This window comes from Glandiceps talaboti, chromosome 3 (assembly GCF_964340395.1).
Source record: "Glandiceps talaboti chromosome 3, keGlaTala1.1, whole genome shotgun sequence".
Taxonomy (NCBI): domain Eukaryota; kingdom Metazoa; phylum Hemichordata; class Enteropneusta; family Spengelidae; genus Glandiceps; species Glandiceps talaboti.
In genome coordinates, this window is record NC_135551.1 from 538,286 (window position 1) to 682,464 (window position 144,179).

The window sequence follows — 144,179 nt, forward strand, 5'->3', positions numbered from 1 at the left end:
ATATACACACTCAATAAATGAATTTTAACTAAATATATCTTCTTGTATCTGTGTCGTTGTATTCTTTGCATCTTTGTTCTTTTATCTTTAAAACTTATGGTACTAATAACACTTGACAATGGCATGCATATCTGACTGATGTTTTACTACAAAAGGACATGTACCAATTTCAATGACATTTAAAGCATGTAACAAAAATACCACTACAAATTAAAAGGGAAAAAAGTTATATATTTAGCACAAAATTTACCAACAACAAAAATATTGCACTCACATGTACTATGAATACAATACTTGTCTGTATCAAGGAGATGCTAACTTGGGTAGTCAGTCTGTATAAAGAGTAGCCATTCAGAAAGATGTCGATGGCTTTGTCATTCAGAAAGATAGTGTCAATGGCTTTGGGTACAACTGAAATTCATGAAGAAAGTATTCCATTTAGTAGATCTGCAAATGCGAAGTATTGTCAAAGGTTGAATTTTTGACCAAAAATAATTGTTCCATCAAAAGGTCTTCATCTATACCCCCACAAAAAGAATTTAAACCCCTCATACATTACTTTTGGTGCTCATGTAACATTTTACTCAATGGCAGCCATATTTGATTTACATGGAGATTACATTACAGTGTCTATTTGAGGGGGTTATGTCTTCTGTGAAGAGTTATGCAGTAAATCATGATTTTTAACTACAAATATGGCTGCCATTTGCATATATCAACAAAAAGAATTGAGGTGCATATGTCCTACGTGTCACCTTTGTGTCACATTTGAAAGAAATTGGATATTGTATATCTGAGAAATGACGTATTACAGATGGACACACGCATGCAGGCAGTGACCACATACTTGATTTAGTCACATTACATACCATTGTGCCAGGTTTGGTTTAATCGGTTGGGGTTGATGCATGCCAGAGCTATGAGGGTGAGTGCACTGACGGAACCCAATGTTGGCGGTGCCCACAGGGGTATATAAACAAAGGATCCGATTTCATCCTTTTGTGGCTATACTGATAAAACACACTAATACAAGAACCTGGCATTAGTTAAAGTAATTCACTCGTCAGGAATTCATACCTCAAACAAAACAAAACATAACGATTTGGTACTTCAGGTGCTTTGAAGGAATCTAATGATTCACTCTCAATAAATACACACATTACAAATTCACTTAAACTTATCACTCTTTTATTGTGTTTTCAAACTGAACAAGAAATTTGATTTAAGGATATTACAAATTGAAGCACAAATAGGAATTGTAGAGAAAGTAAAGTCCATCTGTCCATGACAATCAGGCTAGAATACCTCCATATCATTACAGCAATTCACACCACACTGTATAAGAACAAACAGCTGATAAAACTAGACTGTCTCCTTTAGAAGACTGGTGTATCTCCTCACTTTAGATGCAGTGGACATATCTACATATTTGTCACCGATGTTTACAACTATACCGCCTATGATCTTAGGATCAACCTGTAGACAGAGACAAGATGATAATGATATATTCATGGACACAATATTCATGTTTGTTGCCATATTTTGAAATGTGTATTTGCTATGTATGTTCATCTCAATGTTACAATATGCTTTGAAGGAATCTAATGATGTGCAGACTACAGGTAAGTTTTGAACTGTAACCTGTTCAATGTTACATGTAGTTTACATCTTTGGTAGGCGCATTGGCTACTCGTAACATCAACATGCCAGTTATACATACGCTGTATCTTTTGTGTACATTTCAGCCACATTGTGTGTTTGCACGCATGTTTTTGTATGCATGTGGGTGTATTTACATGTATATGTAAGTGTACATCTATCTACATGTACCTTGATTGCGTATGTGTACATCTATTTAGTGTGATTATGTATACCTAGTGTGATTATGTATGTGTACGTCTATCTAGTGTGATTATGTATGTGTACGTCTGTCTAGTGTGATTATGTATGTGTACATCTATTTAGTGTGATTATGTATGTGTACGTCTGTCTAGTGTGATTGTGTATGTGTACATCTATCTAGTGTGATTATGTATGTGTACGTCTATCTAGTGTGATACTATGTGTATGTCTGTCTAGTGTGATTATGTATGTGTACATCTATCTAGTGTGATTATGTATGTGTACATCTATCTAGTGTGATTATGTATGTGTACATCTATCTAGTGTGATTGTGTATGTGTACATCTATCTAGTGTGATTGTGTATGTGTACGTCTGTCTAGTGTGATTATGTATGTGTACGTCTGTCTAGTGTGATTATGTATGTGTACATCTACCTAGTATGATTATGTATGTGTACATCTACCGAGTGTGATTATGCATGTGTATGTCTATCAAGTGTGATTATGTATGTGTACATCATGATCTACCTAGTATGATTATGTATTTGTACGTCTATCTAGTGTGATTATGTATGTGTACATCTACCTAGTGTGATTATGCATGTGTATGTCTATCAAGTGTGATTATGTATGTGTACATCATGATCTACCTAGTATGATTATGTATGTGTACGTCTGTCTAGTGTGATTATGTATGTGTACGTCTGTCTAGTGTGATTATGTATGTGTACATCTACCTAGTATGATTATGTATGTGTACGGCTGTCTAGTGTGATTATGTATGTGTACATCATGATCTACCTAGTATGATTATGTATGTGTACGTCTATCTAGTGTGATTATGTATGTGTACGTCTATCTAGTGTGATTGTGTATGTGTACATCTATCTAGTGTGATTATGTATGTGTACATCTATCTAGTGTGATTGTGTATGTGTACGTCTGTCTAGTGTGATTATGTATGTGTACATCTACCTAGTGTGATTATGCATGTGTATGTCTATCAAGTGTGATTATGTATGTGTACATCTACCTAGTGTGATTATGTATGTGTATGTCTATCAAGTGTGATTATGTATGTGTACATCATGATCTACCTAGTATGATTATGTATGTGTACGTCTATCTAGTGTGATTATGTATGTGTACATCTACCTAGTATGATTATGCATGTGTACGGCTGTCTAGTGTGATTATGTATGTGTACATCATGATCTACCTAGTATGATTATGTATGTGTACGTCTGTCTAGTGTGATTATGTATGTGTACGTCTGTCTAGTGTGATTATGTATGTGTACATCTACCTAGTATGATTATGTATGTGTACGGCTGTCTAGTGTGATTATGTATGTGTACATCATGATCTACCTAGTATGATTATGTATGTGTACGTCTATCTAGTGTGATTGTGTATGTGTACATCTATCTAGTGTGATTATGTATGTGTACATCTATCTAGTGTGATTGTGTATGTGTACGTCTGTCTAGTGTGATTATGTATGTGTACGTCTGTCTAGTGTGATTATGTATGTGTACATCTACCTAGTGTGATTATGCATGTGTATGTCTATCAAGTGTGATTATGTATGTGTACATCATGATCTACCTAGTATGATTATGTATGTGTACGTCTATCTAGTGTGATTATGTATGTGTACATCTACCTAGTATGATTATGTATGTGTACGGCTGTCTAGTGTGATTATGTATGTGTACATCATGATCTACCTAGTATGATTATGTATGTGTACGTCTATCTAGTGTGATTATGTATGTGTACGTCTGTCTAGTGTGATTATGTATGTGTACGTCTGTCTAGTGTGATTATGTATGTGTACATCTACCTAGTGTGATTATGCATGTGTATGTCTATCTAGTGTGATTATGTATGTGTACATCATGATCTACCTAGTATGATTATGTATGTGTACATCTATCTAGTGTGATTATGTATGTGTACATCTACCTAGTGTGATTATGTATGTGTACATCTACCTAGTGTGAATATGTATGTGTATGTCTATCTAGTGTGATTATCTATGTGTACATCTACCTAGTGTGATTATGTATGTGTACATCTACCTAGTGTGATTATGTATGTGTATGTCTATCTAGTGTGATTATGTATGTGTACATCTATCTAGTATGATTATGTATGTGTATGTCTATCTAGTGTGATTATCTATGTGTACATCTATCTAGTATGATTATGTATGTGTATGTCTATCTAGTGTGATTATGTATGTGTACATCTATCTAGTATGATTATGTATGTGTACATCTATCTAGTATGATTATGTATGTGTACATCTATCTAGTGTGATTATGTATGTGTACATCTATCTAGTATGATTATGTATGTGTACATCTATCTAGTGTGATTATCTATGTGTACATCTACCTAGTGTGATTATGTATGTGTATGTCTATCTAGTGTGATTATGTATGTGTACATCTATCTAGTGTGATTATGTATGTGTATGTCTATCTAGTGTGATTATGTATGTGTACGTCTATCTAGTATGATTGTGTATGTGTACATCTATCTAGTATGATTATGTATGTGTATGTCTATCTAGTGTGATTGTGTATGTGTACATCTACCTAGTGTGATTATGTATGTGTATGTCTATCTAGTGTGATTATGTATGTGTACATCTACCTAGTGTGATTATGTATGTGTATGTCTATCTAGTGTGATTATGTATGTGTACGTCTGTCTAGTGTCATTATGTATGTGTACGTCTATCTAGTATGATTATGTATGTGTATGTCTATCTAGTGTGATTATGTATGTGTACATCTATCTAGTATGATTATGTATGTGTATGTCTATCTAGTGTGATTATGTATGTGTATGTCTATCGAGTGTGATTGTGTATGTGTACGTTTAGCATGATTACGTTTATCTAAAACGATAACATACTCTTGAAATCATAGATAATTACAAAATGATAACATACCCTTGATATCATAGATAATTAAAAAAACACCAATGGCGTAGCACAACTGTACAATTTTTTAAAATGTTTATCCATATGCTAGTCCATGCTAACAATAGGTGTTCATTTGCTGAATGACTATCCAGTTGCCTATCCAACCATGTTGCTATCTTTGCAATATACGCAATCATTTGGCTGTTGCTATGGGCATGGTCATGTTGATAGATATATTTGCATACATTTTTTATTGTTTTCGTTCACTTGTGTATGAATTTCTGATATTATCTTTTCAATACACGTGACTGTTGCTATGGGCGTGGTCTTGTTGCTAGGCACATTTGCATACATTTATTGAATATTTATTCATGTCTTTAAATTCCTGTTATCTTTGCAATATACGACACGTGATTATTTAACCATTGCTAGGGCGTGATCTTGTTGCTAGGCAAATTTACATACATTTTTTGAATGTTTATTCAATCGTCTTTTAATTCCTGTTGTTATCTTCGCAATATATGTGATCATTTGGCTGTTGCTATGGGCGTGGTCTTGTTGCAAGGCAAATTTACATACATTTTTTGAATGTTTGTTCAATTGTCTATTAATCCCGGTTGTTATCTTTGTGAAATACACGGCCGTTTGGCTGTTGCTATGGGCATGGTCATGGTTGCTAGGGATATTTGAATACTTTTTTGAGTGTTTAATCACTTGTTGTTATTTGAGGAAAATATACTGCCTTTGGGTTGTTGCTAAGGGCGTGGTCATGTTTGCTAGGGCCAATTGTGTCAAAATATTTTGAAGAAAATCTGCAGAATAACACTAGAAACATCTCACTGACCAGGTACTTTTTGAGAGAGAAATTTTCGACGAAAATTCACATTTTTACACCTAATTTGCATAGATGAGATCATAATATGCTTAATATTTCTTTATCTATACATGCATCCCTGTTAAATATCAGCCCAATCTGCTGAGTAGTTTTGGAATTATAGGTTTTTGACCAAAAAGACACATTTTTAGCCCTAATTTGCATATTACCTGGGGAATGATCATATCATGAACAAATCTTAATTTACCGACATCTAAGAATGTCCCCATCAAATTTCATGCCAATCTGGCCAGTAGTTTTGGAGTTTAAGTTTCTTGACCCAAAACCTACATCTCTGATGCAATCATTTTCATTTGAACAATTTCCCAACTAGACACCAGAAGTAACATGACCACCAAATATCAAAGCAATCGGTCCAGCAGTTTTTCACTTTAAGTTGTGTACACACACACACACACACACACAGACAGAAAGACAGGCAGACAGACAGACAGAGACACGTTGCCATACCTATAGCACTACTGAACCTTTAGTTGAGTTATGCTAACAAAATGATAACATACCCTTAATATCAGATAATTACAAAATGATAACATACCCTTTATATCATAGATAATTACAAAACAAGTTATTGAGAATGACATAGTCCCCACTATGATTGGGTTTTAAGGAACTGGCAGTTTATGTTGTCATTTTCTTGATATCACTACTCTGATCACGCAACAACACTTGTGAACCTAAATCAAACAGACTTAAATATGTTGTGTCTGCTAGTTGGACATGGAGCATGCCTACTCATGTTGTACATTTGTATCTCCTCGTTGGACATTGGACATCCCTACTCTTCAAGATGATGTGATGGAATAATACATTTAACAATAAAGGATGGGTCGGGTATGGGGGGGGGGGGGGGGGCTGTTCAAGCATGTCTGAGTTATGGCGTTGGACATGAAAAATTCGCAAACAAAATGGCTGCCAGGCAGCCATATTGGATCGTATCACGACAACAATGAATATGCACATGTATGTCACAGAACACTGTCCTAATACCAACTTTGAATGAGATCTGTTCAAGCATGTCTGAGTTATGGCTTTGGACATGGAAAATTCGCAAACAAAATGACTGCAGGCAACCATATTGGATCATATCATGACGAAAATGGATATGCACATGTATGTCATAGAACACTGTGCTGATTACCAACTTTGAATGAGATCTGTTCAAGCATATCTGAGTTATGGCTTTGGACAGGGAAAATTCGCAAACAAAATGGCTGCCAGGCAGCCATATTGGATCGTATCACGAAAATGGATATGCACATGTATGTCATATAACACTGTCCTAATGCCAACTTTCAATGAGATCTATTCAAGCATGTCTGAGTTATGGCTTTGGACATGGAAAATTCGCAAAGAAAATGGCTGCTAGGCGGCCATTTTGGATTGTATCACGACAATATACAATGAATATGCACATGTATGTCATAGAACACTGTCCTCATACCAACTTTGAATGAAATCTGTTCAAGCATGTCTGAGTTATGGCTTTAGACAGGGAAAATTTGCAAACAAAATGGCTGCTAGGCGGCCATATTGGATCGTATCATGAAACAAATTGATGTGCATATGTATGCCATTGTATGTTGTCCCTGTACCAAGTTTGAAAATCGGTCCAGGCATCTCCAAGAAATGACTCTGGACGGACGGACGGACACACAGATGCACGGACAGATGGAACCCAATCCATAAGTCCCCGTTCTGTACTTCGTCCGGTGGGGACTAATAACTTTCCCTTGATATCATAAATAATTATAAAATGATAACATACCCTTGTTTCTAGTTTCAAAGATTCCCCTTGTTTAAGGAAACCTTTGATAGCATCTTCTAGATTCTTCAGTTCTTTGACATCAAGGGGCTGAAAATAATATAACAACACTTAGTTTAAATTGTTTCTTCTGGGGTTAAAAACAGCAATTTGGCTAATTTGGCTCAAAATCAATTGGCAAAATAAGTCTTTGCATGGGCATCATGCCAATAAAGCTCAATAACAAAAATATTTTGAAGAAAATCTGCAGAATAACACTTCTACAAACATCTCACCAAGTATCAGGCTCATTGACCAGGTACATTTTGAGATATAAATTTTTGACCAAAATTCACATTTTTACACCTAATTTGCATGAGATTATATGTTTAATATTTCTTCATCTATACACCAACAGATTAAATTTCAGCCCAATCTGCTGAGTAGTTTTGGAATTTGACCAAAAAGACACATTTTTTAGCCCTAATTTGCATATTACTAAGGGAATCATCATCAAAAATCACATTTTTTGACCCAAAACCCACATCTCTGATGCAATCATTTTCATTTGAATATTTTCCCAACTAGACACCCGAAGTAATATGACCACCAAATATCAAAGCAATCGGTAGTTTACACACACACACACACACCCACATACAGACAGACAGACACTTTGCCATGCCTATAAAACACTACTGAACCTTCAGTTCAGTTGTGCTAAAAACCCAGTCTTTTCTTAGTGTAGTGATAGATTTATGTGTAATGCATATGGTGTGTGAGTTCAAGAAATATATCATGATTTATATATAAACGCTGGTGGCTCACTTCTGTAGCTCGAGAGTGTCGGATGATACATTGTTGCAATTAGTTGCTAAGGGTGTAGATGTGCTCACTTATGTCACCTTCTTTGACTCACTATATTTAGCGAGGGCATGCAATCCAAATTTATACATTTCACCGTTTGCACATTCACAAGCAAACAATCCGTACAAATACCAGATTTAAACTGAATGTCTCCCAAACTAAAAAACTGGTAACAGGCTTTGTTTTTGGACAAGCGTGCCTTCTTAGGTTAATGTATGTGCCAAATTATACGGAATTTGAAGAGTGCATGATACTGCTTAATTACTGTTGAATATCGTTCATTATTCAAAATACTCATTAAAGGTAAAAGTTGTAGCAACAAACTTCATAGGACAGGTGCGTATTGTTATGGTTAACGTGTGTACTGAATTATATTGAAATTCAAGTATGAATTCTTATGATATATCCTAATTACCGAAAATCATTAATCATGCAAATTAGTTATTAATACTGTAATGGTACATCAACAAACTTTATAGGGCGTATAAACTTTGTTTAATGTATGAAGTAAATTATATTGAAATTGAAGTATGCAGTCTTAAGATATAACCTAATTACCGAAAAAAATTAATTATGCAGTTATTCACTTTTATAGGAGATATGCACTCTGTTTAACGTATGTACTAAATTGTATACATATTGAAGTATGCAGTCTTAAGATATAGCCTAATTACCAAAAATCGTTAATTATGCAAATTATTCAATAACACTGAAAGGTACATCAACAATCTTTACAGGACATGTGCGATTGTTATGGTTAATGTGTGTACTGAATTATATTGAAATTGAAGTATGTATTCTTAAGATATAGCCTAATTACCAAAAATCATTAATTATGCAAATAATTCATTAACACTGTAAGGCACATCAACAAACTTGATAGGACATATGTGTTTTCTTATGGTTAATGTATGTACTAAATTATATTGAAATTGAAGAATGCAGTCTTAAGATATTGCTTAATTAGCTGATTTCATTGATATGCAAATTTCCCTAATTAACATGAACAGATCTCGCTCAAAAACTACTCAGCACTAGCCATTACCCCATACATTATATGTACTAAATTTCATTATAATTGAGCCAGCCGTTTTTAAGAAAATGGTGACACAGACAGACAGACAGACAGACAGACAGACACACACACACAGGCAGACACATGACAGACATAGAGACAGACATCCCCCTTTTAATACCTCCTGTACCCTTACTAAAAATTACACAAATCATCGGCACTGGTACTGTCGTACAAGTAAATGTCCTGTAACCAGAATGTTCATATCTTGGTGATAACCCACGATAAAATAACTGAAAAAATAGCGCAAATGACATTGTAGCACAGTTTTTAAAATTGTTTATCCAACTGCTGATCCATACCAAGTATAGGTGTTCATTTGCTGAATGATTATCCAGTTGCCTATCCAGCCCTGTTGTTATCCAAATGCAATATATACACGATCATTTGGCTGTTGCTATATACAGCCACTCCGCAGAACCCTCATTAACATATTAAAATGAGAAAAGTAATTTGAACAACGGGTCCATTACGCTGGGCCCCGTACACAGTGCTTGAATTGGGTCACATTTTCCCCAATTTTCTGACGTTGATTGGCTTCGTTGTAGACCGTTCAAAGTAATCTGGTTGCTTGTATTAAAAGGTACGTATATCGAACTATATATATTGATGTTTTTTTTTGTGTCGTTTTGATTTTTACATTTCGAGAAACCAAAAGAATTTGAGAGCCATGAATATTCACTCCGGCGAGACATGCCTCGCGAAATTCTTGAACTGAGTGTTACACAAGGATGTCACCGTAAACGAGCTGTATAGACCTGTATCATGCTTACCATGCAGTGTGTAAACTTTCCGGTGCGTATTAGCAATTTTACGAAGGCTTGAATTGTGTTTATTTTTTGCATTGCTGACGCCATTTTCAGTGGAAAATATGGTGGGAGCACACATCGTGTACTATGAGGCGATGTAACGCCTGAGTGAGGCGATCGGCGAACAAGCTTTCCCGTACTGAGATTAGCAAAAATGACTTTGAACAACCCTTTTGGTCTACTAACCTTTACCTAGTACTTCAAAAATCACAAATGTAGGGCCAAAGTATATGTACAATTCGTGACAATTCGTGAAATTTTAGTTGTGTTTAAAAATTTGACCCGATCGCATCGCGTCCGATGTCACATGCTTGCTAGTTATGCAATCCACTCGTGTATAGATACTCACACTCATGTTGTGCGGTGATCATCGACAGTGACATTTCTGTTTAGTACACTTGTCGTTTTCAACGGTGAAAACATGGTTTTTCTGTTTATTTTCAGATTCAACGCAAGACTACAATACATTATACTCAACTGCGATTTTTGCAGCTTCATTATCAGATTCTTTTTTCCAACTGGAAGTCGGGAATTTCTTAAAGTTGAATAAAAACTGTCCTGTGTGGATTTTTACGTTTATTTGTCTTTTCATGTTATGACAGTGATGTGGGTGTCGATTTAGCTATATTTCCCCATCTTTATGTGTTTATCTTCTCACTTTCATCGGTCAGGAATTGCACAATTATATTCTTATATTACGGTAAAAACTTACAAGGTATATACAATTCTAACCATTCCAGCTTGAATGTATCTCCAACTAGTTTACTAGTGGATGACACTGGCCCTACTTGTAATTTGTTTTCATCATTCCATTGTATTTAAACCTTGTACAGTCGAAATTCGGTTTATCCGAACAAGAGTTCTTGGTCCCATGAATTAGTAATGAAATTTCAACAATGGAAGTTTTGACCGACAGGGACACTCGACAAAAACTTGCACTTACGTACTATGTCTTTACAATCGACGTCAAGTGTTTTAAACACCGACAATAACATGAATAAATATTGTTTCAATGCCGACAAAGACGTAGTGTGAACGATGTACTTTATGAACGACAATGCTCAGTGTACCCCACGTTGTCAATGTCAATGACGCCTTGGTCGGCAAAAAGTATGTGTGAATGACAGCTTTGTTTTAAACTTCGCTAATTGTCAAAACTGTTAAGAGGCGGTATCAGAACTTGAAGTGTGAAACACACCTTATGAAATAAATTTCTCTTGTCGGTAAGGAAGACTGACGAACCGACCATTTTCACTTGCAAATTTTTTCTATGGAGAAAACTAAATAAATTCATGCAGATCAACGACAATGTCATTCCATATCGAAATTTTGAGTAGATAACATCGAAAGAACTAGTAGATAAACAACGAAAATGCCTCCTATGAAGAGAAAATGTAATGTCCTTACTATCGAGCAGAAGCAAGATATAATTCGACGTCTAGACAACGGTGAGAAAGCGGTGAAGTTAGCGGTAATTTTCAATGTTGGCAGATCCACTATCACTGATAAAAGCCATGCAGCATCGAAAAACTATGAGAACAGCCAAAGATGAGAGACTCGTTGAAGCCGTGAATCTATGATTCATACAACAACGTGGGAAAGGTGCCCCTATTTCTGGCCCCATGTTGATGGAGAAGGCGGCGTTGTTGAATGGAAGACTACACGAGGGTCAAGGGTCATCGACAGACGAGTGGAGGCCATCAACGGGTTGGCTGAAAAGATTCAAGGAACGGCATGTAATACGTCAACTAGCAATCCAGAAGAAAAACAACTTACTCCTGAGCAAATCTACAATGCTGACGAGACTGGTTTATTTTGGCGATCTTTACCCGATAAAACTTTAGCAAATGACAGTGAGCTAGCTGCGTCCGGTTACAAGAAAAGAAAAGACCGCGTCACACTGTGTGTATGTTTATGTGTTTTGAATATCCGTTGTTGAGTTGAGACAATTTCAAGGCCCGACTGTTTATACGAACGATCGTTTATCCGAACAAATTTACGACCGTCCACCATGTTTGGATAAACGGCGTCCGACTGTACTTGACATTTCGCAATATTTATAATTCTCAACAAAATACCTCAACATGCCTACCTCGCTCATACTCAAAGCAGTCCTGGTATGATTACTGACATGACCAGAGAGAACCTTTTCGGATTTACATGTAAAACAGGGAAAGATACGCAAAACATAATGCAAAGTCTAAAGCCAAATTAAAGTTGTAATTATTTTTACTTGCCAAATATTTGCATTTTGGAAATGGCAAGACATGTTCATTCGTTCACATGTAAACTGTGGGCCAATAAACAAAGTTTGGTCGATTGACAGTACGCACAGAGTCTCGGAGACTGGTCTGTGGTCATGCATAACTTCAACCGCATGCCTTGCTTACGCGAGTTGTATTCATTCTGGTTCACTGTCACTCCAAATTGCACGACAATATCGAATTAATCACAAGTTACATGTTATCTGAAAACATCAAACTTTTATAGTGGGTCTGGTGTGATTTTAGTGAGTAGCAAGAACCCCCACGTTGCTGCTTGCTGTGGAAAATCGCCTGGTCAAACGAGGTCAGCTTTAACTTCCGGGTCAAATTAGTCACTTTCTACGGAAAATTCTTGAATGGACCGTTACACAACGATCCTACTAAATTTTCTTGCCATGGTTATTTAAAACACATAAAAATCCACCTTTTTGTGAAATTTGTAAACTTTCCGATCAGTATTAAGGAAACTATGAGCGAAAAACCGGGTCGAAATTTCAGGGCCTTAAGTATGCGTCCCGAATTCGTCGGAAAATCGGTATTCCTAAATGTAATTCCAAAATTTATTTTGCTGACACGAAAGAAGAGATGTCAGTTGAGGTTTAGGCGTTTACAGTATCTAAAATGGTGGACTCTAGTGAAAGTTACTGTGAGTTGAAAATACCCAAAAATTAGGCCTGTGAGCAGCCATTCAAAGTGTAACGGTCGCGATCTGAAGGATAGATTGTATGCAAATGAGGGTGTTGCGGACTGGCTGTATATGCATGGTCATGTTGCTAGACATATTTGCTGATTGTTTTTTTTTTTAACCCTTTAGAGACTGACTTCCTGGGGGGTCTATGCATTTTTGTCTATGACTAAGCACCATGGTCATCATTCCAACATATTTTGGAAAATTTGGTTATTTAACCCTCATATATCTATATATATTTGGAAAGGTCATTAAATAGGGAATACAAAACAAGTGCAACATTGTATATGAAATGTTGCAATTACCTAATTATATATTCAAAATGGCTGCCAGTAAGTGCTTTTAGCCCCATTTTTTAACTATTCTTGATTGAAATGTTAGGTTTGACAGCTTGGACATTGAAATTTCACCTTTCATTACACTAATGCACTGTTTTACAATATTACAGGGACTTCACTACAAAACCAGCAAGAAATTCCTTGTAAAAGAAAGTTTTTTAGAGGTCACTCAAAGTTAGCTCAACATCCATACATTTGATGTCCCCTCACCCTCTCAGATGTAACATTGTCTATGAAACAAGCTATTCTTATGAAGTGTATAATTTTGAATGGAGACTTCAAGGTGATGACGGAATTTACAATATCTTCGAAAATTATGACCGTAGATTATGACCTATGACCCAAATGACCTAATTAAATATTCAAAATGGCTGGCAAGAAATTCATAAATATCTGTTTCAGAAGATATTCACCTAGTGTTTGGATACTTTGCTGCTATCCTAATGACCAAAGTCATCCAATGTATCATGTCAAACATTCTATCACACAATAAAATGACAGATTAGTTAATGGAGAACATTTATTTACATGGCAGCATATCTCCATACAAATGCCATGGACGGACACTGGTAAACATTTCATGACTTGACCTTTTTCCGTTTCATATTATAAAATTCACTGTATCTGCTGGTACATCAAAGCTACCAACAATCTAAATTACAATCTGTAGTCAATAAAAAAACGTGTTCTTGATCTATATGTATGTGTAGTAATTGTTCCTACTATAGTTTATTACTGATCCACAAATAACTGTTATTGTTCTAAATGTACATATACGCAGGGCTCGAAATTCGCGGTAGTCCCGCGTCCACAGACTACCAATGTTTGTCTCTGGGCTACCAAATTATGTGAGTGGTAGCCCAGTTGGGCTACTAAGTTTTGAATGAAACTGTGACAGTCTGACTCCGACGCCTTCCCGGGCCGGGGGCCTCCGAGGTCGCAGTCCTGTGGGGCCTGTTCTCCCAAAATTAGCGTCAAAATCAGTGCGTCATTTCCAAATTTGCATCCACACTACATGTATATCAAATGTACACGAAATACATGTACACTGTACACGTCATTCTTCCGTACATCGTACACACAGCTTGTACTTCCAAAATGTCACAACAAAACATTTATATGCAACAATATTCTGTATAGCAATTTAATGTTATCTTTCTATACTTTCAATTTTCCATGGTAATCACTCTCTGGAAATATGATCTCCGGCCCAGGCCCTTTTGGCTCTTCTCAGAGTCACAGTACACTCTCGGTACAGCACTGCAGTAACTAAATTCCATCACATGAATGACAGCTTTAACTTTCAACTTGACAGAGACAGTTGTAATGGTGTTTGATAAAATATTATGCTGCTGATGAGAACTGTTAACTTGGTATACACCTGTCCTACAGATTCGTTTATTCTTGAACGATGCCTAAAACATTCCGTGTGTAAACCACGCTTACACAACCACAGAGAGCATGCAGTGAATGGTAAAATTCACGTAATGCATTTGATCTAGTAGTAGTAGCAAAGCTCAAAAGAAAGTTGAAGTTTTAGTGAGAATGAAATGGTGACGTGATGGTTTGAATTTATCTGAGTGAAGTTTTCAGCATGGACCATCTGCCGATGTGGTCTTAGACTCTGTTTGATTATCTCTTCGCCCATGAATGGAAGGGCCTTTGCCGTAATGGTCGTCATGTATTGATACAAAACCTGTCTAACCCGTCTGTTAATAAATAACCAATCACGTGGATAGATAATGATAACAGCACATAGTTTCTAAACTACCCAAGACGTAGTCTCCACATCAGGAAATGGCCATGGGGCTTATGAAACTGTTTATACATTTTCCATACGTTGAATCATATTCAAATTTTACAGGTCTCACTGCACCAAGAGATTTAGCTAATAGTTACAAGTAAGAACTGCGACTAGATGTCTTATTCTTCATTGCAATAATAACCGTACGTTGTTTGCTAACAGTAAGCCTCACATGTCCCCTCTTTATGACACGTCCCCAGAGACACATACATGCAAAACATTGCATCCCCAGTTCAATTATGGCGTGAAATAGTACACACACATAACGCATTAACGTGACCTCTCAAGATATTCAATTAATCATCGAATTCAATACATCATATAGTTACATATATACACAAACATCATTAATTTAGGAATGCATGCATATGGGCTACCAGTCACTGCTCTCGGGCTACCAAATTTAAATGATGGTAGCCCACCCAGGCTACCAAGAAAAAAAACGAATTTCGAGCCCTGTATACGTGTTGCTGTTCATGGTAGTAAATTGTTCTTGTTCTCTGTAAAAATGTTATTGTTCCTACTATAGTTTGTCTGTTGTACTGTTCAACGTATAATCATTCCATGTCTCTTGTGTCTATGTAATTCAGCTTTGATTTCTTGTTGTAAACATGAACTTGTTGCTCACTCAGATGATTTCATTGCTACAAATCAAAATCACTGATGACTAAGAAATTCTTGAAACCACTGAACACCTTCACAGTTTACCATAAACAAAAATCTCAAGAAATTCACTGATTATAGATCAACATTACTGTAATACACATAACTATTCTCAATTAGCAACATTGTGTCCATCCACCTTTTATCACTGTGTTGACTGCAAGGTGTTGTCATTATTGTAACCTGTTTTGATACTGTAACTTCAGATTCTGTTCTAACATGTACATGCAGTTATTCACCACGGCACTGCAGTTACTCATTACTCATGCCAATATTCAACTAGTGTGTGATATGTTTTATAACAGTCTCCCTTGATACATAGATGTACCTTGTATTCAGCATAGTAGTAGTTAGATCTTTCGATGTATGGTTTCCTTGGTCGTTCTGATGGAGGTAAGTGTCCATAGTCACTTTTGTACTGCCGATGTACTTTCTCAGCACAGACACGACAACCAGTGTTGGTAGGATGATATACAGGTAAGTGTTGACCTACATTTACAAGGGTTTGCTCGTGGTCTACCAATGTGGCTGCTGGTACGCCAGTTACCAATCAACTGTATCACAAGCTCTTTCCGGAAATGCAATGGCTTGTGCTCACCAAAAACCCTTCAAGAACAAAACAGTTGGCCACAACAGTCTCTGTTTCATGCCAAAGTAGTCGCCGGTAAATTAATTTCTTCAACAATTGTAGAGCTGAGCAACCTGATCAAATAAATCAACACCACCCATGAATCTGTTGTAGTCCTTCAGTAATGGAGGACAGGAAACTGATAGTGTACCATTTGATGACCGGCGGGATACTGATGTTGACTCTAAAGGTGCAGTTGAAGGATGTTCAGGTTTGTGAATGGTTGACAGGAAATAAACCGCCTTGTTGTCGAACCAGGATTGAAATAAAATTGGTCCACTCATCTTCCATCATGACATGCCTTTGGTGACATTTCGTAACTCACGGGGGTTCAAATACATTTTGTAAGTTCTGTTTCTTTGACATGTTTTCTGTTAGTACGAACTGTACCACATGTATACACTTTGTTCTGGTATAGTTTTTTGCAAAGTGGTACTGAGGTGTAATAGTTATCTGTAAAAAGCCAGTGTCCTTTACCTTCGTACCCATCAATAAGCTTCAATACCACAGTTTCACTGGCTGACTGTGCCACTGGTACATCATTGTTGTCATCACATTTACCAAGATAAATGATAGATTGGAGTACGTATCCAGATGTGGATTCTGCCATGATCCATTTTTTGATGCCATATCTGACAGGTTTATTTTTAATGAACTGTTTATATGACAGTCTGCCTTTACATGGCACCATTGACTCATCAATGCTTAGTTCTTTACTAGGTTTATAAAGTGTAAAGTTTATCTGTATTTTCTGCTGGTCGTGCTGCATCATTGGACACATGTAGAAATCTGTATATTTGTCTGAAACGATCACGTTTCACTACATCTGAGAAATTTGTATCAAATATAAAACAATTCTTAGACCAGTACATCTTTATATCTGGTAGTTTCATTACACCAGTGGCAAGAACCAGACCAAAGAAGGCTTTCATTTCAGATTTATTTACCTCATGCCAGTCAACTTTTGTTCCTTCACTGATTTTCTTCTCAGCATTTTGGTCTGTTTCATTCAAAAGTAAATCCCAGGGGTGAACAAATCATTTTGTGAACGGGTGGTCCCCGGACCAGTGCCTTACAAAATCCAGTGGTACTGCTGAAAGAATTAGTGGTCCTTGGTTCCGCTATGTGAATCATTAAATCTTGCCTATGAATCTATATTAGACGTACACCACTTTTAGTTGAACAATACACAATTTATAATGATAAATATAAAGTTGACATGCTTGGTTTCAGTCAATTGACAATTCTATTATATTTGTAACGGTTATTTTTGAGGCATCGACGAAACAAAAAACATTGAACGGCGACTTCACTTGGATTTCACGAAGGATTAGAAATTTCACATAAATATGTGACAAGAACATTGAAAAACAGTTTTAGATATGATTGCAGTATGACGACAAAAGTTGTACTACGTTTTGTCAAACTTGTCTGGAAAACCCAGATATTGCAAGCAAATCATCACAACTGTACAAAGAAACTGACCCCTTCAAAGTTGATCCGATAAAATCTCACGAAAAAAAAACTACCAACACATACAAATGTACATTGCCTGACTAGGAGTCCGTGTGTCCATGGTGTGACTGTGTCAAGATAAAATCAAATTCACCAGTTGTCGAGGCTTTGGAAAAAGACCTAGGAACACATACATTGCCTGACTAGAGGGAGTCCGTGTGACGGTGTGGAGATAAAATCAAATTCGCCAGTTATCGAGGCTTTGGCATATCATATCACAGTGCTAAAATAGATACTTCGTTGACTATCTGTAAGTGTAACACTAGAATCAGAATGTTCATTTTGTGTCATGCTGGTCAGTTGTTTTCCTAGTATAAATCCATAGCTCAAAAAATTGACCATTGTCCGTATTGTCCATTTAAAACTTTACAGCCATTCACGTTTCAGATGGGTCTAAATTATTTACGAGATGGATAGCCACACATTACACAGCAAATTTACTTGGGAAATGGTCGTTTATTTGAGAGGTACTACCGCAGTGTGGACACTGACGTCCTATGTTTACAGATAGTAACAGATAAGATATCGTGGGAAATGCCTTGGCGCATACCATTTCTATATAGGGTTGGTCTTAGCACATTATTTTTAGTTACACCTAAATTACATGCAAGGAGAAAATGAAACAGGTGGTGTATATTTTTGATCGTGTAATGTTTTATCTATTACAAAGTAAATGATAACAAGTCATTGAGAATGACATAGTCCCCGCTATAATTGGGTTTTAAGGAATTATCACTACTCTTGTGAACCTAAAACAAACAGACTTAGATATGTTGTGTGTGCTTGTTGGACATGGAATATGCCTCCAACAATAAGGATTGGTTGGGTATGGGGGATCATATCACGATGAAAATGGAGTCTGAGTTATGGATTTGGACATGGAAAATTCACAAACAAAATGGCTGCCAGGCAGCCATATTGGATCGTATCACGACGAAAATGGATATACACATGAATGTCATAGAACACTGTCCTAATACCAACTTTAAATGAGATCTGTTCTAGCATGTCTGAGTTATGGCTTTGGACATGAAAAATCACAAACAAAATGGCTGCCAGGCAGCCATATTGGATCGTATCACAACAAAAATGGATATGCACATGTATGTCATAGAACACTGTCCTAATACCAACTTTGAATGAGATCTGTTCAAGCATGTCTGAGTTATGGCTTTGGACATGGAAAATTCCCAAACAAAATGGCTACCAGGCAGCCATATTGGATCGTATCACGACGAAAACGGATATACGTATGTATGTCATAGAACACTGTCCTAATACCAACTTTGAATGAGATCTGTTCTAGCATGTCTGAGTTATGGCTTTGGACATGAAAATTCACAAACAAAATGGCTACCAGGCAGCCATATTGGATTGTATCACAATGAAAATGGATATGCACATGTATGTCATAGAACACTGTCCTAATACCAACTTTGAATGAGATCTGTTCAAGCATGTCTGAGTTATGGCTTTGGACATGAAAATTCACAAACAAAATGGCTGCTAGGCGGCCATATTGGATCGTATCATGACAACAATGAATATGCACATGTATGTCATAGAACACTGTCCTAATATCAACTTTGAATGAGATCTGTTTAAAGCATGTCTGAGTTATGGCTCTAGACAGGGAAAATTCGCAAACAAAATGGTTGCTAGGCGGCCATATTGGATCGTATCATAAAACAAATTGACGTGCATATGTATGCTATAGTATGTTGCCCCTGTACCAAGTTTGAAAAAAATCGGTCCAGGCATCTCCAAGAAACAGCTGCGGACGGACGCACGGACGGACGGACGCACGGACAGACGGAACCCAATCCATAAGTCCCCGTTCCGGACTTCGTCGGCGGGGACTAATAAGCAGCATAAATGCTCAGATTTGGAGTGCATTTGTGTTATGTGTCTAACAAGCAACCCACACACCCGAAATGGAATGAGCAACACGTGTGCACACATCTGAGGTTCGAAGTCAACTTTACATGTCAAGACCAGCATATTGCAGAAAGCAGTGCAGGAGGACTGGTATGGTATCGTCAACCCTTGTAAGTCATTGGAAAAACCAATATGACAGTCAGTGATTGCTATCATGGAAGTAACTGAGGTTGGCAAAAATGATGAAACCTTTGTTATTCACTTGCCTAGTGGACAAACTTGGTAACTTTTGTCCCGGACTTTTGTGGGATAACATGAATTTGGATGACTTCATTTCATGAAAGGGGTTCTACTATAAATCATTTGAAGCTCCTTTATGAATAAAAACAATACAATCAATGCTGACAGAATGATAGCAAATAAAATGTTTCATTTGATACATTTTATTTATTATACAATGAAATTATTATTCTTGTCTTCCTAGTTGTTGTGTCCCTAAACCGGTATGTCCCTACTAGTAATGATATGAACCACATGTGCGTTGAGTGTTATCTCCTGTCTATCATTTCACATTGTTGTTGATTCAGTGAAATAAACTACAATGTAAGGCCGCTACTATAACGTATTGACGCACCACTACCCATTCAAAGTTCACGCCCCCCTCTCTATAGCATATTGCTGGTTTGAAGTCGGAAGTCACCTGATAATACTTCATGACCCATCGAAAGGTTCATGCAAGGCTTGTAGTTTTAGCTCCATCATGATCGTATTTCTTGTTTCTTCACATTCAGTTGTTGCTGTTCCTACTTTTTAAAATGATTATTTACAGTTTAAGGTACTGGTCCGACGGACCAGACAAGGTCAAATTTGTGTGGTCCGCCCCAAAAAATCACTGGTCCCGGACCTCGGACCAGTGGATTTGTTCACCCCTGAAATCCCATACTTCATCGGTAAAAAAAAGTTCAAAATAATCAATAGCTTCACTGTCTTCATTCATTTGAAAGGTAGGTCCACATTCACTCTCAAAATCTATCACATCACTTCTCTCTTGCTCCTCTTCTGTCCATGTCATGACATCACTGTGTTGTTGTTGTTGTTGTCCTATATGTTGTCCACATTCACATCCACGTCCAGGTCCAGTGTCACGTCCTCTCTGTTGTTGTTGCTGTTGTTGTTGTTGTTGTTGTTGTTCGGGTAATCAATGTGTACGGGTCTGAGAACGACCACATCCGGCATTGTTATTGTTTACACTTGGTTCACCCCCGTTATATTCGGAACGTGTGGCACTGATTTCTCATTCAGTGAAGCCGAGAAAATCATCACCACTGGACTCCTCTACAACACATTTTAGTTGTTCGTCATCTCCGATGTCAACTTCTTTCACATCTAAATAGTTGAAATCACGTAAAATTTGTTGTGAATGACGTGATTTACCTGAAGTCGATCGGCGGGGTAACCAAAGAGTTGATCCTTCACCTTTGTCATCATTGCTGCTATCACTTGATACGCAACAGTCTCTGTAGTCAACTTTACTTCGCTCCCTTAGCGACCTGGCCGCAATTTTTAAAATTTAAAATTTCTGTCAAGAAAATTAGTTTCGATCGGCTGTTAAAGTTCACTACCTCAAGTCAAGGCCGCCATGTTGCATATCAATGGAAAGCTCGAGAAAGACACTATGTCATAAGAATAAGCATATCGCCCTTAACGATTAAGTATGATGATGACAAGGCCCTGAACAGAAATGATGCTGAGGTCAAAGGTTAGGTACCGTTAGACCCGATATATCGGGTATCCGCCCCGAAAGGGTTAATGTTTTTTCATTTGTCTAGGAATACCTGATGTTATCTTTGTGATACACATCATCAGATGGGTGTTGCTATGGGCGTGGTCTTGTTGCTATGTCTATTTGCATACACTTTAGGAATGTTTATTCAGTTGTCTATTAATCCGTTATCTTTGCAATATATGCGATCATTTGGCTGTTGGTATGGGTGTGGGCTTGTTGGTATGCACATTTACATACATTTTTGGAATGTTTATTTAGTTGTTTATTAATCCCTGTTGTATATGCACATTTATGTGATTGTTTGGCTGTTGCTATGGGCGTGGTCTTGTTACTAGGCACATTTGCATACACTTTTTGAACGTTTGGAATTTATCTAAGAATCCCTGTTATCTTTGTGACATACACAATTCTTTGGCTGTTGTTATGGGCCATAGTTGCTATGGATATTTGCATACATATCTAAATGTTTACTCACTACCAGATGATGTTGTTATTTTAGCAAAATATACTGGCACATGGTTGTTGCTAAGGGCATGGTCATGGTTGCTAGGGCCAACTGTCAAAATGTCACCCCAGATGCATTGCCATTAGATTTCGACCCAATATACTCATCAGTTTTGGAATTAAAAATGTTTGACCAAAAACACACATTTTTAACCCTAATTTGCATATTACTGATGAAATTGGCATATCCTTCAGGGCTCAAAGTTAAGATTTTGCATTAGTAGCATTTTGCCCCTATGTTAAAATTTTAGGAGCAAAACTAAAAACTTCAGGGGCATTTTTAGAAGCCCTTGAAAACCAAACTAAAATTATTTTTGAAAACACAGTCAAATTTACCTTGTAACCACTTGTTTGATTTTTTCCTTCCGTAAGGAAGGTTATGTATTATTAAGGATGAAAAGTCTCCGTGTGTGTATCACCATTTTCTAAAAAAACGACTACCTCAATTCAAAGTAATTTTGTAGTCGTGTTCTGTAGGGTAATAGCAAGAACTGATTATGTTTTGGTAAACATGCCATGAATATCAATGAGCAATTTACGTAATTAATAGTTTTCAGTAATTAGGCTATATCTCAAGAATTCCGCCATATCTTCAAATTCATTGTAACTTGGTACATAAATTTGCAATACCAAAGTGCAACTGTCCTGAAAATTTTGATAAAGCTTTTAGTTTTAACCCTTGTGAGGCCGCGTCGTTGATATCCGCAACGTAGCACTTCCACATTCTAGGCCACGTCGTTGATATCAACGACAAGAGTAATTTGCATATGCTGTCAATAAAGTGACATTATAATGGATTATCACTGTCCCGTCCTTATGCCCATAATAAGTAATGATGTACACGATATTATCTTATTAAATATTAAATTATTCAGGCAGCAGTCACGTGTTCGATATCTTTTATTTTTTGCTGCCAAATGCAAATAGCGCCTACTTAGCAATGCCTAATATGGCAGCCACTATGAATATCGATGTTAACCTTCAACATTTTGCTACTATATTGAACAAAGTAAACCCGGAAGACAGAGAGATTTTCACTCGACACTTTCTAGACAGCGATAGTGATGATGATGAAGAATTTTATGGGTTTGAGGAAGTAAATTTTGTCCTACAAGAATATATCGAAAACCCTCCGAATGACTTCAACTTTTTGACGTCGCCAATGGCGGGTCTCGCGATCCTGCCGATGACAAACCACAGATGCCAATGCCGTACGATTACTGCAAGGTTGGTTTACATGAAGACATTACAGCAGAATCTACACCATTGTCTTTCATAAGATTTTTGTTAACAGACGAAGTGTTGGATATAATCGTCCATGGGACATATCGTTATGCTGCTATCTGTAGACTTATATGTATGCAGTATTTGTATATATGAAATATACAAATTTGTTTGTATTTACTGTAAACATCGATGGACAGTACTGGTTGATTTTATGATAAATATTTTACTCAACACCCATACTATCTGTTTATTAATTTTTACAGCTACTTTCCAATTGTAACCCTTGTATTTATCAAGAAACTAAATTTCACATGCTTTTTTGCCCAAAAATGTGTTTTATACCAATTTTTATTTTTTGTTGTTCTGTCAATTTGTTGTTTTCCTGCTAATTCCTTGGTCAAGTTACTGACCATACATTCATGTAAATTAAAATTCAATATTTCATAATTATTGATATACAGTCGCTGCCACTTTATCGGGATCCTGATCAAGGGGATTTCCGGTTAAATGGGACGTTTTACTGTGTAACGGATTTTTTACATAGGAATTTGAATGGATAAACGGGACGCCCTATCGGTTAATTGGGACATTTTTTGAACGATATGAACAATAAAGTATTTATTCAGCAGTACAAAACAAAAGATTTTGTCAATGATGTGTCAATTTTTTACTGACCAACAATTAGCGACACTGTGACCAATGCAAAGATTGACTTTTGTGTCGTGTTTTGTCCTTGTCTACGTTGAATAAACGTGTGAACGACCCAGCTTTGGCAGCCGCTAACAGGGCGGCAATAAATCAAAGGTCGTGTCAACAGAAAGGGTAGGATTAGTTTAACTATCAGTGAAAAAATCGAAGCCTAAAAACAATCAGAGGCAAAAACCACTCACATTTTGCCATGTTGATAGCACACATACTCAACTGTAAACTCTCGCTGATAGTGATAAAGTCCAACTGTTGAAACATTTAGAGCTGCCTGGTGTTAGCCAAGTATCTGCTGCAAAGAAGTTTGGTACATCGCAAGTCTCAAGACTGGTGAAAGCAAAGCATCGGATCATCAAACAGTTCAACAGTGCTAGCGGCAATCAAAACCGTAAACGACAGAGAACTGGAAAAGAAGAAGATGTTGGTAGTGCACTGTTTCTGTGGTTTTAACAGAAACTAAGTCAGGGTGCACGGCTGTCGGGGCCTATGCTGAAACAGAAGGCGACGGAGCTTGCATTAGCACAAGGGAGTGACTTCACCCCGTCTGATGGTTGGTTGTTATGCTGGAAAAATCGCCACAACATTGCCTACAAATGGGAACAGGGTGAAAAGCAGAATGCAGACTTCCCAGCAGCCCAACGCTGGAAGACAGAAAGCATATCGAACATTTTGAACTCATACGCAGATGAAACCGGGCTTTATTTTCGGGGCCTTCCTGACAAGGGGCACTGTGTAATAGGCGATGACCTGCAAGGTGGAAAAAAGGCAAAGGACAGAACCACCACACTTGTATGTGCAATACATTTCAGGGACAGAAAAACGTAAACTTTTAATCATTGGTAAAAGTAGGCAACCCTGCTGCTTCCCTAGAGATTTGTCCCGACTTCCAGTTGACTACAGCAATTCAAAGAATGCGTGGATGACAGGCGATTTGTTTACCAAGTGGTTACAAAAGTGGGACAGTGAACTCCGTTCAAAACGTCGTCGGATCTGCCTACTTATCGATAACTGTGCCGCTCACCCGTCAACTGTTACATTGCCAAACACCGATATGAAATTCCTACCACCGAACACAACAAGTTTAATTCAACCAATGGACATGGGAGTTATCAAGAATTGGAAGGGCCACGACAGAAGTCGACTGAATGCTCGTACCATTGCTGCACTCGATGCCGATCCAGATCGACGAGCCGTTGATGTTGCGAAGCAGTTCACTGTCTTGGATGCCATTTACCTGGCGAAAGAGTCATGGGATGCTGTAAAGCCAAAAACACTCGTTGGGTGTCTTCGTAAAGCCGGTTTGTCAGACCCAGACACCGTAGTCAATGATGTCGCTGTCGTTAAAGAAGATGATAACGACGATGCCCTGGCCGATGTCCCCATTCCAGACAACATGACGTCAGAAGAATTCAACGAGTACGTCGAGATGGACATTGTCATCGAGGTCACCGGGGAGCTGTCTGATGCAGAGAAGCTTGAGTCCATTTGCGAAGCCAAACGTCCAAAGAATGAAGATCATGACTCGCACTCAGACATACAAAATGAACCACCAAAACTCACCGTGAAAGAACAGAGGGAGATGGTCGACTACCTACGCCGATTTACTGAGAAATGGTATGGTTTCTGTGTTGCCTATGCTCCGTCAAATCGAAAACGCTGTCTACACTGATGTTGCAGAAGCGAAAAAACAACGCACTATCGACTTGTTTTTCAAGTAGGTGTTAACCCGAGACGAGATTGTACTCCTTCCAGAAATTTATTTATGAACATTTCAGAAAAGACTTTCGCTCTTTTTATCAGAGATAAACAGACACTCTTTTACACTTTTATCATCGTAGTTTTCTACCTGAAATTTACATTGTATATTTGTCAAAACATGTAGTATTTTTTTTGAAAGGGTTAAAATGTAACAATAAATTAAAGTCAACTTAAATGTATCAATGTATGTGCGATGTTACATGAATGTCTGAGTAATCTAGTAGTGTATGTGAATGATTGGAGTGTATGTGTCTGATTGTGTGGGTGTGATCGACCAGTTTTTCAACCGGCCGTGTAATTAGGACGGCCGATTAATCGGGATAAATCATCTACTCCCAAGGTGTCCCAATTAAACGACGGCGACTGTACTTGTAGATGAGACCATATCCCACCTGTTTTGGTGTAAAATGATTACTATCAAAACATTGTGTACAACTGTGTGCAGCCTAAAAAGTCCTTGGCCTAGGGGGTCAATTGCATGGAATGTCTATGGCACCTTAACCCTTTCACCACCGATTCTCTCAATTGAGGGAACGCCAAAGTTCATTCACGTACCTCGCCGTTATGCCATTTAACGGTAGCTATTGCTGCAAAAATTGCTGCCATAACTAGTTCCACACATGCATATTAGCCTTGTTTATCTACACTGCCATTTTGAAAGCATGACAGTGAAGGATATCTGGAGTACGATCCAAATGACGGCTCTCATAACATGGTCTACGATATAAATTATGTCACTATCTTTGGATATTTCGACAGAATTGACTCAAAATACATCGTTGAATACAAGTATTTAGCTATGGGAACACACAGTACTTGTGTGTAAGCATCAAATTAAAAAACTGTTATGAGTTTCTTATTGGTGCTAATATTTTGTAGTAATAAATTGTCCTTCAACTTTCCTTTTGCTCATACACATGTACTACTTGTTAGATATTGTGATGTACTTTGATTTTATCATTAAGTTAAATGAGTCAATATCCTATCAACAAATCCAGGGGAGAACACTGGTATAGACATTTAAAATTAAATGGAGCCATTGCGTATTCAAATTTCTGTTATTTCACCTTGAAAATGTTTGTCAGGGTCAATGTCTGTATTTATGCTGCCAAGGGATACTGCATCTTCTATCACATTCATATACATCCAAAACATTAAGTGTAAGTTCCTACCTGTGCAGTTGTGGCAACACAAACAACTTCCCCACGATGTGAACTCATAATACGAGAGAATGCACTGAGGACGTCTGGAATTTGTTTTAACCGTCCATTATCAGCCAGTAAAGTAAACATATTGACAGTGACATCATTACAATTCTTTTTCTTCAGCACTCCGAGTAAGGCCTCTATAAACATAAACATAGAAACACACTTATACTATATTGTCTTAAAAGACATTGTGAGCCTTAAAGTGAAAAGGTTTGAAAAACAATTCTGTGCACATCACATAAACTATTATTTGACCAATAATGTTCATTGTCTTGGTAGATCAACTGATTTATAAAGGTTAAAACACATAAGGCCTAAAAAACAAGTCATTGAGAATGACATAGTCCCCACTATGATTGGGTTTTAAGGATTTAATCCAATTATCACTACTCTGATCACGCAACAACACTTGTGAACCTAAATCAAACAGACTTAGATATGTTGTGTCTGCTTGTTGGACATGGAACATGCCTACAACAATAAAGGATGGGTCGGGTATGGGGGATCGTATCACGAAGAAAATGGATATGCACATGTATATCATAGAACACTGTCCTAATACCAACTTTGAATGAGATCTGTTCAAGCATGTCTGAGTTATGGCTTTGGACATGGAAAGTTTGCAAACAAAATGGCTGCCAGACAGGCATATTGGATCGTATCACGATGAAAATGGATATGCACATGTATGTCATAGAACACTGTCCTAATACCAACTTTGAATGAGATCTGTTCAAGCATGTCTGAGTTATGGCTTTGGACATGGAAAATTCACAAACAAAATGGCTGCTAGGTGGCCATTTTGGATCGTATCATGACAACAATAAATATACACATGTATGTCATAGAACACTGTCCTAATACCAACTTTGAATGAGATCTGTTCAAGCATGTCTGAGTTATGGCTTTAGACAGGGAAAACTTGCAAACAAAATGGCTTCCAGGCGGCCATATTGGATCGTATCATGAAACAAATTGACGTGCATATGTATTCCATTGTATGTTGCCCCTGTAGGAAGTTTGAAAAAAATTGGTCCAGGCATCTCCAAGAAACGGCTGCGGACGGACGGACGCACGGACGGACAGACGGAACCCAATCCATAAGTCCCCATCCTGGACTTCGTCCGGCGGGGACTAAAAAAATTGTTTAGTTCCCCTTACCCAACCCCATCTAGCTTTTCTCTGCCGACCCTCAACTTTTTTTAAGTATTTGAGAAAAAAATAATAAAATTGCAAAAACTGTGAAGTCTCACAAGGAATAGTGGATGTGGAAACTGACATCAACTTAAAAAGACAATATAAAACTGTTCCTCCAAACTGTAATGGCTGTACATCTGATAGGAAGATATAAACACTAGATTTAAACTGAATACCTCCCGTAAGGGACTCACTAATTATGCAAATAAGCCCAAGGTGCAACCAGGCTATGTGCCCATGCTACAGAAGTAGGTTTGCGCACGTGCAAACAGAATACGTTAGTTTATCTGGGAGGAGCATTTGGTAAATCCGACCCAGGTAGTTTGTCAACATATTAGTGGCTGTTCACACATATTGGTTACATGTAGTTCTTGCCTAATCCGAAGAGTCCCTTGTATATTTTTTTCAAGTAGCAGTGTTTTTGCTGCGTTTTTTTCCGGTGCGTACATACATGTATGACCAGTCTGGGTGAAACACGTATTTCTATAAACTTATACTTAACATTAACAAGCCATTGAGAATGACATAGTCCCCGCTATGATTGGGTTTTAAGGAATTATCACTACTTTGATCACGCAACAACACTTGTGAACCTAAATCAAACAGACTTAGATATGTTGTGTCTGCTTGTCGGACATGGAACATGCCTACAACAATAAAGGATTGGTCGGGTATGGGGGATCATATCAATATGAAAATGGATATGCAAATGTATGTCAGAGTACACTGTCCTAATACCAACTCTGAATGAGATCTGTTCAAGCATGTCTGAGTTATGGCTTTGGACATGGAAAATTTGCAAACAAAATGGCTGCCAGGCAGCCATATTGGATCGTATCACAATGAAAATGGATATGCACATGTATGTCATAGAACACTGTCCTAATACCAACTTTGAATGAGATCTGTTCAAGCATGTCTAAGTTATGGCTTTGGACATGAAAATTCACACACAAAATGGCTGCTAGGCGGCCATATTGGATCATATCATGACAACAATGAATATGCACATATATGCCATAGAACACTGTGCTAATACCAACTTTGAATGAGATCTGTTTGAGCATGTCTGAGTTATGGCTTTAGACAGGGAAATTCGCAAACAAAATGGCTGCTAGGCGGCCATATTTGATCGTATCATAAAACAAATTGACGTGCATATGTATGCCATAGCATGTTGCCCCTGTACCAAGTTTGAAAAAAATCGGTACAGGCATCTCCAAGAAACGGCTGCGGACGGACGGACGGACGGACGAACGAACGGACGCACGGAACCCAATCCATAAGTCCCCGTTCCGGACTTCGTCCGCGGGGACTAAAAACTATAACCCGAAAAATTATATTTTGAGGGACCTGTTCTAACACGATCCAAACACTATTACACAGTGACAATTTGTATAATTGAAATTGTAAACTGATATTCTTGGGTACGAACTAACTTACTTGCTTGTATCATTTGTACAAGGTACTAGATTACAGTTGCACACGTACACACTAGCATCGGCATTTGGTCGATCATTACCACACCAAAATCGTTAGATAGATGAGAATTTTTTTTTCAGATTACAGATTACATCTACAGTAGGTCGTAGCTACAATGTAGCTACGTGCGGTTTCTTGGTAGAAATGTCATTGATGTTATTTTCCTTCCGTGTTCTAATTCTTTGAAAGTACATTTTGTATCTGTTATGGCTGTTTTATGAAATTATGATTGATTAAACTTGTATTTCTAAACCCAATGTCCCATCTCAGAAAAGTCAATAAAATCACAAACATGTGCTTCTCCGAGTTATCCCGATGTGTACGAGTACCACCCCAGCTATTTCAAAACAAACGCAAAAATGCATACGTCGTGATGGGGTGAGTACAGACTCTTATTTGGTCTCTGCTCTGTCTCCGTGTGTATGTTTGACTACGATGTCAGTCGATGTCATTTACATGACGAGGATTATTGCTGGATAGTGCCAAAACATATGGAAACGATTTTTGAGAAATCTGGAAAGAATTTAATACGATTTCTCAACTTTCAAATTTGAATGAAACAAATATTTATGATGCCTCCATGATTGTACTTGTAGTCTTGTTAGTTCGCGTTACGTTCATCTCCACAACATGCACAGAGCTACAGATCGTAGAGAACATTCGACAGGTACATTGTATACGAACTAGACTAGGCAGCGATGTATGATCTGTGTGTACAACATAGACAGTTGTCCTTGAAATTTGAGGATCATTACAGAAATAAAAGAGTTGCCAACGTTAGATTTGTTTTATTTATGAATTATATCACTCGTTCATCAGTATCAAATGTCGCACTAAATGTTTCAAAAATGTCTTGCTTCTGGGTCATTAGAAAATTTAACTGAAAGTATGGGAATTCTTGATCGAAACATATTCAATCATAAAATCCTCAGGTTTCTGACAATTTCCAATACTTGTTACAAGAAAGGCTGCATTCCAAGAATATTTGGTTAGCTACATGTATTACATCTGATGCCTTACACGTGACACGCATGATCATTGTCCAGTTTGCACCACATGGTACGCCTCGCCTCCTATCCTGTACATGTACATGTTCCGTACGTTACTAATACTAGCTTGTCTGTCAGTGCCACATTTTGCTTCCTCTCTTCATTTTTCTCAGATGTTTTAAGAATTTGAAAATAGTCAGTGTCCGATCGACAAAATTTCTTTCCACCGAAGTTTAGAAAACATTTAGTTCTACTCTACGTTACATCGTGTTGTTGCATCATACATCATGAGACGTCACATTGACCTCACACTTCGCTTCATGCTTCCTTCAACGTCCCTATGAAACTAGTTCGAAGGCTATCGCTAGCAATAGCGTGGCCAGTCTTGTTTTACCGCGTAATCGTCAAATGTTTTCCAAATAAATATGAATTTATTTATTTCTTTTTTTTTTACACTTTGGGTATTTTACTTGCTATTAATACTTCTGGGCAACTCATATTTAATTTTCCGACCTTAGAATTTTTTTTCAATGATCGTCAGGTTTTAGTACTTTCCTAAGCCGGTCCCACAACTAAACTGTTGTGGTTATACTTATAAGTTATAGCTGGGCGTTGTGGCCGGTAGGTAACCGGCTATTATCTACATCACTGCTTATACTAGGCATAGGTATGTCAACGACACTACTACTCGACAGAAAACACTTATCACGCAAAAAAAGTTGTATGAAATTGTGATTTTACTAAGGAATGTAGCAACCCAGAACGTACATCGATCAAACTGAGGAACATTTTGGTTTCATTTTATGTCATTCTATTTCAGTAACAATATCATTTTCATGTACCGTTCGCATATGTGAGCTTGATTTTAGGCAAAATATCGGGCTAATAGAGTGCACACAGACTCTTTTGTTCGCTTGTATTGTTTGCACGTTGTTTATTTGCACCATTCACAGTGTTTTATCAATGTTTGTGTAACTTGTAAGCCTAATTGAAAACCGGGCCAATGGTTTTTACTAGGCAAATTTGAAACAAATTTTGCGTCAGTTTGAGGGTAAACCTGCTATATTGGCTACCAAACTTATTTAAAGTCAGTTATTTCTACTCATGTTGCATCACTTTGTATTTACAAGCAGTATATATGAAATATGAGAGCCATGTGATACTTTTTCAATGCAAAATGGGATGAAGATATGAGGGCAAAGTCAGTGCTCCTTACAGCAGTTTGAATTTCACGCATATGCATACATTACCCATAATCCTCTTTATATAGTGGACATCTGCCTTTAACACATGTACTAAATGATATTGAAATTCAAGTATGCATTCGTATGACATATCCTAATTACCGAAAATCATTAATCATGCAAATTAGTTATTAACACTGTAATGGTACATCAACCAACTTTATAGGGCGTATAAACTTTGTTATGTTTAATGTATGAAATAAATTATATTGAAATTGAAGTATGCAGTTTAAGATATAGCCTAATTACCGAAAAAAAATTATTATACAAATTATTCACTAAATCTTCAAGTGAAATCAACAACTTTTATAGGAATATGCACTACACTACTGGAAGAAAAATAGTTCCGGTATATCGCGATTAACTCGCGAGTAAATCCCGAGGAAATCGGGGGGAGTCTTTCAGTGAAATCGCGAGCGAAAATGTTGACTCGCGTGTTGACTCGCGTGTTGACATTACGTGTACACACACACGAGTTTCGAGTAAACGCGAGTATGGATATCGTTCTATAGGATTTGAATAAGGAGCAAATGCATTTGAAGGTAAGCAACATTCATGAGATTTCAACTAACTGACTTATTGATTGATTGATTGATTGATTGACTGACTGACTGACAGACTGATTGATTGTTAGCTACGAATTTATTTGTGACGATTGTAAACATTTACGGGTTGATCGTGAAAAAAAGGAAGTAGTTATCACGTTGAAACGGCAATCTACGTACGTTGTGTTTTCACAGCGTACAGTAAACCTTACAGACGAATTTATGTTGTACTTTTATTAGAACTTTTTGCTTTGTAACCTAACTGTTCACCATCGAATTCTTCACTTTCATACAATGTACTCGCCAGGTAGGATGGGAAGCAACAGTGTCGAAACCACATGTGAAAGGACGTCCACACGAATGCCCGTACCGTTTGTGTCAAGTTCTCACTGCATACCACATGGTACACACAGCATCGGGAGGATGATTACTGACTGGAAGAGCCTGGCGATTTCATCATCCTTGAACTTGAAGTTTGAGTTCGCCGCATACCATTGACATATAGACGTTTAGAAACTGGGAGATATAGAAATGAACCAGTGGTTGATAGACTTTGTGTATTTTGTAACCAAAATGCTATAGAAAATGAGATTCACTATATTCTATATTGTAGTCTTTATGATGACATACGTACCATTTATATTAACACAGAAAATAACACTGAGTACATCTGACAATGTGAAACTGAAGTACTTGATGACAAAACAGGTTACGAATACGGCAAAATTCATCAAAGCTAATTTTTTATGTCGGAGTGAAACTTTGTATCGGAGTTAATTCAATTTTTCCAACACTGTATGTACAATTCCTTTTTTGAACTATAACCAGGATATATTGTAAATATATCCTTTTTTGTTCAAGGTGACTTATTGCGTTGACCCGTTTGAAGGAACTAGGTACATTGTGATTACTGTGGTCTTCACAACATTATTTTACGTAAATTTCACCAGTGGGATCTGTAAGTAGGGTTTCTAAGATATCGGCACTGCGGGAAATCAAAACACTTCTCTGTACCATAACAAAGCGTCATTGCATACTGTTTCAACTTCCATGTATTTCCTCCGCCAACTTTGACAGATGAAGAGTCTGTGTTACAAACAAGCGACCTATCGGTCAGAATAGCTCCGCTGTTTTTTTTTTTAATTTAATTTTTTATTTTGGTGACATGTAGAAGTGGTTCAGGTCTTCAGCTCTTCACTATGCAGTTTTGTTTTAGCGATGCAATAAAGTGGTTAGTGGTTTCATATGTCTCACTATAAAACACATTTTACACAGAAGTTGGTAATGTATTGTACTTTTATACCATAGTCACCATTTTATAACAAAAATCTACTGTTATGAAAAATTGCACAAAATCTCAGAAAAAAATGACTGGGAAATGCACACAAGAAAAAGAAAAAAAGAGGATTTTGAGGTTGGCTATAAATAATTCCAGTGTCTTACAGCTGTAACCCTGGAAAATTTTAATGATGAATGAAATAAACTAGGGATCTAAAATAATTTTGAGGCAATTTGAATTTCAATTTTCTAACAAATTTACAAAGTCAACAACATTCAACTTGTACTAGTTGTGGTAGATATATATAGGGAAGAAATGTATTAATCGCCATCTTAGTTTCCGTACGGCGACAATCTCAAGTACCCGGAAGAGAGTCATTCTCAGCCATACGTTACAGTGGTAACACTCATTCATGTTCGGTTACCTTTCACAAAGAAAACACAACGAAATGGTTGAAATGATCTTTTTTTTATTTCTTTTCATCACAACAACAAAATCTGCGTGATCAAAAGTGTTGTAAACTAAACCAGAAAGAATTATCGGACTGGCTAAACTTCCCGATGAACTGGAGTAAGGTCCTACTACTTCCAAGTAAGCCTCGATAGTACTATAGTACGTGAGAAAATCGTCTCAAACTAGCGATACAACTTTCAAAATATAACTTGACATGTCTTCATTTGTTGGAGTTGTACAATTCAAGACGGGTTTTCACTAGAAAACAACAATTCTGTGAATAATGACACTCTGAACGCAGCGATTTCTCGGACGATGTTACCACTGTAACGTATGGCTGACAACGACTTGCTTCCGGGTTAGTCCCTCGTGCATACGGGTGGATTGTCGGCGATTAATACACACATCGTCTGATATTTTAATTCACAGTGTTTCTTGTGACCGGCGCCTGTCAGCAGACTCTGCCATTTTTTTCATCATTCCATTGTATTTAAACCTTGTACTTGACATTTCGCAATATTTATAATTCTCAACAAAATACCTCAACATGCCTCACTTCGCTCGTACTCAAAGCAGCCCCGCGCGTAGTCCTGCTTGCATACGGAGGAATTCGGGACTCGATTCTGACAATTGTCCCTCCCCTCCGGTGTTTAGAGTCAAGTCAGTAATACAGACTCGTGCACCCGGACAGGACAAATGTATGTTGTTATGTTTAACGAATATACTGAATTACATTGAAATTGAAGAGTGCAGTTTTAAGATATTGCTTACTTAGTTGATTTCATTGATATGCAAATTTCCCTAATTAACATGAACAGATCTTGCTCAAAAACTACTCAGCAGCTTGAACGGAGGGTACCTAATTAGCATATATTTATGAGGATTATATTTGAATTCAGACAGCGCCCTCTAGTTGGACAGTGACCGTTAGTAGGTTTTCACGGAAATTTTCGTCGCTTCATATTATCGTCTTCGTTAACCAACCATACCTAATTTATGGTGATATTTGTATTGAATAGCCTTGTTGGTAAGTATTCGCATGTAATTTTTCAAGAATTTCTATGTAGTGAAACTGTCATTTTGACCATGCTACGGGTTTTTAGCAATCGAATATTGTTACAAGTTTAACGATGCCGCAAATACATGCAATGATATTTACATTCAAAATAAGTCGTGCTATCGATTTATCATGATATGAGAAACGTTGAAACGTAATTTCTGTTTGGCTCAAGGTCTTGATACAAACTTACAGACATTTAAAGTTGACCATGAATCGATGTTTCCATCATGGCGACCTTCCTATTGAATCACTGACTACGCGTGTTGCCAAGCCAAGAGCACACGCTGAGCTATACGCGTACACGTATATTCCGTTTCGGCCTTTGAAACTAGATTGACTCAGCTCAAATAGTAGTATTGGATATAATCATTTCGTAATTAATTTCAGACCAACTTCACACACAAAACTGTTTCGTCTTGCAGGTATATAGTAGCTGATGGTTGGTTGGTTGAAGGAGGGATTTGTGACAAGACATTCAGCTTTCCGAGTCATTCGCCGTGTGGATGTGGAGAACTTTGCTTTCTGTCTGAACTTTATCTTAGGTGTAAATTTGTGTTGAACTGTTTGTCTAGAGTGTCACCTTGGGTCATTTATTTCATTTGTCCATATATTGTACATTGCTCCTTTTTCATTTACTTTATTGCTATTGTAATTTTTGACTTGTACTCTTTAAATATGATCCTATTAAAACACTCAACTGTTCTATCACACAAAAGCAAGGTTGTCCTAAATAAAATACGTGTCATTTATTAACAATGCACAGCTTGCACATCTAGTGACATACCAAGGAAATTGAGTATCATATCTAATCAGTCAAAAAATAGACTATTTGAACTGTCTAAACGTAAGGTTATGAAAGTTAATTTGAAGCTTTAAAAAAAGGCGTTTATTCAGTCTGTGAAAACATTTCATTCAAATTTTATTCAATACATAGACTGATTAAAATCCGATGTAGATGTCGGCTAATCGTTCATTGCTATTTTACCTTCGTTATTTTGCCTGAATTGACCTTCTTGGTACATGTTTACATTTTTTAGCCTGATCGCCTCCGATCAGGCTAAAAAAATATAAACATGTACCAAGAAATAACGAAGGTAAAATAGCAGTGAACGATTAGCCGACATCTACATCGGATTTTAATCAGATTGATAGATAACATGACAGTTATGCGAAAACAATACATGAACAATTGTTGTGAAATCCATGATGTGATAAATTAGATCGAGAGGTGGAAAATGGGTCAACACAAAAAGCTATCGTTCAACATGAGCTGCAACAGTTGATTCGTTTTATGAGCAATAATAAAACATACAGAAGTGTTTCCAAAAAAGATGTATGTGTATATGAGGTATGGTTGAAAAAGATAATGAAGCGTGAAAAATACAAAAAAATAAGTTGTGACTTGAAATAATAAGGTATCGGATACAAGTAAGAACACGGTTTGAGGAGGAAAATATGCCAAACCCTACCGCATTAAGTATCATTGGTTGAGGTGATCAGTCGCACCAAAGTAGGATAGTATTACCAGATTATAATAGTCACGGTTTCATTGCTAAGGGTGAGGTTTTTTTTTTTTTGTTTCTCATCTCCAATGGAATAGTCAGGCGGGTCGGGCGGGCGAAATAAAAAAAAAAGGGGGCAAGAAAAAAAATGTATTTTTTCAGTTCTATTCTCTGTCCTTTCTGTCCTGTTAGTCTCTATACAACTTCATTTATCTTCTCTTTATTGATTTCCTTGTTACAAGTCTCTTTCCTTCATTTTAGCAAGGTTGACAAGTCTGTAGAACAACTTTGTAAGAAGATGATTAAATACTTATCATCCTGATGGGTGTATATCTGTAGCCATGAACTATTGTGTGATTTTATCAGGAGTACTAATACATTCGTCCTATTAATCAAAGTGGCATTGCCATCGCTAACAATGTTTTCAAGTTATCCAATTTGAACTTTAGTGTGTAACTTTTTGAAACACGTACGTGATTGTCACTGATCAGTGTGCTAGATGAATTTTCATTTATATAAACCATAACTTCTATGAAACATTTTTCTTCAGTGTGAACTTGTCAAAATAATCCACCAGATAACATGTCAAGCATTTCTAGAACTCAGAACCCCTTTGGGATTTACTGTTTAAAAGTAATTAAAAGTAATAATGTAAACATTGGAATGTCTTCAAAGGTCATGCATGTCATGGGTCATGAAACGGCTATGGAGTCGGTCATTTCCCTGATAATACAACTGATTTAAAGCTAAAAACTGGTCAAGAAATTTGGAATGCAGTATGACTTTTACCAATTTTAAGCATAATTTTGAAAATGATGGAAATATTCTGAGCTATTATTGCATTGCAGCAAAATGTACCGCGTGACAGTATTAATTTTGAGCCCTGTCCCTCATCAAACCTCAATGGCTTCTGCCATGATGAAAGACACATGCTGCTCTGACGTAACAAAGGGGTTGGGTAGACGGCGGTGTTCTGCCAAGGTTTCCAACAAGTGGGGACACAGGCCCCTTGGTTCCAAAAAGTGGTGTCATTTGACAGGGAGTGGGGTCAATTATTATTGTTTATGAAATATTCATATAAATTATCTCAGACCACTATAGAGATACTGTGGTCTGAGATATTCCATTACGTATAGACCATTACCTAACTACATAAAAAAATTCCATTCATAATAACAGTTCCCAGTAAGCTATTTTTTGAAAATAGTGTACTACACATTACACCTTAGAAAAAGAAGGCAATTAAGATTATGTAACTTTAAGTTATATATATATAAATATATATATGTATGTATGTATGTATGTATGTATGTATGTATGTATGTATGTATGTATGTATGTATGTATGTATATATGTATATATATATATATATATATATATATATATATATATATAATTATATATATATATATATATATATATATATATATATAGGAAGTCAGTGGTAAGATTTGTCCGTAGTACAGTGCTCGATACGTCTGCACGCAGAGCGGAGTATATGTTGGGTAATCTGAATATCAATGAATAGCAGTGCTAAAATTTATAATTCCTTTTTTCGGACAAGGACAATGACCAACTTCAAAATAAGTCACAGTGAACATATGATTGAATAAAAACTTTGAGAAATCCTAAACTTGTAACCACTTGTTTCATTTTTAAAATTGTTAGTACACTGCTGTGTTTATCATTCCCTCTTCACATTCATGACATTTTGAAGAAAAAAAATCCCTGACTTTATGTGAACGAAAAACTTACAAATAATAGTCAAACAAACTTTAAAATAATTTTTTATTAATTAACCGTTACTGGCTGTGTATCATGATTTGGTCCTGCTATATCAAATGACAGCATAGTTACCTACCGTAAACTTGCAATGATACGGAAAGCTGACATTAGGTGTCCTTGAAACTCAGAACTTGAATCTTTAACTAAAACTATCAACAAAGTCAAAGTTGGGATGCTCTGTAAATATTACATTAATTTTTTTCTGATTTGCACAACAAGTTCGTTCTTCATGTCTGACCGGGCGCACATGCATCGGCCGTCTATAAGTGGCCATGCCAGTGATTACGCATTGATTCAGTGCCCAACACATGTGTCACTAGCACTGTCAACATCATGCAACACGATCCCCTAACACAGCTTTTTCGGAATCAAAATACACATGTACTCATTTAATTTAACCCATCAACAAATGAAAATCACAACCTGTCCCATAAATTTGGTTCACGAAGGCTTCTGAGCTGTGGCATGGCAGATGGATGTTCCGGTAGCAAGTTCAGTGTTTCGCACACGTCAGTGATTAGGTCAGAGGTCACGACAGTGACAGTAGACAAAACATGTGACGAGAGACGTCCATTTCGACGTCTCATCTAATCCCTCTAATGTTTTAATTTGTAGATTAAGTTTATCAAAGTTGATCTTTTTGTGGCATTTTTTATGTTAACAATAGAACTGCGCGTTGTCACTGTATCTTATATGATGTCAACAAAACTTTCCCTTACGCAGTCAGTATACTTCTTGTGGGATTCACGTCGAGTCAGAGCCTGGCCTGGTCCGGCCGTGGACTTAGATAATTTTGATGTCTGCCGTAAAATGAATGCGCCAAAGCGACGCAAGGTGGGAAAATTATTGCTTCATTTGTAATTTTAGGGGGCCAATGTCGCAAGGTCGTGGCCTCGGCAGAACTGGCCTAAGACGCCATGGGGAACCTTACAATTTTGCTGTGCTCAGGGGTCGGTCGGAAATAAAAAAACTTTTTTTTTTCTGATGTCGGAGCTGCAAATTAGGGTCGGTCGGGAGATGAGAAACAGAAAAATAAAAAGGGCCGCCCTAATAGTAATCATTTAAGTATCTTGTGGGATTCAGAAGAAAATAAAATACTGCTGACAAATACACAAAGGGTTGTAAATGTAAAGGGGTGGAAAAACAAACAATGTGATTGTGTTTAAAAAAGGTCTTAAATGTGGGCCAGGATGTTATTGTAAAAACTGCGAAAATTGTGAAAGCAACGAATATACACATAGGGGAGAGAATAATGATATGGAAGTGGATGACATCGTGTTAACAGAGGGTGAAGAAATACTTGACATTACTGATGAACTAGAAACTCTTGTACAGTTTGAAGAAGAATATAATTTACCAGAAGAATGTGTGTTTGAGAGGGAAGATGATGTGGATGAGGGCGAGGACGGAGATTGGGATGATAACGATTTTCAGTTTCAAGAAAAATCAAACATAACACCTAATAAAAAAAATATGTGGTTCCGATTATTAAAATTTAGCAAAGGTGGGGTACATGTGTAGATAGAATTTTTAGTCTATTTTATTATATATATTTTTTTTCATGTGTGAGTGTCTAGTTTAGGGTTTCCATTGTTTTCCAAAAGGTCTCTGTGTTTGTTTATTTCTTCCCATCAGATATACAGCCGTTTCAAATTGGAAGAACAGTTCTATGTATTGTCTTCCTAGGTTGGTGTCAGTGTCCACATCCATTATTTCTCGTGAGAATTCACAACTTATTTTTTCTCGAATACGTAAAAAAAAAGTTTAAGGTCGACTAAGCAGTGAAAAAACTAGGTAGGGTTTGATAATCGGAACCAAACAATTATTTTTTAGGCCTGAGTAAAGAGTTATCAACGTAATAGCTTCTGTTTTGAAAATGGTGTTTGTATTGTTACTTTCTGATGTTTTCAAGTTTTTTAGCTTGGTCTTGCTGTTCATTTTTGGTATTTAAGTTACGTGTTACCTGTACATGAAAGAACACATCAATATAATAGTAATAATAATAATACTTCAAAAACACTAAACATAATAGTAAAAGAAATATAAATGTAAAAAACCTAAAAAATTAACCTGAAAGACTTTGAATTGGATTTACAAAAACTAATAAACGATGTAAGCTTATAATGCAATGTTCTCGCTATGTATGAAAGCGAGACAGTCAGGTACAACAGCACTGGATTTAGCTCTGGATGCATGCGCTACGATGTTCGACACGTCTTTCCAGATGGAAAGACGTGTCGAACATCGTAGCGCATACATCCAGAGCTACCCTGGATTATGATGGCAGTATCGTATATTTGGGGAAAAAAACAAACTCTTAGGGTGTCTTTATTTCTGTGGTCATGGAAAAACTCGTAAGTAATCAGCGTAAAAACAGTCATTTGTTCCATATACACTTGCGTTATCCATTCCCTGCATAGCGCAGAATTCAATAGACGTATTGGTCTCTGCACGGCGTCACTTAATCATGCCGCAAATACATGCAATGTACCGTACGGCCTTGAAATTTGGACCAGCTACTATCGATGGTATAGACAACAGTTTGTGAAAGTTTCCCCTTGGCTCAAGCCCTATAAGGCCCTTTAACCCTTTCACCACCGATTCCCTCAATTGAGGGAACGCGCTAGGGCGCCCACCGATTCCCTCAATTGAGGGAACGCCAGAGTTCATTCACCTACCTCGCCGTTATGCCGTTAAACGGCAGCAATTGCTGCAAAAATTGCTGCCATAACTAGTTCCACACATGCGTATTAGCCTTGTTTATCTACACTGCCATTTTGAAAGCATGACAGTGAACGATATCAGGAGTACGATCCAAATGACGAGCGATCGTAATTTTATGTGCGTTTTTCGCTCACAAAATCGAATTTCAACATGGCGGAAGTAATTAACGGCTCTCATAACATGGTGTACGATATAAATTATGTCACTATCTTTGGATATTTCGACAGAATTTGACTCGAAATACATCGTTGAATACAAGTATTTAGCTATGGGAACACATTGTACTTGTATGTAAGCATCAAATTCCCGCTAAGGCCGTGTGAGCTGCCCACGGCAGTTTATGGTTGAATTTTTGAATGTCGTTCAAATTTACGCAATCTTGTGACCGTGCCGACGCCCATGCTAACGTTCTAGGGGTAATTTTTGGCTATATCATGGATTATTTTGGTTTTATTTCTTTTTGTTACGGCTCAATAATGACTTGTATTTGTATTAGCTCACTGTGTAGAGGTCAGTGGAGGGAAACTTACGCTTGATGTTGGCGATTTTCCGATCGGATTTTTTACGTGCGTTTTTCAATGTAAAATTCAAATTTCAACATCGGCGAAGCAAAATCTGCCTCCCCTAACATCGTTTGCAATGTAAATAAAGGTGCTGTTCGTAGAAATTTCCACTCAATTTTACTATGAATACGATGTTTTATACAAGGAGATGGCTGAGTGAACTCGATGCAGTATATGGAAGGATCAGATTATCGCAACGTAACTTCAAAGTCCTGACTGCATATTTGCTTTTGTGGGTAAGCATGTCGGCAAAAAGCGTCACGTTGGCGTCCCGATTCGGACTCGTATACTACCAACTTGTGGGTGGATTTTTTACTGATTTTGAGGATAAATTTGGTGATAATTTTTTGTTGTTCTGTCAAAAAATGATATATAATTACACAAACTGATTTTTCTGAAGGTATTGGGGCGACGACTTCAGATATTTTTTACCCTTCATTGCCGGTGCGGGGGCCGACTATTGCGTCGTAATCGGATTAGTAGGCCGTTAATTATTTTCGTTCAAATTTAATACGACTGAAAATAACATTTTCTGACAAATTTTCGCCGATTTTGACCATTTAGTCAGTATACAGAAGTTTTGTAAGAACATGAATGTTGGTATTTTGAATTTTGTCTGTAATATAAATATTTTGTTTATTTGTGATATGTCAATAAATAAACAACCAGTGTTTGTTTTATTAATATTTTGTTACTTTAATCCATATTTCGGTTGTGTGTGTGATATTTGAATGCATGTATTTGCAACTATGATGTAGAAAATTTATTTTCCATTCAAATGATACCTTATTTTTCAAAAATAAGCAACTCTAAGTATTTTTTATATCAGTTTGATTACACCACACTCACTCTCACATTATGTCAGTGAGGGGGCTGGTGGACAACACACAATCCCATGAGGCAAGTGGTGGTGAAAGGGTTAAGTAAGTGTTTTCGGCGAGAGCTAGGTTTGCATGCGTGGTTCGTGGCATGCGCTTCGGCACGGAAATTCTGCCATCGTAAATGAATTGCTTGCTCTCTAGTCAAATACTTTAAAGAATCTTAGTAAATGGTTCATTGTCAATCGAAATGGCTATATTTCAAAGAAAAATTTCATTCTGTTTGAATACACGGCGTAGTTTCTGAGAGTGTACGCCGATTCCCGTAACTGACACACTTCCGCATTCAGCGACGTAGCAAAAACGAGGCGCTTAGACAATGTAAAATATGCTAATTCGGTACCCTCCGTTCAAGCTGTCAGGTCTAGCCATTACCCCATACATTATAGGTACTAAATATCATTATACATGTAACTGAGACAGCCGTTTGTAAGAAAATGGTGAAACAGACAGACAGAAAGACAGACACACACACACACACACACACACACACACAGACAGACAGACGCATGACAGACACAGAGACAGACATCCCATTTTAATACCTCCCGTACCCTTACGGAAGGTAAAAACAGAGGCCGTTTGGAAAACAATGGAAAACCTGAACTAGACACTGGCACAGAAAAATAATATATTATAAAATAAAAATACCGCCAATGGCATAGTAGCACAACTGTACAGTTTTTAAAAATGTTTATCCATATGCTAGTCCATACTAACAATAGGTGTTCATTTGCTGAATAACTATCCAGTTGCCTACATTTTTTTGTATCCAACCATGTTGCTATCTTTACGATAAATGCTATCATTTGGCTGTTGCTATGGGCGTGGTCATATTGTTAGATATATTTGCATACATTTATGTATGTTTTTGTTCACTTGTGTATGAATTCCTGATATTGTCTTTGCAATACACATGATCATTTGGCTGTTGCTATGGGCGTGGTCTTGTTGCTAGGCAAATTTACATACATTTTTTGAATGTTTATTAAATTGTCTATTAAACCCCATTGTTATCTTTGTGAAATACACCACCATTTGGCTGTTGCTATGGGCGTGGTCATGGTTACTAGGGTATTTGCATACATTTTTTGAATGTTTACTCACTTGCCTACCAGATGATATTGTTATTTGACCAAAATATACTGCCATTTGGTTGTTGCTAAAGGGCGTGGTCATGGTCGCTAAGGCCAATTTTGTCAAAATATTTTGAAGAAAATCTGCAGAATAATAGTTTCAGAAACATCTCACCAAGTTTCAGACTCATTGACCGAGTACTTTATGAGATATAAGTTTTTGACCAAAAATGAACATTCTTACACCTAATTTGCATATCACTCATGGAATCATTGTATGCTATAATATATTGTTGTCCATACATCCCAAGATGCATTCCCATTAAATTTCAGCCCAATCTGCTCAGTAGTTTTGGAATTATAGATTTTTAACCAAAAAGACACATTTTTAGCCCTAATTTGCATATCACTGATGGAATCATCATGTCATGTACAAATCTTACTTTACACCCCCTAAAGAATGTTCCCACCAAATTTCGCACCAATCTGCCCAGTAGTTTCTGAGTTTAAGTTTTTTGACCAAAAATCACATTTTTTTACCCAAATCACACACCTGTGATGCGATCATTTTGATTTGAACAATTTCCCAACTAGACACCCAAGGTAATGGACCCACCAAATATCATGGCAATCGGTTCAGCAGTTTTTGACTTTAAGTTGTTTACACACACACACACACACATCCACACACACACACACACACACACACACACACACACAGACAGACAGACGCTGGGCGATCCCTATAGCACAACTGAACCTCAGTTCAGTTGTGCTAAAAATAAACAAGTCATTGACAATGACATAGTCCCCGCTATGATTGGGTTTTGAGGAACTGGCAGTTTATGTTGTCATTTTCAAACCTGGTTAATGTTGTTTGGCCTCATATAGTTGTTTTTAGGGTGAGGATTGGTACATGTATGGAGTCCCTGTGCTTCTTATCTCAAGTAAAGACATTGCACCCAACGATGATACAATTAGTTTGATACACAAAAAATTACAATTCAATTTCTTGATATCACTACTCTGATCACGCAACAACACTTGTCAACCTAAATCAAACAGACTTAGATATGTTGTGTCTGCTCATTGGACATGGAGCATGCCTACTCATGTTGTGTCTCCTCGTTGGGCATCGGACATGCCTTCAAGACGACGACATGGAATAAACCATTCAACAATAAAGGATGGGTCGGGGGGGGGGGGGGACCTGTTCAAGCATGTCTGAGTTATGGCTTTGGACATGAAAACTGCGCCAACAAAATGGCTACCAGGCAGCCATATCGGATTGTATCACAACGAAAATGGATATGAACATGTATGTCATAGAACACTGTGCTAATACCAACTTTGAATGAGATCTGTTCAAGCATGTCTGAGATGGCTTTGGACAGGGAAAATTCGCAAACAAAATGGCTGCTAGGCAGCCATATTGGACCGTATCGTATGCCATAGTATGTTGCCCCTGTACCAAGTTTGAAAAAAATCGGTCCAGGCATCTCAAAGAAATGGCTCTGGATGGACGGATGGCTCTGGATGGACGGAACACACTCCATAAGTCCGACAGGGACTAAAAAGTATGTGTGAAAGTAGTCTAGTTCCTATACAGTATCGTTACGATTAGGCCACAGTTGGCATCCAGACTAGCATGAAAGTGATTTACACAGGAAAGAAAGTCTTTGGGTTTCATGAAGTATTTTGCATAATGGAATAAGGAAGACTGCATGTAAAATGGTCGTAGTTTGGGCTCATCAATAACAGACAATAGGTGTTTACTTTTTATTGTCTACAAGCTAAAGGTTCATGAATATTCATCTAGACTTATGAATATTCACCGTACTACATAGTAACTACTGGTAGCTACTCGTCTTTACTCGTTAGGACGCATAATTACGATGTTTTTGTTTTTGATTTCACCCCTAAATCAAATATATAATTTGGTATGCAGTGAAAATGGAATTTATTTGTAATATTAATTATGCCAAATTATATGATAAACAGGATCCCGAGATACCTTACAGAAATACAAAGTACTTCCAAAATGCATGCATTTTTATTAAATGTAATAATCATATATCAATAAGACTACCATTTACCTTTCTTGTCACTTCTTTTCAATGTTGGGTTTGTCACATATTCTGCAAACTTAACGTCTGTGTCAAAGAGTCCCTGTCAACAAACATGATAGAAATATGATATCAACAAATGAGAGTATCACCATCAACACCTTGCTTGTCTTCCTAGGGTAAACCCATCCATCGATGGCCCATTTACCCCCAGCCTTTGCAATACATTTTTTGAATGTTTACTCCCTTGCCTACCAGATGATGTTGCTATTTGACCAAAATATACTGCCAATTGGTTGTTGCTAAGGGTGTGGTCATGGTTGCTAGGGCCAATTGTGTCACAATATAAGAAAATCTGCAGAATAACACTTCTAGAAACATCTCACCAAGTTTGTCTCATTGTCCAAGTACTTTTTGAGATATAAATTTTTGACTAAAATTTACATTTTATACCTAATTTGCGTATTTCTGATGAGATCATTATATGCTTAATATTTCTTCATCTATACACCCACAGACGCATCTCTATTAAATTTCAGCCCAATCTGGTGAGTAGTTTTAGAATTATAGGTTTTTGACCAAAAAGACACATTTTAACCCTAAGGGAATCATCATGTCATGAACAAATCTTAATTTACACCCCCGAAAAAAATTCCCACCAAATTTCAGGCAATCTGCCCAATAGTTTTGGAGTTTAAGTATTTTTTACCAAAAATTATATTTTTTGATCGAAACGCACATCTCTGATGTGATCGCTTTCGTTTGAACAATTTTCCATCTAGACGCCCTAAGTAATGTCCCCACTAAATATCAAACTAATTGGCCTGGCCGCTTTTGATTGTAAGTCGTTCACACACACACACACACACACACACACACACACACACACACACAGACAGACAGACACTTGGCCATGCTTATAGCACTACTGAACCTTATCATTTCAGTTGTAATAAAAATCTTAACAAAATGCCCGTTTTGCAGCCATATGGGATCGTATCACAAAATAAATTGACATGCATATGTATGCCATAGTGTGTTGTCCTTGTACCAAGTTTGAGAGAAATCGGTCCAATCATTTCTGAGATTGACTCTGGACACACACACGGACGCATAGAGCCCAATCTATAATCCCCAGACTTTGTCCGGTGGAGACTAATAAAAATACTTTCGATTCAGGTGAAGGGGGTGAAGGCTATGGTCAAAATGACTAGGAAGCAAAATGACCTGGGAGCAAAAGGCCAGGGAGCAACAGGTGGGGTGGGGGTAAGGGGTAAAAAGATGAGGCAATGGGCCTGCTTTGCCATCAATATGACCCATGTTCTCTCTATCATGATCCCATCCCACCCATGACCTCAACCCCTTCCTAACATAATTCATAGCCCCTCTCAGTCATTTGCCATTTCCTAAATCATGACATTTCACCAGTCAAAGACCATACCTCTTTCTCCATCATCATCTTCTCCATAATCCCTCCCTGTGATAATTCCATTCCTTTATAACCTAATCCCTCCCTGTGACCCCAACCCTTCCAAAGATAATTCCATCCCATTTTAACTTATTCCCAGATATTTCCTGAAGTGCACAATGAAATCTGGAAAGAGCATGTTACATAATACATGTACATCATTGGCTGTGTAGGTAAACATACATGTACATTTGTAGACCATGATGCTAGATGAAGATTGAGTCTACATACATGTACATATACAATGAACATGTATCTACCTTTATTGTTGTTAGATCTTTTTCAACAACGTCAATTTTTTTGTCCTTGGTGGCTGCAGAGTACAATGCATGAGCATATCGTCCACCAATACCATAGATTTGAATTGGAGGCTGTAAAAAAGACAAAAATAATATGTTACACGATGAATTTACATACATACAATGTAGTTACTAAATAATTTTGCTATACAAATGTACACAAACTGACTAATCATGAGGGGAACATCGCCTTTACCAGCAAAGTGCAATTCTTGCACTTTCTTATCAATCCTTATCAGCTCATTACCATAACTAAGTGTTTGCTTTTTGTAATTACATCTGATAAGCCTGAGTCGTTGCTGGTATAGGTACTAAGTCAAGACTGAAATGCTGTCGACCGAATGTGTGCAAGTACTAGTGAATGTGTTACTCCGCCGCAAGGCACAACTGGCTTGGGTGACAGGTCACGATTTGGCTTGGGTGAAAGGTCACGATCCGATCGCGATCATAACATTAGGATACATCGTGCACCGTCCATTGACAATGTTACATGTGGTATATGGACATCAGATATGTGAATTTGCTATTTAAGTATCTATGTGCTTAATTTTTCCAAAAATTATTTAACTACATGTAACTATGGAACGAGAAAAACTGTAGTTCCGAGTGCAAGGTTACTTTCAAGGAGTGAATCGTTTGAGTCAAGGGACATTATCAGCTGTTACAACTTTTATAATCCTATAGTATTACAGTTGACATTGCAAACAGATTAAGAGATTGTCAACAACCCGACTTGCCTATTGATGAACTCGGGTTATCCGTAGTTTGGTTTTATCGAGGCATTTCCGACATGTCACGGTAATAGCCAGGTATATACATGTACATGTAACCACCCTGATTTACAGTAAAACATAGTAGCAACAGTAAACTAGTATGCATTTGCAAGCAAAAGGCGTAGTTCCAGGGCACAGTTGGGGACATTCTATATCAAAATGGTTTGCTCAGTAAGTAAGATAGAGAAGGTAAGAACAAGCATGAAGGCTCTGTCTGGGTTAGCATCTAAGAAAAATAAGGAAAAGTCATCGAGGACTCTGATACCTCCGTTGGAGAGAAAACATGCTACATGCAACACCATGTACCAACAACAAGCTCTGGAACTTGAAGCGAAAGAGAAACACCCAGTACATGCATGTGTTACATCAAACTCAGTTCAATACACATAGTAAAAGCATGCTTTTGATTCGACAGTTTTGTACAAATAAACATGTCTTCTGTCAAATTAGTTAGTTTTTGGTAGTCGTGTCTTTGCTGACATGACGTACACATGTGCCACTGTCCACATATACGTATCTCGGCCTCTCTGTAAATTGCTGTTGACATTCATTTCACTCAGAATAACACGATAACAAGTCATTGAGAATGACATAGTCCCCGCTATGATTGGTTTTAAGGAATTATCACTACTCTGATCACGCAACAACACTTGTGAACCTAAATCAAACAGACTAGATATGTTGTGTCTGCTTGTTGGACATGGAACATGCCTACAACAATAAAGGATTGGTCGGGTATGGGGATCATATCGCGATGAAAATGGATATGCACATGAATGTCATAGAACACTGTCCTAATACCAACTTTGAATGTGATCTGTTCAAGCATGTCTGAGTTATGGCTTTGGACATAGAAAAATGCAAACAAAATGGCTGCCAGGTGGCCATATTGGATCGTATTACAACAACAATGAATATGCACATGTATGTCATAGAACACTGTCCTAATACCAACTTTGAATGAGATCTGTTCAAGCATGTCTGAGTTATGGCTTTGGACATGGAAAATTCACAAACAAAATGGCAGCCAGGCAGCCATATTGGATTGTATCACGACGAAAATGGATATGCACATGTATGTCATAGAACACTGTCCTATAATACCAACTTTGAATGAGATTTGTTCAAGCACAATTTAATCAATGCATATGATTAGTTTTGTCAGGAAAGCTACAATTATTTCAAACTAAATGCCCAGAGAAGAGTAGACTTTAAAAAAACATTAAAAAGTTTGCGCAGGGACGTCACGTGACGTATACCGTACCTACATGGTGTCGCAGCTGGCCGAAATCTCGTGATATGTGAGACTAATATGTACTTTACTTTACTATGGACGACTTCAAAAACTCGCGAGATTTTGTGACGTCATTACATGTACCCGCCATGTTGGAATTGTGTATGCAGTCTCCCTGGTTGAACTTCGCGATGGCCAACTATTAACCTAAAAGTGTTTTAAGAGTAAATTTGAACAAAAAACTAATGATCGGACACAGCATCCCCACTTTATCAAAAGGTATATGAGTCTGCTATACTTTTTTGGCGCTGTTGAAGAATACAAGTCGAAAGTCTATAGCATCATGTTTGTTACGTGTATTTCAAGTGATCGTGGACAGTGGAGGGCAGAGGGGAAACACGTTACCGCACATGGTGTCACAATATTTGAAGCTGGGCACAAAACATTAAAGCAGTGCGCTGGCCATCGATACCAGTGCCTTGCTGAAAACTCCTCATGATGGCGACTGCCAGAATTATCGTGAAGTATACAAATGTATGTTGTGAACGATTTTACCATCAAGATCGTGCGAGAATTTCTGTTCGCCACTGTGGCGAACAAAGCATAAAATATTTTCGTCAAATTGAATACGAGTTCGCGTTTGCGAATTTGGCGAATGTTAGCGCGAACACAGCCTCAACTCCACAACTATTAGTATAGTACCACCTCCAACACGATATTGTCAGCTATCAAAAGTTTTTAGCTTACACAAATAGCGACTGAGATAGGGGTCCCCAATGGCTAGCGTTTGCCACAATGCATGGAACGCCAAAGTTTATTCACCTACTCTGCCGTAATACCATTCAACAGCAACTATTGCTGCAAAACATGCTGCCATAACTAGTTCCACACATGCATATTAGCCTTGTTTTAACTAGCTTGCCATTTTGAACACATGGAAGTGAACGGTTTTCAAGTACGATCCAAATGACGATCGTAATTTTTTAGTGCGTTTTTCGCTAGAAAAACCGAATTTCAACACGGCGGAAGTAATTAATTTTCCATTGAAATGAAACCTTGTTTTTCAAAAATGAGCAACTGTAAGTATTTTTGCTAAAGGTGTGTTACTGTTAGCATCGGCAGAATTGTAATGCTTTCATTGCCTGAAAATAACACTTTCTGCCAAATTTTCATCAATTTTGACCATATAATCAGTATACAGAAGTTTTGTAGGAACATAAATGTTGATATTTTGAATTTTATTTGTAATATAATTAGTTTGTTTATTTGTGATGTCAATAAATAAACAATGCATGTTTGTTTTATTAATATTTTATTATTTTAATCCACATTTTGGTTGTGTGTAACATTTGAATGTATGTATTTGCAAGTATGGTGTAGAAAATTAATTTTCCATTCAAATGGTTCATGTACTTTATTTTTCAAAAATATGCAACTCTTAAAATTTTTACATCAATTTGATTACATACACATGTACCACTCACTCTCACCTTATGTTAGTGAGGGGGCTGGTGGAGCAGAACAAACAATCCCATGAGGCCAATGGTGGTGAAGGAGTTAAAGTACTTGTACTATGAAGTTCTGTGCAAATGAACTCTATGAAGCCATGTCTTTACCGGCAATCTATGCCAACAAAACAATTTTCTCTTTTAATTTGCTGGTATATTCAAGTGTACTTTTGGGTAATATGGAGGTAGATGGGAAAACAAATTTATGCCGTATGACTGGAAACTTATCACTGATCGGGGCCGCTGACACATAAGCTTGACCCTTTTTCCTCGAGTTCCTGGAAACTGCGTGTCGGTGTATCAAAATATATCTCATGGAAATACAATGTATACTTGTCACAGTATTTAATAAGGAAACAAACTGCGGTTCCTGCGGACCTGACCATGATCAATGGTGATCTGATTACTTCTACTTCTACTTCTACTTCTATACTGTGTAAACATCCTAAAGGATTATCATCACACAGGCGTAACGCTGGCGGCGTCCTTTAGATCTCACCCGTGTTCAGGTGAGCACGATCTATGAGATCGGTGATATCAAGAGGGCTGGAGAGGGCAGATTTGAAACTGTCTATTGTCTTTGCTTGTTGAATGGATAATGGTAAGAGATTCCATTCTGGAATTGTCCGAGGAAAAAGTGAATATTTGTAACAGTTTTTCTTAGCGATGATCGATATGAAAGAAGAACCAGGTACACTTCCCCTAGTAGAACGTGATGATGATTCTGGTAGTTTATCATCTTGAAAAGCAACTAGATTATTTGTAGCTTTGTATAGGAAAGTTAGTCTGCTAACTGCTCTGCGATTTTCAAGGCATTGCCATTGGAGCTTCCGTAGCATATCGGATACACTGGCCTCCCTCTTGTAGTTTCCGGTGACAAATCGAGCTGCTTTGCGTTGAATTTTTTCAACAGCATTTTTGCCAACTTTGGTGTAAGGGTCCCAAATACTTGCACAATACTCCAAACGCGGTCGTACAAGGGACATATATGCATGTATGGCTCATGCATGCATATATATACTTTAATATATTCAATCTCAATTACATGTATGTTCTGGGGTCCATTCACACTAAAGAACATTAGGCCGTGCCCTGTGCCTGTCTGTGGTAATGAGCATCTCATGAATATGCACGGTAACAAAGTAACAAAACCACAAGCAGTTGGGGAGGGTTTGGAATACCACAGAAACTGGACACAGAACCGCTGACTTGAAATGGACTTTTTCCCTAAGTAACTATGATACTTACCTTGACCAGCTGTGTTCTGGTGACTGAGGTGCTGAAGCATCTTGCCTAAAATAAAAAAGTAAAGCATGACAGTTAGTATAATAAATAGCAAATGTCATTTTCAGACAGGGCATTCCATTGAGATTACGTTAAGCGGTGGGTTGGCTCATGCATGCATACTTTAATATATTCAATCTCTGCATGCAGGTGTTTACAAACACATTTACGTCATTACTATGTCTTATCGGTTTATGGTAATTATGAGTTTGATGAGTGTGTAGACGTTGTCATTCACACATTTCAGTTAACGCACTGGTGGTTATTTTTACAAGCCCCTTCCTTAAGATGAATATGCATGAAAAATTAGCCATTGTCCTATGTTTGTGCTTGTCGCTAATGTGGTTCTCTGATTGGCAATTATTTATATCCTGAACTGCAGAGATGACATTTGCTAGACCTTGGATATTCCATCCTCGATAGCGATGTTCGGTCGTGTGTCGTACTGTATTGGAAGAACAGCCGAGGTCTAGCAGATAGACTACGACTGGCCTAGAATGTGGAAGTGCTAATGTACATGTACGTCGCGGATATCAACAACGCGGCATCACAAGGGTTAAAGTGTACATGCAAAGGTTGATCATTTTTTTCATTATTATGTTTATTTTGCCATAAAAATAAATGAAATTGCATTCATACCTCTAAATATTATGTGCAATGGCAAGAAAGTAACAAAAGTACTTGCCCCCTTAATCCCCTGTGCTTCGACTAACTTTGGCAATTCAGCTAGCTCATGAAGGTGTCGAGGTCCCATGTGTTACAAAAGCCTTATAAGCCTTTGTGTAATGTTTACTTATGAATTACTTATTATTATTACGCTTGCCATATAGTATTATCTTTAACTGCACATATTGTTGTGTACCAGTGTTTTGTTGGCAGCACCCGCAGTGAAATGATCACCCTACACACATTTCCATGTGATATAACTGAGTAGGTAACGCGTGAAGGCAGTTGAAACCACGCATAAAAACTGGACAATGACGCCATACAGTGAGAGCCAGTAAATGTTACCGGGGCAGGGGTTCTCCACGCCACCAGTGTAGCCATGATCGAAGCGAAAACAAATCATTGAAAATGACATAGTCCCCGCTAAGATTGGGTTTTAAGGAACTGGCAGTTTATGTTGTCATTTTCAAACCTGGTTAATGTTGTTTGGCCTCATAATGGTCATATGGTTGTTTTTGATATCACTACTCTGTTCAAGCATGTCTGAGTTATGGCTTTGGACATGGAAAATTCGCAAACAAAATGGCTGCCAGGCAGCCATATTGGATCATATCATGACAACAATGAATATGCACATGTACATTTGTATGTCATAGAACACTGTCCTATATACCAACTTTGAACGAGATCTGGTCAAGCATGTCTGAGTTATGGCTTTGGACATGGAAAATTCACAAACAAAATGGCTGCCAGGTAGCCATATTGGATCGTATCACGACGAAAATGGATATGCACATTTAAGTCATAGAACACTGTACTAATACCAACTTTGAATGACATCTGTTCAAGCATGTCTGAGTTATGGCTTTGGACAGGGAAAATTCGCAAACAAAATGGCTGCTAGGCGGCCATATTGGATCGTATCATAAAACAAATTGACATGCATATGTATGCCATAGTATCTGGCCCTGTACCAAGTTTGAAAAAAATCGGTCCAGGCATCTCCAAGAAACGGCTGCGGATAGACGGACCGACCACGGACGGATGCACGGACAGACGGAACCCAATCCATAAGTCATAAAAACATAAAATAATTTGAAATGATGCTTCACGAATCAAGAAAGCAAGTTAGCTTCATAAAACATTTTCAGTACGATAGCAATTTTTTGGAAACAATGAGTAGTCCGATTGTATGTTTTGATTTCCATGTTGCTGAGTCGGTCGTTTTCATCGTGATACATCACATGTACATACTGTCGCAATCTTATTAAAGTAAAAAGACGCAACGCTAATTATAATGTTGCTATTTTTGTTTCCATTGTTTTGTCTACCTGAACAATTACAGTGTCGTGCCAATCACATGTCAAAAGTAGATAGACACAGCAAAGTACAGTCAACACTGCACGCTCCCAGGTCAAATAAATCCACAATGTAAGACATGTCTATCCATCAACAAGCGACCTATCGGTCAGAATAGCTCCGCTGGTTTTTTTTTTTTTTTTTTTTTGGTGACATGTAGAAGTGGTTCAGTTCTTCAGCTCTTTACTATGCAGTTTTGTTTTAGCGATGCAATAAAGTGGTTAGTGGTTTCATATGATGTCTCACTATAAAACACATTTTACACAGAAGTTGGTAATGTATTGTACTTTTATACCATAGTCACCATTTTATAACAAAAATTTACTGTTATGAAAAATTGCACAAAATCTCAGGGAAAAAATGACTGGGAAATGCACACAAGAAAAAAAAGAAAAAAAGAGGATTTTGAGGTTGGCTATAAATAATTCCAGTGTCTTACAGCTGTAACCCTGGAAAATTTTAATGATGAATGAAATAAACTAGGGATCTAAAATAATTTTGAGGCAATTTGAATTTCAATTTTCTAACAAATTTACAAAGTCAACAACATTCAACTTGTACTAGTTGTAATAGATATATATATATAGGGAAGAAATGTATTAATCGCCATCTTAGTTTCCGTACGGTGACAATCCCCAAGTACCCGAAAGAGAGTCATTCTCAGCCAACAGGGTTCGACACTGGAGTAAAAGTCACTATCCCACAGGACTAGTAAAATTGATAACGTAGTAGTCCTGCAAAAAATTTGGTGGTCCTATCTTTAAGTGCTTTCGCTTGTTCACTTAGGCTCTTCATCTCTCTTCGTTTTTGCTCTACTTCTAATTCACTTTTCCAAACCCCATATTTATTTCAAACACTGTTGTAATTGAACTGTCTATTTCGTTGTAGTTGTTTGTGCATCATCAACTCCTTACTGTAATTTTATTCTCTTTTTTATGTTTTGGAGCTTCTTCTCTTTTTTTTGTTGCTTTCTGTGAGTAGGTTGTCTTAATTGGGGGGGGGGAGGAGTAATAAGATGTTATGTGGTCTTATTTCGAGCTTAAATACTACATAACATTTCTGGTACACATTGATCTAACTATTGCATTTTTAAAAGACAAAAAATTACCTTCCCATAGAGCAAGTCTTTATAGTGTTGTCCTTAGTGCATATTAGAAATGTATTTACAACATAAAAATAAATAAATTTGAAGGTTACCAGCAGTTACAGCAAAATTTTGTTACTAATTGCATGTACAAGTCACTTCGTCTATTTTCGTGTCTATGTACATCCGGGTTGACATAAACGTTAAACGTGATACAGTCAGCCCTATAATTACTAAGAAATGACAAAAACGTTCGCAAAATAAAGTTCAGGATTTTAATTTTTCAAACTGAATACCAAAACATGAACACGGAACACGGAACACGGAATCGAGTTACTAAGTAAGTTAGCAGTTTCATTGTAGGCTGTAAGTTGTACCGGTAAAAAGACGATCATCACATCATGTAGGAAGTACAAAAACATAGAACACGTTGTTTTCTTGCTGAATAAACTCACTGAAATAACAACATGGTCAAATTGCGTCTTCGATTTTGACAGCCACCATTGTTATGATTGAGCTTCACTAGTTCCGTTGAACGTGGCCGGGCGAACGCCGACATCCAATTTGTACAGCGTTTTTACAAAGGGAGCTCATCAATAACCTACCGAATAATTAACTCAGAAACGTAGTTTAAATACTAATTGATCTAAGAATTACTGTTCAGAAAGACTACGCATCCGTACATAAATACGAATTCATGCGACAAAGATTTCAACTTTACTATTTACTTGTTACAGTGTAGAGGACTTATTATACACATATCATGGTACAACTAATTTTATTGGCTATAATATTAGCTACATTTGAAAGGTCTCACTTGATTGGCTCATCGTTCGCTATTCCCGTTTTCAAGAGACACCCCGCCAGAATAAAGTGCCACGTAGAACAGCAATGGCGCGAGATCGTCTGTTGGGCGACTTTCCCACCGGGTGTGCTTTTCGAAAACTACAGAACACATGCTTTTATGACACGGAATCATAGAAAATCTACCCCGTTTCCAAACTAATCGTAATTTTATCGCGAATAGACAACCGGAGTTGGTCAAAATAGCAAATTAAAAATCAAATGAATTTTACTATGACCGTGAATTCATCATATAGCCGGTGGTTTGAATTCTGAGCTCCCTGATATACCTATCGAAAAGTCACTATCCCGTCGGACTACCTGCAATGGGCATTTTAGTAACCTTTACTGGTACATGGTCCTTACAGAAAGTTACTAGACTCGCGGGATAGCGGACCAGCGTGTATGTCGAACCCTTGCCATACGTTACAGCATAGACCCTCCTGGTTACAGTGGTAACACTCGTTCATGTTCGATTACCTTTCATAAAGAAAACACAACGAAATGGTTGAAGTGATCTTTTTTTTAATTTCTTTTCATCACAACAACAAAATCTGTGCGATCAAAAGTGTTGTAAACTAAACCAGAAAGAATTATCGGGCTGGCTAAACTTCCCGATGAACTGGAGTAAGGTCCAAGTCCAAGTAAGCCCCGATAGTACGTGAGAAAATCGTCTCAAACTAGCGATACAACTTTCAAAATATAACTTGACATGTCTTCATTTGTTAGAGTTATACAATTCAAGACGGGGTTTCACTCGAAAACAACAATTCTGTGAATAATGACACTGAACGCAGCGATTTCTCGGACGATGTTACCACTGCACTGTAATGTATGGCTGACAACGACTTGCTTCTGGGTTAGTCCCTCGTGCATCCGGGTACTTGGGATTGTCGTGCATTATTACCACATCGGCAATTTTGACGCTGTAATTTTGCCACCAATATTGATCGTACAAAAACAAAACTCCATAAATGAACCACAAAGTACTTTCCCTTTCAAAATGTGGTAATTTTAGAAAGAGTATTATCGTTTTTATTGACGACTGACTCTGTCAAAAACACTTCAGTTCAGGCATGGAAGACTTCTCACAATGATCATGAGCTATGAGGTGCATATACTGGAATGAACCATTCTGTAGGAGGGGTGGTGTGTGAATTGGATTTGAAGTTTACAAACCTTTTTCGAACAAATATTTGTCATTTGGGCGCACAATGCGTAGAATTAAGACTATAGCACATATTACATTGCTTGTTTGACGTCAATAGTGTCTTTTGAAAAGTTGCACTTTACCTAAAGTCTCGCGGACTGATTTCCAATATGGTGTCGGTCATTATGCTCATTAAAATATTCATTTTTTTTTCAAATTTCAAAAAAAAAATCATAAAAAATAGAAGAGAAGACGTGCTGACTTGAAATTAACAAATCTAAGTAAGCTACCCCCTGTGCATCAACACACCAGATATCAAAGCAATCTGACTTGAACTTTATGAGGAGTTGATGAAAATGTCATTTTTGGAAAAAAAATCATAAAAAATTGAAAATGGCACAGATCAACTTGGCATGAACAAATCTGAATAGCCTCCCCCCAGGGAACATGTACACCAAATATCGAAGAATTCCGACTGTCACTTTCGGAGTAGATAGTGAAAATATAAAAGTTTGACGGACACCTATGATTCACTCTACTCTCTATACCTCAATACCCACCTATACCTAAAGCTACGCTTTCAGCTATTGAAACCAAAGATCCGCATGCGCAATATGCATGAGTTTGTTGATGTCCCCCTAGCCTTGACACAGTTGATCGCATTACCGAAACGCTACATATTAGCAATGTAAGCGTCCATATACCAGAGTGTTACAGTGCTTTGAATCGAAGAATGAACGATGAACTACTGTAACATATTGATACATCACCTAAGTAGGTCTGTGTCTTTGTACAAAATTTGGTAGGGTCAGATCAAAGACGTGCCGCAATAGTGAGCGTAAGTACAACTGATAACTTCAAACATACTAGTAACAAATTTCAAATTTGGCGCCTCTTACAGTTATCGAGGTTGCCGTTGTTAGACACCACTTTGTACGTCTAGCTGTGACGATGTCATTGAATAAACGGGGGTTTCCAACCCCATTTAGCGTACGAACGAGAATTGCTGAATTATTTATAAATGGGAACTCATTTGGCAATATAGCCCAGCAGACTGGTGTGTCGAAAGGCACAGCTTACAACATATGTAAGAAATTAGTGTCAACTGGCGAAATTGCGGTGGGAAAACGCATCAACACATATAGACGGCAGTTGAATGATGACATCTTGCAACACATTGAATTCTATAAAACAGAACGACCTAGTATATACCTACGAGAAATACAACGGAAACTGGTGGACGACAATATTTTCACCGCGGACGAAGTTCCATGTATATCAACAATTCATCGTGGTGTCACCAACTATCTAAACATGTCGCGCAAGAAACTAAGTAGTGTACCAGCCGAATCTACAACACCACAGAACGAAGAACGGCGAATGGATTTCATGGAAATTGTCTCGGATTATCGTGCTGACCAACTACATTGGTTTGATGAATCTGCTGTTATTCGTACTACAGGTAATCGAATTTATGGACATGCAGTTATCGGCCAACCGGCAGTCGAAATTCAGAGACACTCGTCAAATGCAACATTCACAATAAATTTACTTATTGGTACGTCAGGCGTCGACCATTCTGATATCATTTTAGGCCCTTCCAATGGATTAGAGATGATCAATTTTTTCCTTGAAGCAATGGGTTTTGAGGATGACTTTGGAAATCAGTGTCTGGCACCTGGAGATTGCGTCATTATGGACAACTGTGGTTTCCACCATGCAAGATTCGTCGAACCGTACCTTCATCACATGCTAGGGCAGCGAGGTGTTCGTCTGCTTTTCCAACCACCATATAATCCCGAATATAATGTCTGCGAACTCTGTTTTCGACTAATTAAATGTGTATTACGAGAAAACCAAGAGTACTCATACCGTTTCACAGAGCTTGCTGTCGCTGATGCCATTCAAAGGATTACACCTGGGGCCTGTCGTGCTTTTGCTGAAGACTGTGGATATGTTTAAACTATAATGACGATAACTTGAACTGAACATGGTAAATTATTTATTAGACATAGTGCAAGTCATGAGATAATTATGGTTTTTCAAATGTGGTTTGAACATAAACTATTGGGGTTTTGAAAATTGATTGACATAATTACAAAAATAGTATTTCGTAATTGCCAAAAGATATCTATACTGTATACAGAATTCTGCAGATTTCTTCTACAGTTTATCAGGATTATATTCTACAAGGGGCCCATGCAAAATTATTTACTTTATTTAGCTTACGAAAAAGTAGGTCAAACATGTATATAAAATACAAACAATACTACATGTACACAACACACACACATACATACATACATACATAGGTACATACATACATACACACACACATACATACATACATACATACATACATACATACATACATGTTTTACACAAAACATTTAAAATGGCTGTTGATAAGCTACTATTATTGACTACTGTATACTATTACACACTGATCATTGTAGTACACACATGATACTATACAGTCACTTGCTTTTCAATAAATCATTTATTGTAAATCAGAACTGTCACAAAAACATGTCAGTTTGAACGCCATACAGTCATGTCCCTGTGGAAACAAACATGAAAAGCGGTGAAAAATGTCAACTAGTATAACAAATTTAACTTTTTAGTCTTTTCCAGTTATTTTTTTTACAAACCAACTATGTAGATCAGTGAGAAAAAATCTATACTGATACTATCCAACTTTTATTGTTTTAACAATACATGTAGTACTACTCTACTTTCACTTTCTTTACAAAGCATGTAGAATATACTGTTTCTGGACATTATACTGAACTGTACACATGAACAGTAACATGTTCCTTCATTTATTACCAGTGTGGAATAGCATGGAAGTGTTCTTGACAATCATCCATAGGTCTAACTTCAGATGAGTACTGGTTGTCCAAGTAAAAACAATTTATTACTCTATAATAACCATGGAAATACAATGTAAATCATTCTGTTCGATCAATGTGAATTTAAAATAAACAAGCGATAAATGATTGAAGATAATTTAACCTGGTTTTAGTAACTGACTTTGTCCTTATCTGTTGTGAACATTTACTGCTGTGTTGGTAGTCACTACAAATGTACATTGACAGTACTACTTAGTTCATTGTCATCATGTATTGGAGCGTTGGTACCGTTATTGTTAATCACAATGCTAGCAGTAGTAACAACGACTGGTGTCGATACCGGTGTGGTGTATACCTGAGTAGGGCTGGTTATTGTGGAGGTAACTTGTCGTTCATTGCTAGCCACTATCGTGCCGAGGGGCTGTCTCACTGCATGCTGAAATGGCCATGGACTCATAAATGGGTAAGTACTCCCAAACCATGGGGTCTGGGGGATAAACGGTGACATGGGTAGTGGTGGAGGAGCAAAGGGAGGAAGTGGCGCTCCGGAGCCAAAACTTGATAAGTTATTTGTAGTAAAATCTTTCCCGCTAAGATTTGAAGAGACGACAGACTTTATTGGCGAGGTTTCTCTCACTTTGTTTACAACACTAGGTGAAATCTCTTCATATTCTTCAGGCGATAATCCAGTAGAATACTCTGAAGTTTTCTCCTTTCCCTTTGCTAGCAATCTCGGAAATTCAACGGCATCGTTGAGATCAGGTGGAGGTAACTTCCCATCTAGTGCAACTTTCAATAAACGCACATCTTTCATCAGTTTAGAGCGCCCTTGTAATCCAGCGTACTTCTCCGGGTAGAGTTTATGCAAGCGAGGCTTCACCACTCTGGTAAACTGTGTTTGATTTTTAGTAATAAACAGCTTTACGTTCTGTATTTCTGCTTCGGTCTCCCTAACCTTGTCTTTGACCAGTTTGATTTCTTTTTCTTTCTGAGGGAAAAAATAAAATCGAGAGAAACATTACGATGTGCATGTATTGTTGATTGAGTCCTTTTTTATTTTCAAAAGTAAATCTGGTAGTTTGTGATCAGCGGATCATCATCCAAAAACTTTTGATCTCTGTCGATCTCAGAACTACTAGAAATTTCCACTCACAACAGGATTTTTTAAAAATAGTGACAAGGACCATAATTATTACAAGTGAATGTGATATACTATAAACATGTACAGAACCGCATTCGAACTCAACCGGTAGACTAGCATAAACAGTTCATGATAAACAAATGTCAAATTTCAATGTATGTTTTTATCATACGGTAAATCATGGATGCATTAGTGAAATCAACCCACATCGATCATGGCTAACATGTGTCTTCATCTCAGTATATATATGTAATGGGGGAGAGTGCACATTTACAATGTATCGGTAACATCAGTTCGTGTATTAAGGGAACTCACCTGCCGTACAGACTCCATATGATCTTTATGTTTATCTTTGATACCACAGTACATAAAACCTGGACAAGGCTCGTAACAACACTCTTGTCGGTTCCTATTACCACTTTCTTTATGTCCACGGTGATGGCAGGTCCTACATGTAGCTTCTACGGGTTTCAAACCAGGTAGCGGTAAAACAGCTAAAGGTGGTGGTGGCGTCTTCATGTCACTCAACTCGCGTTCGAGGAATATTTTTTTCTGCGTCATCATGGCTAGTTTTTCTTCCATCTCGACTTTACGATCTTCCATCGTTGGTGCCTGTGATGGTTTTAGACGCTGTGATCCAGGTCCACAACTTGGGATTGATTTTCCGGTGTGGTCAGAGCTAGCCGACGGGCTATAGTCTAGACGGCGTTTCCTATTTGTCGACGTTGCATCACCATCAGCCATATTACATGTGACATCAGCACGCGATGTACCAAATTTAGACGATGGCCGCTTTGCAGATGTAGATGGTGAAGTACCGTCGACAACGTATAGTTTAGCACGTGGAATGCCACTCTTAGATCGTAGTATATCTCCTACAAACTGTTTGAATCGATCATTGCATGGTAAATCAACACGCTGTTTTTCCTCATCTTCTATTTGTATTCGTACTACCTGCATTCTCTTCAAATACTCCACTTGATCAGTTATAAAGTTGACAAAGTTTCGGTAGGACATAGCGAGGAAGTCCTCCTCACGAACGTACACAGGTACGATTCGTTCCTCATAGTAATATGAGAAATGGATTTTAAACAAGTATTCAGCCATGACGTTGACAACTGCGCTGGAATAAATGTGTTCTGGCGTTCTCCACGTAGGTTAGCGAGGTGAAAGTTACTAAAGCCCGCCTTTTTCTAGTATGTTTTAGTTTTATTTGCAACAATGAGCAATTGCGCGCCGGTTCGGCGGCATCATCAAAGTAAACTGTTATTCAACTTTTCCGCTGTGTAGGCAATGTTGTGACTACTATTACTAAATTTATGTCAATGCATCAGGACAAGTTGAGTAATGTATCAATATGTTGCAGTAGTTCAGCGTTCATTCTTCGATTCAAAGCACTGTAACCTGTTTTCGAGCCATATTACGATTTTCATTCATTCTAGAGGGTTCAAAGAGACAAAATCACTAACGCGTTGAGAAGTTGTCAAAAAATGTGATTCATTTGCTTTTTTGACCATTTTGAACGTTTCTTCATTTTACTCGTTCTAGCTTATTTATTATACATGCTAGGGAATTCGGGTTTGTTTTATTTGATAATTGAGATGAAAAACGAGAAACTGGTTAGAGGGTTTTTATGTCAGTGAAACAGACACTCGGCACTGCTTTGTTGAAAATGGGGTACACATAAAACAAAAATTGCCTTTTTGACAATTAATTTGAAGCATTTTGGATCAAAATTTCAAAATTTTGTCGAGACAGATGTTGACATGTATATTTATGATGACAACTGTAAAAAAAAATTTAAATAAAAATCAAAATTGCCTATTACAGAGTGGAAAATATGAAAAATATGATATAATAATATACACAGGTGTCAAATTTCATCATAATTTAAACAAACTCTACTTTAATGTTTTTAATGTTATGATGAATATTAAAGGGACAAACTCAAAATTTGGAGTCAATATCTTTATTTTTAACAAAGTTGCAACAATATTTCTACAATAAAGAATTGGATGAAAAATAGCCTATACAACAACCTTAACCCTTTCACCACCAATGGCCTCATGGGATTGTGTGTTGTCCACCAGCCCCCTCACTAACATAATGTGAGAGTGAGTGTGGTGTAATCAAACTGATATAAAAATACTTGGAGTTGCTTATTTTTTTAAAAATAAGGTATCATTTGAATGGAAAATAAATTTTCTACATCATAGTACCAAATACACAATGTACATACATTCAAATATCACACACATAACAGAAATATGGATTAATGAAATAAAATACTAATAAAACAAACATAGGTTGTTTATTTATTGACATATCACAAATAAACAAAATATTTATATTACAAACAAAATTCAAAATACCAACATTTATGTTCCTACAAAACTTCTGTATACTGGTTAAATGGTCAAAATCGGCGAAAATGTGTCAGAAAATGTTATTTTTAGTCGTAATAAATTTGAACGAAAATAATTAACGGCTCACTAATCCGATTACGAGGCAATAGTCAGCCCCGCACCGGCAATCAAAGGGACAAAAATATCTGAAGTCGTCGCCCCAATACCTTCTGAAAAATCAGTTTGTGTAATTATATATCATTATTTGACAGAACAACAAAAAATTATCACCAAATTTATCCTCAAAATCAGTAAAAAATGCTCCCAAATTGGTAGTTTACGAGTCAGAATCGGGACGCCAACGTGACGCTTTTCGCCGACATGCTTACCCACGAAAGCAAACATGCAGTCGAGACTTTGAAGTTACGTTGTGATAATCTGATCCTTCCATATACTGTATTGAGTTCACGCAGCCATCTCCTTATACAAAACATCGTATTCATAGTCAAAATTGAATGGAAATTTCTACGAACAGCACATTTATTTACATTGCAAACGATGTTAGGGGAGACAGATTTTGCTTTGGCGATGTTGAAATTTGAATTTTACATTGAAAAACTCACGTAAAAAATCTGATCGGAAAATCGCCCATATCACGAGTAAGTTTCCCTCCACTGACCTCTACACACTGAGCTAACACAAATACAAGTCATTTTTGAGCTGCAACAAAAAGAAATAAAACCAAAATAATCCACAATATAGCCCAAAATTACCCCTAGAACGTTAGCATGGGCGTCGGCACGGTCACAAGATTGCGTAAATTTGAACGACATTCAAAAATTCAACCGTAAACTGCCATCGGCAGCTCACACGGCCTTAGCGGGAATTTGATGCTTACGTACAAGTACAATGTGTTCCCATAGCTAAATACTTGTATTCAACGATGTATTTCAAGTCAAATGCTGTCCAAATATCCAAAGATAGTGACATAATTTATATCGTAGGCCATGTTATGAGAGCCGTTAATTACTTCCGCCATGTTGAAATTCGATTTCGTGAGCGAAAAACGCACAAAAAATTACGATCGCTCGTCATTTGGATCGTACCGTTCACTGTCATGCTTTCAAAATGGCTGTGTAGATAAACAAAGCTAATACGCATGTGTGGAACTAGTTATGGCAGCAATTTTTGCAGCAAATGCTGCCGTTAAACGGCATAACGGCGAGGTAGGTGAATGACCTTTGGCGTTCCCGCAATAGCGGGAATTGGTGGGCGCCCTAGAGCGTTCCCGCAATAGCGGGAATTGGTGGTGAAAGGGTTAAGTTGTTTACACACAGACAGACAGACACTTTGCCATGCCTATAGCACTACTGAACCTTATCAGTTCAGTTGTGCTAAAAAATTGCTTTGCAAGTAATCAAAACGTACTGCAATGAGCGACTGGTTTCCCAACATAGTTACCATACTGGCAGTGACCCCATATTTGTATTCCGCACTAATAATCTGTGACCTTTGTTCATATGACCCAAATGTGTGTTTGTTCATGTAAAGGTTCCTTCAGAGCCTGAGGAAAATTATATCACCTGACTAAATACATTTCCACTGCAGTGTGAGTATGGATTTTTATTGATGTATTGCAGGTACATTTGTAGGTGCTTGAATATGATGTGATGAACATATCTAAACTAATATAGAAAATACAACTTGGAAGAAACCCAGGGGAAGAACATGTTGTAGTAATTAAGTATAAACTATGTATCTCCTTTACTCTTTAGATTTGCCTGTAATCTGTGATGTTCCATAAGACACATACATGTCACATCTTCAGTAGTCCTGCTTGCATAAGGAGTAAGTCGTCTCTCCTTCTCCGTCCTGCGAAGAGCCAGCCGTGAAACATGGGCTTACCAGAAATACTGGTAACTAAGGAATTAACACACACTGTGGTTAAATATTACAAATAAATCGATTATTTATTAATTTTATATCGCCGTGACTACAAAAGTTCCAGTACGGAGGACCAAAAATCACGAAATCACAATTTCAACCGTAATTTCAGGATTTCGCCTTACTTACGATGACGTAGTGAACACCCCGATCAAATATGGCGGCGTTTGCAAGGTGAGACGTTTTAAATTAGTTAACTTGGAACCGAAAAAGTTCCGATTTCGACACTTTTTGGGATCTTCCGAGCGACTATTAGTACTATCGTCAAAGAGATGTAAAATATCTACATATTCGATCGATTGCTCATATTTGATCGGTGGGTATGCATTCTTCGGTAATTGATGCGGGTGCATTTTTGCACCCACATTCGAGATAGGATTGGTACATTGCTCTTTGCAGGACGGTGTTGAGGGTCATGTCAGTAATCTAGACCCGTGTACCGTCTGCAAGCAGGACTACATCTTCAGCAAATACACGGATATAGCCTTACTGCAAGGGCGATAAAAATGAGGCCGCAGCCGCCGCCGGCTTCGCGTACGTACATATGATCATACATCACAACCACTGTCTAAATATGGATCTCCATACATACTAATAAAGTCTTTGGCATTTTATACAACCCTCTCTTCATTATAAGTGAAGTTTGAGAGCGAATCTACGAGTGATGGTCAAATTTGTCGTGTACTTACCAAGATAAGTGACCTGGAGGCAGCCATCATGGAGGACGACCTAAATTGAATGCCCGGATGTACAATCGGGTGCTAAAGCCCTCTAACTTCCTATATTCGTATGTATCGTATATTGTTTCATTTCATTTTTTCCCAGCTTTCCCATTATTCCATCACGCAAAACATGTATGCAAGTAAGGAATTAGTGTAGCATCTGAATAGTCATCTAGCGTTTGTAAACTTAGAGACAATACTTGATATTTAATAGGGATATCTAGACACTTTAAGAAAATTGGGTAAGTTAGAGACGTCAAAAGTGGTGTCGGCACGTTACGCATGGGATACGAAGATACCGTTACTATTACAAGTTTATCTGTATTACTGTATCTGTTGAAGAAATGCCTCGATACGAGATATCACTGATATTTAGGATTCTTGACAGGGTGAGGAATACGATCATTACTAGAATGAGTACATGCATATCTATCCAGCTTCGCGATCTTACCTGTTTTATTATCTATATCTGGCCATGCGACGTATTTTACTATCTATTTAGGCCGAGTACGCGCGAGTCTGCTGACAGGCGCTAGGCGGATAGGCGCCGGTCACGAGCACGTTGTGCTCGTACCCGGCGTGACAGGCGTGACCTTTGACATCCATGAAGACGTGTTTCGGTGTCAAATACACGTTCTTATTACCTTCGAAATTGATCGCTCAAACATTATATCAGTTCTCAAAACTGTTAATTTACGTTTTGATATCATATTATCTGTTTTTTTCCAACAACCGCGACTTCAGCCGCGTACACACGTGTACACCTAGTCCTGCTTCCATGACGACGGTGCACGAGTCTGTATTACTGACTTGACTTGGAGGGGGAGGGACAATTGTCAGAATCGAGTCCCGAATTCCTCCGTATGCAAGCAGGACTAGTGTACACCGTCACATTAGGTTATTACCACATGTACGATGTATTACATGATGTAGTACCTAGAAGTTGAACACGATCCATGTGCAACGGGTAAAGGTAGTTAATCTAAAACAACTAAAGTTTGTTGCATCAATAACATTCATTATTGTGAAACTGACCAGAATTGAAATAAGATGGCACACTATACTGTGAGCGTGAGCAAAATAGCTTTAGGGAGTGTCCAGATTTTACTTCCAGGGGGACCCCGGAGGATTTCCCTTTTTCCTTGTGTATTTTTTTCATGGCCCCCCTACAAAAGCTTAGGGAAAATTGATGCCCCCCCCCCCCAGCAAGTTCTTGATTTTTTTCCATGCCCCCCCCCCTCAAACACAAACACTTTATGCATACACAATGTATATGTATGTATGTATTGTTTTTAACGTCGGATTACATCTATTTATTCGGACTGTCTCACAAGTTCCTTGTGCACTTCATTGTATGTATGTATGTATGTATGTATGTATGTATGTATGTATGCAGTGTTTTTGCTAAGGTTTGGGAACCCCGGTAACAGAAAGGGGGAAAGAGGTAAAACTGGTAGTGCTTCCCATGCAATGTATCATAGTTTAGGTGGGGAACCCCGGTAAAATGATGTGGGAACCTCGGTAGATTTTACCTACTTACCGCCCTTAAATAAAACACTGTGTATGTATGTATGTATATCTGTCTGTCTGTGTGTGTGTGTATGTATGTATGTATGTATGTATGTATGTATCATTACTTCCTCTTGAAATAGAAAACGAGAGGAGACGCAACATCCCTCCAACAGAAAGGTTTTGCAAAACCTGTAACACGACTATGGTAGAAGACGAATATCACTTTCTCATAATATGCCCACTTTATAATAATTTAAGAATCCAGTACTTGCCATGCGATATGTTTTTAGAACAAAATTACTTTAAGTTTACTATCAACCGATTCAAATATTTTACTTAAACTGCAATTTTGTACATAAAGCAATCAGGCTTAGAGATAAGGTATGTTTGACGTGATTGCTTTCATTATCACTTGATTGTATATATCGATTATCAGTGATTTTCTCTCAGAACGATTGTATTTTCAGAGTCTTTCACATTGTATTTATTTTTTCATCTGTTTTTGTTAATACCACTTTTTTTTCTGATGCATCCACCTTTGCATTTGGGCCGGTGGCCGTGAAATGCAAATAAATCCTACATATGTATGTATGTATGTATGTATGTATGTTATGTATGTATGCATACAATTACATAACACATACACACACACACCAGGGCCGTAGCCTGACCAAATTGCCAAGGGGGGGGGGGGGGGGGGGGGGTGGAGGCAGAACTTTGTCTTGGTGCAATCAGGCATTTAAAATTTAGAAAAGTGCTAATCTACATAAATTTGCATGCAATTTACATATATTTTTGTTTGCGAATTTTCATGTCCAAAGTCATAACTCAGACATGCTTGAACAGATCTCATTCAAAGTTGGTATTAGGACAGTGTTCTATGACATACATGTGCATATCCATTTTCGTTGTGATACAATCCAATATGGCTGCCTGGCAGCCATTTTGTTTGCGAATTTTCATGTCCAAAGCCATAACTCAGACGTGCTTGAACAGATCTCATTTAAAGTTGGTATTAGGACAGTGTTCTATGACATACATGTGCATATCCATTTTCGTCGTGATACGATCCAATATGGCTGCCTGGCATCCATTTTGTTTGTGAGTTTTCCATGTCCAAAGCCATAACTCAGACTCCATTTTCATCGTGATATGATCCCCCATACCCAACCAATCCTTTATTGTTGGAGGCATATTCCATGTCCAACAAGCACACACAACATATCTAAGTCTGTTTGTTTTAGGTTCACAAATGTTGTTGCGTGATCAGAGTAGTGATAATTCCTTAAAACCCAATTATAGCGGGGACTATGTCATTCTCAATCACTTGTTCAATTTTTAGTGCACATTGGATATTTAATCTCAATTCATGCTTGTATGCAACACCAGAGCCAAGTAAACCACTGTATAAGATATTATATAATTTGGAATAGACTCAAATGTATATTGTTACATGTACTATTCAGAAAATATAAAGAAATATCCTTAATTTTGAAAAAAAAATGTGAAGCCCGCATGAGGATATATTGCCCATCACCAGAAAAAAATATATGGGTAGTTTGAACAGCTTTTTCATTTTTTCTGGCCTAATGTCGTATCTTTCAAAGTAGTTGCCGAAAAGATGTCACATTCAAAGTAAAAAAAAATGGATGGTGCTTTCTCAAATAAGTAACACAACAAAATAATCATTTTCTTTACCCAACTCCCAAAACTGTTATGGCCTCGTTTATGTCGGAACCCAATGTGAACTCAGTGAATTCTCCTTGTCATTATCATTATAATGGAAATTGAAGTTTGGATTTTGATGTCGAAGGTACAGCTCTGTTTACAAATTCAGGCCTTTCTTTCCATAGCAAATTGTCGCTTCAAAATGAATTGCGGAATAATGCTAGTGTCAGTGTGCAATGAGATAATTATATCAAACAACATTTTAACCAAAGACAACGTCGAACACAATTATTGAAAGAAATATCTTCAAATAGTGGATCTTAAACTGCGTACCTAGTTTAATAGTTTTTCAGGGCCACCAAATATTCCAAAAAGAGATCTGCCGTTTTATCAGCATGAAATGTTTTAATATAAGGAACAAGATGTAAATGAGATCGAGCGCATCTTCAGAGTCACTACATGCAGCATAGCAGGCAACCTCACGTTGAACGACTTTTTCCGTCTTTTTTTTTGAGTTTCACTCGCTGACATTGTTGCGACTTGCTATCTTCAAATGAAGGAGACTTTCAAGATTAAGACTACGGTTACTCGCAGAAAATGCACAGTGCGCACTTCTTTTGTACTTTTCCGCGCAAAGAATTTTTAATTTGCTGCAAAAAGTTACACTTTTTAACTGGACACATTTTCATTCAAAGTTAAGCCAGCGTACAATAGCGATATAAGATACATATTAGCCATGAGTCAGTGTACAGTCACTTTAGTTAACTATCCATTGAAATCGCGCATGCTAGGAATCGTCACGTAAATAACGATTTTAATAGCATCGCTAAGTATTCAAAAAGTAGCTTTTTTTTCTTTCTTTTTTCAAAAATCTCGGGGGGCAGCGGTTCTACTTTTTAGATACGTATTGAAAACAACTTTAGTTTGAATGCCGGTTTGTGTTGCTCAGCTTGTCAACAATGCAAGTATAAATGTGAACATTTTTATTGTTGGAAGGAATAGTCAAAAACAGAAATAATTTAACTAGTATCAACATTTTTGCTTGTTATACTTTGACTGATATATAAATAACTTCTATTTCCAGTATTAGGTGATTTCGTAAAAACAAACCAAACTGTAGATGACTTCCAACCCCATGCCAACATAAAAGGTTGTGTTCTTCAAACAATTACATGATGAAATTTCTATATCTCATTTTGCAGAGGAATATATTGTCAGCATAAGTGTTGTCAAAAACTACATTGAATATCTGAAAAATCTGGAGAGAATAAAAAACATTAGATCCAAACATCGGGAAGAGCAACTGAAAAAAAAGAGAAAACAAGAAATATAATGACTATGATTGGTTGAAGTTGTTCCTGAGTGGAACTCTTTAAAAACTTAATGTGAAAGAGTTGGATAAATATCTTGATGAGCATAAATTACCAAAACAGAGAAAATTAAAAAGAGAAAAATTAGACATAATATCCCCTCACATAGTAGGAACACCAGAATTTAGATCTAGAAAACTGACTGCAAAATTAATGAAATTAAAACTAATACCATGGACATGAATGAAACAGATAGTGACCCTGAGACTGAAAGCGACACTTCTGTAATGCATGTTCTAGGCAGTGATGGCGACAATTGTGATACTGATAGCTCAGGAAATTCATGTACTGATGATAACACTGATAGTGATTGTGATGAAACAGACAAGTTACTTTGAGAAGTGCCAGAATTGCAGTTGATTTATGTTGCATTAATTAGTCATGATTTTATTTCCATGCCCCCCCCCCTAGAAAATTGTGAAATTTTTGTTTAGCCCCCCCCCCCCCAATTTTTTCCTGAGAAAAACTGATGGCCCCCTGAAAATCCCCCCTGGAAGTAAAATCTGGACACTCCCTTAGGAACAAAAACGTGAGGAAAAGTAAACGCGTATTTCCAATGGGTCTGTCAGTAGTACTTCTAGTAGAAGCGCACATGTTGACGTCGACCTGTATTACTGAGCACTTGAATTAATCTGTATATACAGTATTAAATTATTTATTGTTTACCATGGTCGAAGACGATTCTGATTCAAGTGTCTGTCTTCTAATTCAAAAATCGGTCTTCTAATTCAAGTGTTGGTCTTCTAGTTCAAGTGTCGGTCTTCTTATTCAAGTGTCGGCCTTCTAATTAAAAAATCTGTCTTCTAATTCAAGAGTCGGTCTTCTAGTTCAAGTGTCGGTCTTCTAATTCAAGTGTCAGTCTTTTAACTCAAGTGTCGGTCTTCTAATTCAAAAATCGGTCTTCTAATTCAAGTGTTGGTCTTCTAATTCAATTGTCAGTCTTCTACATGTAACTCAAGTGTCGGTCTTCTAATTCAAAAATCGGTCTTCTAACTAATTCAAGTGTCTGTCTTCTAATTCAAGTGTCGGTCTTCTAGTTCAAGTGTCGGTCTTCTAAATCAAAAATCGGTCTTCTAATTCAAGTGTCGGTCTTCTAGTTCAAAAAACCGGTCTTCTAATTCAAGTGTCGGTCTTCTAGTTCAAGTGTTGGTCTTCTAATTCAAGTGTCGGTCTTGTAATTCAAGTGTCTGTCTTGTAATTCAAGTGTCGGTCTTCTAATTCAAGTGGCGATCTTCTAATTCAAAAATCGGTCTTCTATACTATACTATACTATGCTATACTATATTATATACTATATACTATGCTATACTATATTGTATACTATGCAATACACTATACTATACTATACTTTACTATACTATATGCTATACTATGCTATATACTATATACTATGCTATACTATGCTATATACTATATACTATGCTATACTACATGCTATATACTTATGCTATACTATATAGTATACTATACTATATACTGTGCTGTACTTTACTATACTATATACTATACTATGCAATATACTATATACTATACTATGCAATATACTATATACTATACTATGCAATATACTATATACTATACTATACTTTACTATACTATATTATATACTATACTATGCTATACTATACTATACTATACTATATTATAGTATATAGTATACTATATACCGTTTTAAATTTGCGACCAATTTATTTTCGCGACTTGATATTGTTCTATGCTTGAGGAATCTGACCAATATTCAACGTCAGGTTCTGGCGAAAACGGGTTGTGAAGTTGACTTTTTGGTTTGACCATAATGGCTTTGCATGTAAAGATACACTGACAAACGCATTTGTGTTCCTGAAAGAAGTGACGTCACGATGTTCCAAACGCTGTCCTATCCATATGCAAATGAGAGGTAACAAACACATTTGTGTTCCTGAAAGAAGTGACGTCACGATGTTCCAAACGCTGTCCTATCCATATGCAAATGAGAGGTACTTACCTGAAGGTGCTCTGTGGCTGAGCCGAGAATGCCTCATTTTTCGCACAATTTCTCATGTTAGAATTATATTGTACTATTACAAACCCAATTTCCTTTATTTTTATGGCAAAATAAACATAATTACGAAAAAAATTATCAACCTTTGCATATACCCTTTAAGGGTCAAACGATCAGATACATACGAACATGTAGTAACGAAGAAGAATTTCAAAAGAAAATGAAATTCTTCCCCGGGAAACTGGCGAAAAGAGGCTATAATGAAACAGAAATAAATACTAATACGCGATGACTTGGTTGCTTTCGAAATTTCCTTCATAATTTCTTATAAAATATTGTCTCATTGAGAGAAAATCCTCCTCTGACAATTCGAAGAGTTCACTATCAGTATCACAGTGGACTACAACTCAACGCTCATAGACGAACAAAATTTGGACGCGTGCCAACCGTGCATTATTGCTCGTTTTAGACGTGCTAGTTCGATGTCTAGACCAATCAGATCTCTCGATTTGCGCCATCAATATACTGGTATGATATAATATATATTACATGTATATTATCATTATCTATTGATGTGATTGGTTACTTATTAACAGACTTGTTAGACAGGGTTTGCATCAATATGACAGCCATTACGACAAAGCCCCTTCCATTCATGGGCGAAGAGATGATCAAATTGAGTCTAAGACCACATCGGCAGACGGTCTATGCTGAAAACTTCACTCAGATAAATTCAAACCGTCACGTCATCATTTCATTCTCACAAAAACTTCAACTTTCTTTTTGAGCTTTCCTACAAGACCGAAAGCATTACGTAAATTTACCAAATTCAGTACATGCTCTCAAGGCGTTGTGTGAGCATGGTTCACACACGTAATTTTTAAGGCATCGTTGAACTTGAAGAATAAACGAATCTCTAGGTGTACAATGTATACCAAGTTAACAGTTCTCTTCAGCAACATAAAGTTTTATCAAACGTGTCGCTGTCAAGTTGAAAGTTAACGCTGTCATTCATGTCATGGAAGTTGGAACTTACTTTGTGTAAGTACTGCAGTGCTGTGTCCATAGCACTGTACTCTGTACCGTTGTACGACACGACTCCTAGAAGGGCCGTGGCGCATATTTTTCCAGAGTGATTACCATGGAAAATCGAAAGCCCAGAAAGATAACATTAAATCACTGTGTACAATATTGTTGCATATAAACGTTACTGTGACATTTTGGAAGTACAAGCTGTGTCACGGTGTGTGTACTGATACTGAAAGGAAACCATTGTGTAACTTGTGTCACAGTATAGCGTGGGTTGTCGCTCAGAGCGTCTACATTCAGTATAATAATAATAATGATAAATACTTTATTGATTCCACATGGGGAAATTGGGACACTGCCAGCAGTATAACAATTCACGAAATACAAAATGATACAATTATTACAGATACACAACAAGATACACATACATGTAATGTTAAATTTAAATAGCTACAATAATTCAAAACTCAAACCCACAAGATCACTGCACTGCAGCTCAACACTGGTCATTAAAAATTCTTATTGCCTGTGGTAAAAAAGAATTCCTGAAGCGCTCAGTTACAATCTTTGGTAAATTAAATCGTTTGCTAAAAATGCTCTTACATTTACAAAAAGTGGAATACAAAGGATGACGGTCATTCTCTAGAATTGTTAACAGCTTTTTCAAAACTCTCTTATTGTATATCTCCTCCTGTATGGGTGGAAATGACCACTACAACTTTGTTACGGCTGTTCAAATCGACTTGGATTGACTTCAGTAACCTTCCAATGACTTGTCCTACATGTATGTATCATCTTGGAGTAATTATACTGTCTGTATAATTACTCCAAGGTATCATATACCATGACCGCTAAACACAACAAACTCGAATTGCAATTCAAATTGTAAAACGTTTTACTGTCTCTGCAAAACATAGTTTCAACTGGAAATTGTATTTACCAGTTCTCATGCTTTTTAGCCTTCAAGTTGTTTCTGTCGAGTCGTTTTTATTTGCACGTTTCCGTAATTTATGCACGTCGATTTTGATTGTCTCACCAAGACAGTGATGAACACATTTATGGCGGCCGTGGCTTTCACATGTTTCAACTATCACGTGAAAACATCTACAAATCTGTTTTGAATTACTAAACTATTGCTGAATAATTATTTCAGGTGATCGAACTTTTGATTTTCACATTAATAGAAGGATTGAATCAACATCAGTTGATCGATCAACTTGCTGTGAGTGCTGAAATAAACGTTAGCAATACCACCATCTACGACACTTTAGTTCAAGTTTAGAGGCCATGTCAAACATGTGACATCTCGGCTCGTGTTGTTCACCGACACTACTTACGTGACACTAAATAAAATGTCACTAAAATGAACAAAATCGTACATTCTAATTCCCAAGTATTGAATTCAAATCGAAATGAAAGTGATGTGCAATATTTTTGTACCCATCGAACTTGCAGAGATCAGGTCAGAAAGGGCTTCAAGAGCTAACAACACATGACGCAATGTAATAACATGTGGTCTCAATGCAGAGGTCATGGTAGCTTTTTATCTGATGCGTCCCTGGGACGCGTTCCTGCCAAAATTAGCGTCAAAATCCTATTACGGTGCGTCTTTTCCAAATTTGCATGCACACAGTCACTACCTACATGTCTTTCAGATGTACACTAAATATGTTACAAATGTAAATACATGAACACATCAGTGTCATTCTCCCGCACACCATATACAAGTACATAGTTTGCACTTCCAAAAAGAAAACATTTATATGCAAGAATACGCTATACAGTGGTTTAACTTCATCTTTCTAGACTTTCGATTTTCTATGGTAATCACTCTCTAAAAATATGTGCTCCGAGAACGAAGTCCGGATGAATATATAGCGGAGTGGGAGAAGACGTGTCGAAACCCCGTAGCGTATAAATCCAGAGCTAATGTTGGGACGGTTCTTGGAGTCGGACCGTACGGAGTACATAAAACTACACTATGATACAAAACCGCAATGCATAAACTAAGTTCCATGACATGAATGATGAAGTATGAACTACAGCGTGAACTTCAATTTGACAGAGACACAGTTGTAAAAGTTTGATATAAATTTTGTGTCGCTACGCTGCAATCGTTTATTCTTGAACGACGCCTTACGCGTGCCATGTTCACTGTAAATTCACATAATGCGTTCGATCCCGTAACGAAGCTCAAAATAAGTTTGTTTTAGTGAGAATGAAATGGTGACGTGGCAGTATGAATTTATCCACGTGAGGTTTTCAGCATAGACTACTGTCCACCGATGTGGTCTATTTAATCATCGCTTCACCCGTGAGGGAAGATGCTTCACCGTAGCGTAAGACCGTGCTATCGATGGAAACTCTGCCAAACCACATCTGTTAATAAGTAACCAATCATGCGGATAAGTATTTATAATATCAAGTAGTTTCTAAACTACCCAGGACGTGCTCGACACGTCAGGAAATGGTCATGGGGCACATGAAACTGTTGGAACGTTTTGTATACTATGGGTCATATTCAAATTTCACAGGTCACACTGCACATGTAAATTTAGACCTTAGTTACAATCAGAACTGACTAATTCCACGATGTCTGGTTCTACAACTTCGAAGCAAAGATGATAACCATATGTTTGCCAACAGTAAGCCCCATTTGTCCCCTGTTTATGATGCATCCCCAGTGACGCATACATCCAAAAAAATGCGTCCCAAGTGTCAAATAGTGCGTCAAATACGCACAAATAACGTGTTAACGCGACCTCTGCAATGTGGGCAAGTCCACTGCTCAGGGATGGGTGGGCCGTGACAAAGTCTCTGAACAGTCCGTTTTTACATGTACATGGTGCGTGACTAACGACGCCCAAGTGAAATCCAAATCTATCCAGAGATGATATGATTTCAAATCATGAATACGTACCAATCAACATTTAGAAATACATGTAATTTTGATTTTTTGGGGGATGTTGATATCGATTTTTTAAGATTCGTTTTTTGAAACGCATCGAAAATCAAAACATGAACAATGTTTCACTTTCTTGAGCTGTTAGGGGCACTTTGTATCGCTACATTATTGCAACATGTGTGCCACTAGGTTCGAATCAAAGAGATATCACGGGGAAGTGAACCGAACAATGTCTTCGTTAATATCCAGGCACATAATGTGGCACAATACATCGATAGAAAACTGTCCAGGTTGAGAGGTAATCACACGTAAGGTATAATAAACGAGGTCAGAATACTGGTTTAATAATATTTTTCATAAATTTTCCATCTTCAAAAAGTTCTATGCTTGTGAAAATAGCGTCCTCCTGCTACAAGACCTGTCTGGTTTCACCGTAACATATTTTCTTCAACAAGTGGATTTCGTGTCGAGCATTTAACCAGCAGACACAGGTATCACTTTCAATTCGAAAACCTCCCCGTAGATGTGAATTTGCATCGCCATCTTCGCTGCTCAACCTTATGAAGTCTAACACCACAAACAGATCTGTGCGATTTAGGATAAGAACTAATTACTAGATGACAAATGACTTCGTTTCAACCAAATGGGTGGACGTAATGTAATAAAATTTGATCTTTCTCTACACTGTGTCAAGTCTATTACTATGTGTTCCAAGCTCATGGTACTAAGAGCCTTAACAGGTCAATGTCACAGAAATCCAGCGACACGACAGCCTTGTTTTCATTAACAGTTACACAAACATAATGTTTATAGGTCGATTCAGCCATAAATGATGTCCTGGATAGGGTTGGGTTTTGTGTGCCGATTAGGTACATGTTTGTATGAGAAAATGTATTCTTTTCTAGGTTGGAATAGGAATGTTCGAATTTTCGTCTAGGTCACACAACACAAAAATATTTAAACGAATAAAACTGTCGGAATGACATCGCATACATTTGATTATTTTTGAAAAATAACGCTGAGAATAACCCAATATCAAAAAATAATTCTTGTCTAATGTACAAAAAAACGTGACTCTATGGATGGATAGATGATGGATATGGATGGATGGATGGATTGATGGATGGTGTCAGTCAGTCAATATGCGCCTGAATTAAATAAAGTTCCGCTCCAGACATGCATTACAAATTAAATTTATTTGTAAGTACATTTAGGACGTCCAACAGGATATGTTCATATTCGGGTGTCAAAAAACGAATCACATCATTGATCTACATAATAGTACAGGGATCGAAAGTAACTTTTTTACCACTTTTTAAAACTGGTAGTCAATAGGGAAGATTTGGTAGTCATTCTTTTTTTCAGCATTTAATGATTTATGCATAAACAAAACATTAAGTAATAAACGTTCTGATAACACCTGAGTTCATGAAATTAGTGACATTCATATTATGCAAACATTTGACCTGTCCTAAAATACTACATGTAATATCATACTAGTATCATAGTAAGTAAATATCATATAAATGATTATTGTGTGTACCAAACTCTTATTTTGCAATGTCCACTTGGAAACCTCAAACTGACACAAATTTTGGCATAACACGTACATAATGAATATACACATATTTTACATTCATTCAGTCACACACACATGTATACATGTACAAACACCCCCCCCCCCCCTCACCCACAAACACACACACACATCAAACAGTTACTGGCCTCAAACATATATACAGGACGTGACTGAGAGATTGACAGAAATAAACTTCAAAACACTAACTAAATCGCTAGTCACACAGCAAAATTACGTACTTTCCATGTTGTAGTTTATTTCACTGAATCAATAACGGTGTGAGGTGTAGAGTTACATGTAATGGTTAGTGGCTCATTCCATTTTGGGTATTTGAGAGCATAAATGCTCTTAAATCTGAGCATTTATGCTATTTATTATTATTTACTTTGTAAAAGATAAAACGTCATACGATAAAAAATGCACACAGTCACCATCCATTTCAGTTTCCCTTAAATTAAAAATAACATGCTATGACCCAACCCTAGAGAGAAATGGTATGCACCAAGGCACGTCCTGTCAGATCTTATCTGTTACTATCTATAAACATAGGAAGTCATTCTGATTATGTCTAGGATTTGTCTCCTCCGCTAAGGGCTTCGATAAATGACGAAAATTTTCATCCTTCCACTAAATTGAGGTATCATAGTATTGAATGACTAGTTGTAAAATACTATAAATTCGCGATTAGTGGTGGAAGAATGATTTTATTCCGTATATTTTTCTAAGTTTTGTATCATTTTGATCGCAACTGTGTGACATGGAAAAGACAATGAAACAGTCATGAAATCAATAGAGTGTTGCGTTTGAGTAGACGCTATGGCGTTTGTAACATCACACATAAGCTACATGTATTTTGTTTATTTTACCAAGCCACTTTTATTGACTACAAAGTAAGCAATATCAAACATGCCAGCCATATCTAATCACATGTAGCTTTAGAGTCCAGCACTCACGCTACATTGCCAACTTGTCAACAGGCCTTCCATGCATACGGTGGGTTGGCGTCCCCAGGATTTTTGTGGTAGTCAAGGATGACTACCAGTTTTCGAACTTGGTAGTCATTTTTGAAAAACTGGTAGTCAATTGACGCGAGACTACTTCTAATTTCGAGCCCTGGACTATACTACTACTACTTCTACTACTACTACTACTACTACTACTACTACTACTACTACTGCTACTACTACTACTTCTACTACTACTACTACTACTAACTAGTAGTAGTAGTAGTAGTTGTTGTTGTTGTTGTTATTAATAATAATAATAATAATAATAATAATCTTTATTTATACTGGATAGTTCTTTAAGCATTTAAACACTTGTCTCCCAAGAAGTCCAGTGAGGGCCATCCCTCATGGGTTCAGTGTTAATGCAGGAGGAAACCGGAGTACCCGGGGAAAACCTGCGTTGTTCGGTAGAGTCAAACTGAACGACACTCTTCTCACTTACAGCGTGGTAAATTTAATCGAACCCTGAATGGGGTTCGAACCCTGACCGCAGTGGTAAGAGGCAAGTGGTTTTAACCACTTGGCCACCGACAACCCCAACTGTTATTACAGTGAAAGAATATGATGCTAGTATACATGTTGATACATTTGTAAGTATGGGTGACGTAAGGTCACTCACCGTACATGTGCTCGAAAATCGATATCTATGATTTTCAATTTAAGTTGTTATGTCTATGATTTGCTTCTTTTAAGAAAAAATACGACGAAAGTAAGATTTTCCATGGCTACTTCAGTATTGAATGCTAAGTTCCCCCTCTGTCTCTTCCCTTTAGTTTAATAGTTCAGATGTTGCAAGTGTCGTCACAGTACAATCTTTGACCTTTCAAAATCTTAGCGAAGTCGTCTATATAAAGCAGAAAGTTTTGTCAGATAACTGTCCTACTTGAAAATATATACTCGCTTTATTTCATTTTCTTTTGATTTTCATTACCATCCACATAGAGACAAAGTGGTTTCATTTTCTTTCAAAAAACGACCCGTGCTCAATGAAACCCTACCGTGGTGCCGTATCATCTCCGACTATGATTTTTGTTTTTGTAAAAAAAAACTGAACATGTTGAAGAGAACTATTGTTAGACATGTGTGACAGTGAGTTTTTTGACATGGGAGCGTGACATGTTGAGTGCACTGTATTGTGTCCGTATGAACCAGTGCAGTAATTTTCCAGGTAGACACAACAATGACAACGAAAATTGCAACATTAGTATTGCCTCTTTTTACATTCATTGCGACAGTGTCAAAATAAAAACAATCGACTCACAGTACTATGGCAGAAAGCAAAACGATCGGACTATGAATGGTTTTTCCCAAAAAATTATCATCATGCTTTTTATTTGTTAAAACACCATTTTCATAGCATTTTATCAGTTTTCCAATGTTTCGAGGCCACACCCGTGGGGAACCCAGGTAATATTTACCGGCTTACCGGACTTAAAAAACCCACTGATTTATTGTACATCACTCCCTAGTCTATCTGCTAGACCTCGGATGTTCTTCCGATAGAATACAACACGACCGAACATCGCTATCGAGGATAGAACATCCAAGGTCTAGCAAATGTCATCAGGATATAAATAACTGTCAATCAGAGAACCGTATTAGCGACAAGCACAAACAGAGGACAATAACAAATTTTTCATGCATATTCATCTTAAGGAGGGGCTTGTAAAAATAACCACCAATGCGTTAACTAAAATGTGTGAATGACAACGTCTACACACTCATCAAACACAATTACCATAAACCGATAAAACATAGTAATGACGTAAATGTGTTTGTCAACACCTGCATGCAGAGATTGAATGTATTGAAGTATATATATGCATACATGTCCAACCCACCGCTCAATGTAATCTCAATGGAATGTCCGGTCTGAAAATGACATTTGCTAGACTGTTCGGGGAAGCCCTCACTGCGAACTTCGTTCGCTTATAGTATCGAAAGAAAGCCTGAACGTCTAGCAGCAAGACTAATCACTCCCTGGCCAGGTCGGTTACTTGGCCATATGGTTATTTTAGAACAGCATGCATCTCTCTCTGTGTATGTCAGCAAAGTTTCTGACTGTCATTTTTTCTAGGCCAGAAAAACAGCATTGCTTCTTTTGATTCCATTTCAGTAAGAATTAAAAAATCTTTATGGTGATTTTGATGCACGTGAAACGAAATGAACTCTTATCCCTCCCCCTAATCAAAGGAATTACATTTGGTACGGCCCCTTATGCCTTCATGCAGGCAAATTCGCTCAATCAAATAATCTTTTCTTCCAGATGTTGGCAGGCAATGGTCTTTTTAATAGCTCTTGCGTTCTGATGCCTTCCATCTTTTGAGAGTTAAATGTTACGCTGGGTTTCGATCGTTCATCAGACACTATACTATCGCCCATTGTTGATAAACTAATGCAAAGTGTATGCCCCCCAAGCAGTAGATCACACGCAACTCTCGCATTGTGCGAGATCTCGGCTGCCATTTAAGAATATGGTTTATTAGGAATTTTATTCGCATTTTGTGACTGTGGCAAGCGCTAGCGCTAACTCTGCATATGTAGTATATATTGTAAAGTATAGTATATAATAAGGTATAGTATAGTATAGTATAGTAAAGTATATAGTATAGTATAGCATAGTATATAGAGTATAGCATAGTATAGTATATATTATAGTATAGTATATGGTATAGCATAGTATAGTATATATTGTATAGTATAGTATATAGTATACATTATAATATACCTAGTGATAAAGCTGTGCCATGATTCGCTAGAATCAGTCACGTGATAGGAAAATAGGGAAATAGTTCCATCAACTTTTACATGGTCACGTGACCACCGCGCGTTCACAGCAGGTCAAAATGGCAGCTTCTGACGACGTCATCTGCCACCGCGAGTTCACAGCATGACGTATATTATCAAACACATATTGCCTGGCCTATATTCGGGCTATAGCACCCGTTCATTACCCCCTCGTGACTGTGAGTTACCAGAATCACATGCTATTTCCCTCGGCCTTTGGCCTCGGGAAATAGCATGTGATTCTGGTAACTCACAGTCCCTCGGGTGTAATAAACGGGTGCTATAGCCCTCATGGCCAGGCAATATGTGTTCACTATACTATCTACTGTACTACATGTATACTATACTATACACTATACTATAATATATACTATACTATACTATGCTATACAGTAGAGTATTATAATATAGTACATGCCAGTGGCAGTGTTCATTGTACTGGCATGGAAGTAGGTTGAAAACAAAATCAAGTGGTGGAGGTTCGTTTTCAAAGAATTACTAAATCACTCAACATTGTTAACTTGTTTTTTGTTTGTTTGTTTTTGATGATCTTTAGTTGGAAACAAAGACAGCAATGAGAAGAGTTGGAGAAGCAATTATAGAGAGAGGGGGTTTTATACGAACCATTGAATATCTTGGAGAGAAAAATCTGCCATATAAAATGATTTCCCATTCACAGGGATACAGACAAGGAAGGTGGGTCAATAATTTTAACTTGTTCTACGTGGTATACTTCTTTTTTTAGCACAACTGAACTGAGGTTCAGTGTACTACAGGCATGGGGAAAAGTATGTGTGGGCACGTGTATGTAAACAACAAAAACTGCAAAAACTATTACCTTGATATTTGGTGAGTAGTCTGGGAACATTACTTTTTCGCACTAAGAAGTTCAGTTGCACTACAGTAATGGAAAAGTGTCTCTGTCTGTCTGTGTGCAAATAACTTAAAGTCAAATACTGCTGGACCGATTGCAATGATATTTGGTGGGTACATGTATGTTAACTTGAGTGTCTAGTTGAGAAATTGTTCAGATCAAATGATCTTACCACCGGTGTGTGCTTTGGGTAAAAAATGTGAATTTTGGCCAAAAAACTTAAACTCAAAAACTACTGGGCAGGTCTGTAGTGAAATTGGGTTCTAACATGCAGCGGCCTCAGCAATGAAAGTGTGAGAAGTATTAATACTAAGGTCATGTCAGACAAACAGTAGTTGGAAAACAGGTACGGAAGTGTATATGTCTTTGGAACTGATCTTGGGACCTTCTTGGGATTTCTAAAGATTAATCCTGGGATGTTCTTTGGACATTCGAAGATCCGAAGATACTTATCTGTGTTTGGAGACATCTTGAGCAGTGTGCCCTCTAAACCAATTTGATGCACCACTTACGCACACAATTTGGTGTTCTCCTATCTCTTACTATGTGGTGACTCACAAGAAATGTCAGTTTTCCTCATTTTGACTCACTACTAAATTTTTCTATCATCAAAGGGCACACTGATCTTGAGACTGATACCTGCAGATACCAGGAAACTTCGGAGCTCTCTTTGAAGTTGTCTGCCGACTCGCAACTTCAACTGGACAGCTAATCATTCCACGGAGAAACACATACACCCACTCAGTCTAATCCCTGAATAATTAGCAAACATTAATAGGTCACTATCTTTCTTGGTAATTACCAATCTTGACTGTGACCTCTTAATCATAGGACTTTACCCGGTGGTGGCAGTCCCTGGATTGGTAGGTACCCATGCTTGTTAGCGCAATTTCAAATGTACCCCTTGCCCGGAATATTTCAATGAAAGATCATTGGGAGAAAATCATTGCAAAAAACACACCATTATTTCTGAAATCTGGAGGCTTTACTCGTCCCCGGGCCTTCATCAGGAAGTTTCTTCAAGGAGAGATAGTAGTAAAAGGGCATCCTACCCCTATTCTCAGAGGGTGATCTTTAAAAAGTACCCCATTTTTACAATCCGGGGACGATTACATGGCCGACAAAAAAAAACTCTTTTCAGTGATATTTCTAACAAGCATGCGTACCCATTTCGTCTGGGACTGCCACCACCGGGGTACTTCATGACCATGCTTGAAAGCCAGATCTAAAGATAATCGCTGTAGTTTATGCCATGCTAAGACCTGAGACTGGAATACGATGTATGTACTGCACATGACGTTACTTTATGTACACATTACTTTACGTAGTGTTGAACTCGTAGTGATCTAAATCGAAATGCATTGACACACTTCTTGTCAACAAAAACTACACATTTGGATGCATGAACGGAGGCGTAATTCATTGTTCTTTACAGGCAAACTATTAAACTGTTTTTCTTCCACGTTCGATGAATTACCGTTCAAAGTTTGACTAAAAATATTGCAAGATATCATGCCTTGTATTTGTCAAAAAAAATTCAGATGCAATCATTATATTATATTGTAAACAGATGTTACTGAGCTGTGTGATGAGAACTGTTCACTGTGGCCTGTTCTGAGGTAGCTCATAGTCCTATAGCCTGATGATGTGTCGTAGTATCACGGCGCAAATATCCCAGTGTTACTTCTGGTCATGATCGATTATTGCCAACATGCACGATTGTCGAAAAGTGTATTTGGGTGGCGTTTATTTTTCAGTTTACATTTTACTCTTGATGAGTCTTTTCGATGTTTCTGAGCACAAAACTATTACAAGAAACTGCGAGAATTTGTATTGAGATTGAGCGGTTTGAACATAGACGGACATTTTTGAATTTTGTGAATGTCTCCCAAAAGACTACCGACCAAAACTATGACATATAAATATAGATATTTTAACCAACTGGGAAAGTGTTGAGTATGCCGACTTCACGAATTCCAAGAAAAATAAAATATTATTATGATTGTCTACCTTGTGTATGCGAGTACACGAGTGTGCAAGCCTAGTTACATGACTTGTTCATACTCTCAGCCACGCCGTGCCAAGCTGTCACAACTAAAGGGGGGGGGGGGGGGGCTAATGGTATTTGGCAAAACGAAACGAAACAAGGCTTATGGTATTCAGCGAAACAAAACGAAACAAATCGAAAGGAAACAAACAGTTATATATTTCAAATTCCAGTTCTTTAGAGTAGTATAGTTTTCCTAACTATATCCCGCGGCTGAAACTAGCTGAACACATTAGAAGGGAACAGATGAAAGGTACAACAAAATTTCACACAAACTCTGTCGTTTGATGACTCCTTTGGAAATGTTGGCTGCTAAATTATTAAATACAGTGGGCCCTCGCTAACTCACGCCTCGGTAAGTCGCGAATTCGGCTAAGTCGCGGGTGTCACCTTGAATCCCATTTTTTCTTTAGTTTTCCTATTGTTTTCGGAACTCCTCTTTGTGCATTTTTTTAAACAAATGGCACGCCTGCCAATTTCAAACTCGGTGTTTCGATGAAGAGGTGTCGCGGTTTGACTTTGATGTTAGCAATCGCCTTCTATTTATTCGGACTGCCTCATAAGTTCCTTATGCACTTCTCGGCTAGTCAACAAACATGTCGACCATTTTCGTCTGGCTGGTGAACGGTGCATTGATCGTGTTAGATTCGAGTCGCAGGATTCGTCCACAAAAACAAATTAATAACTAAAGCTTGTCTCGCATTAATATATCGTTTGATTTGATTGATTTAGAAGTCACCTAAAAACGTTTTGTTTCTTCAAAATTTTGAGGAAAAACATTTATTTAACGAAATTTCGGGCTACGAATAACTGAATACGTTCATCACTTGCGTCTCTATGTTTATCTACCGACATCATGCATCACGCCACGTGTTGCTGAACCTTGCGATTTGTCAAATCAACCCCATCATTTAGGAATGTTACTGTACTGAGAAACATAAAAAATTAGTTGTTGTTTTAGAATATATAAAACAAATCCCATTATTCGATGATAAAAAGTCAAAACTGCACTTCCGCAACCCGGAAATTCAACAGCATTTCTTGGCCCTACCATGGCCGCCAGGCGTGAGCTTGTAAGTTGTACTGTTTAACTTAGTTTGTCGACCGTGCAAAAAACAAATAAGAAAGTCTAGCCGCGATTGATGCTTTGAGAGTCACACAATTGTACGATAATCTTCCTCAAAGATTTACTGTTAACCCAGGACTGTTACAATATTACGGCCATGCGTCCATGACAATAAATTTCGAATACATACCGTCATGTTCGTGAAAAGATTTACTGAATATTGAAACTTTGATTTCGTGCGTATCTTTTTTTTTTAATGAATATCGCCCATGAACTTGCACTCATAAAAACATGTACAGTACTAGTTTCACCAGCACATTACTGAAGAATGAAGAAAAGCTGACGTGTGACGTGTGTTAATGTGTGGTTATGAATATACAATGAGCACCTCGCTAAGTCGCGGCCCTCGCTAAGTCGCGGATTTCTTGATGGACCCGGACACTCGCGAGTTGGCGAGGGTCTACTGTATATTCTAAATGTAAAATTGATAAATATTTGTGTAGTCTGCATGGTGATATCATTCACAGGCCGGATAGTCATATTTGAATTTGCCTCGTGAGTTCATATCATACGTTGGTTTGGAACTTAGATAATTACATAATTTGTGTTAAAAAGGATACATGTAGCACTGACTCATATGTTATAGGTTAGGAAATTGTTTTACAATTTTTCCATGTTTTATGTCAAATTTTGTGAAAAATACACATAATGCGGGATTTGGTTACCATGGTAACAGATATTCATAAAATTACCACTTTTTTGAGCTCATGCAAATTATGTAGAGAAGCTTGGAAAGGGCTAGGAGTCCAAAAAAAGAAGACAGAAAATGAGAGGCAGAAAAACATGAAGAAAAAATCATTTTAATGTGCACTTGTTTTTGAATCGACCGACTGCTACTTGCTATGAAATAGTAGTGAGAAAAAAATAGGTATGTTACAACATTTATAAAGAGATAATACCTCCAGGGACGTCCTCAAGACAAAATAATAATGGTTTACATCTCAAATTTACAGACATATACAAAGACGAATTCTTATATTAAACTTCAAAGCTCAACTTGAACTACTTTATTTAACAACAAATTCCAAGCATGGAAAGTCTATGGCATCTTAAGGGTTAATGAGTTGTAGGAACAGCTGACCTACTTTCACATGTGTTGTATTGAACATAGAGTACACATGTACTGAGTTAATACATAACTTGAGACATGGCTAAACAAACAAGTTTGAAAACAATAAAAAACGTACACTGATACATCTGTTTGACTTTAGAAGCCAGAGATTTACTGTAAACCATGTTCGTTTAGTGAGCATGTTATTTCAGCGAAATTAGCAAACAGTGTAGCTTCGCTAATTCAAATTGCTGCTATTAATAGAGTGTGTTGAAATAATATATTCAAAATGGACGCCAATGAAAACATCAATATTCCACACATTCGCATGTCACATATACAGTACTAGTCTACACACATAAACGGGCAGAACATCGATATCATGAATGAGTTATGACACATAATTGTGGTTTCAAATTTTTAATGATCTGTATTGTAAAAATAAATAAGATTGTCCAAAACAACTTGAAAGATCGGTTTTTCTTCAATAAAAATCCCTTACCAGCAGCAATCAGGATTTCCCTGTTGACAATGCCACCCTTGGACCTGATGATGTTGATGTACATGTAGTCGACAAGCGCTCCCTCTTGTTAACTGAGCTGGGGAGCATGACCTCAATTACAATGTGACAATGCAGAAATGATGTCAACTCTTGAAGTTTTCTGGCCTTCACGTTATGCAGAATTCATACCTCAAACACTACTCTTGCTCAGTTTTTAGTCCCCGTACCCAACCCAACCTTTATTGTTGAATGGTTTATTCCATCACGTCATCTTGAAGAGTAGGCATGTCCGAGGAGACACAACATGAGTAGGCATGTTCCATGTCCAACGAGCAGACACAACATATCTAAGTCTGTTTGATTTAGGTTCACAAGTGTTGTTGCGTGATCAGAGTAGTGATATCAAGAAAATGACAACATAAACTGCCAGTTCCTTAAAACCCAATCATAGCAGGGGAGTATGTGTCATTCTCAATGACTTGTTTGCCAAGTAGTTGACTGAAATGAGCAGTAGCTCTGCTACAACTATTTTCAACTGCATATAGACCGATGTTTGCTCTAGTTCCATCATCATATATGAACGTGGATGCTTTTGATTCAGTTTGTCAACTTTGAACTGGGGATCAGATTGTTGTGTAGATAACAAGTCATCACTGACGGCTTTGTTCATAGCAGCAACTTTTCACTCGTGCGCTGTTGTTGTTGTTGTTGCACCATCAAAGCATCTGCATCGAACAATGCTTGCATATCTGACACAGCATAAACAGCACTTTATGTACACATGCATTGTGACTTTAAGTAATAATCATGTACCAATCAATCTATCTAGATGCCAATAGATGCAAAGTTTATAATGAGATGCTGATGCATTGTTAACTTGTTGCACTGTTAAAGGCCCGTATCGACTATAAAAGGAGGATTACAGTAGGGACTCTCATTTATGCAAAGCCTCTCGTACGCCTAACATCGCCTGGGTGCTCCAAGAAAACTGTCAAAATTACGGCTATTTCCCGAGCATTTATTCTAAATGTATCCCAAAATGAATTATAAATATGTAGAAGAGGTGCCTGTGTGAATTGTTTTGTAAATTATGATGATCTGGGAGCGAAATTTGATGTATGTTGTCATGTGGTATGTGGCGAAATGTTAGGTTAGAAGCGTCCAAACAGCTGTCACTCAAATACTGTGTAAACGTTTGCGTAACTCCCTGGGGGGTTGGTAGTATCTCGATAATCAATTCGCTAGATTATTTACCTCTACCTACCATAATAACATAACGGTAATGATCAAATCAGAAGTACGGTCCGGCGACAAGGCAAAAGTATACAGTGGTAGAAATGTGACTATTTTGTGTTTGTTTGTTTGTGTGTGTGTGTGATTGTCTTTCTGTTTGGGTTTTATTTTTTGGTAATGGGAGTACCATTTACACATACAGTAGAAAACCAATTAGAAAGGTGTTTTGATCTCAAATTCGAATAAAATTGCTAACAAATGACAACACCGACATACGCAAAACATGAACGTGTAGTTTAGGTAAGGTACACTCTTTTTGGAGGATGTGGTGGCCCTGAAAAGGGCCGTTTGGTTTGTGGCTTTTCAGCCGTTCGGTTAGACCGAGCTTACGCCCGGCTATGACCTCTGTACGGCACACCGGGTAAATTTGGATAAAGAGACCGTACCTGCGAAGTGACGCATTTAGGCATCACTTCCCTACGACTGATGGCAACATCATCAGCCTGCATTAGTTGCTGCTTCCTATGTAAGTAGCGTGGATCGTTCCACGCATTTCTTCGGTCGAGCATATTCCAATACTTTCTGTAGAGCTGATGGCGAACCAAAACATTTTCGTCACAAGGTTCCTGGCCCATACCAAGCCAGTCTTGTCGGTATGTTGTGACACACAGGTAGCAAACATTCGTTTTGATGCAAAGCAATGTCGTTGTTTTGATCTTGCAGATCGTCCCCGATACCACTGTCATTGATGGCCGAGGCCTCGTCACCGATATGGATACCACTGTCGTTGCTTGCCGAGACCTCGCCAGTTGACTCAACAACGCCAGTGTTGTCAAGGTCGGGTGACTCGGAATCAATAACCAGTTCCCATCCGAAGTTTGCAAAGAGAGCCTTGATAGCGTCCCTTTGAACTTCATTGACGGCAATCAGTATCTTGCTGCTCATCTTGATGACAAACTGGAACTGACGTTGCAACTGAGTACACCCCGTTATATTCATACGCTGTCGTCCAAGCTCCATATTTTGATTCACTGTACAGTGGTAAAGTTATAAAATTGGCCCGTTCAACCCTTTCGGGACATTGCAATGAACGATAAACAAAACAGCGATTTACTTCAGACAGTTCCTTTGCCATCGCTAGTGCATTGTTGTGTGATACGTCAACACAGCTGTCTCCCCGGTACATTTGTATTCCGATCTTTGAACAAACATACAAAAGGTTCTTTTTCGTGAAATTCATTCTTATATTTATAAAACTATATGTGTTACATAATTATGACACATTACAATGAAACAAAATTACCACCTCTGTCAAGTCAAAAGTGTTATATGCAGTAGACAACTGCCATCCATTGTCTATGGTATAATACGCACACTGCACACTGCACAGTCGCTGTATACTGTGTCGGCCGAACTTTCAAGCTCAATGTGTATATGGCCGTTTCGTTGCGAGCCTGTACATAATACAGTTCGAGTATCACAACGACTAGCAACGCAGTGAAATGATTCCGATGTCCATTGTTACTATAAATGATTTTGGTTCAGGCAGAAACAGTGTCTGTCATAACAGGATTAGTAAATGTTTGATCGTTGTCATTGATATGTGGACACGGTGACGTGAGTGTTAATCCGCTCAGATAAGACGCTGTGTACTGGGTGGAGTAGTCCCTAATGCGGTGACCCGGGATTGAAATACGGACCTTTAATGAGATGCTCTGTGGACACCTCAAAGGTGCAAATTGAATCCTGTTTACATACACTAATCCCCAAGAGCATTGTTCATGAACTTTGCTTGCATTTCACCACTCCCCCCCCCCCCCCCATGGGACTGTATGCTATCCACTTGGCCCCTCATTAGCATACACATGATAAAGGTATGAGTAAGTGTTATGTTATCAAATTGAAAATTAGGTATCATTTTAACGCCAAATAAATTTTCTACATTACACTTCCAATCACACACATCCAAGCATCACATGTGCAGCTAGAATTTGGGTTAAAATTATAAAATTTCATTAAAAAAACTGTGTTGGTTATTTATTGTCATATCACAAATAAACAATACATTTATATCACAAATAAAAGACAAAATACCAACATTCATGTTCCTACCACACTACTATATTCTGGTTTTATGGTCAAAATGGGTGGAAATTTGATTTAAAAAATGTTATTTTCAGTCACAATAAATTGAACGAAATTAATTAACGGCTCACAAAGCCAATTATGATGCAATAGTCAGTGCCACACTGGTAATGAAGTGTACTATAAATCTAAAGTCGTCACCTTAATACCTTTTGAAAAGTTAGTTTGAGTAAATATAATTCATTATTTGATAGAACAACAAAAAATTACCACTAAAATTATGCCCAAAATAAATAAAAAAATGCCCACAAGTTGGAAGTATGTGAGTCCGAATCGGGATGCCAAAGTGGCACTTTTTGCCGACATGCTTACCCTCAAGAGCAAATATGCAGTCGGAACTTTGAACTAACATTGCGGCAATCTGATCCATACATAAGCTGTTTTGAGTTCACTCAGACATGTCCTTGTATAAAACAATGTATCGATAGTCAAAATTTAGTGAAAATTTCTACCTACAGCACCTTTATTTACACTGTAAACGATGTTACAGTTTTGCTTCGGCCATGTTGAAATTTTGATTTTACGCTGAAAATCACATTAAAATCGTCCCAATTGTGCACAAGTTTCCCTCCACTGACCTGTACACAGTGAGTTTGTATGAATGCAAGTCATTATAGAGACGTATCAAAAAGAAATAAAGATTAGCTCAACAAAAATCTCTCGGGGAAAATCGCACCAAGCGAAGCCGAAGATTATGTATTTTAGTAAATATTCATGAGAGGTTATGGAATGAGTCATGTTAGTGGAATGGAATGCAGACGTATATCTCGGCATACATGTGTAGCAGATCGCGGCAGTGTAGTTGTTTTGTTGTCTTTTCTGTATAATACATAGTGACTCCATTCAAGTGCCTACACTCATATCATTAATCAAATATTAGATATCAGATATTTCAAGTGATGATGATATTTTAATCCTGACTCTTGGTTTTTACTATGCAAGGCATATCATCATCACTTAATTTCACGACCTTGACCTGAATAGCAATATGGCGGCCATGTTTGTGATACACAAGCACATCATGCCAGTTATCTCCAAAAGTTTTATATATGTACACAGGGACACTATTCAAGTGTCTACTCCCACATTATCAATGACAAGTTTTCTAATGAGACATTTACCTTTGACCTTGAACATTTTCAGGTGAGAAATAACAAAACATTTTCTTTCTTTGTTAACTCAAGAAGTTGAATAAACAAAGACTCCATTTAAATGTCTATGCCCCAGCCCAGGTCAGCTTTCTATTCTTTTCATATCTCAATCTTTGACTTTTATCTCCATATTCAAGGGCAAATAGCAAATTAGTCGATAAATTGTGAAGTTTTGTATCTCAAGACACCATTCAGATTTGCACAATAACTTTGCCATAAAACATACAAGTTGGGAACTACATGTATGTGTTCAATTGAAGGCTTGTTCATAACTAGAATATAGCATATTACTTTCATTCTTTGTTTCCCTTCTAGATATGTTGTAATGCAGTTTGAAGGAAGCCCTACAATTGTCAAATCTATGCAATCTTACTTAAAACGTGATGTAGATGTGATCAGACCATCAATAATTAAACTAGATCCATACACCAACACTCAACCACTATGTGATGGACCAAAAAGAATTGGAGCACCAAGATCTCTCTCTGATGTAATGTTATGATCAAGTGTATTAAGAAACTGAAGATTTATATTTATATGGATGGTGTAGGTCAATGAAAAGACAGCTTGAACAGTGAATTGCTTCATGTACTTTGTTGTTTCCAAAACACACAGTTGTAGCATAAAAGATACACATACGGTATTATATCACTCTTGTATTACAAAAGCACAAAATGGAACTTCAAAGAGGATTGATTGGGAATAAGTATAGTCAACCTTCACTACTTAATCTTCAGTTACAAATAACAATTGTAATACCAAACATTAATGTAGCTACAACCACATACCATGGTTAGATGATGATTAATATTGTGTTGTGATACTAGTGTGTGTAAGTAACTCAGGTGATGGCTTGTCCAGTCTCACAAGAGCACAATACATAATAGAAATTAATGTTGTAATCTATATAATTGTAGCTGTGTGCAGAGCTGAATGACTCATTCCAACACTTGTCTTGCCAACTGTAGCAAGTAGATTATGATTTAATAATTGACTCAGTTAGCCAAAAGCCATTAACAGAATACCTCTACAGCTGATTGATCACAGTGGAGAGTGGTTACATACATTACACTATTTGATTTTCAAAATTATGTAATCACTCTCACTAATTAGCTGTGGAGGTATTCTGCTAACATATTTTGTTGGGGTGGGGAGATGGCTAAGTACATCTATTTTCAAACCATAATTACCAGCTTATGACAGTTAACAGGACAAGATGAATGTTATTGGAGCCAGTCACTCAGCACTGTAAACAGGTTAATATACTAGATGAATGAAACAGCTTATTAAATTTGAAATCAAATAAAAATTACTTCCATATTATTCTCCATATTCTGAGCATATGTCTAAATATAAATGTGACTGTGTCTCTATCTGTATGTCTGAATGTGACTGTGTCTCTATATGTATGTCTAAATGTGACTGTGTCTGTCTGAATGTCTCAATGTAACTGTCTGTCTATGTCAGAATATGACTGTGTTTCTGTCTGTATGTCTGAATGTGACTGTCTGTCTGAATGTCTGAATATGACTGTCTGAATGTGACTGTCTATGTCTGAGTGTGACTGTGTCTCTATCTGTATGTCAACGTAGGCAATATGACAACTATTTCTGTTTTGAACGGTATAGTACAACATAGGTAATATGACAACTATTTCTGTTTTGAACGGTACAGTACAACATAGGTAATATAACAACTATTTCTGTTTTGAAAGGTATAGTACAACATAGGTAATATAACAACTATTTCTGTTTTGAACGGTACAGTACAACATAGGTAATATAACAACTATTTCTGTTTTGAAAGGTATAGTACAACATAGGTAATATAACAACTATTTCTGTTTTGAACGGTACAGTACAACATAGGTAATATAACAACTATTTCTGTTTTGAAAGGTATAGTACAACATAGGTAATATAACAACTATTTCTGTTTTGATCGGTACAGTACAACGTAGGCAATATGACAACTATTTGTTTTGAACAGTACAGTACAACTTAGACAATATAACAACTATTTCTCTTTTGAACGGTAGAGTACAACGTAGGCAATGTGACAACTATTTCTCTTCTGAACGGTACAGTACAACATAGACAATATAACAACTATTTCGATTTTGAACGGTACAGTACAACGTAGGCAATCCCTATAACAACTATTTCTCTTTTGAACGGTATAGTACAACGTAGACAATATGACAACTATTTCTATTTTGAACGGTATAGTACAACATAGACAATATAACAACTATTTCTGTTTTGAACGGTACAGTACAATGTAGGCAATCCCTATAACAACTATTTCTGTTTTGAACGGTATAGTACAACGTAGGCAATATGACAACTATTTCTGTTTTGAACGGTACAGTACAACGTAGGCAATCCCTATAACAACTATTTCTCTTTTGAACGGTATAGTACAACGTAGGCAATATAACAACTATTTCTGTTTTGAACGGTACAGTACAATATAGACAATATAACAACTATTTCTGTTTTGAACGGTACAGTACAACGTAGGCAATATGACAACTATTTGTTTTGAACAGTACAGTACAACTTAGACAATATAACAACTATTTCTCTTTTGAACGGTAGAGTACAACGTAGGCAATGTGACAACTATTTCTCTTCTGAACGGTACAGTACAACATAGACAATATAACAACTATTTCGATTTTGAACGGTACAGTACAACGTAGGCAATCCCTATAACAACTATTTCTCTTTTGAACGGTATAGTACAACGTAGGCAATGTGACAACTATTTCTGTTTTGACGGTACAGTACAACATAGACAATATAACAACTATTTCTGTTTTGAACGGTACAGTACAATGTAGGCAATCCCTATAACAACTATTTCTGTTTTGAACGGTATAGTACAACGTAGGCAATATGACAACTATTTCTGTTTTGAACGGTACAGTACAACGTAGGCAATCCCTATAACAACTATTTCTCTTTTGAACGGTATAGTACAACGTAGGCAATATAACAACTATTTCTGTTTTGAACGGTACAGTACAATATAGACAATATAACAACTATTTCTGTTTTGAACGGTACAGTACAACATAGACAATATAACAACTATTTCGATTTTGAACGGTACAGTACAATATAGACAATATAACAACTATTTCTGTTTTGAACAGTACAGTACAACGTAGGTAATATAACAACTATTTCTGTTTTGAACGGTACAGTACAACTTAGGCAATATGACAACTATTTCTGTTTTGAACGGTATAGTACAACGTAGGCAATATGACAACTATTTCTGTTTTGAACGGTATAGTACAATATAGACAATATAACAACTATTTCTGTTTTGAACGGTATAGTACAACATAGACAATATAACAACTATTTCTGTTTTGAACGGTACAGTACAACGAAGGCAATATGACAACTATTTCTATTTTGAAGGGTATAGTACAACGTAGGCAATGTGACAACTATTTCTGTTTTGAACGGTATAGTACAACGTAGGCAATATAACAACTATTTCTGTTTTGAACGGTACAGTACAACATAGGTAATATAACAACTATTTCTGTTTTGAAGGGTATAGTACAACGTAGGCAATATAACAACTATTTCTGTTTTGAACGGTACAGTACAACGTAGGCAATATAACAACTATTTCTGTTTTGAAGGGTATAGTACAACGTAGGCAATATAACAACTATTTCTGTTTTGAAAGGTAGAGTACAATGTAGGTAATATGACAACTATTTCGATTTTGAACGGTACAGTACAACATAGGCAATATGACAACTATTTCTGTTTTGAACGGTACAGTACAACTTAGACAATATGAGAACTATTTCTGTTTTGAACGGTACAGTACAACTTAGACAATATGAGAACTATTTCTGTTTTGAACGGTACAGTACAACTTAGACAATATCACAACTATTTCTCTTTTGAACGGTACAGTACAACGTATGTAATATGACAACTATTTCTGTTTAGACCGGTACAGTACAACGTAGGTAATATCACAACTATTTCTGTTTTGAATGGTAGAGTACAACGTAGGTAATATGACAACTATTTCTCTTTTGAACGGTACAGTACAACGTAGGTAATATGACAACTATTTCTGTTTTGAACGGTACAGTACAACATAGGTAATATAACAACTATTTCTGTTTTGAATGGTACAGTACAACGTAGGTAATATGACAACTATTTCTGTTTTGAACGGTACAGTACAACATAGGCAATATGACAACTATTTCTGTTTTGAACAGTACAGTACAACGTAGGCAATATAACAACTATTTCTGTTTTGAACGGTACAGTACAACGAAGGCAATATGACAACTATTTCTGTTTTGAACAGTACAGTACAACGTAGGCAATATGAGAACTATTTCTGTTTTGAACGGTATAGTGCAACGTAGGTAATATGACAACTATTTCTGTTTTGAACGGTACAGTACAACATAGGCAATATAACAACTATTTCTGTTTTGAACGGTAGAGTACAACGTAGGCAATATAACAACTATTTCTGTTTTGAACGGTATAGTACAACGTAGGCAATATAACAACTATTTCTGTTTTGAACGGTACAGTACAACGAAGGCAATATAACAACTATTTCTTTTTTGAACGGTATAGTGCAACGTAGGTAATATGACAACTATTTCTGTTTTGAACGGTACAGTACAACGTAGGCAATATAACAACTATTTCTGTTTTGAACGGTACAGTACAACATAGGTAATATGACAACTATTTTTGTTTTGAACGGTACAGTACAACGTAGGCAATATGACAACTATTTCTGTTTTGAACGGTACAGTACAACTTAGACAATATGAGAACTATTTCTGTTTTGAACGGTACAGTACAACTTAGACAATATGAGAACTATTTCTGTTTTGAACGGTACAGTACAACTTAGACAATATGAGAACTATTTCTGTTTTGAACGGTACAGTACAACGTAGGCAATATAACAACTATTTCTGTTTTGAACGGTACAGTACAACGTAGACAATATAACAACTATTTCTGTTTTGAACAGTACAGTACAACTTAGACAATATGAGAACTATTTCTGTTTTGAACGGTACAGTACAACGTAGGCAATATAACAACTATTTCTGTTTTGAACAGTATAGTACAACATAGGCAATATGACAACTATTTCTGTTTTGAAGGGTACAGTACAACGTAGGCAATATAACAACTATTTCTGTTTTGAACGGTACAGTACAACGTAGGCAATATAACAACTATTTTTGTTTTGAACGGTATAGTAGAACATAGGCAATATAACAACTATTTCTGTTTTGAACGGTACAGTACAACGTAGGTAATATGACAACTTTCTGTTTTGAACGGTAGAGTACAACGTAGGCAATATGACAACTATTTCTGTTTTGAAAGGTATAGTACAACATAGGCAATATAACAACTATTTCTGTTTTGAACGGTACAGTACAACGTAGGCAATATGACAACTATTTCTGTTTTGAACAGTACAGTACAACTTAGACAATATGAGAACTATTTCTGTTTTGAAAGGTATAGTACAACATAGGCAATATAACAACTATTTCTGTTTTGAAAGGTATAGTACAACATAGGCAATATAACAACTATTTCTGTTTTGAAAGGTATAGTACAACATAGGCAATATAACAACTATTTCTGTTTTGAACGGTACAGTACAACGTAGGCAATATGACAACTATTTCTGTTTTGAACAGTACAGTACAACTTAGACAATATGAGAACTATTTCTGTTTTGAACGGTACAGTACAACGTAGGCAATATAACAACTATTTCTGTTTTGAACGGTAGAGTACAACGTAGGCAATATGACAACTATTTCTGTTTTGAACGGTACAGTACAACGTAGGCAATATGACAACTATTTCTGTTTTGAAAGGTATAGTACAACATAGGCAATATAACAACTATTTCTGTTTTGAACGGTACAGTACAACGTAGGCAATATGACAACTATTTCTGTTTTGAACAGTACAGTACAACTTAGACAATATGAGAACTATTTCTGTTTTGAAAGGTATAGTACAACATAGGCAATATAACAACTATTTCTGTTTTGAAAGGTATAGTACAACATAGGCAATATAACAACTATTTCTGTTTTGAACGGTAGAGTACAACGTAGGCAATATGACAACTATTTCTGTTTTGAACGGTACAGTACAACGTAGGCAATATGACAACTATTTCTGTTTTGAACGGTACAGTACAACGTAGGCAATATAACAACTATTTCTGTTTTGAACGGTACAGTACAACGTAGGCAATATGAGAACTATTTCTGTTTTGAACAGTACAGTACAACTTAGACAATATGAGAACTATTTCTGTTTTGAACGGTACAGTACAACGTAGGCAATATAACAACTATTTCTGTTTTGAACGGTATAGTAGAACATAGGCAATATAACAACTATTTCTGTTTTGAAAGGTATAGTACAACATAGGTAATATGACAACTATTTCTGTTTTGAAGGGTACAGTACAACTTAGACAATATGACAACTATTTCTGTTTTGAACGGTATAGTACAACGTAGGCAATATAACAACTATTTCTGTTTTGAACGGTATAGTAGAACATAGGCAATATAACAACTATTTCTGTTTTGAAAGGTATAGTACAACATAGGTGTTATGACAACTATTTCTGTTTTGAAGGGTACAGTACAACGTAGGTAATATAACAACTATTTCTGTTTTGAACGGTACAGTACAACATAGGTAATATGACAACTATTTCTGTTTTGAACGGTACAGTACAACGTAGGCAATATAACAACTATTTCTGTTTTGAACGGTAAAGTACAACGTAGGTAATATGACAACTATTTCTGTTTTGAACGGTACAGTACAACGTAGGCAATATAACAACTATTTCTGTTTTGAACGGTATAGTACAACATAGGCAATATGACAACTATTTCTGTTTTGAACGGTATAGTACAACATAGGCAATATAACAACTATTTCTGTTTTGAACGGTATAGTACAACATAGGCAATATAACAACTATTTCTGTTTTGAACGGTATAGTACAACGTAGGCAATATAACAACTATTTCTGTTTTGAACGGTACAGTACAACGTAGGCAATATAACAACTATTTCTGTTTTGAACGGTATAGTACAACGTAGGCAATATAACAACTATTTCTGTTTTGAACGGTATAGTACAACGTAGGCAATATAACAACTATTTCTGTTTTGAACGGTACAGTACAACATAGGCAATATGACAACTATTTCTCTTTTGAACGGTAGAGTACAACGTAGGTAATATAACAACTATTTCTGTTTTGAACGGTATAGTACAACATAGGTAATATAACAACTATTTCTGTTTTGAACGGTAGAGTACAACGTAGGTAATATAACAACTATTTCTGTTTTGAACGGTACAGTACAACGTAGGCAATATGACAACTATTTCTATTTTGAACAGTACAGTACAACTTAGACAATATGAGAACTATTTCTGTTTTGAACGGTACAGTACAACGTAGGCAATATAACAACTATTTCTGTTTTGAACGGTACAGTACAACGTAGGCAATATGACAACTATTTCTGTTTTGAACGGTACAGTACAACGTAGGCAATATAACAACTATTTCTGTTTTGAACGGTATAGTACAATATAGACAATATAACAACTATTTCTGTTTTGAATGGTACAGTACAACGTAGGCAATATGACAACTATTTCTGTTTTGAACAGTACAGTACAACGTAGGCAATATGACAACTATTTCTCTTTTGAACGGTACAGTACAACGTAGGCAATATAACAACTATTTCTTTTTTGAACGGTACAGTACAACGTAGGCAATATAACAACTATTTCTGTTTTGAAGGGTATAGTGCAACGTAGGTAATATGACAACTATTTCTGTTTTGAACGGTACAGTACAACATAGGTAATATGACAACTATTTCTGTTTTGAACGGTATAGTACAACATAGGTAATATAACAACTATTTCTGTTTTGAACGGTAGAGTACAACGTAGGTAATATAACAACTATTTCTGTTTTGAACGGTACAGTACAACATAGGTAATATGACAACTATTTCTGTTTTGAACGGTATAGTACAACGTAGGCAATATAACAACTATTTCTGTTTTGAACGGTATAGTACAACATAGGTAATATAACAACTATTTCTGTTTTGAACGGTACAGTACAACATAGGCAGTATTCACCCAAACCCAATAAGAAGGTGCAATTGATGTCCAGCGTTGTTTACTTTAAAATGATGGACGGAGATATGGAAACGATATGTGGCAAGACAAGAGGGTACCTTAGGCTACTTAAAACGAAAGTTGCTCCATTGTCGGATTTTATTTGGTTACATTTAGACCCATGGATATACCCAAAAATGAAATGTACGTTACTGTCCCAATGCCAAAGTAACTAGAGAATTGTTAAGAAAATTGTACTGAAATATTGAAGGAAACCTAAGCGGTTGGTTTAAATAAGGTCACGAATATGCTAACTTGTTTATCATGAAAAGCGATTCCCACATTGTTTCAAATATATGTTTTTATATACAGAAATGTGGTTGTCCCTAGGTCGCGCGAAATATGACTCTAAATATTCGATATATATCCAAGAATTCGCGGTACATTTTGAGAATGTCATACATTAACAGTTCGCAATGCCAATGCGTTGCAAAGGTATGTAAGTGGCAGAGTAATTTTTGTAGGGAAATGTACGTTACTCCCTATATGTTTGTTATCGACCAGAAAATGGGTAAGAGGCATAGATAGACATATAGAGGTCTTAAGCTTACAGAAGCTGACAAAGTAATGGTATAGTCAAGCACTTGCTGGTCAATTTGGAGTGGAATATTTATGTGAAAAAAATGTACGTTACTGAAATGTACGTTACTGAATTCACGATTTGAAGGAGAAAAAACGTAAACAAACTTATTCTAGGGATATCACGTGTTTACTGTCGTCTGCCATTTCCTAGCAAGCCACGCAGAATAGGGCTGTGTTCAATTTATATCGCCATTCAGACGCACATTTTCACAGCTTGTGAGGTATGTTGCAAGTATTTTTTCATGGCCACAGCATTAGAAATACTTGCTGACAAAGATGTATATATTTTGGAAGATAATATTCATGTCTACGTTGTAGTCCATCAGTGTCGGCTCAGCTGTTCGGCATAGTATATAATTTTGCATCTGTAATAGGCGAAATGTACGTTACAAAAGGTAACGTACATTTCAGACAAAATAATGTTACATTCACAAGTGTATGTAATAGTTTTTTTTCAATTAAATTTCCACGCATATTTTTTCATAACTGTCTATAACGATTATATTACAAAGTCCTAGTGAAAGAAAATAACTACATTCATTTTTAAATATCATATCATGCGCAATTTATACAACATATATATTCTTTCAGGATTCATTTCAGTTAAAATCTTGTTACTCCAAATTATCCACGTCACAGTCTCGTTTCTGTAATTATGATTTGCAACTCTCTTTGTCAGTAAAGATTTTATTATACCATTGACTAATAAAAATCATACTGATCCATTTACCTAATTCTTATATCACTGATAACACATTGGTAACGGGCATTACAAATAGTGGTAACGTACACTTCACGAAATCATCCACGTCATTGCTTGGCGTCTAGGTAAAACACAATGAAAGTGTCTTATAACAGTGAACTACAATATCTTCTAGATAACATAGCAAAGTCTCAGGCCAAATATCAACGTGCTTACAGAGATAGAAAGAAGCAAAGGGAGGGAGAGTCTTATTTAGCGAGAGAAAGGGAAAAACGACGGAGAAACAACCCTCCCTCCTCAGACCTAAGTCGTGTTCAGCTAGTTAAAAAATTAGCAGAACAGGTTACGATTGACAAAAAATACAGAGAAAAAAGTATTTGTTTCACGGATGAACTTAACACACTGAACTTAATATTGAGTGAAACCATAAATGAAATACACCAAACATTCATATTTTCGTTGGTCAGCTCGGAAAAGGAAGTGGTACATCTTCCCCTGGTAATTCGCAACGGTCTGAGATTTTAAAAAAACTAACAGATTGGATATCAAAAATAAATATTAAACCAACTGACACTTTCCAGTAACTCCACAGACAATCGTGTCGCCCAAACTCAAGCAATGAGATACATACGAACATGCAGTAACGAAGAAGATTTCCAAAACAAAATTGAATTCTTCATAAACAAACTGACACAAAGAGGATACACTGTCTATGATTAAAAGAGGTTCATTCATGCTACAGACATGATAACAAGTTTTGTCCATCTATCTGTGTGTCTGCCTATCTGTGGTTGTCTTAAAAGTAGAAAACTACTGGGAAGAATATTTTGAATGCAAATGAGTTGCACTGTGTGCTGCACTCAACTTTTCGCTCCTCTGTTTTACTGATTTTAATGCATTTAATTCCACTTGCCAGACTCCATTTGTTGGAACCTATTCATGAATGTCTGGATATTACTCCACATCATCTGTGAAATGCTCTGTTTCCACCATTTGTGTATTTTCTTGGATTTGGTTTGTATTGCCACTGCCTCTTCATTGTAACGGCCACCATTCTTCAAGTCCTGCCTTCAGTACTGTATACCACTGTCATCTTGATGAATATTGGAAAGAATGTCATTAGCAACTCTGTATGTATTGTCTAAAGTGAATACCAACATATGGAACAAACTCAAGGATCTGAATATATGCCAGATTCTGAATACCAAGAGAGGCTGCACTGCAGGCAGATTGAAGCAACTTCCTATTGAAACCATAATAAAGCCATACCATCTGTTAAAGAACTATAGACCAACCAATCAGCGATTTTTGTATCAGTTATCAGTCTTGTCAAGAAAAACGCCTGTTACGGAAAAACATCATTGATGAATAATCCAACTGGCTTGTTCACCGTTACGCAGCAATCTCCAAATACCACTAAAAAGTCTATTCATTGCTCTGTTTTGAATTGTCGATTACTATCCAACAAAACTACAGCTATCAATGCATACCTGCAACAATGCCAATTTGATGTGTTAGTGCTTGCTGAAACTTCAAGTGGCTACATGATGACACTTATATAATTTGTATACTTACGGATATATCAGGACACATGTTTCATAATCAAATGGTTACTTTAGTTAATTGAAAAAATATCAAATATTTATACCAACAGCTGTACGCAACTAATCTGAACTGAATTTCTGTCAATTGTCAAGCATTGCATGAATGAGATATGTTTAGTACAGCTTTGTACAAATAGAGGGACAAACTGTTAGAACAAAATGATGTAAACAATGCTGAGTGGTCTTTCAGAAACCCTCCACTTTGTCTGTGCCACCCACTCATCACCTAAACATCATGGCATGAACAAAGATATTCTTTTAAGTTGGGATATAAAAAATCCAGTTTTACTGTGTTTTCTTTGCAAAACAAAAAAATTAAGTACTCTGTCACAATAGGTTCATTGTTCTGGGTCTAGTTATGTGTAATTGGTTTATGTAGACACTGATGACTGAAATATTTTTAACGCTACATGTATATTAACAAAAATATCCTGGAATCATCAGGCACTTTTCATGTTACATGGGTGTACTTGAAGTTTTAAGATAATTTTTCATGAAAAGGTTTTAGCAAGTAATAATATCCCTTGGTCATTGTACAAGAACTTATTATCATTATCAAAATTATAACTATTGAAGAAAACTCCTTTATAATTAGTTTGGTTTACAACATATGCAGTTCAAAATGCAAACTTTACTCTGTTGTAAGTGTTCACTGGCGAAGTCAAGTTTTATTTAGACCATCATAAAATAATGATTTGAACTATAATACTACATAACATGATGGTTTTAACAGAGATTATAATGTACTAAGTCACGTCATTTATCTCAGTTATTTGATTTGATGGTATCATATTGTTTTGGCATTTGTCAACAGCATACACTTTTGACAAGACTCTTAAAAGTTATGTTTCCTTAGAAAAAGCTCTCATGTTTTGTTTGTTTCATGTGTGTTACAATCTATATCACCGACTCTCAAATGCAATGATTTAGGAAATATTATACTTTTTCATGTGTGATGGCAACATTTCGCAAAATTTCACACAAAGGGGTGAGTTTGGTTACCATGGCAACTTGGCAAGTGATGTTCATAGAATGACTAATTCTTTTGTTGCCTCAGCTTAAAGAATAGCCATAGATTTTTAGACAAAATCATAGTATTTTTCAAGTCATTGTAATTATATATTTTACCAAAACATTGCATTATAAAGTCTACTTTACAGGTATGTTTCCATGGAAACAGCTATCCTTTTTAGGCAATTTATGTTACAACAGATGTCAGTGACCCACAAATAGCATGCACATGGGATGTGTTCGGTATTTCATCTTTTTCATGTTTTGTCAATTTTTGCAAAGAAATCACATATGGCGATTTTCGTTACCATGACAATGGATATTCAAGTAACAATTTTTTAAAGCCTAATTTACATTTCCATGGAAACAGCTATCTCGTTTTAAATAATTTATGTCATGATGGACATCACAGACTCATAAATGCCATAAACAAAACATGTTTTCCTAATATGCTTTTTCCATGGTTTATAACAATTTTTTGCAAAAATCAACATATTATGGTAATTTTCCTTGCCATGGATGTTTTAATAATAAATAATTACTTTATGGACTCGGCATAACGAGCTACCCCTGGTAAGGTGGATTCTAACCAAACAGACCCTATCAATGTTCTAGTATTACAAACATATATTTTATCAAAACATGACATTTTTAGGCCTAATTTCCATTTCCATGGAAACAGTTCTCCAATTTTAGATAATTGTGTTACAACAGATCGCACCGATTCATATATGTTAAAAGGTTAGGGCATTATTGTACTATTTTTTCATGTTCATGTCAACTTTGGCAAAAAAATCCACATAATATGGTGAATTTGGTTACCATGGCAAAGGATTTTCATATAAATGACCACTTTTTTGAACTCAGCAGAGCAAACTCTTCAATGTAGGGTAGGCAGTATGCAAATAAACCTGGTTATTATTGAATTTATAATGTTATTTGAGAGATGCATATGTATTTAACCAAAACAACATTTCCATGTAAACAGCTATCCTTTTGTTTTAGACCATTGCGTTACAACACATAGCACCAACTCGTACATTCCATAAGCAAGGACATTTTTTTACTGATTTTTATTTGTTTCCATGTTTTATGTCAACTTTTGGAAAAATAATCCACATATTCTGGTGATTTTCGTTACCGGATGTTCATAAAATGAACCCCTTTTTTGAACTCAGCATAACAAGCTGCCCCCACTTAGGATGGTTAATATTCAAATAAACTTTATTATTATTAAGATTATTATTTTTATTACATATTATGTAGTTATGTAACTTACATATCCACGTTGTCTACTTAACAATACACGTGCTCATTAGTAGGCCTACTCGACATTCGTGTCACAAACATGTGATTTTCAACATCTGTTTTTACTATTCCCTGTCTTCACACCTACATCTGTGCATATGAATAAAGGACTATATCCGCAAATTTAATTAATTCTCATGGGAAGTTGACAAAACAATTTCTTTATGTTCTACTAGTTAGTTGCTTTTTTGACGTTGAAATGTCCGCAAGACGATTGATGAAACGCATCTGTACTTTTGTCGAGCATCAATGCATTCTTATTAATCAATTTCCATTTTTACTGATGTTACATTTGCAAATTTTTCTTAAACCTTACACTAAACATAATATGCGCATTGGAAATTGAATTTTTTAAAAACTTTTTACTCTATCTGAAACAACTCGAACCCTTGTTGTCGGTTAAAATCAAGGAAAATGAAATAAGGATCACAGTTGACAATTTGAAAATAGCAATCCAAATTATACATCAAAATTATATATCACAATTAAGCCATTTTAGAATCCAACAGCTGAATACCAACTATCAATAAATTACACAATTACAAGCAAGATACTCAGGAGTTGTTTACAGTGTTCCACGCTACATTGTGTGATGATCACAACAGTGTGAAACCCTGTGTGAATGACTTCTCTGTATCTTGCTTAATAATAATAATAATAATAATAATAATAATAATAATAATAATAATATATATATATATGTTGAGGGTAGAAGAAAATCAAGTCGGGTTTTTCGTCTCTACAAGCCTGTTTCGTGAGTAAATCACTCGTCAGGAGATGTTGATGTACGAGATTTAAAGAGATACATACAAGATGATTTAAAGGGATACGTACAAGTTGATTTAAAGGGATACCTAGAAGATGATTTAAAGGGATACGTACAGGATGATTTAAAGAGTTACGTACAAGATGATTTACAGTGATACGTACAAGATGATTTAAAGGGATTCATACAAGATGATTTAAAGTGATTCGTACAAGATGATTTAAATGGATACGTACAAGATGATTTAAAGGGATTCATACAAGATGATTTAAAGTGATTCGTACAAGATGATTTAAATGGATACATACAAGGTGATTTAAAGGGATTCATACAAGATGATTTAAAGTGATTCGTACAAGATGATTTAAATGGATACATACAAGGTGATTTAAAGGGATTCATACAAGATGATTTAAAGTGATTCCTACAAGGTGATTTAAAAGGATACCTACAAGATGATTTAAAGGGATTCATACAAGGTGATTTAAAGGGATTCATACAAGATGATTTAAATGGATACGTACAAGATGATTTAAAGGAATTCATACAAGATGATTTAATGGGATACGTACAAGATGATTTAAAGGGATTCGTACAAGATGATTTAAAGGGATACGTACAAGATGATTTAAAGGGATACGTACAGGATGATTTAAAGAGTTACGTAGAGGATGATTTAAAGTGATATGTACAAGATGATTTAAAGGGATTCATACAAGGTGATTTAAAGGGATTCATACAAGATGATTTAAAGGAATTCATACAAGATGATTTAAATGGATACGTACAAGATGATTTAAAGAGATTCATACAAGATGATTTAATGGGATACGTACAAGATGATTTAAAGGGATTCGTACAAGATGATTTAAAGGGATACGTACAAGATGATTTAAAGGGATACGTACAGGATGATTTAAAGAGTTACGTAGAGGATGATTTAAAGTGATATGTACAAGATGATTTAAAGAGATACGTACAAGATGATTTAAAGAGATAAGTACAAGATGATTTGAAGGGATTCATACAAAATGATTTAAAGGGAGTTGTACAAGATTATTTAAATGGATACCTACAAGATGATTTAAAGGGATACGTACAAGATGATTTAAATGGATACCTACAAGATGATTTAAATGGAGTTGTACAAGATGATTTAAAGGGATACCTACAAGATGATTTAAAGGGATACGTACAAGATGATTTAAAGGGATACCTACAAGATGATTTAAAGGGATACGTACAAGATGATTTAAAGGAATACGTACAAGATGATTTAAAGGGATACGTACAAGATGATTTAAAGGAATACGTACAAGATGATTTAAAGGGATACATACAAGATGATTTAAAGGGATTCGTACAAGATGTTTTAAAGGAATACGTACAAGATGATTTAAAGAGATTCATACAAGATGATTTAAAGGGATTCGTACAAGATGATTTAAAGGGAGTTGTACAAGATGATTTAAAGGGATTCGTACAAGATGATTTAAAGGGATTCGTACAAGATGATTTAAAGGGATTCGTACAAGATGATTTAAAGGGATTCGTACAAGATGATTTAAAGGGATTCGTACAAGATGATTTAAAGGGATTCGTACAAGATGATTTAAAGGGATTCGTACAAGATGATTTAAAGGTATTCGTACAAGATGATTTAAAGGGAGTTGTACAAGATGATTTAAAGGGATTCGTACAAGATGATTTAAAGGGATACGTACAAGATGATTTAAAGGGATTCGTACAAGATGATTTAAAGGGATTCGTACAAGATGATTTAAATGGATTCGTACAATATGATTTAAAGGGAGTTGTACAAGATGATTTAAAAGGATACCTACAAGATGATTTAAAGGGATTCATACAAGATGATTTAAAGGGATACGTACAAGATGATTTAAAGGGATTCATACAAGATGATTTAAATGGATACGTACAAGATGATTTAAAGGGATTCATACAAGATGATTTAAAGGGATTCGTACAAGATGATTTAAATGGATACGTACAAGATTATTTAAAGGGATTCATACAAGATGATATAAAGTGATTCGTACAAGATGATTTAAATGGATTCGTACAAGATGATTTAAAGGGATTCGTACAAGATGATTTAAAGGGATTCATACAAGATGATTTAAAGGGAGTTGTACAAGATGATTTAAAGGGATACGTACAAGATGATTTAAAGGGATTCATACAAGATGATTTAAAGGGATTCGTACAAGATGATTTAAAGGAATACGTACAAGATGATTTAAAGGGATTCATACAAGATGATTTAAATGGATTCATACAAGATGATTTAAAGGGATTCATACAAGATGATTTAAATGGATACGTACAAGATGATTTAAAGAGATATCTACAAGATGATTTAAAGGGATTCATACAAGATGATTTAAAGGGATACGTACAAGATGATTTAAAGGGATTCATACAAGATGATTTAAAGGGATTCGTACAAGATGATTTAAAGGAATACGTACAAGATGATTTAAAGGGATTCATACAAGATGATTTAAATGGATTCATACAAGATGATTTAAAGGGATTCATACAAGATGATTTAAATGGATACGTACAAGATGATTTAAAGAGATATCTACAAGATGATTTAAAGGGATACTTACAAGATGATTTAAAGGGATACGTACAAGATGATTTAAAGGGATACCTACAAGATGATTTAAAGGGATATCTACAAGATGATATAAAGGGATACGTACAAGATGATTTAAAGGGATACGTACAAGATGATTTAAAGAGATACATACAAGATGATTTAAGGTGATACGTACAAGATGATTTAAAGTGATACGTACAAGATGATTTAAAGGGACATCTACAAGATGATTTAAGGGATACGTACAAGATGATTTAAAGTGATACGTACAAGATGATTTAAAGTGATACGTACAAGATGATTTAAAGGGATACCTACAAGATGATTTAAAGGGATACGTACAAGATGATTTAAAGGGATACGTACAAGATGATTTAAAGTGATACGTACAAGATGATTTAAAGTGATACGTACAAGATGATTTAAAGGGATACGTACAAGATGATTTAAAGTGATACGTACAAGATGATTTAAAGGGATACCTACAAGATGATTTAAAGTGATATGTACAAGATGATTTAAAGGGATACGTACAAGATGATTTAAAGAGATACCTACAAGATGATTTAAAGTGATACGTACAAGATGATTTAAAGGGATACCTACAAGATGATTTAAAGTGATATGTACAAGATGATTTAAAGGGAGTTGTACAAGATGATTTAAAGTGATACGTACAAGATGATTTAAAGTGATATGTACAAGATGATTTAAAGGGATACGTACAAGATGATTTAAAGGGATACGTACAAGATGATTTAAAGTGATACGTACAAGATGATTTAAAGGGATACCTACAAGATGATTTAAAGTGATACGTACAAGATGATTTAAAGGGATACCTACAAGATGATTTAAAGGGATACGTACAAGATGGGGTACATTATGTACATTATGATTAAAAGGGTACATTGAGGAATAAAAGGGTACATTACGAATTAAAGGGGTACATTAAATTTAAAGGGGTACATTATGATTTAAAGGGGTACATTATGATTAAAAGGGTACATTATGAATTAAAGGGGTACATTATGATTTAAAGGGATACGTACAAGATGATTTAAAGGGATACCTACAAGATAATTTAAAGGGATACGTACAAGATGATTTAAATGGATACCTACAAGATGATTTAAAGGGATACGTACAAGATGGGGTACATTATGTACATTATGATTAAAAGGGTACATTAAGGAATAAAAGGGTACATTACGAATTAAAGGGGTACATTAAATTTAAAGGGGTACATTATGATATAAAGGGGTACATTAAATTTAAAGGGGTACATTATGATTTAAAGGGGTACATTATGATTAAAAGGGTACATTATGAATTAAAGGGGTACATTATGAATTAAAGGGATACATTATGATTAAAAGGGTACAGTATGAATTAAAGGGGTACAAGAAAATTTCGTTTTGGCATCTCAGAAATCCCAATACACAAATAAATATTTATTGCCATTCTATCGCAGACAATAAACATCCGCATGTGAAGATTTCAGTGACTTTTACAATGAAATGGAAGGCTTTGTGAGTAATTCATTTTCCTTGTCTTATACTGCCAGAGTGGATGAACACACTCAGATTGATATCGAGCTTGACATACTCGATAGTGTGATTACAACTAATGAAGTCGATCCTGCTATTGGTAAATTGAAAACGGGTAAAGCTGCTGGTTAGATGGCATTCCAGTATAATTTTTTAAACAAAGTGGGCAAGAGTTTAGACGACTTTTGATACAGCTTTTCAATAAAATCCTTGACTCTGGCAAATTTCCTGCTGCTTGGGTCAAGGGTATGATTGTTCCACTTCACAAACAAGGATCAATTCTGCCAATAATTATAGAGGTATCTCTTTGCTTCCTATTATTGGTAAGATTTTCTGCAACATCATGTATGCTCCCTTTTTAGAATTTGTCGAAACGATAGAAATTGTCCAATCGTAGAAGCACAAAGTGGTATTAGAAAGAATCGTAGTACTGTCGACAGTATGTTCATTTTGGATACCGCTATCTGGAAATATCTGTCTAAACACAAGTCTCGCCTTTACTGTGCTTTCATTGAGTTTGAAAAACCTTTCGACAGTTTTGATCATACTGCCATGTTTTTATAAGCTGTTGAAAATAGGTATAAGAGGTAAAATTTTAAATGTTGTAAAATCAATGTACAACAATGTAAAATATTGTGTAAGATCACCTTATGGTATTACAACAGGGTTACATTTTGTCTCCACTGTTATTTAATCTTTTTATTAACAATATTGGTGAATCGTTGCAGACTGGTACCTATTTATGTTGGTATGTTGAAACTAATTTATTTATTATCTGCTGATGATTTATCTATATGTAGCAGTAGTGCGATTGGAATACAGAGGCACTTAGAAAAACTTAATTTTTATTGTAAAAATGGAAGTTGAAAGTTAATGCTAATAACTCTAAAGTTGTTGTGTCCAGAACTGAGGAAGATTAAGGGATTACGAAAAATGGTGTATTGATGTGGTGCGTCTTGAGACTGTGTCATTAAGGAAGAGATGTATTTAGTGGGCAGAAGTCTGTGTGTGTGTGTGTGTGTGTGTGTGTGTGTGTGAGTCTGTGTCATCGTTTTCTTCAAAACGGCTGGCTCAATTCAAACGAAATTGTGTACACATGTACAGGGTAATGGCAGGAACTGATTAGGTAAACATCATATGAATATTAATGAGCTATTTACGTAATTAATGGTTTTCGGTAAGTAGGCTATATATCAAGAATGCATGCTTCGAATTCATTATCACTTCGCACATACATTTGCGATACCAAAGCGCACCTGTCCTAAAAATATTATTAATGTAGCTTTTAGTTTCAATAAGTTATTGACAAATTTTCGGAAGGCCACAAAAAAGAAAAAAATAGTTGTCTAAAGTGGTGCGACTTTATCACCATTTCTAAAAAACGACTGGCTCAATTCAAACGAAATTTATTGCATGTGTTCCGTAGGGTAGTGACAAGAACTTGTTAGGTTTTGGTAAACATCCCATGAATATTAAGGAGCAATTTATATAAGTAATGGTTTTCGGTAATTAGGCTATATCTCAAACATGCATTCTTCAAATTCAATATAATTTGATACATACATTTGCGATACCAGAGCGCACTTGTCCTGAAAATATTATTGATGTGGCTTTTAGTTTTAATAAGTTATTGGCATATTTTGGTAGGCCACTAAAAAGGAAAAAATAGTTATTGTCAGGAAATGTTGTCTTTTATTTATTTTTTATTTTTATTTATCAATCTTTCATATACAGACACCATTTCAGTGCATTAGCACTGTTCTCCTAATGGAACCTGTTGCAAGATTATGTACACAGAAAACAAACAAAACAAACCAGGACAAAAAGTTACAGATGCACAGTGTACTTTAAAAGATATCCACCCACATTACCAGACTACATTCTTAAGATGTCTTTTAAATATCGATGAGTTCGGCGCTGATCTTATGGATAGGGGTAGATTGTTCCATAGAACAGCACCACTATAGTGAAATGCCCGTTTCCCATATTCCGTTTTAATGTTAGGGATGTATATGTTACCTTTACTGGCCTGTCTTGTGTTATGAAGATGAATTTGGTTGGAAAGATTGAACATTTCAGTGAGGTAACTACTAGTAGGTGCATTGTCTGTTATGGATTTGTAGACGAGTGTTGCCAGTTGGCGCTTCCATCTAATTTGAGGGCTGACCCAACCCAAGTTTTCATATACCCAACCCGTACTGGTATCACGGGGGAACTCCGAGGAGCAGTCGACCAGCTCGTTTATGGAGGAGCTCAAGTGTCTTCAAATACTTTTGATTCGTATTACACCATACATTCGCAGCATAATCGAAATGGGGAAGGACTAATGTATTGGACATCATCTTCTTAAGTCCCATCGGCAAAAAGTGTTTGATTCTCGACAGTAGACTAAGTTTTAGAGAAATTTTAGCAGAAATTTTGGAAATATGTGTTGAAAATTTCAATTTTGAATCCAGCCAAACCCTTAAGTATTTGAAATCAAATACTTGCTCTACTAGGTCTCCCTGTATTCGAATTTGCAAAACTGAATTTAATTTTAGTCTTTGTGAAGTACCGAAAAGCATAGTCTTGGTTTTACTTGTATTCAGTGTTAACTTGTTTGAGTCCATGCCAATGCATTGCCTTGTATACCAAATTGATGTAGTTTCTGAAGCAGCAGTCCATGATCGACTGTATCGAATGCTTTCTTCAGATCTAGAAATATTGCACCAGTGAGTTGTTTACGATCAATATTATTAAATAGAATATTTGTAACATGCGTAAGGGCCGTTGCCGAGGAGTAACCTGGCCTAAATCCTGACTGACATCTATTCACAATGTCATTCTCATCTAGATAGCTGTAAAGCTGATCATGGACAGCTCATTCCAATATCTTAGAAACTACAGGGAGGATAGATATTGGTCGGTAATTACCAACGTCAGTTCTATCCCCTTCTTTAAATAATGGCACAACCCTAGATCGTTTCCACTCTGCAGGAACCTGTCCTGTCTGTAGAGACAGATTAAAAATATATGTCAATGAAGATGATATATACGGAGCCGCATATTTAAGTAACCGTGCACTGACATTGTCAATACCAGTGGCTTTAGCAATACAGAGTTTCGACAATTGTCAACAAACGTACTCAGTGGTTATGGACTTAAAGTAGAAGTTACTGTCACATTGGGTTACAAGTGTAGTATTTCGATTTGTAAACTTCATTGCCAGCTTGGATCTAATTGTCTAAAGTGGTGCGACGATGCGATTTTTTTTACATTCTCAACAAATGTTAATCAATATCATTGCAGTTACTTTTCTTTTTATTTAGTACTTTACAGCAAGTGTGTATGTGGGGCAGATGTCATAGGCTAGTTCATGATTAGTTTTTCAGTTGTCTTCACTGGTGGCAATTAATGTAGGGAGAATTACTTTTGTGTTTTCCCTTTCATCTGCAGACTGAATTGGCTGGACAAACATGAAAAAAAATTAACGCGGGAAGGGGGTACTTAAGTGATGGGCGCTGACCAGAAACAATTTACTTTTTTTTTGGCCTTTAAAACTCTTTCTACGGTGAGTGCTATGCTACAACTATAAAGCTTCACATTACATGTTGTGGTTGGCCAGGAGATCACTAACAGCAATGGGCAAATAGCAATCAATGAGAAAAAATAACTTATTGCATATGTTCTGTTGTATTCCAACAATTGTCTGTAGGAACGACAATCTAAAAAAAATGCCCTTACGGAAGGCATTCAGTTTAAATCTGGTTTTATAATTATCTTGGAGTGATGTTTTCGTGTTCAGGGCTCTGGACAAATGCACAACAAACCTTGGCAAACCAAGGTAAAAGGGCCATGTTTGCTGTCGACATTGCTTTTAAAAAACTTTTGATTGTAAAATTCCTCCCATTTTAATGTATGGGTGTGAGGTTTGAGGTTTCCATGAGGGAAATGACATTGAAAAGTCTATACGTCATTCTGTAGATATATACTCCAAGTGAACAATACAACATGTAATTATGCTGTGCTGGGAGAACTGGGTAGACACCCATTACGTACTTACAGGTGCCATCATATCATTAAATATTGGCTTAAACTTTTGAAAAGCTATAACGACACTTACATAAAACAATCTTACAATTATCAGTATAAGATGGTTGAAAAAGGGTACGAGTGTTGGGCACTAAAAGATAAAAAGTTGTTACATAGTTTTGGTTTTGGTATAATTTGGGAGATGCAAAATGTTGGTGACGATCAAGGACAATTTTCTTTTACTGTTTAAGCAAAGGTGTTTAGATATTTGCTGTCAGATATGGTCATCAAATCTCTCTGCATCTCCAAAATTACATACCTACCGTCTATTCAAAACGAGTTTGATTTATCTGTACTTGAGATCAGTATTTTTCGACGAGCTTGGTGCATGTTCAGAGTGTCAAGTCATAATTTGAGAGTAGCAGATTTAAACTGAATGCCTTCCATAAGGAATTTCATGATTTATGCAAGAAATTTAGCTCTATATCTGTGATTCGTCAAGTCCCAATGAAAGTTAATAGTTGTCAAAAATGTTGTTCAAATGCCCGCCACGCCTCCTATTCTCAGCACAGGAAAGCTTGCCATCCTCGACTTCACTCGGCTTTCGTGATCCCCTACAATACCCGGGATATGGCATGTGCGTGTTGAACTTCTTTCTGACACACCACGAGTTTACGGGAAAATTGTCAAGATTTTGTTGAGTGGCGCGTCCTCACTGTACACTATTATATAGAGGTCAATGTATAGGTCACCATTATTGATACATTAGCAAAAATCCTACCTGAGGTAGGATTCAGGATAGTTTGAAGCGCGTGTAGACGCAAACGCGTCCTGAACCTGTCCTGAAACCGTCCTGACTTAGGACACCTTTGAGAGGTTTCCTGAAACCCTCCTGACTTCGTCCTCTGTACTGTCAGGATGGAAGGCGCGACATCTCTGCTGTAACCTTCCTATGTGTAGACACAAATCTATCCTACCTCAGGTAGGACTTGGGACTGCCTCAGGTAGGACGACTTACGTGTAGATGGGGCTAAAGTCGCGAAATTTTCTTCGCAGGCTAGGCGAGCGCGAGGCTTGGTCTATTTTCCATATTTTGACCACACACACGATTTGGGTATAAATTATAGATTATTACACTTGATACATATGTGAGAGTGTATTTATATCCTGAGATACAGAGCTAGATAAATGATTATGTACAAGCCTTACAACAAACAGCGGTAGTTTGTTATCGAGAGAAATCGGAAAAGAACACGCTAAAAAGGAGACGGTTCGCAGTCAATATAATACTTCCTAAACTTCTAATTGAAAATCTAAAAAGACACGATTTCTCTTTATTCATCTGAGCATTAGTGTGTGAAATTTGAAAATTGAAACGATGATAAATATTTCACCTGTTTGTGAACTCCGCGCTCATTGTAAACCTATTTTAATGCCAAGAAAAAAAATTGTTTTCTGGTGAGTTTGAATCACTTAAATACCCTGCCTTGGAGTCTTCTTTTTTGTCGTGTTTGTCTAGCCAATGCAGAGTGCAGATCCAAGGGAAACACAAAATAAGGTTGGCACGTACGAAATTAACCCCTGAAAACAGAGTCTTTCTCAGTGTATAGCTATGTAGAGGACGACTATAAAGTTGGCATCAGATTCAGATTCAGGTAGCGTCATATTGAGCATCAGATAGCCTCAGATCCGAATACACCCGACGGCAGTGAAGCAGAATCCTTCCCTGTAGTCTCAACGGTATTATTTCAGGTTTGAGTCCATCAGATGTCTTTGGATCTGAGGCCATCTGATGCTCAATATAATGTTCATAAGATAATGCTATCTGAATCTGAATCTGAATCTTACGCCAACTTTATACTCATTCGATCCATTAGTTACTCAAATTGGTCATTAATATTCATCGGATTATTACCAAAACCTAATCAGGTCTGGCCATTACCCTACGAAACATGTCTATGAAATTTCGTTTGAATTGATGCAGCCGTTGTTTCGGAAATCGTGATACAGACACACACACATGCACACACACACACACACACACACACACACACACACACACACACACACAGACTTCATCGGTATATTATCACCTTCCTTACGGAAGGTAAAAATGGACGTTTTGAAAACATCAGTAGAACAAGAAGAATATGTGAGCTGTGTAATTTACAGCAGCTGGAAAATGATTTCCATTTTTGTCTTGTATGCCCAGCATTTCGCGAGTTAAGAAAGAAAGTCCTATCATCCTTTTACTACGAATTCCCGACAATGACAAAATTCAAATCACTTCTGTGTTCACAAAACCGCCATACTTTGTCCAAATACCTATTTTATAGTTTCAAAATGAGAAATAATATGATACTTGAATCTGTGGAATTTTGCTACTTTTATTTTGTAATTTTGAGGTGCACTTAACAGTCTGCAGATTATTCTTTTTCTATATGATGTGTATTCACTTCGATGACTTGTCATCTAATTATATATAATGTGAATTTTGGTCAAAAACTGATATCTCAAAAAGAACTTGGTCTGTGAGACAGAAAAATGGTGAGATGTTTCTAGAAGTATATTCTGCAGACTTTGTTCAAAACAATTTGACACAATTGGCCCTAGCAACCATAACCACGCCCTTAGCAACAACCAAACCAGTATATTTTGCTAAAATAACATCATCTGGTAGGCAAGTTCAAACATTCAAAAACTGTATGCAAATATCCATAGAAAGCATGACCACGCCTATAGCAACAGCCAAGCGATTGGGTATTTCACAAAATAACAACATGCATTCTTGGACAAGTGAACGAACATTCAAAAAATGTATGCAGATATGTGTAGCAGCAGCGAAATGATCACATGTATTACAAAGATAACAACAGGGCTGGATAAGCAACTGGATAATCATTCAGCAAATGAACACCTATACCTAGCATGGATCAGCATGTGGGTAAACATTTTTTTAAACTGCACAGTTGTGCTACAACGCCAATGCGCTATTTTCTAAATATGTAAATACATTGTTATCATATTGACTACTACTTATAGATATAATAATTCGTTATATATTACACTTTCAGTCAGTAAGCCTATATCTCAGTACATAGACTCTTAGTTTATACCACTATAGTAGTCTGTAGTAGAGTCTAAACTGAGATGAAATCCTGGTCCAGCAGCAGTGAAATCGTTATCTAAGCTAAAATTACAGTATCAGCCACATTCAAGCTTCTACGAAAGGAATACAATATCTAAGATGCTTAGTTCCTATTAGTTCAGATTTTGAAACAACCTATCACAAGTATTTTAATTAGTCTCGGGAGTGTCTTCTGTTGCCATCGTTACCAAATTCTGCTGACCGACTAGTTCATATGAAGCAGTAAGATTATAGTACATGTATTAACTATCTCACTACCAAAACGCATGCGCTTCAAATCAAATCTAGACACTTTCTGTTTAAACTAAATGTTTTTGGTTGAACTTCGTGTCCAAAATCACCAAGTGCTCGCTTATATTGCTGAATTATGAACCGAGTGGCATCAATGAATTTCTGTATTATATCAACAAATGCCCGTTGGTGGCGTAGACAGGTATCATGAGTGTTTTCATCGTCGCCTTCAGTTCTACATCTATAGTGTTCGTTACCAAGAAGCTGTCCTCGAAGTGATTTTAACGTAGAGTAACAGACATACATATCATTGGAACCAATCACCGCGGTAACATTACCATGGTTACGTTGACCACTCTCATCGCCGTTGATGTCACGCAGTCGAGTTGGCATCAATAAAACGTTGTTCATTTAATTGACAATTTGTAGGAATTCTGGTAGTTTTCCCATTAGAGATAGACGCATGAGTGGTAAGTGAAGTATGTTACAGGATCATGTAAGTGAAGTACAGGATCCTGTAAGTGAAGTACTTTATGTTACAGAATCCTGTAAGTGAAGTAATGTATGTTACATGATACTGTAAGTGAAGTACTTTATGTTACAAAATCCTGTAAGTGAAGTACTGTATGTTACAGGATAAAGTCTTTGTCCACACATAAAAACACACATTCCCAACATTTTCATTCGTTTACACGAAGTAAGAAAATCAAGTAACACTTGGATATTTAATGTAATAGTTTTATTTTGAAACAAAACAAAACAAAATATTTACAATTCAAACAAAACAAAACAAAGCAAAGCAACAGAACAGTGCATCGTTACAATACATTTGATAATTTGAATAATAATACAGATAGAAAATGGACAAATATCAAAATGTACACATTATCAACACTCACACGATATGCTGCTGTAAAGATGAAAGTGGTTTATGACGATGTTGCCTTAAAGATAAAAGTGGTTTAAGATGACGTTGCCTTAAAGATGAAAGTGGTTTATGATGACGTTTCCGTAAAGATGAAATTGGTTTATGACGACGTTGTTGTAAAGATGAAAGTGGTTTATGATGACGTTGCCTTAAAGATGAAAGTGGTTTTGATGACGTTGCCGTAAAGATGAAATTGGTTTATGACGACGTTGTTGTAAAGATGAAAGTGGTTTATGACGACGTTGCCTTAAAGATAAAAGTGATTTATGACGACGTTGTTGTAAAGATGAACGTGGTTTATGACGACGTTGTTGTAAAGATGAAAGTCATTTATGATGACGTTGTCTTAAAGATGAAAGTGGTTTATGATGACGTTGTTGTAAAGATGAAAGTGGTTTATGACTATGTTGCCGTAAAGATGAAAGTGGTTTATGATGACGTTGGTGAAAAGATGAAAGTGATTTATGACAACGTTGTTGTAAAGATGAAAGTGGTTTATGACGACGTTGCCTTAAAGATGAAAGTGGTTTATGACGACGTTGTTGTAACCATGAAAGTGGTTTATGACGACGTTGCCTTAAAGATGAAAGTGGTTTATGATGATGTTGTTGTAAAGATGAAAGTGGTTTATGATGACGTTGTTGTAAAGATGAAAGTGGTTTATGACGACGTTGCCTTAAAGATGAAAGTGGTTTATGATGATGTTGTTGTAAAGATAAAAGTGGTTTATGACGACGTTGCCCTAAAGATGAAAGTGGTTTATGACGATGTTGCCTTAAAGATAAAAGTGGTTTAAGATGACGTTGCCTTAAAGATGAAAGTGGCTTATAACGACATTGCCTTAAAGATGAAAGTGGTTTATGACGACGTTGCCGTAAAGATGAAAGTGGTTTATGATGACGTTGCCTTAAAGATGAAAGTGGTTTATGACAACGTTGTTGTAAAGATGAAAGTGGTTTATGACGACGTTGTTGTAAAGATGAAAGTGGTTTATGACGATGTTGTTGTAAAGATGAAAGTGGTTTATGACGAAGTTACCGTAAAGATGAAAGTGATTTATGATGACGTTGTTGTAAAGATGAAAGTGGTTTATGATGACGTTGTTGTAAAGATGAAAGTGGTTTATGACGACGTTGTTGTAAAGATGAAAGTAGTTTATGACGACGTTGCCATAAAGATGAAAGTGATTTATGACGATGTTGTTGTAAAGATGAAAGTAGTTTATGACGACGTTGCCTTAAAGATGAAAGTGGTTTATAACGACGTTGCCTTAAAGATGAAAGTGGTTTATGACGACGTTGCCATAAAGATGAAAGTGGTTTATGACGACGTTGTTGTAAAGATGAAAGTGGTTTATGACGACGTTGCCTTAAAGATGAAAGTGGTTTATGATGACGTTGTTGTAAAGATGAAAGTGGTTTATGATGACGTTGTTGTAAAGATGAAAGTGGTTTATGACGCCGTTGTTGTAAAGATGAAAGTGGTTTATGACGACGTTGCCTTAAAGATGAAAGTGATTTATGACGAAGTTGCCGTAAAGCTGAAAGTGGTTTATGACGACATTGCCTTAAAGATGAAAGTGGTTTATGACGATGTTGCCTTAAAGATGAAAGTGGTTTATGGCGTTGCCTTAAAGATGAAAGTGATTTATGACGACGTTGTTGTAAAGATGAAAGTGGTTTATGATGACATTGCCATAAAGATAAAAGTGGTTTATGATGACGTTGTTGTAAAGATGAAAGTGGTTTATGACGACGTTGTCTTAAAGATGAAAGTGGTTTATGACGATGTTGCCTTAAAGATTAAAGTGGTTTATGGCGTTGCCTTAAAGATGAAAGTGATTTATGACGACGTTGTTGTAAAGATGAAAGTGGTTTATGATGACATTGCCATAAAGATAAAAGTGGTTTATGATGACGTTGTTGTAAAGATGAAAGTGGTTTATGACGACGTTGTCTTAAAGATGAAAGTGGTTTATGACGACGTTGCCTTAAAGATGAAAGTGATTTATGACGACGTTGTTGTAAAGATGAAAGTGATTTATGATGACGTTGCCTTAAAGATGAAAGTGATTTACGACGACGTTGCCGTAAAGCTGAAAGTGGTTTATGACGACATTGCCTTAAAGATAAAAGTGGTTTATGACGACGTTGTTGTAAAGATGAAAGTGGTTTATGATGACGTTGTTGTAAAGCTGAAAGTGGTTTATGATGACATTGCCATAAAGATAAAAGTGGTTTATGACAACGTTGCCATAAATATGAGTGATTTATGACGACGTTGCCATAAAGATGAAAGTGGTTTATGACGACGTTGCCGTAAAGATGAAAGTGATTTATGACGACATTGTTGTAAAGATGAAAGTGATTTATGATGACGTTGTTGTAAAGATGAAAGTGGTTTATGACGACGTTGTTGTAAAGATGAAAGTGGTTTATGACGACGTTGCCTTAAAGATGAAAGTGGTTTATGACGACGTTGCCGTAAAGATGAAAGTGGTTTATGACGACATTGCCTTAAAGATGAAAGTGGTTTATGATGACGTTGTTGTAAAGATTAAAGTGGTTTATGACGACGTTGTTGTAAAGATGAAAGTGGTTTATGACGACATCGCCTTAAAGATGAAAGTGGTTTATGATGACGTTGCCTTAAAGATGAAAGTGGTTTATGACGACGTTGCCTTAAAGATGAAAGTGGTTTATGACAACGTTGTTGTAAAGATGAAAGTGGTTTATGACGACGTTGTTGTAAAGATGAAAGTGGTTTATGACGATGTTGTTGTAAAGATGAAAGTGGTTTATGACGACGTTACCGTAAAGATGAAAGTGATTTATGATGACGTTGTTGTAAAGATGAAAGTGGTTTATGATGACGTTGTTGTAAAGATGAAAGTGGTCTATGACGACGTTGTTGTAAAGATGAAAGTAGTTTATGACGACGTTGCCTTAAAGATGAAAGTGTTTTATGACGACGTTGCCTTAAAGATGAAAGTGTTTTATGACGACGTTGCCATAAAGATGAAAGTGGTTTATGATGACGTTGCCTTAAAGATGAAAGTGGTTTATGACGACATTGCCTTAAAGATGAAAGTGGTTTATGATGACGTTGCCTTAAAGATGAAAGTGGTTTATGATGACGTTGTCTTAAAGATGAAAGTGGGGTATGACGACGTTGTTGTAAAGATGAAAGTGGTTTATGACGACGTTGCCTTAAAGATGAAAGTGGTTTATGATGACGTTGTTGTAGAGATTAAAGTGGTTTATGACGACGTTGTTGTAAAGATGAAAGTGGTTTATGACGACGTTGCCTTAAAGATGAAAGTGATTTATGATGACGTTGTTGTAAAGATGAAAGTGATTTATGACGACGTTGTTGTAAAGATAAAAGTGGTTTATGACGACGTTGCCTTAGAGATGAAAGTGGTTTATGACGACGTTGCCATAAAGATGAAAGTGGTTTATGATGAAGTTGCCTTAAAGGTGAAAGTGGTTTATGATGACGTTGCCTTAAAGATGAAAGTGGTTTATGATGATGTTGTTGTAAAGATGAAAGTGGTTTATAACGACGTTGTTGTAAAGATGAAAGTGGTTTATGATGACGTTGCCTTAGAGATGAAAGTGATTTATGACGACGTTGTTGTAAAGATGAAAGTGGTTTATGATGACGTTGTTGTAAAGATGAAAGTGTTTTATGACGACGTTGTTGTAAAGATGAAAGTGGTTTATGACGACGTTGTTGTAAAGATGAAAGTGGTTTATGATGACGTTGTTGTAAAGATGAAAGTGTTTTATGACGACGTTGTTGTAAAGATGAAAGTGGTTTATGACGACGTTGCCTTAGAGATGAAAGTGATTTATGACGACGTTGTTGTAAAGATGAAAGTGGTTTATGATGACGTTGTTGTAAAGATGAAAGTGATTTATGATGATGATGTTGTTGTAAAGATGAAAGTGGTTTATGACGATGTTGACTTAAAGATGAAAGTGGTTTATGACGATGTTGCCTTAAAGATGAAACTGGTTTATGACGACGTTGTTGTAAAGATGAAAGTGGTTTATGACGATATTGCCTTAAAGATGAAAGTGGTTTATGACGACCTTGCCGTAAAGATGAAAGTGGTTTATGACGATATTGCCTTAAAGATGAAACTGGTTTATGACGACGTTGTTGTAAAGATGAAAGTGGTTTATGACGATGTTGCCTTAAAGATGAAACTGGTTTATGACGACCTTGCCGTAAAGATGAAAGTGGTTTATGACGATATTGCCTTAAAGATGAAAGTGGTTTATGACGATATTGCCTTAAAGATGAAAGTGGTTTATGACGACGTTGTTGTAAAGATGAAAGTGGTTTATGACGATATTGCCTTAAAGATGAAAGTGGTTTATGACGACGTTGTTGTAAAGATGAAAGTGGTTTATGACGACATTGCCTTAAAGATGAAAGTGGTTTATGATGATGTTGCCTTAAAGATGAAAGTGGTTTATGATGACGTTGTTGTAAAGATGAAAGTGGTTTATGACGATGTTGTTGTAAAGATGAAAGTTGCCTTAAAGATGAAAGTGGTTTATGACTACGTTGCCTTAAAGATGAAAGTGGTTTATGATGACGTTGTTGTAAAGATGAAAGTGGTTTATGACGATGTTGTTGTAAAGATGAAAGTGGTTTATGACGACGTTGCCTTAGAGATGAAAGTGGTTTATGACGATGTTGTTGTAAAGATGAAAGTGGTTTATGATGACGTTGCCTTAAAGGTGAAAGTGGTTTATGATGACGTTGCCTTAAAGATGAAAGTGGTTTATGATGATGTTGTTGTAAAGATGAAAGTGGTTTATGACGACGTTGTTGTAAAGATGAAAGTGGTTTATGATGACGTTGTTGTAAAGATGAAAGTGGTTTATGACGGCGTTGTTGTAAAGATGAAAGTGGTTTATGGCGACATTGCCTTAAAGATGAAAGTGGTTTATGGCGACATTGCCATAGAGATGAAAGTGGTTTATGACGACGTTGCCATAAAGATGAAAGTGGTTTATGACTACGTTGCCGTAAAGATGAAAGTGGTTTATGAGGACGTTGCCTTAAAGATGAAAGTGGTTTATGACGACGTTGCCTTAAAGATGAAAGTGTTTTATGACGACGTTGCCGTAAAGATGAAAGTGGTTTATGACGACGTGCCTAAAGATGAAAGTTGTTTATGACGACATTGACGTAATGATGAAAGTGGTTTATGACGTTGCCTTAAAGATGAAAGTGGTTTATGACAACGTTGCCGTAAAGATGAAAATGATTTATGATGACGTTGTTGTAAAGTTGAAAGTGATTTATGGCGACGTTGCCTTAAAGATGAAAGTGGTTTAAGATGACGTCGCCGTAAAGATGAAAGTGGTTTAAGATGACGTCGCCGTAAAGATGAAAGTGGTTTATGACGACGTTGTTGTAAAGATGAAAGTGGTTTATGACGACGTTGCCTTAAAGATGAAAGTGGTTTAAGATGACATTGCCTTAAAGATGAACGTGGTTTATGACGACGTTGTTGTAAAGATGAAAGTGGTTTATGATGACGTTGTTGTAAAGATGAAAGTGGTTTATGATGACGTTGTTGTAAAGATGAAAGTGGTTTATGATGACGTTGCCTTAAAGATGAAAGTGGTTTATGATGACGTTGTTGTAAAGATGAAAGTGGTTTATGATGACGTTGTTTTAAAGATGAAAGTGGTTTATGATGACGTTGTCTTAAAGATGAAAGTGGTTTATGATGACGTTGTCTTAAAGATGAAAGTGGTTTATGACGACGTTGTTGTAAAGATGAAAGTGGTTTATGACGACGTTGTCTTAAAGATGAAAGTGGTTTATGACGACATTGCCTTAAAGATGAAAGTGGTTTATGACGACATTGCCTTAAAGATGAAAGTGGTTTATGATGACGTTGTTGTAAAGATGAAAGTGGTTTATGATGACGTTGTTGTAAAGATGAAAGTGGTTTATGACGACATTGCCTTAAAGATGAAAGTGGTTTATGACGACATTGCCTTAAAGATGAAAGTGGTTTATGATGACGTTGTTGTAAAGATGAAAGTGGTTTATGATGATGTTGTTGTAAAGATGAAAGTGGTTTATGATGACGTTGCCTTAAAGATGAAAGTGGTTTATGATGACGTTGTTGTAAAGATGAAAGTGGTTTATGATGACGTTGCCTTAAAGATGAAAGTGGTTTATGATGACGTTGTTGTAAAGATGAAAGTGGTTTATGATGACGTTGTTGTTGTAAAGATGAAAGTGGTTTATGATGACGTTGTTGTAAAGATGAAAGTGGTTTATGATGACGTTGTTGTAAAGATGAAAGTGGTTTATGATGACATTGTCTTAAAGATGAAAGTGGTTTATGATGACGTTGTCTTAAAGATGAAAGTGGTTTATGGCGTTGCCTTAAAGATGAAAGTGATTTATGACGACGTTGTTGTAAAGATGAAAGTGGTTTATGATGACATTGCCATAAAGATAAAAGTGGTTTATGATGACGTTGTTGTAAAGATGAAAGTGGTTTATGACGACGTTGTCTTAAAGATGAAAGTGGTTTATGACGATGTTGCCTTAAAGATTAAAGTGGTTTATGGCGTTGCCTTAAAGATGAAAGTGATTTATGACGACGTTGTTGTAAAGATGAAAGTGGTTTATGATGACATTGCCATAAAGATAAAAGTGGTTTATGATGACGTTGTTGTAAAGATGAAAGTGGTTTATGACGACGTTGTCTTAAAGATGAAAGTGGTTTATGACGACGTTGCCTTAAAGATGAAAGTGATTTATGACGACGTTGTTGTAAAGATGAAAGTGATTTATGATGACGTTGCCTTAAAGATGAAAGTGATTTACGACGACGTTGCCGTAAAGCTGAAAGTGGTTTATGACGACATTGCCTTAAAGATAAAAGTGGTTTATGACGACGTTGTTGTAAAGATGAAAGTGGTTTATGATGACGTTGTTGTAAAGCTGAAAGTGGTTTATGATGACATTGCCATAAAGATAAAAGTGGTTTATGACAACGTTGCCATAAATATGAGTGATTTATGACGACGTTGCCATAAAGATGAAAGTGGTTTATGACGACGTTGCCGTAAAGATGAAAGTGATTTATGACGACATTGTTGTAAAGATGAAAGTGATTTATGATGACGTTGTTGTAAAGATGAAAGTGGTTTATGACGACGTTGTTGTAAAGATGAAAGTGGTTTATGACGACGTTGCCTTAAAGATGAAAGTGGTTTATGACGACGTTGCCGTAAAGATGAAAGTGGTTTATGACGACATTGCCTTAAAGATGAAAGTGGTTTATGATGACGTTGTTGTAAAGATTAAAGTGGTTTATGACGACGTTGTTGTAAAGATGAAAGTGGTTTATGACGACATCGCCTTAAAGATGAAAGTGGTTTATGATGACGTTGCCTTAAAGATGAAAGTGGTTTATGACGACGTTGCCTTAAAGATGAAAGTGGTTTATGACAACGTTGTTGTAAAGATGAAAGTGGTTTATGACGACGTTGTTGTAAAGATGAAAGTGGTTTATGACGATGTTGTTGTAAAGATGAAAGTGGTTTATGACGACGTTACCGTAAAGATGAAAGTGATTTATGATGACGTTGTTGTAAAGATGAAAGTGGTTTATGATGACGTTGTTGTAAAGATGAAAGTGGTCTATGACGACGTTGTTGTAAAGATGAAAGTAGTTTATGACGACGTTGCCTTAAAGATGAAAGTGTTTTATGACGACGTTGCCTTAAAGATGAAAGTGTTTTATGACGACGTTGCCATAAAGATGAAAGTGGTTTATGATGACGTTGCCTTAAAGATGAAAGTGGTTTATGACGACATTGCCTTAAAGATGAAAGTGGTTTATGATGACGTTGCCTTAAAGATGAAAGTGGTTTATGATGACGTTGTCTTAAAGATGAAAGTGGGGTATGACGACGTTGTTGTAAAGATGAAAGTGGTTTATGACGACGTTGCCTTAAAGATGAAAGTGGTTTATGATGACGTTGTTGTAGAGATTAAAGTGGTTTATGACGACGTTGTTGTAAAGATGAAAGTGGTTTATGACGACGTTGCCTTAAAGATGAAAGTGATTTATGATGACGTTGTTGTAAAGATGAAAGTGATTTATGACGACGTTGTTGTAAAGATAAAAGTGGTTTATGACGACGTTGCCTTAGAGATGAAAGTGGTTTATGACGACGTTGCCATAAAGATGAAAGTGGTTTATGATGAAGTTGCCTTAAAGGTGAAAGTGGTTTATGATGACGTTGCCTTAAAGATGAAAGTGGTTTATGATGATGTTGTTGTAAAGATGAAAGTGGTTTATAACGACGTTGTTGTAAAGATGAAAGTGGTTTATGATGACGTTGCCTTAGAGATGAAAGTGATTTATGACGACGTTGTTGTAAAGATGAAAGTGGTTTATGATGACGTTGTTGTAAAGATGAAAGTGTTTTATGACGACGTTGTTGTAAAGATGAAAGTGGTTTATGACGACGTTGTTGTAAAGATGAAAGTGGTTTATGATGACGTTGTTGTAAAGATGAAAGTGTTTTATGACGACGTTGTTGTAAAGATGAAAGTGGTTTATGACGACGTTGCCTTAGAGATGAAAGTGATTTATGACGACGTTGTTGTAAAGATGAAAGTGGTTTATGATGACGTTGTTGTAAAGATGAAAGTGATTTATGATGATGATGTTGTTGTAAAGATGAAAGTGGTTTATGACGATGTTGACTTAAAGATGAAAGTGGTTTATGACGATGTTGCCTTAAAGATGAAACTGGTTTATGACGACGTTGTTGTAAAGATGAAAGTGGTTTATGACGATATTGCCTTAAAGATGAAAGTGGTTTATGACGACCTTGCCGTAAAGATGAAAGTGGTTTATGACGATATTGCCTTAAAGATGAAACTGGTTTATGACGACGTTGTTGTAAAGATGAAAGTGGTTTATGACGATGTTGCCTTAAAGATGAAACTGGTTTATGACGACCTTGCCGTAAAGATGAAAGTGGTTTATGACGATATTGCCTTAAAGATGAAAGTGGTTTATGACGATATTGCCTTAAAGATGAAAGTGGTTTATGACGACGTTGTTGTAAAGATGAAAGTGGTTTATGACGATATTGCCTTAAAGATGAAAGTGGTTTATGACGACGTTGTTGTAAAGATGAAAGTGGTTTATGACGACATTGCCTTAAAGATGAAAGTGGTTTATGATGATGTTGCCTTAAAGATGAAAGTGGTTTATGATGACGTTGTTGTAAAGATGAAAGTGGTTTATGACGATGTTGTTGTAAAGATGAAAGTTGCCTTAAAGATGAAAGTGGTTTATGACTACGTTGCCTTAAAGATGAAAGTGGTTTATGATGACGTTGTTGTAAAGATGAAAGTGGTTTATGACGATGTTGTTGTAAAGATGAAAGTGGTTTATGACGACGTTGCCTTAGAGATGAAAGTGGTTTATGACGATGTTGTTGTAAAGATGAAAGTGGTTTATGATGACGTTGCCTTAAAGGTGAAAGTGGTTTATGATGACGTTGCCTTAAAGATGAAAGTGGTTTATGATGATGTTGTTGTAAAGATGAAAGTGGTTTATGACGACGTTGTTGTAAAGATGAAAGTGGTTTATGATGACGTTGTTGTAAAGATGAAAGTGGTTTATGACGGCGTTGTTGTAAAGATGAAAGTGGTTTATGGCGACATTGCCTTAAAGATGAAAGTGGTTTATGGCGACATTGCCATAGAGATGAAAGTGGTTTATGACGACGTTGCCATAAAGATGAAAGTGGTTTATGACTACGTTGCCGTAAAGATGAAAGTGGTTTATGAGGACGTTGCCTTAAAGATGAAAGTGGTTTATGACGACGTTGCCTTAAAGATGAAAGTGTTTTATGACGACGTTGCCGTAAAGATGAAAGTGGTTTATGACGACGTGCCTAAAGATGAAAGTTGTTTATGACGACATTGACGTAATGATGAAAGTGGTTTATGACGTTGCCTTAAAGATGAAAGTGGTTTATGACAACGTTGCCGTAAAGATGAAAATGATTTATGATGACGTTGTTGTAAAGTTGAAAGTGATTTATGGCGACGTTGCCTTAAAGATGAAAGTGGTTTAAGATGACGTCGCCGTAAAGATGAAAGTGGTTTAAGATGACGTCGCCGTAAAGATGAAAGTGGTTTATGACGACGTTGTTGTAAAGATGAAAGTGGTTTATGACGACGTTGCCTTAAAGATGAAAGTGGTTTAAGATGACATTGCCTTAAAGATGAACGTGGTTTATGACGACGTTGTTGTAAAGATGAAAGTGGTTTATGATGACGTTGTTGTAAAGATGAAAGTGGTTTATGATGACGTTGTTGTAAAGATGAAAGTGGTTTATGATGACGTTGCCTTAAAGATGAAAGTGGTTTATGATGACGTTGTTGTAAAGATGAAAGTGGTTTATGATGACGTTGTTTTAAAGATGAAAGTGGTTTATGATGACGTTGTCTTAAAGATGAAAGTGGTTTATGATGACGTTGTCTTAAAGATGAAAGTGGTTTATGACGACGTTGTTGTAAAGATGAAAGTGGTTTATGACGACGTTGTCTTAAAGATGAAAGTGGTTTATGACGACATTGCCTTAAAGATGAAAGTGGTTTATGACGACATTGCCTTAAAGATGAAAGTGGTTTATGATGACGTTGTTGTAAAGATGAAAGTGGTTTATGATGACGTTGTTGTAAAGATGAAAGTGGTTTATGACGACATTGCCTTAAAGATGAAAGTGGTTTATGACGACATTGCCTTAAAGATGAAAGTGGTTTATGATGACGTTGTTGTAAAGATGAAAGTGGTTTATGATGATGTTGTTGTAAAGATGAAAGTGGTTTATGATGACGTTGCCTTAAAGATGAAAGTGGTTTATGATGACGTTGTTGTAAAGATGAAAGTGGTTTATGATGACGTTGCCTTAAAGATGAAAGTGGTTTATGATGACGTTGTTGTAAAGATGAAAGTGGTTTATGATGACGTTGTTGTTGTAAAGATGAAAGTGGTTTATGATGACGTTGTTGTAAAGATGAAAGTGGTTTATGATGACGTTGTTGTAAAGATGAAAGTGGTTTATGATGACATTGTCTTAAAGATGAAAGTGGTTTATGATGACGTTGTCTTAAAGATGAAAGTGGTTTATGATGACGTTGTCTTAAAGATGAAAGTGGTTTAAGCCATATTTAAATTTGTATACACCGATATGGAAGTACATCTTAGAGCCGCAGTGATCCAAAATGCATGAAAAGTCAGACAGTAATCTTATTGTTTTGAATAGAAAGTAATAATAGTTATACTGGTTTGTTATGTAGATGTGAAGAATATGATTGTAGTGATATCCATGGCACCCAGTTAGCAACCATTAGTCAGCATGCCAACTTCACAATACTTCACTACTAAGTTATTTGACGCTTGGCATTGCATAAAACCGTTATTTTTTGAAATCGGCATTAAAGTGAACGTGGTCAAGAGCCTTTATATTTATCTTCGTAAAACCCGCACATCTCTTTAAGGCATCGGTTAAATAAGTAGTGATATCCATGGCACCCAGTTAGAACTACAATCATATTCTTCACATCTACATAACAAACCAGTATAACTATTATTAGTTTCTAAAACCCAACCGAAAATAATACTTTGGCTTGCAAAAAAAGTCTAGTTACAGAGAAATAACAATATAATAACTTATCCCAACACAGAACTTGTAAAAAAAGAGTTACACATTCACATGTAATATTAGTAATCACTTGAATTACGAATAAAAATCCATTCTCCATTAAACTCAACAACACTTTCAAAACAAACGTCGAAACATCTGATTGAACAATGAAGAAAAATTTACCAAATCAGACAACTTGTAGATATAGCTAGGTTTGGATCTTTTATCATACATATGCTTGCGTTAGCTGGGATTATTTGATGTTAAAAGTTGACATAAGAAGTGCCAAATTCACAAAGTAATGAACAGTTTCCATAGCTACAGAATCATGAAAATACATATTTTCGCAAAGAATTGTAAAACGTTTAAAATTGATCGGGTAATAAATTTCCTGTCTTTATTCAATTGCATTGGCTGAACGAGTGTATGATCAGACGTGCTTGATTTTGTATATTGACAGTGTACATATATGTTTGGCTCTGTATATTGACAGTGCATATATGTTTGGCTCTGTATATTGACAGTGCATATATGTTTGGCACTGTATATTGACAATATTTTTTCAATTGCAATGTGTAGCTCTACTACATACGGTTAATTAAAGATATCTGACTACATAATTTATACATATTATTCAACATATATTAAAACTTGACATTAACAACATTAACCTAGTAATAAAAAGTTGTCCATGGCAATAGAATCATAAAGATTATGAATTGAAGAAGTAGCATAAAAACTACTCCGACTTTCAGTTCGTAAATTCTGGCATGGTAACTGCCCTGTTTTTCTCTCTGACCATTGAGATAACTCGGCTAACAAAAAAAATGTTTACATAAATCAATAATTAATAAGTTGATATACATCTCTATTAAGTAATATAAGAACAAACAGCAGGGAGCAGAGTAGGCCTTGATAGACATACACGCAAATATTATGTACTATAAGAACAAACAGCACGGAGTAGGCCTTGATAGACATACACACTCAAATAGTATGTACTATGAGAACAAACAGCACGGAGTAGGCCTTGATAGACATACACACTCAAATAGTATGTACTATGAGAACAAACAGCACGGAGTAGGCCTTGATAGACATACACACTCAAATAGTATGTACTATAAGAACAAACAGCACTGAGTAGGCCTTGATAGACATACACACTCAAATAGTATGTACTATGAGAACAAACAGCACGGAGTAGGCCTTGATAGACATACACACTCAAATATTATGTACTATAAGAACAAACAGCATGGAGTAGGCCTTGATAGACATACACACTCAAATAGTATGTACTATGAGAACAAACAGCACGGAGTAGGCCTTGATAGACATACACACTCAAATATTATGTACTATGAGAACAAACAGTACGGAGTAGGCCTTGATAGACATACACACTCAAATAGTATGTACTATAAGAACAAACAGCACGGAGTAGGCCTTGATAGACATACACACTCAAATAGTATGTACTATGAGAACAAACAGCACGGAGTAGGCCTTGATAGACATACACACTCAAATAGTATGTACTATGAGAACAAACAGCACGGAGTAGGCCTTGATAGACATACACACTCAAATAGTATGTACTATGAGAACAAACAGCACGGAGTAGGCCTTGATAGACATACACACTCAAATAGTATGTACTATGAGAACAAACAGTACGGAGTAGGCCTTGATAGACATACACACTCAAATAGTATGTACTATGAGAACAAACAGCACGGAGTAGGCCTTGATAGACATACACACTCAAATAGTATGTACTATAAGAACAAACAGTACGGAGTAGGCCTTGATAGACATACACACTCAAATAGTATGTACTATGAGAACAAACAGCACGGAGTAGGCCTTGATAGACATACACACTCAAATAGTATGTACTATGAGAACAAACAGCACTGAGTAGGCCTTGATAGACATACACACTCAAATAGTATGTACTATGAGAACAAACAGCACTGAGTAGGCCTTGATAGACATACACACTCAAATAGTATGTACTATGAGAACAAACAGCACTGAGTAGGCCTTGATAGACATACACACTCAAATAGTATGTACTATGAGAACAAACAGCACGGAGTAGGCCTTGATAGACATACACACTCAAATAGTATGTACTATGAGAACAAACAGCACTGAGTAGGCCTTGATAGACATACACACTCAAATAGTATGTACTATGAGAACAAACAGCACGGAGTAGGCCTTGATAGACATACACACTCAAATATTATGTACTATGAGAACAAACAGCACGGAGTAGGCCTTGATAGACATACACACTCAAATATTATGTACTATGAGAACAAACAGCACGGAGTAGGCCTTGATAGACATACACACTCAAATAGTATGTACTATAAGAACAAACAGCATGGAGTAGGCCTTGATAGACATACACACTCAAATAGTATGTACTATGAGAACAAACAGCACGGAGTAGGCCTTGATAGACATACACACTCAAATATTATGTACTATGAGAACAAACAGCACGGAGTAGGCCTTGATAGACATACACACTCAAATAGTATGTACTATGAGAACAAACAGCACGGAGTAGGCCTTGATAGACATACACACTCAAATAGTATGTACTATAAGAACAAACAGCACGGAGTAGGCCTTGATAGACATACACACTCAAATAGTATGTACTATGAGAACAAACAGTACGGAGTAGGCCTTGATAGACATACACACTCAAATAGTATGTACTATGAGAACAAACAGCACTGAGTAGGCCTTGATAGACATACACACTCAAATAGTATGTACTATGAGAACAAACAGTACGGAGTAGGCCTTGATAGACATACACACTCAAATAGTATGTACTATGAGAACAAACAGCACTGAGTAGGCCTTGATAGACATACACACTCAAATAGTATGTACTATGAGAACAAACAGCACGGAGTAGGCCTTGATAGACATACACACTCAAATAGTATGTACTATGAGAACAAACAGCACGGAGTAGGCCTTGATAGACATACACACTCAAATAGTATGTACTATGAGAACAAACAGCACTGAGTAGGCCTTGATAGACATAAATTGAAAGTATAATTATGTAAAAGTTAAATATTATTACACATACAAGTAGTATAACCACCCACGTTTCGAGTAAAGACTCTACGGACATAGGACAACTCGTATGTAACTGTGGGTACACAACAATTGTCAAGAAATTCTACACAAAGGATACACATTATAGGTGTTCCCATCGACTGAACCACTGAAAGTCTCAGTGATATAAATGATACACTGTACATGTGTTCCTATACACTGAACGATTATGCAGTGAATGTAATGATATCAATGTCCGTCGACATAGTAATATCAACCTGTTGGTTGATTTGGTTTGGTTCCATTTTAACTTAGCAGTGATCTTATCAGATACTTGTATTCTGTTTGAGTAGAAAAAAAATACATTTCAATGCTTTCCGCACAATAAAGTCTATTAAGTCCCGAGACCAAACTATAACATGGCGTTTGGAATATCTATCCCACAATGAGTGTAATTAGCTCAATTTAGGCTAATGAATCTGTAACAAAGCTAGGCTCCATTTCCGACTCGTCAGTTTACCAAATGTAAATGTACAATATACGCTAGTCTTAAACTTCTTGAGAAGCAAACCTAATTACACACAGTGATACAGGTGATTGATTTTGCACAAAATAAGTTTGCTTTACGGTTTCATTTATATCCAAAATAAGATGCAGTTTTATCATATTAATATCATGTATAATTTTCAAATGAGTGCTATTGCTAAACACAATTCAACATTGTTATGGTAACCTCTTCAATAATATCAACCAAATATGCAGCACACGTGACCACCAGAGACTACAGACAAGAAAGACTGTGTCCCTCTGCTTATGTCTCTAAGGTATATCACGTGTCTTGGGGAATAACTCCCTTTTGTTGCGTAACTGGACTTGTCCTTTGGTCACATGCCACTAAGATATTAGCTCGTTGCTTACCGACTTGTCACTGTCAGAAATATTACACTCTTCCTTTCTCACGTCAAAATGTCACGGCATAGTGTACGCCTATCTTTATTTGTCTATAAATTCGAAATTTCCACAGTTTTAGTTTCGTCTTTTTGTTTTCTTAGAAATGATGACAAAGATAAAGTGCTTCTACGCATCTTCTCCTGGATAACCATTCTCATTTTTGCACCTCTGAAGGCATATATGAAAGGATTTAGACAGCCGCTGCCGTACACTACCCAGGTTGTTATGACAACCGCTGTGGCAGAAGGGTGCTTTAGCCAGTGAATGTGCACAGTAAATGGAATCCATGTGAAGTGAAACATCAGTACAATGAGAAAGGTAGTGATGATCATATTAACGTGGGTTGAATGAAAAACCCGAGAATCGGGGTTTTTCCTTAAATCTCTCTGTTTCTTTGAAGTCATATAAACCATACTGACATAACAAAAGAATATGGTACCTGATGGAAGGAACAAAGCGAGGTTACAGATTACCCACAGTGTGTTGCTTACATGGAAATGAGGATAACACGAACAACGTAATGGATCGAAATACACAGCGATTTTAAATGTATTTATCAACCCAAACAGGTTAGAACAGATGGAGAAACCCCAGGAACATATTATCATCACCACTGCCCTCTTTGTGGTAATTCCCCTCTTAGTGACCAATAACATAGGGTTTCTTGTTGCTATGTAACGGTCAAAGGTGATGAAGACTAAGGTCAGAAGACACTCTGTAAACAAAATCATATTCAAATAAGAACTAATTTTACAAATGATATCTCCAAAGATCCATCTCTGTGAAATAGAAGTAACAAGCGCCAAAGGCAAACAGAAAACAGATGTAAACAAATCAACGAGAGACAAATTTGCTATGAATAAAAATGGACCTTTGCGTAATTGTTTGAAAGTAAAAATAGAGATGCATACAAACATATTTCCAGAGGTACTGACTACGATAAATATAGCCAGAAATATAGGCTGTGTAATATTCAAAATTATAGCATCATATTGATCTCTTGTCCTAAGCCCACTCAACTTTACCAAATCGTCAGCATCACTATAATCTAAAGTACTGTAATTCGATGTGAAATTCATGACTGACTTTGTTATATTACTTGATATGTTGTTCGTTATGTTCTCCATGGTGACCTCACGTTGTTGATTGTAATCTCGCGATAACGTCAATGTTCAGGAAATATTAGCCACAACGGATCACTGTAGTGTCACACTGACGGGATATCCCGGGGAGGATATCGTTTTCCAACTATCTCAATCTGATGATCCTTTGCGACAGAAGAATGTGAGGCCACGTGACCATTATTGTCCAGTCGTCACACGGATGTCAAATATCGGATAAACAGTAAATGCATAGTATCTTCCAAGCCTTTTCCTCCATTTGCATCATATGGTATAACCTTACTGGAGCCTCTCTACCGAAGTGAAGCTACAAAGAAAATGAAAACGATGGTACGAATTCCAAATAGGTTTTAAAAAACTCAAGAGGTTTTCAACTATCTTTCGTCCAAAAAAATCATTTTTTTCGGTGATGGAATGCGAAGATATTACCGCTTTCTTTTGGTATTATAAAAATATTGCTTAATTAATTCCCTCCGATGGAAGAATTTATGTGTTTGTTAGTCTCTCTCAGCTGTTAATTAAAAAAAAATATAGATGGAGATAGGTGAAACGTTATTGAGTATACAATGTAATACCCACAAATCAATCACAAAGAAATAGTCACATAAGAACAAAGTAAAACATACCTTTTTTAAAATGAAAATGTGAAAAATCATATAAGTTCAGCCAATACTGTCAAATTTCACACAACATATCAATACTTTGATAAGAATAATTTGGTTTTACTTCAGGATTGAAAGCGATACATGCTTTAAAAAGAGTAGACAATATATTGAGGTGTTGTTCACTGACTAGTAGAGTTATACAGCCTTACACAGAGTTGTTCACTGATTATCCAAGTTTATATACATGGCCTTACACATTGTTCCATACTGCATACATGTTCAACATTTTAAATATAAATTATCAAATTGTGTCGATATTTTTTGTATTCAGGTCGATTGTCGTTCTAATGATGCATATAGGGATAGAAATAGTCCTCCCAATGGACACACTTATAAAATGTGACATACAGTCATAATATTTTCATTTACGTAACTTCTATTCCGCACTAAGAACTAGCAAAAGAACTCATTGTATGGAATGTATGCAGTTACTGCATAACCACTACTAAATGTATAACGCCCCAAACACCATATACGAAATACACATTGTCAAAATCAAAATCAAATTCATATTTTCTTACACTTAAGTAATATACAAGTTCTATTTTATCATTCAATGCGATATTTTCAACAACAGTTTCACAATGAACGTTTGGTGAAAGCATACTGTTTAATTATATCCGCTCGGACACATATACTTTAGCCATAACAATGCATACATGTAATTTACCCATGATTAGAAAATATGATTTGTTTAAAATTGAAGTCACTCGATAGATGTATTCAGTTTGATAAATACTGATAACTATTGTCAACGCTTTGATTGTTGAGATGCTAGCTAGACCCCAAAAAAGTTTTCTAGTGTTTTCTTCTCTTCGAGCCAATTTTGCACATGACACGCTATGACGAGTTCTGCAGCTTTTGTTTCACTTCGCAACCGTCTTCACATGCTCTGGCGGGTTTTCTACAGTATTATCACTCGTATAAGAACATGTTTTACGAATTTGTTACGTGTATAGTGTTCTACACTCAAAAACGTCTAGCAAACACCATACGATTGTTCCACACTTGGTTAGTGTCTTGTAACCACGATGTGACGTATAACCATATTTGCTAAAGCCTACATGATCCAATCAATCTTAACTAACACTTAAGAATTCTGTCCATTTTTTCTACAATAAACTCAATATCGATATTAGATAACATTTTTGATGACTTTTTACCTTAAATTGAACGGCAGTCGAATGTGTAATCTGGAGGTCCTCACTCGTTTCAACCCGTCAATTGATCAAAATGATGCCAGCTGTAGAAATCAGATGCGATATTGATGGTGATTAATAACAAGTAGGTATGTACTGAGTATTTTCAATTTCTCTATACTTGTGCAGACATACCAATATCCTTGATTGTAGTTTCTAGACGAAATCAAGTGTTTGCGCTATTCCTCATATATAATGCTTATAAGCAATTCTATACCTCATTAACATACTATTTATTGATTGGTTAACGATAGGAGAATATTTCTGCATTGTCCAATATTCCGACTACGTCACATGGTAACACGTTTTCATGTAATCGACATTGTCACACGCGGCAAAACGTGCCTCGTGCCCAAAATGAACATGTTTTTTCGCTGGACAGACTAGAGTCAGTATTAGCTAAATAATTACAGTATTACAAGTAATTGGCAATTTGCTCTTGTTATCGTTCTGAATTGTAATTATTTGAGTCAAATTCCTGTTAAACACATATTTATCGATAAATATATACTGCATAGTAGATAATACATTCAACACATCCCCAAGCTTTTCAACTACTGTCGCAAACTTCTCCTCTCCCCCGCCCATTTCAAAGCTTGTCTGTCACATAGCAAATGTAAATAAATGTTCATAAGCTTATCATGAACTTTTGGATGAGAGCGTTTAAAAATTGTAATAATTGATAAGAAATACAAACTTCTGTAATTATTTAGGTAATACTGACTCTAGTCTGTCCAGCGAATAAACATGTTCATTTTGTGCACGAGGCACGTTTTGCCGCGTGTGACAATGTCGATTACATGATAACGTGTTACCACGTGACAAAGTCGGAATATTGGACAATGTAGAAATATTCTACTATCGTCAACCCATCAATAACACATAATTCCCTTCCAGTTGTAGATTTTTTGCAAGTGGCTTCTCTTGTGTATGCCAAATCTTCGAATGATCCCAACCCGACCACATCTCCCTGCCTCCCCCCAGGACGTAAATAATGACAACTGGAACAAACAGAATTTACAGCAGATGACTTGAGAATGTATTGTAGTCACAATTTGCTTCGAAGACGTCTCCAAACAAAACAAAACAAAACAAAACAAAACAAAACAAAACAAAAAACTCTATAACTTTCATAGAGCTCCATCAGATGCTACACAGAGATTTTGAGAAGTACAATTCATATGATACACTTAAAGTGCTACTGGGATATTATATCTTTACAAAGAGATGTGGGTTTTACGAGGGTAAATTTATTTATTATTTTATTTGACCTTGTTTAACGAGGGTAACCTGGTAAACTCTAAAAGGAGTTTATCTCCCCCAGGGCCCTAAGAAATTTAACAAAAATGTAAAATACAACAATCACATACAAACATGTTAAAAGGACATAAAAACAACATTTAAAACAACAAAGAACACGTTAAAATTCTTCCCACTAATGGTTTATATAACTGCTTTTAAAAGAGGCAAGTGTTTCTGAAGATTTACGGCTATGACGCTGATTGACAAATTGAAACATTTCCGTCATATACGTTGGTACCATACATTTCAAGGATTTAAACACTAAATTCATATTTTTTGTATGTAATTCTATCAGGCAAAGGCATAATATGCAAACATTTTAAAAGTTCAATAACGTTTTATACGTCTAAGTAATGCAATACGTGAATTGACCTTTTTTCTTCCCTAAGGAAGAGATATATTTATGGGTGAAAGTCTGTGTGTCTGTCTGTGTGTCTGTGTGTGTGCCTGTCTGTCTGTCTGTGTCATCGTTTTCTCCATAACGGCTTGCTCAATTCGAGATTTTGAAGATGTATTCCATAGGGTAATGGCAAGACTTGATTAGGTTTTGGTAAAAATCCCGTGAATATTAATGAGCAATTTACGTAATTAATGATTTTCGGTAATTGGGCTATATCTCAAGAATGCACGCTTCAAATTCATTATAACTTGGTACAAGTTGCGATACCAAAGTGCACCTATCCTGAAAATATTACTAATGTATTTTTTTTTAGAAAATGTTACCCAGTGTTTTGAAGTATTACATAACCAGTACTTTATTGTTGTTCCCCTACTGGTTGTTTAATCATATGTTCTGTAGTAAAAAAACTGTCTAGTAAAATATGAAACTTTATTGTATGTGACTTTTCTTGCTGGAATTGACTGTAGTGTAGAATATTTACATCAAATTAGCTATGTTTGGAAAACACTTTATCTGAAACTTCATTTCAAGAGAAAACTATATTTTCCTTCATTTTTCATGCAACTAAGTAAGACAGAGTACAACATAAATTACCTTTGAAATTCTAAAATATGTTTAATACCGTTTATTACCGTTTTCTACACTATTTTCAGTTCAATGGATTTTCTCATGAGATAGCCAGTGACTGATTTCAGTATGTATGTATTACAGGTCAATCTTTGCATGGACATCGTGTATATGGCTCATTTTTCACTTGCATGGCATATTCCCACACAGCCAATTAAGCTACACAAGATGTCCTTAGGACAAGTCTTGTTTCGCATGTGGAAAACAGTAAATTATAACTACATGCAGTTTATTCAAATTTGAGCCTTAGTTTGAAGGGATGTGTGTTGTTTCTCTTAGAATTGTAGACTTTATTTGAAATAGTGCAGAGTGCATTTTACAAGAGTTTTATCGTCTAACTGTATGGCAACAAGTACAATCCAAGTAGGTCATAAAATGAGTCAACGTAAAATGTGACCCTCCCCCCCCCCCCTGGACGGGTTTCTAAAATATGACCCTCTTGGAAGGTTTCTAAAACATGACCCCCCCCCATAATTACTGAAGGCTCCCTAAATACACAAAATTTCAGCACGTAGTCTCGCTGCCAGACTCATGAATGACTATCATACCTTAAGCTAAGATACTGACCATTTACCTTAATTACATGGTCAGTTATAATAATAATTATAATAATAGTACATAATAATAATAATAATTATAATAATCGGGTTTATTCGAATATTAACCACCTTACCTGGGGTAGTTTTGTATGCTGAGTTCAAAAAAGGGGGTCATTTCATGAACATCTGTTGCCATGGTAACCAAAATCACCATAATGTTAATCGTTTTTCCAAAATTTGACATAAAACATTGAAAAAAAAGATAATACAGTGAAAAAATGTCCTTGTATTAGACATGTATGAGTTAGCGCTACCTGGTGTAACATAAATTGTATAAAATTGGATAGCTGTTTCCATGGAAACATAAGGTAGACGTGAAAATTATGTTTTCATTACATACACATAATCTCACAAATAACATTATAAATCTGATAAATATCTTTTTATTTGCACATTGACCCCACTACCAAGGGTAGTTTGTCATGCTGAATTCAAAGAAGTGGTCATTTAATGAACATCAGTTGCCATGGTAACCAAAATAACCATATTATGTGATTTTTTGAAAAATTAGACATAAAACACTTTAAAAATTTCAAATTTAGGAAAAAACATCATTGCTGTTTGAATGTATGGGTTGGTGATATATGTTGTAACAAGGTTTCATAAGTTTTGAAATTATCCGTATCAAACCTATGCAATTCTAAAACTCTAAAAGATACCAGCAGTCCTTGACAATTCCATTTACGCAGCTTGGTTCAGTCTTTTATCACAAAATCTTCAAAGTAAGTGTACACACACATTTGAGTACAAGTTGACATGATCGTTGACTCCATACTGTATATTATTGTTTGTACTTGGATTTTATCCAACAAAATATCGTCTGCTTTTAAATTCTCCAACTCAACTGACAACGTCATGTGCGTATGCATACGTACATATTTCCGGGTCCCAGTGACACATGCCAAATTCAAATGATAAGGACACAATATAGTTGGGATCAATTGTTACAGGAATATCAATATTATTATCCAGAATTTCTCAGTCGTGAAGCTTGCTGACAAGTGCAGTGTTATAAAGATGGCGACTGTTATATTTTGCGTGTGCAAGTCAACTGACGTCACTAGAATGTATTACAATGTAGCTATAGTTATCACGCGAATCACGCATGTCATGTGCACTGCATTTATGTGTGTATGCAACGGTAGACATGTGCCATACACATATGATATAGACAAGCAAGATAGGCAGTGAAAGCAACCAGGTCACTACTTTATTGTTTACATGACTTTGCCAAACGACTAGGAATAATCAGTAATTTACAAGTTGCTAAAATTTACACGAAGTTGACTTAAAAACAGTAAGGGGCATTGCAAATATTTTGTAAAGCATGCGTAGTCCGGATTGTTTGTCTTGCCATTGTTGCGTCTACCTGGAAAATTACATACATCTCAGCTAACACACGTTGATATGGACAAAGCACAGTGCAGTCCATATGCCAAAAATCAAAACAAAATAAATAAATAAAACAAAAATTTGCACTGTAAGACATGACTAGCCATAGTTCTCTTCATCATGTTCAAATTTTATTCTATTTTAGGAGACAGGAATGTCGATATTATTATTTTATTTTACGAGACAAAAATAGTCGTTGACGATATATACGGCACCATGATACACTATGTAAGCACGGGTAGTTTTTTTAAAGATAACACAACTGCTGCTGTGAACCCAATCAATAGAAAATGAAATAATCCAAAAAAAGTGAGTACATAGTTATCAACAGAGATAGTACATCCGACAACATTTCCGATGACTTTTCTATTTGTGAGGCTAGCTAGCCACTTCCCTGTAACACTGTGAGTATTAATCTTAGTATATTGTACTGAGATGACACATGATACGTCTAGATCAAAGGGGACCTAGCGTCTGTTCGATACTGACGTGGCCATTGAAAACCAGACTGCCGTATTTTTCTCAAAAGAAACAAATCAAAGAGATGCAGCAACTTTGAAAACCATACATTTTGGAGTACATACATGTACACATAAAAAAGGATATTTCTGAGACAACCCATCCATGATCGGTGAACTCGCCCACATTATTACATTGCCTCATGTGTTGTCTTCTCGTGAAGCCCTTTCTCATCCGATTTCTGTAAGTTCGCGAGTACGAAAATATCAGATCACTTTCGATTAGAATACAATAATCGGGAATTAGAATGTTCCATTTGGTTCATTTCAGTGACATGTTATATTTAGAAAGTAGTGTGTTGTAGGTAGAAGACACGAGACAGGGTGTGTCTACATGTAAATATGGCTCTGAATTCATATGCTAAGACAAGGTTCGACAAGGGACGTATAAACTTCATCCTTCTATTTTTTTATCGTCATTATAAACCCTTTCACTTTTTTATTTTCCTGACATGCAATTTTGAAATTACTTTTATTATATTTTAGGGCGGCCATTTTTATTTTTCTGTTTCTCATCTCCCGACCGACCCTAATTTGCAGCTCCGACATCAGAAAAAAACCCCTGTTTTTCTTTCCGACCGACTCCTGAGTTCAACACAGCAAGATTGTAAGGTTTGAACGAACATCAAACGTTCCACATGGTGTCTTAGACCAGTGTTCCATTGTAAGACAGATTATTTAAAATTGGAGAGTGGCTTCCATGGAAACATAAAATATGCTTACATTACAAATGCCATGTTTTGGTAAAGAAATACATCTGACATACACCTAGTACAAACGAACCCCATCTTGACATATTCTTGTCCTTTTCAGTTGCGCTGACATTTACAACCATGTACGTTAACGAAGTCATCAGCTCTACATACCTTTTGCTATGAACAAAGTTCAACTTTCCTTTCTTGGCAGTGTAAATCATATATACATTTTTTTTTAATAAAATGCTAAAGTGAACAATAGCTCATAAGATGTGACCAGGTCATACACAGATATAAGCAGCAAAGCACTATATAAGTAAATCTCATGAACCAAAGCAATGGTTCACAGCAGCTTAAGAGTACATTAGAGAATCTTCTGTTTCTTTAAGGTGTTGAAAGATGTTTGTGCACACGGCTCTTGAAGGACTGAGCACCATTATCACTGATCACTCCAACTATATTGTCAGGGAGTCCATTCCAGACATGGACTGCAGTGTGGATGAAAGTTCTG

The 144,179-nt window shown here is 36.5% G+C and overlaps 2 protein-coding genes across 2 annotated transcripts; one reads left to right on the forward strand and one right to left on the reverse strand.

Moving 5' to 3' along the window:
• Positions 1-1,171: 1,171 nt before the first annotated feature.
• LOC144432750 (ATP synthase subunit O, mitochondrial-like) lies at positions 1,172-66,664 on the reverse strand. The gene is made up of 7 exons (XM_078121021.1): positions 66,621-66,664; positions 52,512-52,556; positions 47,710-47,820; positions 46,012-46,084; positions 27,102-27,274; positions 7,445-7,531; positions 1,172-1,476 (listed from the first exon to the last, which is right to left on the reverse strand). Exons 1-7 carry the CDS (start codon positions 66,648-66,650, stop codon positions 1,363-1,365), a joined length of 633 nt encoding a protein of 210 aa, XP_077977147.1. The 5' UTR covers positions 66,651-66,664; the 3' UTR covers positions 1,172-1,362.
• Positions 66,665-66,925: 261 nt separating this feature from the next.
• LOC144432810 (small ribosomal subunit protein bS6m-like) lies at positions 66,926-93,924 on the forward strand. The gene is made up of 3 exons (XM_078121091.1): positions 66,926-67,042; positions 83,048-83,187; positions 92,936-93,924. The coding sequence occupies exons 1-3, from the start codon at positions 66,998-67,000 to the stop codon at positions 93,120-93,122; spliced, it is 372 nt and encodes a 123-aa protein (XP_077977217.1). The 5' UTR covers positions 66,926-66,997; the 3' UTR covers positions 93,123-93,924.
• The last annotated feature ends 50,255 nt before the right edge of the window (positions 93,925-144,179 follow it).

Bases quoted from the DNA above. Each gene is read 5' to 3' on its own strand.
- LOC144432750 (XM_078121021.1), bottom strand. From the start codon at position 66,650: ATGATGGCTGCCTCCAGGTCACTTATCTTG. The intron at 52,557-66,620 runs GTAAGTACACGA...TTTTTATTTTAG, and splicing joins CCTCCAGGTCACTTATCTTG to GCAAGATGCTTCAGCACCTC. The intron at 47,821-52,511 runs GTAAGTATCATA...TCTTTTTTACAG, and splicing joins CCAGAACACAGCTGGTCAAG to CCTCCAATTCAAATCTATGG.
- LOC144432810 (XM_078121091.1), top strand. From the start codon at position 66,998: ATGCCTCGATACGAGATATCACTGATATTTAGGATTCTTGACAGG. The intron at 67,043-83,047 runs GTGAGGAATACG...GATGATCTTTAG, and splicing joins TATTTAGGATTCTTGACAGG to TTGGAAACAAAGACAGCAAT. The intron at 83,188-92,935 runs GTGGGTCAATAA...TTTCCCTTCTAG, and splicing joins CAGGGATACAGACAAGGAAG to ATATGTTGTAATGCAGTTTG.